The sequence below is a fragment of the Nipponia nippon genome, unplaced genomic scaffold, assembly GCF_047370975.1.
Source record: "Nipponia nippon isolate SJK-2023a ecotype South Korea unplaced genomic scaffold, ASM4737097v1 scaffold_2, whole genome shotgun sequence".
NCBI lineage: Eukaryota > Metazoa > Chordata > Aves > Pelecaniformes > Threskiornithidae > Nipponia > Nipponia nippon.
In genome coordinates, this window is record NW_028262336.1 from 23,648,928 (window position 1) to 23,793,106 (window position 144,179).

At 38.5% G+C, this 144,179-nt stretch overlaps 1 long non-coding RNA gene across 1 annotated transcript; it reads left to right on the top strand.

Annotated features, from left to right (window-relative positions):
- The first annotated feature begins 266 nt into the window (after nt 1–266).
- Nucleotides 267–63,567, top strand: LOC148055694 (uncharacterized). The gene is made up of 4 exons (XR_015704969.1): nt 267–328; nt 60,566–60,641; nt 60,768–60,807; nt 61,797–63,567. It is a non-coding gene; the product is annotated as an uncharacterized LOC148055694 (long non-coding RNA).
- Nucleotides 63,568–144,179: the final 80,612 nt, after the last annotated feature.

The window sequence follows — 144,179 nt, forward strand, 5'->3', positions numbered from 1 at the left end:
AAGGGCTTGCAGCAGAGTATTTTGGAGGTGGGATGGAGGATAAAGGCCAACCATGCTCTCACTGAGCTCACCCACAACCCTTGCTGACTTAGTGGCATCAGAAGCCATCCAAGCGGCTCCTCTCCTAGCTCAAGGCAGGGTCCACCACTGAGTGAAATCAAACAACTGCAGGTACTCAGCTGCAGTGAATAACTGCTGATTTTGTGACACCCTCCCCACTGTCTTTCCTCAAAGCAAGCAAGGGATGAGGTGTTGGCAGGACTGCTGTTAGCGTCAGTGATGGTGTGGGTGTGGAGTCAAGGCTTGATGGCTTTTTTTGGGGCAGAGGGTAAGTCAAGCCTCCAGTTGAATTTAAAAAGACTGACAAATAGTACTTTTCTTCCTAAAATGTAATGTGTGCATGTACAGTAAATGCTGCCCTTAAAATGTGAAAAGCAGTTTACTCGGTGTTTGGTAGTTTCTTGCTATTATTGCTGTGTAATATCTGAGTTATGGCAGGATGAGTGCTGGCAACAGAATTTTGTTTCCACTTGCATAATTGTAGGAGTCATAAACTGGTGGAAAAACATATTTATATTTTATTTTTTCTCAAGGGAAACTCTTTCTTAATGTCCCATCTAAAAAATCTATGGCAAGGAGCCTAATGATTTCAGAGGAAACTAGATGGGGCCCTTATGAGCCTCTTAAAAATTATTTTAAAATGTTTTTAATGTTTATCTGTTTTGGTAACACCCCTTCTGATAGTTTTTGTCTTGACTGGAAATAAGCATTTTAAAGTACTCTGCCTGAAATTAAGATTATTGTAGACAATTAGAAATTGGAGAATTTGGTCTTTCTTTTATCAGTAGGTATGTCCTTTCCCTGGGTGTCTGATTTTTAAAATATCTATCCCTCTGTTCCTTCTAGCCCCCCCTCTTTATTTTTTTTTCACTGAATATTTATTAGCTCACAAATTTTCACCGCATGTACCCTATTGAAAACTCACCCGTTTCCTAAATTGTAAAGTAAGAAAAACAACTGAATCTGTGACTTTTGTGTCAGGTTAATAGACAGAGATGTATAATCTGTAGACTGGAATAGTACCTCTATTCTGCAGTTTAACATTGAGACAATACTTTGGTCAATAGCTGCCCATGGTCTGGGCTATGGTGAGGCATGGGTATATATTCCATATACCTGAAGAATGTAAAAGCTTAATGGAGCCCCTAATTACTCCCCCATCTCTTGCTGCATGCTAAGAGCAGCAGTTTTAAAAGACTACAGCTATGACTGTAGGAAAGAAAAGGAAAAAGTCAGGAAAGAAACAACAATGTAGGAAAGTAAGACTAGGAAATAGAGATGAGTTTTGGTGAAGGAGAAGAGGCTAATTCTAGGCAGTTTAATGTAGGTCTTGTGGTCTGGTGAAAAAAGATGGGTCTTGTTCCCTTATCTTTCCTCATATGAAGTAGTCACAATAAGAGCTGCAAACCTGGTGTTTCTCCTAGCCTGGGATTTGCAAAGCCATATATGTGTGTATATATAGTCTTCCGGGCTTTGGGTGTAAGCGTAAATTTTTTTGTTAACCTGAGACAGGTAAAGCTATTAGCTCCATAGAAGGAAAAAAAATGACAGGCAGTGAAAGATGAAATGCACAAAACTGGCTTGTAGATTGGGGTAAAAGGTAGTTGAATGCTCTTTGAAACGTGTCTACCTGGTGTTATGTTTTAGGCATTAGCTTGCTGTAAGAGGCTGAATTGATCCTTTTCCATATGACAGGCGAAATCAGTCAGAAGAGGGCACTGGCTCTGCTGTGACCCTGGGTCAAGTGCCAGATGAGTGTGTTATGCAGATTGTGTCTGACCGTGGGAGCCTTCACCAAGTGCAAGAAAACCTCTGTTCTTATCTCTCAGGCAGAGAGGCAAAGAGCAGGTACCTCACCTGGTGGTGCTTACGCTGTGGGCTAAGGAGAGCGGTAGGATGTTTGGCTGTTGAATTTCAGGAAGTAGTTCTACCAAAGGGTTTGAAGGAACCTAAATGGGCATGGTGTTACCATAACTAGGAGGCTGAGGGTCAAGCCCTGCTTTTGATTGTTACAACAACGTCAGTCCAAAAGAACTCCAGTGTAAATGCTAATTATTTTCTTGCTCTCTCATGCTTTCTGTAAAATACTTAGGTCTTTCTCTCCATCTTTTGTTGCTTTGTGACTGACTTTTTTATGTCTTTGCTTCATTTGGATGTGGAATACACTAGGACAGAGAAATTATTTCTAGAATTAGGTACTAGATCTGCATGTTGTAATACTTTCCAATTTGCTTGCTTGCTTTTTTAGTACTGAAGTGCCCAGACATTAATTTAGTGTTCTGAGCCCAAAATGATTACATGAACTTTGAACACATTCACACAGTTCAAGTCAAATGAATGTTATATTTGCATGACTATTAAAACAAATTTTAAAAAGAGTAATAGTTAAATGGTTATAGATCTGCCAATGTTGGATTCTTTACTGTATGCCTCCACAAAAGTGATCTTCATGGGAGACTCGTAAACCTTACTTCTAATTTTCTTTTAATACACTGAAAACATAAATTGAAGCAGCTAGCCTCTCAATTCATGGTTTCCTGCTGTATTCCATGATACTGTAGATATAGGACCAGCTTAGAGGAAAAATGAAGCTTGTTAATGGTGGGAGTAAGAACTTGGTTAGAAATTCTAAAATAAGACAAAGACAAGTGCCAAACTCTGTACTAGGGAAACTAAGTAAAAGCCCTGCTGTTGTTTACAGGATTTGAGGAAGGGCTATTGAATCATTCAGTTCAATGGGACTTCATGCAAGTACAACTGTGCCCCCATGTGGATATCAATATAGCTTTAGAGCTCACACCACCTCTTTCAGAGGTGCCCAAACCTCAAAACTCTTGCTGGTTTCATGAAGGTGGAACTATGTCTGAAAATTTCTGCTTTGAAGGGTCCTTCAGGCATAGACTTTGCTCTGTGCTCTGGATGCAGCTAGGAGAGAGAAGACTGTTATACAAAGAGAAATAAGGTTTTTCTTTTTTTAATGGCTGTGCTTGCTTTCCACTTTAGATGCAGATGCTGGTGTTCTTTTTATTTAACCAAATTGCTTTTTCCTCTAACTCACACCCTATGCTTTCAACGGCTTCTGCTTCATTTCTTAATAATAGCCCAGCTGCCTCTTGTTTTTATGTGTCTTTGTTGATGCATTACCTAGTTATGCCTCCTGAGAGTTTGCTTGCTGAGGCTTTATAATACCTGCTGGAAACAGTTTTAGGGAATATATCACTTTACAGAGCAACACCTATTTAGCTTCCATTCCATATCACTGAAAGTGCCCTTTGAACAACTTAAGCTTAAAAATAAATTTAGAAGCAGAGAGCGTGACATTAAGTTAAAGAGTGAAACAAAATCTCGCCCTGGAATTTAAAAATACGTATAAAGAGAAATTCAGTGGGTGCTGTGACAGTCTCTGTTAACAACAAAGTGAGGATGAGATGATCCCCCTTACATCCTTGATGATGTGCATGACTCTAGTATCAAGTTCCAAAGTGTACTCCCCTTATCTTGACATCTATGGCTGGATGAAAACAGCAGCTGAGGTTTTGACTGAAAAACCCTCCAAATTGGAGCACTGTAGGAATGATGTTAGAAAAATCTCAAATCTATGGTGAACCATCCTACACTGCTGTCTTTCAAAGGCCCTTTTTTAAAGTAAAGAGCAAAGCTGTGAGCATTTGGAAAAACCCTCCTGGAGAGCAATTTCTATTCCTACTACAAAGAAGGGGAGGGAGAAACCCCCTTCCCTTCAGACTTGCGAGCCTGAAGAGAGCTTAATTAAAGTAAATCAAAAGGAGAAATATGTATAAGTGGTAAAAGAAATTAAATATTTCTCTATGCTTAATAGAACAAGCGTCTTCATTTTGGACTTGCAAACTTCCCCCTGAATGGTCTTGTGTTCATATAGAACTATTGAATTTCCAAATATAAATAGATAACTGCTGGCAGCATTCTGGTATGCTTTTTTTATCCTGAGCCTAACACGTGAGTGGAAGTGAATATGTGAGCTTTTCTTAGTGAGCCCAAAGGGACTTGTTCACTGGGATTTCAAACTCTCGGCAGCTTTGTTGCCGTTCTTCCAAAGAGGGCCATCTAAAGTACAAAAGGGCCTATGGATTTGGCTTAGAACAGAATTTATTTCCTTCCCCTGTTTATTCACAAAGGCATTATTCTTGCTTCCATTGAAGTAATTGGCAAAGTTCATGCAGATTCCTGGGAGAGCAGGGTTGGGCCTCAACGTAACCATCTGCCTGCAGTTACGCACAGGGCCTGGTTTGAGTGTGCCGTGCTGCTCAGGCACGGTAGAAAAGCATGCGTGTGACTCTAAGTAGGTTTATCAGCACAATGATGGATGGGGTCTGGATATGGGCAAGTCACCCCCTTCACTTGAAACGAGGAATATTTACTTCCATGTTCTTGTCTGAGCCATTTTGGATGGAAATGACTGCACACTGGAAAAAAGAGGAGGAAAGCGATAAAATATGGGGATGTCTTGGCTATCTTGGGTGAAAGGGAGACAAAAGAAACCTGGCAGATATGGACACCAGCCCTGTGGAAAGTGTCTTATCTGTTGGGCTGTTAGCTGCTATGGGCAGGTGTGCTCTCACTGGCAGGTTTCAGGTCTGTTGAGGACCTGGAAAGGAGAGGAGAAAAATGATACTATACATTTCCACCTTCAAGTTTTAAACAGAATACTTCTGAGGTACTGGAAACCAAACTCAGTAACTATCTGAAACTCAAAGAACACAGAAGCCTCTTTAGCCTGTGAAAGTTAGGAATAGCATTCGAGGTGAAATAATGTAAAATAACTCTGGTGCTCTAGCGTGAAGGGAAATTGATTTTTTTTCAGCCCAAAAAAAATCAGTACAAGTGGAACTGTGATCATCCCAACCAGATGACTGCATTTAAGTGTGTAGGCCTATTTCTCCTTAGATCTCCCCTGATGGTCAAATAGTTACAATGGACCAGAAAAAATACTTTTGTAGCACGGTGGACTTCAGTAGTCCTTCTGGAAACAGTAAGTGAAAGTCTGTGGCAAAAATGGTCAGAAATCAATGTATGTGACCCATCTATTCTTTTCATTTCTTTCAATTGTTGCTCACTACCCCAGAGAACAAAAATCTGAACAGTTGATGATCTGGGGTAGTATCTGGAATGCAATGACTGCTAAGCTTTTGGTAACGTTTACAATAAAGACTAGTTGAATATGTCATGATTTAGACTGTGAGGGTAGAAGCCTTCTGCAGTAGGTACTGTTTGCATTATGTTAACATAACAGACAATATGTCTTGTTAATCACATTTCAGGATCTGGTTGTTTCCCAGCTTTAAAAAAGTGCTGACACATGATATCTCTTTACCAATAGTTTATAAGCAGTGAACTGTATGTTGTGCTCTGTGAAGAGTGTCGAGGAGCAGCAGAGAAATCTGCTTCCTGGTACCTTGTGACGGTGTGCTGGACCAGGTGGAATTGCTTAAAGGATGGTGGAAAACTTGGTGTAGTTTGAGAGCAACCTTGGAGTCATTTTGAGAGAGAACTACTTAATACCTGGGTGCCCTGGCATTTTCAAGACGGGCATACAGCAGGGGGTTGTTCCTCAAGAAATACAAATCCAGTCAAGTCTGGAGGAAGCGAGAAGAAACATTTTTTTCTAAATCTTACAGCACCTGTGTGGATGTTGTTGCAACTAAATAAACCACTGAAAACAAGCGTGAGATAAAGGGCGTGCCCTGCAGAGGAATGATGGCAACAGATCTCTTTTTCAAATGCTTTTATTTCATTTTCTTATGCTGTAGACATTTAAAACCTTTTTGGTATAGGGATTTTCAGCTGATTTTTCAGATGTCCAGTTGCTGCTCAGCACACGTGCTTTGTGTAAGCTATGAGGCTGTGTAGGCTTTCCTTTATGCTCTCTTCCTCATTCCCCTGGCACTTTATATGGTCCTTCTCAAGAACACTGGTGTGGCAAACAGTTTTGTATGTCTCATGAAATTGCTTGATGTATCAACAAAAACTGTGAAAGATGGAGGATTGGGGGAAGGTGGTATGAGAGTTGCTTTCACATTCTCTCCTCTTGTTTCCTTTTCACATCTGATTTCTCCTTTCTGTTCTCTTTTCTCGTAATCATGCAGAGCCAAAGAATCTGCTGGAGGTGGTCCGTGTTCAGGTAGCACATGTGCTTGAGCACCATACAAAGGTAATGAGCATGCAGCTTTCTTCCCCAAATATAACTATAGACATTAAAAATCCCAGCTAATTAAGCTACTACAGAATATTAAATTCTTATAGATACCCTGATGTCTGTATCTGAGATGCACTGCTTTGCTGTGCAGACCTGCGTGTGTCCAGTGATGGAGGTGAACTACAGTTTTGAGGCTTTGGTAACTTTATTCTGGGTATCCCCTGTTCTGAGATTCACCTGTTTCATTGCTGTACTTCTTGGATCTTCTTTGAGAAACAGTCAACTTGCCACCTCCCCGCTTCTTTCTGTAAAGGTATCACCTACTTATTCATAGAGAACATCTGGCTGTTCAAGGAAAGTTTCCCATCGTGATGATGTGGTTTCTTTTGTGATATCTCCATAATTTTTGCTTCTTGTTGTAGATGTAGGCTTAGTTTAGGAACATGAAAACAGATCCTATGGCATTGAATCATTTAAGGCTTCTGGCTTTCTGCAAAAAAGAAAAGTCAGCAAATCCTTCAATAGTGCTACTCTGGAGTTCAACAGGGTATAGCAAAATCTGTAGCTCTTTTAAATCTATATGCTTTATTATTTTAAAAACATTTTCTGCCTGTCTTATGGGTTAAGGATGATGAGGTCTAGCTGTGGCATGTCTGATCTGTACCTTACTGCTAAGTGCCCAGTAAACTGCTCATCAAATGTGAGTCACCAAAATGCATTTTCACTAGATGTATTAAGTGAACGAAGGCTTCTGTCTAACTGCAGTATCTCTCATTAAGGCTGTCTTAGAGAAGGGAGAATACTAATCTAGGATAGTCATATATATACTTTTTCAAGCCATTATAAACCAACTCTAAGCCTGCTTTGTGTCAGGGTAGCTGTTCCTTCACTATTTTCACAGGAAGTTTTTTCTCCACTTGGTTCGTACTTTGGCAAATGCACCAATTTCACAGTGTCATTGTTCCCTTTTCTCACCTTCTGTTTGATTTTCTTTCAATTCCTACATGACTTTTGCTGATCCTTTACATAAAGGAGTAGAATTGCCCTGTCTTCATGTAGTTAAAAAAAGAATGCTTTTGACACAAAAAGCTTCTCTTGTAAGTTGCTAATAAAAGCAAGAAATATGCTGATCCAGCCACCTCATTTGAATAACCATGATCACTTTCTGGAAGTGATTTGGCAGGAGCTTTGATAATTTATCTTCAATTGGGCATGTCCTTCCTCTGCCTCTCATATGGTTTGTTTCACCCTTTTGCTTCTGTGCCATCAGAAGCTGTAGCTGCATGTGCATCCTGTGAAACACAGTGCAAGTGTTGTTTGGAGGAAATAGCATCCTACCAGTTTAGGGGTTTGCTAAGAGTACAGATATCTTCTTTGTGTTGTGAGGGCCTTCTGGCAAAACTCTATTAATACAGCCAATCTTTCCAAATTCTTTTTTAACTTGTGTATAGCAAAATTGTATCTTCATTACATATTCATTTACTGCTTACATCTATACATACCTAAGGAAAGTGATGTGCGCTATTTCCTATTTGTTAGACTTTTGTATTATGTAAAGTTGCATCAAGAGTATGTCAGTGTGATATGACCCATAAGATGGTTGGGTTTCTACAGCCCTTTGATTCCTTCCTATGAATTTGTTTTTCCTGGATGATATCTTCAAATTCATCAGTTCTAGTCTGCTACCTCTCTTTGAATGCAATCCTGTTGCAGTTCAGAATATTGTTATTGGTTAGTAATTGTTAACTAAATGGTTTATCAGCCAAATTGATGAATTGTTCTCCTCTTCTGAAATTTTTCTTTCTATCTGTGTCTGGCTATTCGTACACTGAATTCCAGATTTAAATCTAGGGGAGAAAAATGGCTAAACATTGTAAGCCCTCAATGTTGTCTGTTTGTTTGACTGAGGTACTAGATAATATTTCTGACATCAGACTTATTTGGGAACTTGTGTTTAGCTTAAAATCCATAAATAACTGCCACCTTTTTTTGGCTGATGACCAGTCCATCTCAATTGATGTGCCTATACTGTGCAGATGATGATGCTTTCAGCTCTTATCCACTGTATCTTGGCTTGTGGTATTGTCTTAGCGTGTGCCACTCCATATGGTGCTGCTTGTGGTTTGAAATGTAGCAACTGCGTGCTTTTTTGCTTTTGATTTATTTCACTGAAACTGAGAGGAAGCCAAAAATACAGAAACTAGTGTTTCTGAAACACGCTGTTTATTCCCTATGAATACCAATTTGAATATGTGGATTACTTTGAGGAATGGTTAAATCTGAGTCTTCCGGTAGTTTCAAATTCCAGTAGCCTTGTCCCATCTTCCAGCCAGAGTTAAGTGGAGAAATGCGCTTTTTTTTTTTTTTTTAAAAAAAAAAAAAAAAAAAACAAACATCCTCCCCTCAAATCCCAAACTCTTCTGCCTGTCCTACACATTTGTAGAGAAATTCTTGACTCTGACATCTCATGTACTCAGTAAATGATCAAACAATTTCCCTCTTTCTGGTCTTCTGTAATCACTCGGAATCACTGAACCTTCAGGAAGTATGTCTTTTCTGAATAGTTAGAAACTTAACATCAGATTTGTTGTTTTACACCTAGTATCACACTTTGAGACACCACCTCACAGGTCCAAGTCTTGATTCATTTGGACTTTGTAACTCTCTAATAATATTCTATATGGATGATTTAGCTAATTGTAATGGTTGCTTATAGTGTTTTTTACTGTATCTTCTATACAGGGATATCCCATTGACTAGATTTAACCCTAAATCTGTGGCAAAATCATCTTAAAGCATAAGGCTAAAATGATACAATTTTGGGGACTTTACTATTCTTGTACTGTAGGTACTGCAGACTGATATCCCATCATTGATAGTTACGTAAAGATATCTGGTTGGATTATTAACAAGGGATAAACCCAGAAGAATAGCTTTCCAAAACAGAAGAATAGGTTTTCAACTTTTGATTGGAAAACACGTGTTCTTATCCTACTTTATGGCCTTAACTTGTGCCCTGACCTTTTTAGGTTTTGTTGGGTTTTTTTGTTGGTCTTTTGTTTTGATTTTTTTTTTAAAGAAAGAAAAATTATTATCTTTTTGTAGGGCAATTTACACGGCATGTTGGAAGCACCAAGGGTAGGTCTGTCTGATTTCTCTGGCAGCAGCTATTGATAAGACTTCATCAGCTGCATCGCTGACCTCTGGCAGTTTATGGAGAGCTTTATTTTTGAAAATGCAGTTCCTGCTTGTGTCTCCTACAGCAGTTTGACGTTGCCCTGGCAGAAGTACATAATCCAAGATTTAAGCTACCTGTGGAAAAATGGGTTGGGAATAAAAAGAAATGAGGTATACCCGGGGTGATTCTACCTTCCTCTGGCAAATCTTGTCCGTCTTTCAATTTTTCTTGCCTTTGCTTGGAGACTGATGATTTGACATTTGGAGGAAGAAAGTGGAGAAAAGGGCCAAATAAGCCTTATTAATGATTCAGGACCAGACCCCCTCAATCCTGCTTGGTAGTGGGAAATGCTGCCTTTATACCACATTGAAGCAGAACTTTCTAATCTGACGGTTCATGCTCTGCTCCAAGGAATTAGTCTGGGTTTTGTCCCTTACTGTTACTGTGAAGTCTAGAACCGTTGTGTCTTGAATGGGACACGTAGTGTAGTCTTTATTGGTTACAGCATCCATAGCTGGTTGATCTAGTATCAGGCTTTCAGCTTTTCTCCATTTTCTCCATCTAAAGCATCAGGTAATGTCCCTCACTTGCAAAGCAGATGATAGCCTCCTGTGAGGCACATGGGCAGTGCTATACTGTGGAAGAGCAGGTTCTCCCTGATGTCCTCCTTGAAATAAGCAGATTGACAAAACATCTGAAAGTTTCATGTCTAAACTCAGCAGGAAATCAATCACGTGTGCTTGTCATTCTTGCCTTTGTACAGTAAGTTGAATACATTTTGAAGCTGAAAGCAAAACTGAGTAAGCTCCAGCTTGGGAGTCCTCAGTACAGGAAAGGCATGGACCTGTTGGAGTTGGTCCAGAGGAGGGCCACAAAAGTGATCAGAAGGATGGAGCACCTCTCCTATGAGGACAGGCTGAGAGAGCTGGGCTTGTTCAGCCTGAAGAGAAGGTTCCAGGGAGACCTTATTGCAGCCTTTCAATACTTAAAGGGGGCTTATAAGAAAGATGGAGACAGACTTTTTAATAGGGCCTGTTGTGATAGGACAAGGGGTAATGGTTTTAAACTAAAAGAGGGGAGATTCAGACTAGATATAAGGAAGAAATTTTTTACGATGAGGGTGGTGGAACACTGGAACAGGTTGCCCAGAGAGGTGGTAGATGCCCCATCCCTGGAAACATTCAAGGTCAGGTTGCACGGGGCTCTGAGCAACATAATCTAGTTGAAGATGTCCCTGCTCATTGCAGGGAGGTTGGACTAGATAACCTTTAAAGGTCCCTTCCAACCCAAACCATTCTATGATTCTATGATCTAAAGAAACAAATAATAAAAGGATGTTGTCATCAGAAGCAGAGTTAATTTCTGCCCTCAGCCAAGATACTGGTTATCTCCCCTATGAAGAGCAACAAATATGGATCATAGAGCTAGCAATCCCAGCACAGCTGTTAAGCCTGTCCTTCCAAAATTATATAAATATACAGTATTTATAAAACAAATATTGATTTAGTTCAAGGGTACTAGCAGTAAAAGATGTTGTTCCAAGGTTGATGGTGGTATTCAGTGAGCAACATTTACTCTGAGATCACTTCTCTTACAGGAGATTAATGCTGAGTTGCCCCCCCAAAAAGTAGGTTTATTACATATTTAGTTATTGTTTTCGACAGCTCTTACTGCTTTACTTTCTCTACAGTACCTTCTTCTCTGACTGTATCTCATGCCTCTCTTGTGCTACCTTGGAGAGAAGTTTTCAAGACATGGATGGGATTTTTTTTTTCCTTTTTGTAAGATGACCCTCAACCACTTTCACAAATGGGGAGATTTAAGCTTATCTGCAGGGTTGAACTAACAGAGAAATATGAAATGTTGGGTTTCCTATTGGCCTAGATTCTATGCTGTAGTAAAGGACTTGCTACGGAGAAGTTTCTTTTGGAATCGGGCTGTTGAACTTGCAGCACATGTGTAGGACATGAACACTGCTGCTGGTTCATGACCTGTTTTCTTGAATGAATTTGTCCTGTAGAAATTCCTCCCCCCATCTCTGTGCAAGTACATGCCTCATCAGTCACATAGTGTAATAACTGCAAGTACACAGTACTTGTTGGGGAACCACACTGAAATTATATGAAACTTTGATTTTTCTCCTTTTCTGGTAAATATGATAATTTTCAGGTCTGGGATATGAAAGGAGGGTTGGACTTCCTTTTTATAAAATGTGTTTCAAACAAACAAAAAAAAACCACACACACCCCAAACTTCTCACCACATCTTCCAGATTTTGAATGCTTTTTGGCTGCTATGTTTTCTAGTTCCCTCTGGAAACCTGTAACTTATGAAATTGTAGTTTAATATTTGCTTCAACTGGTATTTTGGGCTTGATCATTTCAATACAGCTTTTACACTTCCACTGAACATAGGATCATATTTGTGAAATTGTGGCATTTGTGATTAGTGATTCTTTAATCTCAGAGTTCATTTCAGCAAAAGTAATGCATTTTTTCAAGAAGCTTCAACTTTTAGTGGTGGACCTGTCATGTTGCTCACTGCTAAGATTTGAATCATGAACCTCAAAAGTTGGGGGAAGGAGGGGCAGGAAATGGTCTTCGGCAAATTCAGTTAAAGAATTAGAACAAGTACAGCATATGAAATTGTTCTTAACTTTTTCTATAGTTTCAAAGCAGTGTCATTATTTTAGTAAGGTAGAGCAGAAGACTGGTAAATTATAGGTCCCTACACTCCTGTACATTTTAATGTATATAATACAAATATGTAGCACAAGTTAAACCCAAGCACAACATGGATTTTTTTTTTCAAATGTGTATGAATATAAAGGAAATTACAATTGCTACAAAAATGGAAAAAAAAAATTACGTTTCTTACCTAGCTTTAGTATGAATGGCCTTAATGGTTGTTTCCCATCCTCTCCTTAGCCTGCTCTCTGTTCGATACATAGATGATTCCTATAGGAAACAACTTTCAAAACATTTTGTGTTATTCTTCAAGATTGTATATAGAAGCTACCTGGAATAACCATTTCTTGGCTTTTAAATAGCTAAAAACATTTATCCGGGTTGTCTATCTTTCCTGTATTTTAAATGACAGTAGATATAATACAGCTCTTCTTCCTAATTATTTTTTCTTCTTTTTGGGGGAGTGAGAGGGGAGAGGGCAATAAAACCTTACTAAGTATTATTCTAATCATCAGATTGCTAATGCCTACTTTAAAAATGACTTTCTTGGATCATTTTTTTTAAATTTTTTTTTTTTTTTTTTTTGTATCCAGTGAAGTCTTTGTCCTTGACTCATGTTTACTCAAAGGACAAAACTCTTCTCTCTGGGTGAATCTTCTGTTCAGCTTTGAGAGTTCCTCCTCAGGTTTAACTGATCAGGTTGACTTATCAGCATCATGTATACAAATGCTAGGTCTGTGGCACTGGCTACTTACAGAAGCACTTGAGAGATCCACTTCATTAAACAGAAAGAATAAGTTTCACACACATAGTTACATAATTTGTCTTACCAGCATTGCTTGCTTTTTTTTTTTTTCCTCCCTCCCAAGGTATATTATTCTGGTTTCCCATGCAAGAAAGATTTCTTTTATATTGTCTTTGTTTAAGTCTATATTTCATTTGTTCCAGCCTATGCTTTTCTGCTGCTGCATTGGGAACTGTAGCCATTTCAGTTCTGTACTTATGCAATGCTTTCAGTTGTTTTCTACTGTTGTTAACAACCACAGAAGTGAGGTGGCGAAGTTGAGTTGAAGAAGGAGAGAAAGGAAACGGATCAGAAAATTGTGATCCCTAAGGTTTACCACAATCCCAATTGCATTTCAGAGTATTTGCCTCTTGCTAACAGGAGCTTTATCTAGTTCTAACTTAAATTTCTTCTTGTACATTACTTTACAGTTTTGATCTCATTTTCAGGCTTGTGTACCAAATAGATGGAACCTTTATCAGTAGTTCTTAATCTTCCAAGGAACCCATAAATCAAAAACTTCCCAATGGAGAAACAGATGTCCTTTAACAATTTTAAGTTTGCTGAATATAGACTTGCTCTCTTAGTTCTTGCAGGCAGAAGTAATCTGCTGACTTCTGGGAGTCCATAGTTAGGAGTTAAGAACTACTGGTCATCCACTATCTAATGGTGTGGAGTAGTAAATAGTAAATTTGTGTGCATCTTCAATTTCAGGTGCCTATATTTGTATATAATGTAGGCATATTTTGCCCATATTTTCATGTATCGAGGCATCTGGAGTGCTCTACATGCTCATCTTCTCCTTGAGAGATTCTGCTATTCCTCGTAGCAGAGGCAGTACTGCTACTCCAATACAGAGACAATAAACAGCTTCAGGTCTGCTATTTTCAACATCAGTTTGCCCGTAAATTGTATGGTTAATACATTCATTAGCTGTGTAGTCAGAGCTACAAAATCTTCAAACACCGTAGTCTGAAAACATTGAATTTTATCTCTGTCCACTGATAGCAAAGAGCACGCTGTGCGAAGATAGTCAGACAGATGTTATAATTTCTCTTGCTTCTTGGAAGACTTTTTGTTGTTTTGTACACAGCTCTCAGGATATCCAGGTAGATGCTTCATGACTTTGTCTTATGAATTACCTCTTGATGTTAAGGAAATAATGCAGACCGCAGAACTCTGTTTTTTGCGTTCTTGGAACAAAACCTGATGTGGAGGGTTTTTTATTGGTAAAAGGTATCATTCTTGTCCTGTTATGTTACATGAGAAACATTAAATGTGTATCTCAATTCGAGTTCAGAAACACAATTTTTCAAAAAGCATCTGACAGTGGTTTTTTCAACATACAATAACTTCAGTGGAGCATAAGTAGGGATGAATGTGTAAATTCTACTTTTTAATGAAAAAAAAAATCTATCTGAGGTCTAGCTCGCAGCAACACACTTGGGAAATCTAAATTTTGGTTTTGTTTTGTTCTATGAGTTTTTCTCCAGAAAACAAGTTCTGTAACAGAATAAATGGCATAGAGCTTTGAGCAGTCTTGGTCCATGGGACAAACCTGATCCATGCCTCTTGTTAAGTTGCTAATTTGTGTTGTGCCCTCATTTTACTTCTGACCAGGTGGGAGCCTTCATGAGAGCGTGGTGTGGAGAGCCCTATAAGGTGTCAGGGGTTCCCACTGGGCATGTGGAGGATGTGGTCAGCGTGAGGTGAGAGGGTGACTGTCTTTCTGCTGGGCTGTCAAAACAGCCTTTCTCTTGGCCTCAGTAAATATCATTAGTTTTCACTTGTGCTTTGTGTACCCTCTTTACATGGATAACAGGAACACTTTGTGCAGGAAGACTGTTAATACAGCTTCCTGCATTACGATACCTGCTTAGGTGTGGCATCTGTTATCAGCCTTTAGCCCCTAAAGTAAGCAAGTAGTGAATTTGGGATAGCCTGTTTTAACCAAATCCAAATTTGTTTTTCTGACTTCATCAGTTTAAACCCACAGGAGATATGAGAATGCAGTTTCAGTGGAAATAAGGTTCTTCAGTCCATAGCAGACCTCAGGTGCTTTTTCAAAGATGACTAATATGTACAGATCCAATAATAAGGGTTTTGTCTTTAACAGCTGCAAGTGGAGGTAGTGAACGGAGGTTTTTCAAACTGTTGTTTGAGGAGGGTTGCATTTTTCCACCTATCTTTTCTTTGGGGGGAGGGGGCAGGGGGGAGGTATGTTGTACAGGTTTTTGTAACTATAGAACATGCTCTTCCTTTTTTTTTTTTTTTTTTTTTTTGTTACTAGATGTCTGGAACATTGAAACAGAGGAATTGTTGTAGTAAATTTTTTTGTGAATACAAGAAATTTTAGTCTTTAAAAATACTTTTTTTTTTTTTTAAGATGGCAGTTGTGTACTTTGCCCTTAGCATTTTGTTGAATTCATTACTAAGCAAAACTTACTGGTGCTGAGCTCTGCATTTCCCAAGCTTGCTATACAGGTCTATGAACTCATTATGCATATTTATTTTATTTATGATAAAGAATATCAGCTAAAACTAGATAACATTATTTATCAAAATACTACTCAAACTTTATCACTGAAAATAGAAAGAACAGTACATAAACCCCATGTAACAGTGTAATAAAATTTCTTGTATATCAAGTATATATTGAATTATCTTGAGATGATCATCAAGATGTATTGAACCAAGTGGTAAATATTGATTGAGTCAAGGCTGAGATTAATATTTACCTCAAGGGTCAATAAATTTTGATGTTGACTGAAATGTGGAGTCAATATATATGTTGTTAATACATTCTGAATGTAATCAGCAGAAATACCTAGAAATCTGTTCTATAACCCTAGGGATCTGAAGGGACACCTTACTTCCAGCTAATACTGCAAAGGAAAAAGAAGAAATGGAAGAAAGTGACCCAGTTTTAATTAGTCAAATACATATGCACGTACAAGCACTTCATATCTGCTGGATTAGTACTAGGTGGAGCAAGAACTTCCTAGAGGGTTGGCCCAAAGCTATACAACACCTCTGTGAACTCCTAAGGGATCACAAACCTCCGCTCCCCACTTTGGCTTCAAGTATAAAGTGTGTTTATTTGAGTGTGCTTTATGTACCATAAATATAAATGAATAAGTGTTTGGGTTTTGTTTTTTTTTTTAAAAAAATATCCAATGATCTCCTGCCCTTCTTCCTAAATATTCTAGTATATACTACTGTCTCTGGAGAATGAAGAATTGTACAGGTTTATATTAAGTTGCTTAGTGTATTATTGGCAGTTGAACAAGCACTATAGTGATGAGCATCATGGCAGAATTACTATAGATGTTATTCTTGCCAAACTCTGATTCAGCCAACGAAGATAGTTTTAGCCCTTTGGTTCACATAAATAACTAGGGTAAGGCACTCATGGGGCTGATTTGAATGAAACTGAGACATATTAATGTGGAGAGAGAAAAGGAGAAGAACTACCCCTTCCCTCCCCATCTGTAAAATGAGTTGGCAAGTCCAAGATATGCTGAGTCTATTTGGGTGCGAGATCTTTTGTGTGCCATTTTTCCTCCATGCATCTGTTTTGTTGTTACTAAACTAAACAAAAATATCACCTTTCATAAAGCATGTTCAATCTTCTGTTGGAAATGGGCATCTGTCTTATGCATGGCTTTTGAAAAATCCCAATCTGTTACACAGAATGGCTGGGTTTTTTTATGGACTCATGGCTTTGATCAAGATGTGGTACAAAGGAAACTTGAAACTATCTTAGAAAATAATGTTCCTTTTGTAAGGTTTAAGATACTAATGGAAAGAAACTGAGGTTAAGTCTTTGCTGACCAAACTGTCTAGTTCTTCCAAATCATATGCTTTTTCTCTTTACCAGTGGCATGAGATAGCTGCAGTGTGCAGGCACTAGTGAAGAGTTAAAACTCAGCTTTAGCTTTGAATTACCCTGTTTTTAAGGTTAAGTCTGACACAAATGCTATTTTAATGAACACTTTGTATGTAATACAGTTTCATTTGAATGAGCAATGTCACTGTGTTATTACAAAACTCCTGAACGTTCCTGCTATTTCCATCTCTCATTAAAATAATAAAACATAGTCATAAAATCTTGCTAAGGACAGAGGTTGGCTCAGAGTGAGATACTCATTTAGCATTTCAAGAGTTACACTGCACCAGAATGGCACTGCGTTCCTTGCAAAAGCAAGAATAAGCAAAGGAAACCTTTAAGTCTTGCTCACTCAGTGTGCAAGAAGTAACGTGAGAAATTAGTGTAGTTCAAAGACTGAACAGGAGATGAAGCCTAGCCTGCTTCAGCACAGTGAAGACCTAGAAAAAATTTCAACAACAGCAGCCTTGTTAATATATTAAACTGTTGCTGTAAGCCTCCTTGAAATGAAGATTGTAATGGAGCTGGAGTTCCTAATTTTTAAGTTTTTCAAAGAACTTTTTGCTTTATTTTCATTTGTTTTCATCTTAATGTATTACCCTCACATTAGCAATTAAAAGACACTCCCTGCTTTTTGAAGGTAAGAGTGTATCTTGAACTATGCAGTCAAACATTCTTCCATTAAAACACGGAAGGATTTCTGTACAGACTTAACTGGAGATATCAGACCTAGAAAATGACTTGCTCCTTCCCCTTATTTTTTTATGCATATGCAGTTACTTCGCTGGAGTTTCAAGTGTAGAACTGAGAATTTGTCCAAAGAGTTAGACCAGTAGGAACAAAGTCAAACCCATTTGAGTGATGTATGTTAATCTTCTACTCCTCTGCTTGAGTTGTCTCGTTATCAGTTACAGTTTCTAAGACAGTAAATTTAGTAATCCAAGAATTTAATGGCACAAAGGTCAATATTTCATTTGTCAGTCCATTTGCCAGATCTTTGGTGTCATCCTAATTAGTCATCTTGCTGTGAGTGTCATTCATTTTCCTTCTCCAAAGCATTCTTCTGTTATCTTATGGAAGAGTTGGTATCATTGCCACTTACTGCATCCAGTAATTCAATCTTTTTCTGCTCTCCCTCCTTGAGGTTTTTGTTTCTTTTGTTTTTGAGTTAATGGTAGTTTTACAGTTCAGTATAAACTTGCCATTTCACACATCTTTTTTAAAAGAAGCCTGTTAAGACACTACTAGTCTGCATTAGAAATATTTTGGCTTATGGTCAAAAATAACTGGTAACTAGAGAGGCTGAACTTCGCTTGTTATCCAGAGAGCATTCAGTCGTTTGATCCATAGTTCTGCAGTGTTGAGCAACCTTTGTAAGGTTGTTGGGTTTTTTTGTTTGTTTGTTTTTTTGTGGTTACAATGAGTTATTAAACGTACATTGCACTGTCATGTTGTCATGGTTTAACCAGATTCAGAGCAATCACATCTCATAAGAAAGCAAGATAAAGCAACCTATGAACATAAGGGACAAATTTTCCCCTTGTTCATGTTGGATAAAATCCTGCAAGCTTTGCTTTCAGAGATCCTTATTTGAAGGTAGGAAGTGTATCTGACCTGTTCAAATACAGTCTGTGCAAATACATACCTCCTGGGACCAGTGACCTCTCTTCCACCCACGCAACAAACTGTTTTTAAGTACTCCTGTCTTTTGCTCCGCTTTTTCATCTCTTGGTGTTGGCTTGTCATTTGACTGATGGCAACATAACTCAGTAAGTAGACGCCTCTGTCCATTATGACCATTGCAAAGACTGAAGTGTGAATTCCAGCAGCCTTTGAACGTGTGTTATTAAGCAGTGAGAGGTTTAGATGGCTTTGAAGAGTAAAAGATGTCTATGCAACTTCGGTTTCAACAAATACATCTTTGCTTAAACCGGAATCTGGTTTTGTTTCATTCTATTTCTTTTAACAGCTAGATCAACACTTTCCACAAATAGTATGTTTTCAGCTCAGTAATAAAGGGAAGATGAAAAGCTTGCATCTTGAAAGCAATTTCCTTCCGAATTCCCAGGTGGTGGAATGGTTGATGTAACTTGTTGTCCAGCAGCTATCTTTTCAGCCAAGCTGCTATCTTCACGGGATAATTATCCTAGCTGACTGACTTCTCCAAGAGAGAGATCATGGGGGAATACTAAGACCTCCTAATGACGATTAGTAGTCTTCCAAAGTCTTAAAACCTAGTAAATACTGCTTTCCGTAGGTGAAGTTGACTAGTTATTTTCTGGTTTCAGTTGGTTCTCTCTTTTAAATCTAAACAGTTATTTCATGAAAAATTGAAACTACAGAGAAGCCCCCCAGACCACCTATCAAACGTTGTTTATAATGCATTGTTTATAATCCTTTCTGTAAGTGACAAAGTTCAGGAAGAAATTCTAGATTAAAAAAACAAAAGCTTTTACTGAAGGCCTTGAGATGTTATCTCTGACATCAGTTTGAAGAAAAAGAATAAAATCAGGTCCTATGGTAAAACAATAGTCTTGAAGATGGAAAGTTACCTCTCTGTTTTAGCAATCTGAATGCAACTTTTTTCTTACTATTTACATTCAAATAGTGAAGAATGTAATTTATGCTACTTATTTTAGTCTGGTTTAGGTTAGTTTCAACATTCTACAGATGTATTGCTGCTGTGGAGTAGGTGTGTGCACAAACAAATGTATGTATTTCGATGAATCGAGAAGCATGAAGGGAATGGCATGTGTTCATGCATGCAAAAACCTCCTGTATCTGCACCTGACACTGGATATGCTTGTATCTACTAGTGCTCAGGTGTTGCTTATCTAATTTTTCCTTCTAGTGAAACAAAAGCACACTAGAAATTGCTTGTGGAGGACTTCTTTGAACATACCTGGATCACCTGTCTCCATGGACAGGTTGATTTAGTGAAGAAATAGTAGACAGCATTTGAGTAACTTGCTTAATTTCTCCTTTTCTTGTGTTGGTGTATCACTTGCCTGAACACATTTGATTAATCAGTTTTGCCTAATGTCCTAAAGAGGCTTACGATGTTCTTGTAATTACTAGTCATCTGTGAGACTGATCAGTTTGTCAAGGAAAAGGATCCCCTGCTTTAGCAATGAATTCTTCTTTTTTGCTATGTCAATAATCTCATCAGTATACTTCCACATAGCTGACTTATGCTATTCAGCTTTCTTATCTGTTACGTCGTGGGCAATACTACAGATTGGTGGTAGGATTTGGTGTAGCTGCCTGATGTGCCAGAGAAACCATGTTCCCCTTTTTCCAAAGACAGAAGGTGGGAAATATCTATGTACTAAAAGTATTAAGATAAGTGGTCATTTTGGTCTTTTATAAAATAATTTAGATTGGAGGGAACCCTCTGTTAAATGTAGGGCCAGCTTATACCAGGTGGTCCATGTCCTTCTCCAAGTGAGGCTATGGAATACCCATCCTTGGTGATGTTCAGACCTTTTCAGCAACCTGTTTTTATGTTTGACATCTCTCATTACAAAAACTTTTTCCTAGTATCCAGTTGGCATTTCACTGTTGGAACTTATATCTGTAGCTTACCACTGTGCATCTTCAAGAAGAGTCTGACTTGGTGGTCTTTATATATAATCATCAGATATCTTTGCACAAATCAGTTTCATTAGCAGGGGCCAAGAACTTTGAAATGATATCTAGGATCTCACAGCTGGGAGGAAAGACGAAGATATTGAGAGCAAATGTAGATATAAGAAAGCATTTCTTGAACTTCCATAGCTCAAACTATCCATGACTTTTTAAGTTCTTATAGGCTATAAGTTGATAAATGTAAATACACATACACACACATGCTGTATGTATCTTGTTCCAAGACCCTGACATGGAGTATTTGATCTTGAGGTTAATTACAAAGCTTTTGGGACATTGTGGAATGATGTGTTGTTTTTCTTCACATAATAGCACCCTTTGCCTTCTTTCAGAGCTTTATAATATCTTTTGGGAATCATGACACAGCAGTTGAAAGAAATTAGTCAGGGGATACTCATGGGCATTGGAGTGTCTGTCTGGTCTGAATGCTGCAAAGTCCTCTTGAAATAAGTCTATGTTCAGTTTCATAAAAAAACACTGTAAAACTTAGCTTTTAAATTATTAGTATCAGTAAAAACTTGAATCGTATGTTTTAAGATTAAGTGTTATTACATGTTAATATTGTTATTAAAATGTTATTTAAAAGTTATTAAAAACTGTAAGAGTTGCACTTGGTTGGAATACAGGACATGAGCTTAATACATGGATTAACTACCCCTAAAAAAAACCAGCTACAACTTTAATGCTGTTTCAAAGTTAAAGGATTGATGTCCCAAACTTTTATATGCTTGAATTAATCAGTTGATGTAATTTGTTTCCTTGAAGACCAAATATAGCAACATTTTTTACTGGTTTTGAATTTGAAAGAGTCACCATGTAATAAAACCAGGATGTTCTGTTAGGTGACTGTTTTCAGTACACTGGAGTAGCAGAAAATATTCCACATTAAACAGTTAAGAGACTAAAAAAGACACAACAATGCATTGCATCAATCCAGAGAGAAACAAAGTATGAGAATAGAAATAAATGTCATGGAGACTGTTAAATTTTTTTGTAATTGCATCAAGAGAAACTTTTAGTCTGGGTAGTAAAAGAGATACTCCAGAGTTGAGTAAACTAAAACATCAAAGCTTTTTTTTTATTTATTTTATTTATTTATGATGTATTTCTTTTTAAATGGTTTGTTGGTTTTTGTTGTTTGGTTTTTTGGGTTTTTTTATCTTGGTCAGAATTTCACACTGTCACTGCACAATTCATAACTTCAAACTCATGGGTTTTAACTACATGTAATAGTCTATTTCCAGTTTGCATCAATACTAGCAGAAAGGAAAAGCCAACGGTTACCAAAGGCTGGTCGTTGTCCTGCATTCACTGCCACAGTAACAAGATCCATACATGCCTGTTTCTAGAGACAGTGCTTCCCAAGGTGAGCACGAATCTCGATACAGTCTTCTAGAAAGCTGTTTCTGCTAGTTGCTAAAGACAAGCATTATCAATATTGTTGGATCCAGAAGCACCAGATAATATTAAATGCCTTTGGGAGCCATAGTGAAATTACAGAACATCAACAGTGTTTTCATAACAGATGTAACTGTATAAACTACTAATGAAATGTATACCCTGAGGCAGTATAGACAGTCTTAGAATGACCTGTAGAAGAAGCTTTTCATACCATTCAAGGCACAGGGGCAGCCAAAAATAATCTCAGTGACAGTGTAAGTCTGTCGCTGATCTTCAGATGTATCAAGTTGTCTCTACTGCTCAAGCTTGTCTCTAAAATAAGGTCGCCAGACTTTTGAATGTGTCATACTAGTTATTGCTTTCCGAGATATGCAGAATTTGCAGTCATGAGAAATACTGTGGGTTGTGCAATATGACTGTATGTAGTTATAGATTGGTCTTTAGCAGAAAGAACAGTGAGCATGAAACAGCTACAGAAATAAGGATGTTTTGGAAACTAAAACATTATATTGCTGTTGAAATGCAAAACAAGATGATCAATGAAACAGCTGGGTTGTTTGAGTGTGAGGAAAGCCCTGTGCTCTATTTCATTTGGGATGAACCAGGAAGTACAATTTAGACCATGAGGCCGTTTCTGCAGATCTTTAAGACTGTTTCTTTATTGCACTGACTGGATTCTGTATTTTCAAATGTGATGATTTGGGGAGGATAAACATTATTTGCCAACAACACTTAAGGAAAAATACTGAAATGTTTTATGAACTATATCTCTGATAGTAAATTACTTACAGTTGTTTCTCTTTCTAATAATTTGCTGTGGTATAGGGAGTTATATAGGGTCAGTGTGCAATGAATGTGCAGAGAGATAAGTGTATAGTACTGTGTTCAGTCTACTGCAGTATTAACACTTTCTCTGATTCAAGACTGCGTGGAAAGGAAAAACTGTTATAGAACCAGGGAATAATTTTAATTTTCACTTTTTTTTTTGAAACTTAGCCTTTAAAATGCAAGTACCAAAATGAATTAAACCATTTTTAAATCCGCTGTGCTAATTCAACACTTTCAGTATATTGTAGTGACCTGAAATTTAAAAAAAAAAAAAAAAAAAAAAAAGCCCTGTACTCTCCCCTATGCTAATTTAAACCGCAAACCCAACCTGGACTGAAGGATCACTGAAAAGTGCTCCCAATGCATCATTATAGTCATCTCTCGGAAAAAGTCACAATGCGGGTTCTAAAAACTACTGGTGGAATAAGTCCTGTTGATTAGGAGATTTTACAAAGGAGAAACTAGTGCTAAAACTTAACTGTAAGCATTTTAGCTTGATGTTTCCACTCTGAAATCAGTCCAATGCTGTGAACAGTAGGAGATATCCAACTGCAGGTGTGCTATCATATTTAATTAAGCTTTTCCTTTCATCTGCATTCATTGCTTTACTCAACGTATCATACTTTTACTATAGTCTTTAAATTCCTATAAGATAAATTTTAAGTCATAACTCAAAAGGACCAAATTAACCTCAAATGGACAAAGCTGTTTCCCATATATGACTGCCTTCAGAAATTGCAAAATATGAACCCCTGCACTTTTAGTATCTCCTTCTGTTTCTGTCCAGACCTGAATTTACAACAGTGAAGGTCCAAGTTTAACAATTTTTCATGGAAAAAAGAGTGTGTGGTTCTGGTTAGTGTGACTTTGCATCATACTGGTATCTGTGACTCTGAAATTTTCCAGCCATTTCATTGTTTCTTTTAATGCACACTAGATATAAATTTCAGCTAAGCTGTGAGCTGCAGCACCAGTGTTTTTAACTGGCCAGAAGGAGATGAGATTAACCAATTTATTTCTTATGATTTTTGCAGCAATGGTGCTCATACCTCGGTTAGTGAAAAGGAATATACTAATCCATTTATTTCTCATTTCTATGTGATCTTCCTAAAGACACTGAAAAGGAATTCATGATAGATTTATTTTTTTTTAAATTCCCAAAACCTAAAACAAGTCACCCCAAAAATGCAAGTACTGCTGTTCTTGCAGTACTTCAAGCTTTATAGTTCAGAATAAAGAGTAAACATGCTATTTGCCAAATGTGTATAAAGGATATGGTTTTCTTTCATTTTGTTATCTCACACTATTAAATGTTTGCAATGCGGCATAATCAGGGCACATAAGAACAAATATATTTGCTGTTCTAATTCAATGACACAAAATTCAAGATCCCTGAGGTAAGGTTAAGCAGGAGCTCATATAGTCAGGGTTGAAATTCAGACACTGCAGATATAATCCATCTCTCTGACACATGCAGTGCTTCATTGTGAGACTGCCAGACACAGTCTGCTGAGATGGGAATGTCACAGAATACCAAAACAGGGGGAGACGCAGTTTTGTTCATCATTGTTTTTATCTACAAATATCCATCTAACAGTCTACATACATAGCTGTTGCCAGACAGAGAAATGTGAATGCAGCATGAAGATGCAGCAGCTAACATTCAGAGAAGTATATGGAGCATATGCTGGGAGCTCAGAATTACCTGAAAATAATTTGGGTAGTTAATCAGGTTAATTGCTTATCTTTTAAGGCAATATTTTGGTGCAGACGCTGAGTCACCACCTCGGTTGTCTAGCAGAGATCAATGGCATGCCTGGTTGCCTACATCTCCTAGTGAATTCTAAACCTAAATGACAAAAGGGACCCTGAAGGCAAAGAAAGTGCACTGTCATCACTAGGGAGGCAGGCAGAAAGAGCTGCAGTGGCAGAAAGAAAAGAAGCTTTTTTGAAAATAAAATGCCACTGGTCTTGCAATTACTTCTCAGTTATTCCCACTCCTTATGCATTTGAAGTTTCCATTCTGGGGACAAAAGGGGAAAAACACTGTACCAATTTAGAGAGAATTAAGGTTCCAAAATGAGAGATGCAGATGTATGCACGTCTTAGATATATGTGTAAGTTTGGTCCAACGCAAAAAGCAAAGAAGCTTGACTTGGCTGTACTGGCCAGTCATACAGATTTCAGTGGATTTTCAAATGCCCATGTCAGGCAGCAAAACACTAAAAATGTGTGAGTGCCTGGCCTTGTAGCAGTTTCAGCCTGGCATGAACATAGGTAGGTCTTCTGTAAACTGTTGAGGTCCCTGGGTAATTATGGCTCTAATCAGAAAGAAAGAAAGCTTCTGGGGCTCTGAAAAAATACACCCTTGCCATAGACCTGGCAGAAACCAGGCTGGCCATATGACCAACAGGGCTGGGCGTACATGGCTGTCTGGGTTTATGTCTGGACATATGGCAAGCTTAGCATTGTGATTAAGTGTGGTTGACTCCAGCTTCAAAAGCGTGTTTTTATTTGAAATAGGGTATCCTATTCTAGATGTACTGAGCAACATCTCTGTATGTGCATTTTCCTGCCCATTTGTAAAGGCAGCCTTTAGCTAAAAGCACCACTGTGATATGAATCAGCAGTTCAGGACTAGGCAGTGACACTGCTGAGGAGGCTGGATGGAAGTAAAGGGCATGTATAAAAGCTAGAGTATAACCATTGTAGCGATGCTAATAGTTCCCAGGCTTGTGGCAAAAGTTTGGTGAGGAAACTGCAAGCAATTAAAAGTTTAGGAGAAGGAGCAGCAGGTTGGCTGCCTGTTGGGGAAAGGGAGCTAAAGGTTAGGTTAGATATTCTGGCATTGGTTTAGTGCCCCCCCCTCCCTCCCCCCAGTTCCCATGATCAATCATTTCATTCTGTCTGCATCATGATAACTTTCAGTGCCCCCTCTGAATCCCAATACAAAGCCCTGGTTTTTGCAAAGTGGGCTGCACCACCACAGAGCAAACCCAGTGGATGAAAACTCGCTATGTCAACTTTTTTCTATCACTTCTGTTTTTACCTGGGTTTTCTATTGGCATTATCTTGCTCTGAATCCCTTTCTTACCTCTTATAACCAAAAGTGTCAAGACTGGAGGGAAATGTCATCATGTTACCTCAATTTTCTAAAATATATCACTTCTGAGGAAAATAGTGAATATCACGACAACAGAAGAAAGTTGTGCAGAGTTGGTTGTCTTCATTCCTCTACCTGCACTAATCTCAGACGGACCTGGGATCTCATGTGATAACAAGTTCCCACGAGCCTCACTTTGCATCTCTTCAACATTTGCATCTCTTCAACATTTGCATCTCTTCAACATTTGCATCTCTTCAACATTTGCATCTCTTCAACATTTGCATCTCTTCAACATTTGCATCTCTTCAACATTTGCATCTCTTCAACATTTGCATCTCTTCAACATTTGCATCTCTTCAACATTTGCATCTCTTCAACATTTGCATCTCTTCAACATTAGCATCTCCTACTGCATGTTTCCTCAGAAACATACTGGAACGTTGAACTACTGGGCATAAAGATCAGAGGTAAATCTGACTGCTACTGTCACTTAGAAATGGATTAAACTTATCTTTTCCTAAAACCGTACTAAAAGTCCCTAGGTTTTGTATTTATAAATAAGAATAAAAGATGTTGTTAAAGATGTCCTCTAACAATTTAATTTCATTTGAGCCGTTTCATTAGTAAAGAATATCAGGTACAGGAAATTTTGACCTTTCATTCTTTAACCATCTTGTCTACCATAAAAACAATTTTACTGCCTTGTTTTACTTCAACATTATCTTTAAAGAATAACTAAAAGTAGTCTTGATTTTGAGCTGCTAAACTTGTGAGCACAAACTTATACGGAGTGATTGGCAGAAACACATACTTAGACCTGTGAAAAATGAATTTTTTTAAGGATTTTTTATAAACCTTCAGAAATTAAAAATGTTTGCTACAGAGCTTTACATTCTGTAACTTCTGTAAATTCAGAGTAAAAACTTCAGTTTTGTTTTCATGTTGTATGTTTTAGCTCAAGTTCATCTGATTTCCTGCAGTGTAGTGTAGTAGCAATGCCTTTTCCCATGTTCCTTGCTTGTCTGGAAGTAGAGAATCAAGTTTGTACACATATATGCCCACATTAAATCATATATATGAATCCATAATGAAGTTCAGTTACTAAAGATTTCAAGTGTGATTCCTTGATGTATTTGAACATGCTTTCTAGAGAACTACTGAGATTAGAAATTCTGAAGGAAAAATCAGGCAGCAAAGATATTGCCAAAGTGATAGCTTAAATCAGTGCAGAATCAGAAGATCAAATGTCGATTCAAGAATTTATGCAACCACTTTCAAAGATTTATAATAATTTTTGGTCCACATTGCCTAAAGTTCTTTGAAACTTTCATTAGTGCTGGTAATAGGTAAAACTTTGTACTTCTGCTACATGATCCACATCCCCTGCAAGAAAGTCTCTTCAGGAAGTACAGAGATTTCAAGTGGCTTTGACATGTGGCATTATACTCCACTTTGGTTTCTTTTGATTCACAGTATTGCAGTTAAAACACAAATGGACATCAATGTCACAAGGTTCCTTTTTATCATTAAGTTCTCAGATAAGAGCATTTATTAAGAAAAACTCTGATGCATCAAAAAGAGAGCACGCTCGTTGTCCCTTGGCTGGTTTGGAAAGATGGGGCCTGTATGCAGTGTGTCAAACGTTTCACCCTTGTGAGAAAACATGTTTGAAGCACCATCTTGCTGCTTGTTTAAGGGCAGCCTGTCTCTTTAGTCACACAAATGCTGAGCTCTAGCCCACAGTGTTCTATATCTATTCTGCAAATATCAGGAGAGTATCTCTATGACCTTCATATCTTTTAAATAGGTAGTAAACAGGCCTCTTCCTTATGAGTTTTCAGGATCTGTTAACCACAGCATACTGAATTTTAATGAGACAAATTCTCACAACTTTGAGATGATTACTCAGAAATGTGGCATTAAAGCTCACGTAAAATTACCTTCTAGATCATAGTTGAAACTGACATTGTAATTTTAGCTAGCATGGCATTCAAAGGTGCCGATGTCTTGTCTTGAGAAGATACATATTTCTGAAGAGCCAGCAAAATGTCTGCACTTAAAAAATAAATAATTCTCTAACACCTTGCAGGCAATTTTACATCAAGATTTTTAAGCAGCTGAAATTGAGTTGTAAATATGCTGCCAATTTCCAAATCCTAAAAGACGTATGATCCGGCTAGAAAAGGGAGGCGCGTGCGCGCACACACACGCACAAGATTACAGAAATTAAAAGTTCTTCTCTAAACAAATAGAGAGGTGTTATGAGATAATAAAATGGGTTTAGATTGAATTTCTCTTTTTATTAGCTCAGAATAGTATGTCTTAAAATGCTTCTCTTCGCAGTTTGGATGTTACTTTCATCTTCACATGATCACAGAATGGCGGAGGCAGGAAGGAACCTCTGGACATTATCTAGTCCAACCTTCCTGCTCAATGCAGGGTCACCTAAAGCAGGTTTCTCAGGACATTGTTCAACTGGGTTTTGAAAACCTCCAAAGATGGAGATTCATCTTCCTCCTGAAGTGGTGTTCTCTGCACTATTTCTGCAAGAATTTCCATTTAATATTTCTGTATTTGCTTGCAAGATCACAAATCTCCTGGAGAAAGAGAGGGGAAAAAAAATGGTTGTACCATGAGAAAGAAAAAGGCATTGGAAACTATTTTTAATGTCTTCTGGCATAATCTGTTTTATTTTTCTTGTTCACTTAGCTGATATTGCTAAAATGATTGTTTAGTACCTAGTTTCTTTGCAACGCAGGGTCATGTGTATACTGTCATCAACAGGTACAAACCCACTACCTCTCAACGTTTCTCCCCTTTTCTTGAAATGTACTGATAATCTCCTACCCTTTCTGCTTTGAAAATATCATTATTGGTCTTTACCATCTGGTAGGCAATTACCCCTGTTTGCTTGTCGTAAAGCTGTGGAAAAGCCAAGACATTGAAATTGTTGTAGAGTACGTTTTTGCTCTAATTATCACAGTTCATGAAATGCTGGATGTTTCTAATACATCTTTACAGATATTTCTATCTATGCATTTTTGTCTCCTTGATCATGCGCAGGTTGCTTGTTGAAGGAGCTTTTACAGAAAGAGAGATAAGGAAAACAGCAACAGTAAAACAATTAATAGCTCTCTAAAAAACCTATTTAAAGTAGTCTTCTCTGCAAGCTATACCTCACAGAGAGAATCAGGAAGGTGCACTTGAACCATGTCTGTATCTGCCTTGACTGGAAGGTGATGCCGTTATTTGTGGTGTAACTATTGACATGCTTTATTGGTAGGGTGTTGTCTTGAAAACAGAAAGCCTAGACCAAAGCATAATTCTGCCAGTGCCCTATCTGTGACCCTGATACATTGCTTTCCCTCTCTGTGTCTGTATGCTCTGTCCTGCTCCTGCCTTTCTTGTTGATAGCCTTGTCCCTTCAGCGTGGGGACAACTCTTGCAAAGCGTTTGGATGACGCCTTTTGGAAGAGCTTCTGGTTTTGTCAGCTGCTGTATTACTGCAATATGGGAAACATAAATATGTACCTGTCTTCTGGGGTGGCCCCAAATTGTTGTGTGTTTTACTCAGGCAAGAACTCATACAATTAAAAATACTTGTAGGCTTGAATCTCTTGTGCTAATTAGTTTTCCCCTGAGTCCCTGTTGACAACTAATCGCTCCATGAAATTATGCTGGACAGTATATTTAAAACTAATAATAAAAAAGGGAAAACTGCCTGGGGAGGTTCCTTAATAGAAACAAGGTTTGGAAAAGAGTAGAAAGTCAAAGACAAAGCATCAGTCTACTTGTTCTGCGAGACTGAAACAGCTGTTGTGCTGCATGAGCCAGCAGCTGCCAAGGCCTTCAACTCGGAGGAATTCTGCCGTAATTATCCTGACTAATTACAAACTTCACCTGGCTTTAATTCAGTAACGTAACTTACTGAGTATTTTTCCATTAAGATGACTTGTGTGTGTAGGCACAGCAGGGATTCATTTGGGGACATCTGTCTGTTTTTGGTTTGGTTTTTTTTTTTCCTCCTTTCCTACACTTTTTCCTCTTTTATTATGCTAAAGGGCAGTAGAGTTCCTGCACATGTGAGTGTAACCATCACATGAATACCAAAAGAATGCAGCATGTTGTTTTAAAAACAAATGCTGAGTAAAGCAATAATGATTTGCTGCTTATTGTAAATCCTTGCCAATTTAATTATTTGTTCTGCTCTGAAGATTTACGTGGGATTCTCACCAAGACTTTAGAAAGACTAGCAGCAGTGTAGCATGTTCATCCCTTTCTCTCTCTGATCTGTCTATGCAGCCATGACTACTGTGCATGGTTTCCATGTGCAGTCATCTAAAGTACACTATTTCTGAGGATTTCAGCTGATCTTTGTGAAACTGTATCTACTCTCTAATGTAATTTTTGGAATATGATATAAAACTTTGAGCTGTTTTATCTTGCAACATCACTGTTATATTAAGTTTAAATAAGATGCTAACCAGCTCTTGGTCAAACATCATTATATCTTGTTACTCTTTTACACCACTGCTGGCAGCTTATTTTGATTGCAGACCTGCATATTGTGGATGTAAAAAGGGGTTGCTTTGTTTTTCTTGCTGTATATCCCTACAGAAAGTGTTTTATTTATTTAAGAGTCCCAGAGCAAACAAAACTGGAGTTTGAATTGACTTCTTAGATTTAAACTCTCCTGCAGAGGATGTGGGATAGAGGTACTTGGCATGACAATTTACGACAGAGAGATTTTAAAGGAAGTGTCACTTGCATTAAGGGATATTGTTGTTGTTTTAAGAGGTCTGAGGGGTTTTGGATGTTGAATTTAGGTTTTTTGGTGTCGGTTGTTTGTTGGTTTTTTGGTTGGTTGGTTGTGTTTGGTTTTTTTTTTAACCCAGCTGAGGATAACTGTGTATGGGTGACTAAGGAAACACGTAATAACAATATAAAAATGTCTTATTTACAATTGACAACTAACTTGGAACACGTTGTGCCTCTCAAGTTAGAAATATCTGCACCGATCCTTCCAGCTAACAATAGCAGCCAATGGTAGTTCACAAAATGGTAGTGCAGATATAGTAACTGCCTTTATATTTGTGCCTCTACTATTAATGTTTGTGGCTCTTCATTGCATGTATTAGAGCAATTATCTTCTATTTTGCATAATAGCATTACTTTTTAATTAGTTATTGATTAGTTAAAAAAATTTTAAAAAGCTTTTTCAGTGTTGGGTCTATTTCTTTCACGCATTTATGAACCTGATCCAAAGTCCGTTGAAGTCAGTAGAAAGACTTAACAGATCTTACTTTCCTTCTTCCCTCCCCTCCCCCCACAACCAACTGCACCATGAAGGCAATAAGGTTTTGGTAACAAATAATGGGACTATTCATACAAAACTGAAAGAAATAAGAGGGAACTGGCCATTGTACTTTTTCTATCTGATATTTGAGGCTGTTAAAGCACACAAGAATTGAGCCAAAAGTGGAAATGTGCAAGCAAAGTCTGAGGACAAATTGCAGAACAGGTCCTTGGAGCGGTACAGGAGCTGCAAGTACTTAGCACCTCTCCAGCAAGGTCCCAGAGACAGGCGTCCTTTCATTGTGCTGATGACACGTGTGACTGCTTAGGAAGGGTTTATTAATCCTCCAAGTACAAAAACAAAAGTGGCCAGATGAGAGAATACCAAAGGTGATCAGCTTGCCAAAAGGTTTTGATTTCAAACATGTGTCTCTAGAGTGGTGTGGACTTTATGGGGAGGTTTGTACAGCTGAAAGATCAGCACCACGTCTGTTTCTTTTTCTTCTTCTCTGTTCTACTTGTTTTCTGTTATGCTCAGCAGTTGCCATTAAAATCTTTCCTATTGCTGTAGACCTTGCACTAATTCACTGTGACATTAAAGCTGGAGAATACTGTAATACTAGTAATTAGGCCAAAAGAAGAATAATAAAGACTTTTATAGTTACTATTGCAGATGACTGCTGCAGATAGAAGCAATCTTTCAGTTGCAATGAATTGTTAGGGCATATCCTGACCTCCTCCTACTCCCTCTCCTAATATGAATATTACCATTTTCATAATCAAGTTTTAAATGAAAGAGTTTGATTTAAATGTAGTTTTATTTATCAGATATCATATATGTATAAAAAGTTCACAATTATTTCAAGTTATCCTCTCATAGAAATCTGGAGTTACCTGGAACAGCTATGAACACTTTATTTTGTGTGCTTTTCTTGAAATATTTTGGGTAATAATCTGCCAAGAGGAGTGACAGATTGAAGAAATCTAGGAAAATATAATAAAACTTTAGCACTGCTTTCTTCTTAATTTCTATTTTCAAAGACAGATTATAGTTTGTAGAGACTATTCTGGTGATGGTCTCTTGTCAGGAGGGTAGCTATGGGGCAAAATGGATTTGCATACAGGTTAACACTTGTACTGAAAGCAATTTTGAAAGGTATGTCTGTTTTGGTGCTGTATTCCTAAAATGTGCTAGGTGCTAACATGTTAGTGCTCTGGGGTAGTATCTATTACTGTTATTTTCCAAATTAAAATAAACAGTAATTAAAAAAATCAAGTTTTCCTTGTTTCAGTGAGTAAATTTATTTGAGAAAATAAGTATTTCTTTGTGTATCATGATGTAGCACAAGTTCCTCAGAGGAGATGCTCTGTTTGTTTCTGCTGAAGAACAGGTAAAAGCAAATGCTGCTCTTTATCCCCAAATTTAACAGACCTTTGGCTTTTTCCTTCTGTTCTGTGGGACACAGAGACCTTGGAAAGATTTGGAGGCATCATGGGGGTGAGCATGGTTAAGGAATAAATATTGTCTGGTTCCTCTTCATTCAGGGATGTTTATTAGAAGCACGAGTGTGAAAGACAGTTCAGGGCTGTTTGCATGAGACACTGACAATTAGGTAGAGACTGACACTGCAGAAAAAGTAGAAAAGGTGGGGAGAGAGCGATGTGGTAAGTCAACCTGTAAAAGTAAGCATATGGCTTGAATATGTTACATTTCATATCCTAGTTATTGCTGGATTGTCTCAGAAAACCATCAGGACATACAGAAATAAGTCAATGGTGAGACTTTTAAGTTACAATTTACTCCAAGCACCATCAGCAAGAATGAATAAATACAAAAAATAAAAATAATTTTTAAAAAGCAAGCTCAGCTTTTTTAGGCATGTAGTTTATTTTGCTTAGGGAAAGAAGACAACTGGGAACTAAGGCACTGCAGGCTAGTGGCATAAGCTCATTTTGTTGAAGTGTACAACTATTAAAGTGACAATTGGGAAAGTCATTTCGAGAGAGGAGGGAAACCGAAACAGTTTAGGAAATACATCCATAGCAGGTAGAGGTTATGCTTGTGATGCCCCAGCTGTCAGTTAGACCTAGGTGCAGAAATAAAAATACATTTGATGGATTAATTAGCCAGTTTAGTAAACAGCACTGGTGTTCTCTTATTTAATCTCATGTGCACCAGCTAGACCCAGTTCACAAATACTCTTGAGTGGATACAAACCATCCTGCTAATTCCTTTCTGACGCTAGCGGATTACAAGAGAGTTAAACAAGCAGAGAAGGACATGTACCCTGGGGTCTCTCAAGACTCTCTGAAAAAGTATGCTTGTACTTATTCCAGTGTGTAATGGCATATGCCCTCAGACCTTTCTTTTCTTTTCCTTTCCTTTAATCAATGTTTCTTTCAGAATATTATTTGAATAAGGATAGAAGTAATGATTTTTTTCTTTTTTCTTTTGTTTCTATTTTTTTTCTTCTACGCTTCATCATCAGTAATTCCTTTTTTCCTTCATTATTTGTATAATTAGCAAATAGTGGATGCAATTGACCAAAATGTCTTTTAGTCTTTTAATGTTGAGAGCTGAGAGGCACTGCAGGTTTATAGTTTCTGCTCATTCTGTTCGGTATTTGTTTTATTTCTGAACTACCTTTTAAGTTTTTAGGACTAATAACATGGACAAATTCTTGCAATTATGGAGGAAGATCCCAAAGTTTTTCCATAAGGACTTTTTTTCCTGTCCCAATACATAGTTTCCCTGAAGTTAATGGAAGTTACATGCATGCATTGAAGGTAGAGTATATCCCCAAAGGTTTTACTGGAAAATTTGACAATGCTAAAATAAACAGAGGGTTGTGGCAACATGCTTCAGTGAAAACAAATGCTCACTCTGTTAGCTCAGCTGCTCTGGTGCGGGAAAGCGGTTCTCTTCCAGAGGCTCTCTTGTCAGATGCCCATAGGACTTTAGCTCATTTAGCATTTAACATTTCCACTGTGCTTGACAGAAAATCTGCAAAACTGCCAAAATGTGATTGGATATCGAGGAGGTCTAGGTCCCTTCCAGTCTCTTGCCTTCACTTGCAGAGTCTGAGTCAGGGCAACGTCTACGTGGATTAAAGACACTAGTAGAGAACAGAAGTTTGAATAGAGTCTGTGGTTTTCTATAGAACACACATTTATCTTTTTTTTTTATTATTATTATTTATAGTGACTTTGCTTTTCTCTATAGACCAGCAACCATACAGTAGTATATAAGGTCTTAGGGAGCGGAGCAGAGACTGAAGCTTCCTTGTTTTTATTCAGATACATTTCGGTTGCTCAGTGTTCCTGAGGAGTTGCTGAACGATGTAGTGGAACTGGGCATTTGCTCTGAGTGTGCCATGAATTTCTATAAAGATGGCATGCACGTGCTCTTTCACAAAGGTTCTCTCTTTACCTTAATCTAGTCATTTCAGATTGAAAGTCTGGGATTGTTTTTTTCACTTTGAATGCATAAAAAAGGTGGGGGCTGGAGGTTGAAACAGTGAAAAGTGAAGCAAGAAAAAGAAAAGAACAAAGAAAAGTAATGTTTTGTCATTTCCAAAGAGATTATTCCCTTTCTTTATTTCCTTTCAGCCTACAACACTAGTGTATAATGAATACACTACTTTGGTGAAATAGACTTTCTGTACCTACTCAAGTATACTGAATAAGTCAGAGTTGGAGTAGGTATAGTTAGGCTTTTTTTTTTTTAATCTGAGATATACAGCAACACTGTCCTGAAATCTTGTAGGTAAATTTTCAGTGTTTACAGGAAAATTGAATCCGTTTCTGTTTCAGCAGTGTTACCAGGACTTTGCTATGGAGCTGCTGCCACAGTACTGCATGCTAATATCTAGTTCACTAGATAGTAGGAGAAAAACCAGTGTGTTCATGGAAACAGTGCTTCCTCGGACAAGTAATAATCAGCCTAATGTTGATGTCATGCTGCAATCAGACTCTGACAAGGTTTGCAAATATCTTGAAAGGAACTGCTCATCTTTGAATGCTGTAGATCAAAGCCCAGCTGGAACAAAAAACAAGTATGCTGCATGTCAGCTGCAGAATTTTGTTGATGAGCACAGCATGTATAAGCAGAGGCCACTGCTATCATCACCGGCAGGAACAGCCAGATGGACTGGGCTGGTCGAATACTTAAAATCTTGCTGCATAACCACAAAAACTAAAAATGAAGCTTAAAAACCCATTACGCATCTCCAGAGCCTCAGACTGTCTTTTTAAAGCTTCAAGTCCATTTTTAATCTGTGCCAAAGACTTTTTTAGACATGTCTGTTCTCAGGAACTTCTGTCTGTTTTTTGCCATTCATGAGAATAGAATCAGTCCTGGGGAGGGATAAGATGTGGGATGGTGGTTCAAGCAGAAGGATAGTCTATAAACCCTCCCAGCTCTGCCACAGATATGGATGCTCTGTAACTGGGAAAGTCATTTGCTCTCCATGTGCACTTATTTTTCCAACTGTGAAATGGGGGCAATATCTCATCTATAACTGTAACATAAAGCCTGATTCATTAATGTGTTTCCAGTGCACTTTAGGCTCTATGGAATGAATAACTAGCACCCTGTGAGAGAAAACAGACAGCCAACAGGTTAAAATATAGTTTGTGTTACACCAAACTAATCCTCTGGATACTGTGCTTTTGAGGCAAAATAATTTGCTTTTTTTCTGCTATAATGTCTCTATTGTATTTGAGGATTAAGAGGTTGTGGAAGGCTAAAGCAGGCTTCTCCATGTGTTGGCACCTCTGCTATTGCTGTGGCACAGTGAGGCCAGCCTGCACTGGAAGGGGCATGTCATATGCATTACTTCTGTTTGCACTGTGCGTTTAAACTGACCTTGAGGTGGCCATACCAGAGTTAAAAGGTGTTGCAAGAAAGGACCTAATCTAGGCTAGAAAATCTTTCAGTGATGTTGTGCAGAGCTCCAAAAGCCTGTGTTAAATGTATGCTTACTTCCTTGATGTGGAGGGAGGCAGTGGCAACCTGGCTGGCATGTAAAGCAGGGAAGCCTATGTCTTAACCTATGAAACCCAGTCAATATTGCAGTACGAGATGACAGACACTAATGCTACTATCTGACAATTTTAGGCAATTGGTTTATTCAGAGCAAAAATAAAAGACAAAGAAAAAGCCCAACAACGAAACCTTACATAAGGTTTGCTGTTTTGTCTTTTTTTTTTTTTTAAAAGAGAGTGTTTTTCCTTTGCCCTAGACTTCCCTTGTGATGTTTAAATATGAAAGTTATGCAGTGAGAACTTTTCTTTCTCAGAAAAACATAAATCACCTAAGAATCACATAGAGAGGAACCTCTAAACCAATTTTTTTTTTAGTCTCTGCACGCTAATTCTTAGCGCTTTATCTTATAATGAGTCCTGTGGGGCTAGAGCTGAGGGGTATTTCTGTTTGGGCACGTTCACAAGTGGAAGATCTTCCTGGAGCTTACCAGGTTCCCAACTGAATTCCCTGAAGCATTGCTCTTGTAGTGTGATGTGATGAGAGAGTGAGTACGTTTATTACTACCTGGATTATAGCTGTGCTTTCACACCCCATCAGTGCTTAGAGCCTAAAAGGAACAGAATCTCCACGAAGGCCTTCAAGCCAGATAAACAAGGGAAGCACGCTCAAAGAAATGACATCAATGTCCAAAGCCACACACCCACTCACAGAGACCGCAACAAGCGCAGAATCCATCCTCCTGTTCTGCTTTGCAAGTCAAAAACCTCTATTTAAGACTTTGCCTAGTACTTTCCATTGGATGCAGAGCCAATAGCACCTAATGTCAGGTGGTCTTGAAAGAGGTTGACAGACTGTATCTTAGGAGTTCAGTGCCAGATCCTGGGAAGTCTGAATTTGTATCCCCTTGCAGATCACACTAATTTTCAGTAATCTTGAGAAGAAAGAAAAAAAAAAAATCCTAAAATAATTGCATGACATAACATTCCACTTCATCTCACCTAATAAAGCATTTCTATGTATGTCTTTTACCATTGCAAAAATGAGCAGATGTTGTGGGGTAGACTCTCACTCTGATTACACCGATGTAGATCAAGAGACACCTTTGAACTCAATTTGTTTATCTGCAATGTTCTTGTTTTTCATGTAGTGCTTTGGAAAAAATAATTTGCAACTGTGAGACCTGAAAGTGGTTTATGGAAAGTTTAAGGGCGGGAAATAGTAACTACTCAGGTAACTGTAGTTATTTTTTGTTTACATTCATAAACTAAGGTAAGATTTCAGCTCCTTCTCTTTATGGTGAAACAGATCAACTTTGATTCTAAAATAAGGGACAATATAAAGATCCAGGATAAAATTCATAGAAAGGAAAGAAGATGAAATAAATTTGAACAAGCTTTTTCTCTGTTATGCTGTGATTTCTGCTAAATTTAGGCATTTATATAATTATGCTGAAAACTGCAGTGTTTCTGAGATGGCATTGAATATTGTCCGTGATTAGTTTAAGCTTTTTTCACTAATTTATCCCTGCTAAGACAGCACTATAATAGGAGACTTAAAGCTTTTGTGTGTGCTATGCATCGTGTCTGGCTCAGGAGAGCAACTTAAACATCTTTGTTTTACCTGTGGTATCTTCCTGAAGCCTGAAGGACTACTTAGTTATAACTATGCCAGGAAAATGTGTTCCAGTACATATATACCTTCTCTGTATTATATCTGTAGTAGAAAATAATTTGAAACTGACATACACTGACCTCCAGTAGGTAATTATCTGATAAAATTGATACTTAACTTCAAAATGCCTAAAAAATTATAATGTCAGATTGATGTTTATTCCTAAAAGCATTCTGGAGAACTTCCCCTTGATCTTAGATCAGTCTGTTGTCAAGTTCCTTAAAGGCCACATCATTTACAAATGATATGAACTGCAGATCTATAATTCACGTGGAGCATAAAATAAGGTTTAAAACATTTGTACTAAAAAGGTAAGGTGATCCTATATTAAATCATATTTATGGCCTAATTTTAAAGTACAGAATCCTTCTGACTGAAGTTTAGTACTTCTTTTTATTTTTTAGAATTTATTAAAAAGGAAAAGTAACTGTGACAATGATGTTGGCAGACAAATGGGCTCTTTTTTAAAATCCTTGTGTTGATCTGTCATATTATTTTCCATTGGCTACCCCTACACTTTCTGCAGATTGCTTTCAGCCACATTTTTACTAAATGTTTTTGGAAGTGCAAAGAGCAATGTAAACTGCGGATTTCACCATTACTCTTATGATATTGCAAGCTCAAGGTTAATGGAATTTCTTTGTGGATAAAGAAGAAGAATAACTACATTTTAAGTTAAATCACCTTTGTGGGTACAGCCAAATTGCAGGAATTCTAGAAACCATTGCCATTATAAAATACAAAAAAAAAAATATTTAAAATTCTGGGTGCATTTTGCTATTTTTTCTTCCTTCTTATTAAAGTCTAAAGACTCCTCCTAAAAGTTTGCATTTCTTGTCCTGCTGTGTAAAAACAACTTTGCTGTTATCATCTTTTCACAAACATCTTTTAAAATATTTTGAGAAGTGTAATAATACTGTTTGATATAATTAGCATTTTCTTATCATTGAAACCTTAGTCTTGATCTCTCTATGAAAATTTTACCAATAGAAAGTAAAAAATGACATATAGTGTCTGGTTCAAATGAATTGCTCCTCGAGGCCTTTCTCTAGCAAAATGTAAAGATTCACCAGTGTCTAAGTTCATAAATGTCCTTAACCATTTAAAAGTCATGTCTTTAATTACACCTTTGGAGATCTGACAAGCATTTACTAATATGACATTGAACAGTGTTTTGGCAGTATTCTCCCTGAGATTTGTTTTCTTTGAAATGTTAGCTAGAGTTATGCTGGCTTTCCTTTAATAGCAAAGAAAAATTGCAACAATAATTATTTCCATACAATACAAGATTAACTTTTCTTTCCACTTTGCCATAGTGATATGAATTGTCCTAAAGTTTGCTTTTATAGTTTGTGGGCCCTAGAAGTTAATAGTCATAAGTGAAAACAGGCAAGCTTTCAGAAAGATTGGTTGCTTCAAAAACATGTCTTACCTGGTAAAATTCCGATGCAATTATTTTGTCCCTCTCTAGGTATGCACTTGCTTGCACTGCACAGAAGTGGGCACAGAATTCCACCACATTACTGGCAAGCAGCTTTCAAAGCAAGGGAGAAGCAAGACTGCTATTGCAACTAGGAAGCTGGCAACACACTTCATTTAGTGCAGGAATAATTTTGTCCTTAAAAAAAAAAAAACAACCAAACAAACCAACAAAAAACCAAACTCCATTAACTTTCCTCCTTATACTTTTTTTCTCCTCACTCCGATGTGTTATAAATCTTGCTCTTCCTGATTCCCAGAACAACCATGCAACTTATTGTTATATTCTGCTTTTCCATACCACCACCCCACCCCCCATGTGCTGTTGTCTTACTTTTCTCATCTGGACAGCTTTCACTCTTGTCCTAGTGGGATATGAAATTGCTTTTTCTTTCTTGTCCCAGAAGCAGTTCCTGTTTCTGGCCTTCCTCTTTTAAGTCACTTGAAAATAGTACCTCTCATACCTATGGCATGGTGGACTGGGGGTCTCTGCATCACATTCATACTGCTATCGTGTTGTGTTGATGCTGGGTAGCTTCCTTCATCTCCTTTGGACATTTGAGGCATCGATCCTCATTCTCTAACGCTCATGGCACTGACTTAGTTTCTGGTATGTCCTATCAGCTGTGCACTTGAAGAGGGCACACAGGATAATGAGATGGGAAACACCTTTTTTTAAGACTCTGCTTCTTGGTTTTCTACAACTCAAGTCTGAAGCTGATCATGAATTTGGAAGTTGTGTGGGTCTGTGGGATGTAGAGCTGGGGGAGATGCACAGCTCCCTTGATAGAGGCCCTGAAGACTTGATGGATGAATTGAGAAAAACAGAGAATTGCCTGAGGCTGGTGGGTTGGTGAAGGCAACGTGTAGGTAACCTATTGGGCAGATCAGCGAGCTGAGAGTAGCCTCAATTCAGGAAGGGCTGCATCAGGGCTCACAAAGGAGAGAAAAGGGTATGTTGAAAATAGATAGCAGTGAGTAAATCTTCTATGGAAAAATAGTTACTGCAGCTGAATGAAGGCCTCTTTCTGAATGTGTCCAGTCCCAGGGCAGCTCTGGGGCACCCCTCGGTGCATGCTCAGTGCTGCATGTTTAGACCAAAGTTGGAAGCGCAAGGTGCCAGGCTATCCTGAGCTGCAGTTTGGGAAAAGTGGTGAGGGGAAAACTATGGTTCTTTGAAAGCCCGTATAAGCCTGGCTTTAACCAGCCCTCAAGATGGAGGTTATGAGACCTGGGGACCGGGAAACTTCCCATTTGGGAGGAGGTGGGGTGGGAAGGCATGCCTCTTGCTTGTTCAGAAGTACAGCTGTTGCCAGCCGAGACGCCTGAGGAAACTAGTTTGGGAGGCTCCTTTTTAAAGCATCAGCCTCTGGCAGAGAGAGCTTGACCAGATTCCAGTTGATTCTGTAAACTTTCCTTTCCAGTGAAGAATTGGGATGCCACCTCCAGGATGCTGTGCTCATATTTTAGTGTTGTCACATAAGCCCCCTTTCAAATATCTACAGAAATATGTCCTTCATGCCATCCATGCCCAAAATTCTTTGCTGATGCAGTGCTGTAAGAACTCCACAGAAGTTAGGTTTTATGGTCACCTCTGTTTGAAAATGGTTGTTGTCTTGGTTTCCATTGAATCCATCTGTTGCTTTTTCTCACACATAAGTAGTAATTATGGAGCACTGTTTTGTTTTTAGGATGCTTTGTGGAAGTGCTTCCCAGGTGATAAGACAATAACAGCAATAATAGTTTTGAGGCTGAATGTTTAGTGGTTTAAGCATTTAGGTTTCTCTGCTTAAATGGTACTACTGCATTCATAATTTGACTGTGCTACTCAGTAATAATACTTAAGCTAGAAAAATACGCAATATGAAGAAGAACCAACAATACAGTTACCATTACCTAGTTTTTACAGGTGGTTTTTTTCACCATACCTCTTACAGAAACTCTGTATTGTTATTCCTAGTTTAAGATGGGAGGCCAAAAGACTTGAAGTTACTTTTATTCAAGTTCACCCATCAAATTCTTAATCTGCCTCAGTAATTTATGTCAATATAATAAGTTTTTATTGAAACAATACTGAAATATGCCAGCAAATAAAAAAATGGGATATATCACTGCATATGTGTATTAAAACAAGATCACACCAAACAACCTGATATTTTCATTAAATGAAAATTTTAAGTCACTGATTTTGTAGGCAAGGAAAATATTAGATTTTAGTCTGTGTGGACTTCTGTAATGAATTTGAAATAGTACCACACAGAAAATTATCTATATTGAAGAAGATGCACATGAGTAGCAGAAATCTGAGATTAATAACAAACTGGCAAAAGGTGTTGTTTTGGAGCTGAAGAAGGTTACAGATGAAGTTTCCTTAGGATCACTCCTGAGGTGTGTGTTTCTTACTATTTCATTAATACTTTTCATACAGGGAAAATGCTAGTGAGAACTGTTCATGATGTAAAGTTAACTGGTTTTGGCAGTATGCAGGAGAGCAAAGATTTCATACTGGAACAACTGGTTAATCCTGAGGAATGGAGAAACAGAGGAGGGATGGACTTCATTATTGCAATATGAAGGTTATGGATTTTGGGGCCAATATAAAAAAGAATTCCTGTTGTCATGTAGAAGTTCACCATTGGAAGCAATGAGAGATATGTGTGCATTAATCTTGGAGGCGATCATGTGCTGCCCTTGCAGTACAACTACAAAAAAGGCAAATAGGACTCCAAGGCTTATGAAGTGAAGTGCTTGCAGTTGTGCCTGGGAAAATTTTAACATCATTGTTCAAAGACCTGTGAGATTTCATTTGAAATAGCACCAAATGAATCTAAATTCTCTTCTCCCTAGTAACAAGTGATAGGATGAGAGGAAACGGCCTCAAGCTGTGCCAGGCCAGGTTTAGGTTGGATATTAGGAAAAACTTCTTCACCGAAAGGCTAGTCAGGCACTGGACCAGGCTACCCAGGGAAGTGGTTGAGTCTGCATCCCTGGAGGTATTTAAAAGGCGGGTAGGCATGGTGCTTGAGGACATGGTTTAGTGGTGGACTTGGCAGTGCTAGGTTAACAGTTGGACTCGATAATCTTAAGGGTCTTTTCCAACCTTAACGATTCTATGATTCTAAAATAGAATTTTAGCTGCGTGATAGAGAGGTCACAAATACAGGCAGTCTTTTTATTTTGTTTATTTTTGGTGAATGGTGCAAAAAAATAGTGAATGTAATTTACTGGAAGCAAAACTGGTGATTATCTCTAATGCTTGTGAAAAGCACCAGATCAGCTGAGCAGGTTTCTAACAAGTCTCTCTGTCAGGACAGATATGAAGTAGTAGACACTGATGTGGTATTGCTGACCTCAGAGACTTCATTCACCTCCATGGTGCTTTGTTACCACGCCCCAGCTGAGAATATGCCCCTCCTCTCAGAGAACAGGAACACCCTACTTTGGTCTGCTGAGTCCTGGTCTTGCCACAGGGCTTTATGAACCACTTTCTAAACCCTTACCTCATGCTTGCAGAACTAGATTGCCTTTTAATAAAGGGTTTAATTATAGACATTTGGTGATTCAATTTTCCATTTAAAGCAAGTAAATACAGACTTATTTTTTGATGCTTCAACAAAGGTGCTCTCTGTTTCTGGCTTTATACAGGTGACTACACAGACTGTAGGAATGTGAAAATCATTTAATTTCCAAGGCTGCTGTTCTCCTTTTCTTCTGATGTCTACTGCAAGGATTGTGATCGTTTGTCGTGGTTTAACCCTAGCTGGCAACTCAGCTCACTTCCCCTGGGTGGGAGAGAATCAGAAGGGTACAAGTGAGACTCATGGATTGAGATAATGACAGTTTAATAGGGAAAGCAAAAGCTGCGCATGCAAGCAAAGCAAAACAAGGAATTCATTCACCGCTTCCCATTGGCAGGCAGGTGTTCAGCCATCTCCAGGAAAGCAGGGCTCCATCACACGTAATGGTTACTTGGGAAGACAAACGCCATCGCTCCAACCATCCCCCCTTCCTTCTTTTTCCCCCAGCTTTATATGCTGAGCATGATGTCATATGGTATGGAATATCGCTTTGGTCAGTTGGGGTCAGCTGTCCTGGCTGTGTCCCCTCCCAGCTTCTTGTGCACCCCCAGTCTCCTCGCTGGTGGGGTGGTGTGAACAGCAGAAAAGGCCTTGACTCTGTGTAAGCACTGCTCAGCAATAGCTAAAACATGCCTGTATTATCAACACCACAAATCCAAAATACAGCCCCACACTATGGGGCTACTACTATGAAGAAAACTAGCTCTATCCCAGTCAACACCAGCACATCAGTGCTGCTTTCATAGTAGGTTTCTACTGGGGCAAACAAACAGGTGACCCAGGAGACAATTTTGTACTAGAGCCTGATTCAACACTACACTACAATTTCATTTCTCTTAGGCTGCCAATCTTTATTGCTGTAATTCACTATGGTCATGCAACTTTTATGTAGTCTGAACAAAACTATTGGTCTCCACAACCATTGTTTGTGAATCTATTCAAACCTCTCAAAACCACCTCCACGCCATCTAATATATTTTAACAAAAAAATGTGCATATAAAGGAAATAAATGTAGGTGATTTCCCAATTCAAATTAACAAATGTTAATATTAGTTACATTATGTACTTAAACCAGTTGTAGTTAGTGCTTCCTTAAATGATACTTTTTATACTGTGGAAGATATTACATCATGAGTAGCCATAGATGTTTTACCCCTCACTCATGAAATTGAGAAGCATCAGCAGCATGCAAACCATAAGGGGATAATGAGCCGTTGGTGCTTGAGCACCTCTTGCTGGCATTTCTGTGAAACAATTTCTATGTCTGTTCACAAGGGTGTCACTGGCTGTTCTGCTCTTTTGAACCTGCAAGGGTGATATAGCCATGAAAGGGGAAAAGCTGAAGAAAGATAGTGTACTTTTTTTCCCCCCCCTCTTCAAATGGTAAGACAGGGATCATTAGGTTCTCTGGGACCAGCCTTATTTCAATTTTGAATTAGACAGAAAGTTTGGCTGTTTACTGTGGAGTGGGCAGGGAGGCCTTATCAATGCTGCCAAGAATAAATCATAAATAGTAATAATAATATCAATAGTATATTGCCTTAATAAAGAGTGCATTCTAGAGAGCAACAAAGGCTGGGTTTGCATCACCACCAAGAGACAGCGTGTCAAGTTGGCTTTTTTGGTCTGTGCCTCTAAAACTCAGTCCAAAGGAAACTATATTAGGAAGTACTCCATGGACATGAGAAAGACCACACTGGATGAAGTGAAGTAACTAACACTATCTTGCTTAAGTATTCATGACTTGAATAAGTGTGTTTGGAAGAGACAAACCAGCAGAAGTCAAGCAAAGTAATAATTATTTTCCATGCAGGTTAGAATCTGCTTGTGGTTTATGCTTTTTGGAATAACTTTAAATGAGCAGACTTTTATCTTTATCTTCCTCATTATTTTCCTTTCTCATCGTTCTCCACTTCCTCCTCTGTATCTAACAAGTCCTAAGTGTAGTTTAGGAGGGGAAGGGACCTTTTCCTTATCTCTTTATAAGGAGAGGAAAATTTTCTGCCAAATTCTCTTAAGAGTAGATTAAAGCAAAGGAATTTTGAGGGAGAGGGAATGAGTAAGAACATTAACATAAAAATAACCTTCTTTACAGAAACCCTTATAATAGTGAAGAAAGAAAATGTACAGATAAAATTCTTTGATAGCACAGGACCTGGGCTAAAGCCAAACCAACATCATCAACAGGAAGAGTTCATTCTGCTGCTGCTGTACGGTACAAGTAAAGACGGTTTGCAATGATAAACATACCCTACATTTTCAAATCAATTACTTTAATTAAATTCCTTTGCATTTCTTCTCTTTTGTTCTCACCTCTTTCTATTCATCAACTGTTTGTCTGTATGTGTATTAGCAGAGGCCTGTGTATCTTTTTTCTTTTTTTTTTTTTCAATAAGGTTAGATTTCAGTGGAGAAGTTATCCCCTGGATGGATTCAGCCCAGTATTCATAGACTTAATATTCCCATAATTGAAAACAAATTGATTGGAGCTAAAGGGCTTCCTTCCCCGTTCTCCCAAACACACATGTAACAGGACATTTTGTTAATAATGTTAAATATTGCTTTCATAATTTAAGATATGGATTATCCTAACTTTATCTGTGCCAAGAACAAGCCATTTCAATGAAGCTCCTGCCCCTCCGGATAGACCAACAGCAACACTGCTGTGCTTGTCCCTCTCCTGTGCTTTCTCCTCCTCCTCCTTGCTCTAGGGTCCGGAGGCCAGTCGAGGAGGAAGGGGAAGACTGAGAGAAGAGAGGCTTGGGGGAAAAGGTGGTTTGTATCAGGATGTTAGGACTGTTCCTTAATTTAACTGATGAAATGGGAGCTGAATTCATTAGGAAATTTAGCCTTTAGCATATGTGGAATAACAATCTTTTCCCCCATTCTTTGTATGTCTGAGCTATTAAAATTATAATCTTCTACTTCATGTGTACATGCAGTGTGTACTGTTATGAGGCCAGACCATCTTATTTTTTTATTCTCTACCCTGTTAGATTATTCTTATTTTTTTCCTCAAAAATTCATTTGAAGCTTCTGCAATCAATATGAAATTGCTTTCTCTTAACTGAAACAATATATATATGAAGCGGGTATAATCTGAGTACAATACATTGTTGCAGGCAGCAGCAACGAAAAAGCGAAGTCTTGTTTACTGCAGCACAATAGAAATAGCTAGTGCCTGTGGTATCCATTCAGCTTGTATTTATTCAAATAGTGCTGAGAACACTTTAGCCAAAAGCAAATTTGAAAGGCAAAAGAGAGTAAGAGTGAATAAAAGACTTGGGAGAGGGAGGGAAGAGAAAAGGCTGACAAAAGCTAGGGAAGGGAAACAGGAGGTGAAGGCTTCCGAAAAGGGACAAGAAGCAGAAGAAGATGGCTGACAAGAAAAAGGAAGGTGAATGGGGAAGAAAGAAGAGAAATTTTATATGTATGTTTTAAATAGTGTTTGACATGTCATGTTTAATTCTGATGCTATTGTCTGTATGTACACAGAAGGCAGGCCTACATTATGCAGAATTAAGAATGGTGCAGCGAACACCTAAAAGTGTCAGATAATATAATTTTTGCTATAAATTTACAAAATGCTGAGTTCTTACATAGAACAAATGAGGTGAGGCAGAGCCTGTTAGAATTAATTGGAAGGAATTAATACAGAGTCTCTCTGTAATTTTTGAGAGACTTTTATTTCAACATGCCAAATCCTTCTCCTAGTGTACAATTCTCCCCCTAAAACTGCTTCCTCACTTCGCTCACCCAGCCCTAGGCTTTTGCCACTGTTTCACTGCCTTCTCACAGGTTGCTATTTCTTCTTTGCTTCTGACAGCTAGTTTCAGTGGTGGATCCTAGGCAATAAACTCAACAGGCTTATTAGCTCATGTTCTGGCCAGTTCTTTGGCAGGACTCACTTTGGATTTGGGGAACCAGCAGATGGAAATGTGGACTGGGGAATGCAATAAGTGAAGCTTTGAGTTCTCTTCTATGTAGATATGGCTTCAGGGAAAAAGCGTGTGTAGTCCTGAAGGTGAAGAAAAGTGTGAATGTATTAAAGAGTTTGTTACAAATAGTAGCAGGGAGCCACTGCTGGACTGCCACTCACGGGCACTTTTTTTCCGATGAACTCCCTTTCGAATGTTTTGAATGAGAGAAGTCTTGTATCCACATTCTCTGCTTTCATAGTTATGGAAGCTTGTTCTTGATGTGAAGATTTAAGAGCTCTTTGTATGTATGAGTCACCAATTCAACCTATCAGAAAAGAAGCGTGCATGTGTATTCTTTCCTATTATATTCTGTGGAGATTTTAGTCTGGAGTATGTTGGTGCAATCTAATTATATCTTTGAGATTACAGTGAAAATCCTCTTTCCTGCATTATTGGTAGTACCAGTTATCAATTATTTAAGGAAGTAGTTACTTAAATCATAACAGTTAACTAATTTTGTAACTTCTGTAAGTTTTGTCCTAATTCTGTCTTTTTGTAAGATAGCAAGGAGGGCTTACACCAGTGCATAGGTCCTGAAAATTAATTTTGCACACGATCTCCTATAGAAAATATGCACTCTTTTGAACACCAGGATTAGAACCCACCAGCATTCTAGGAGTTAAATTATTAATAGGTATCCTGCTTGACCTTAAAGCTTTTACTCATTATTGTATGAGATATACATGCTAATAAATAATTGCTGCAGCTGTGGTTAAAATACATAAGCCTTCCAAAAGACATACCTGTTTAAGTGAATTAGGGGCTTGGTGCAGAATGTCATAGTAACATGTTGTGGTGCCCGTTTGTATCCTTACCTCTGTGAGCAATGTTCTGCCAAGATCTAACTAGTTGGTTTTGTTAGGTGGTGTGTCTTGCTATTTGTATTGGGGGTGGTGTGTTTTGCTATTTGTTTTGGGAGGTGCAGGTATTTTTTTATCAGTCCTGCAAAGTGATGATCCTCTGATGATGGTTCATGGGAATCTTGTTTGTGCAGGGCTGGGAGAAACAACTAGCTGATTCATGAAATACTCATAAAAGTTCTTGATCAGTTGCTAAGGGACTGACTGTGGGGAGAAAAACCTTGTTTTGGCCTTACTGGAAAGGTTGACCTTTTTTTTTTATTTTGGCTAGCTTTTGTGGCCATTTAAATCCTCAGGCAGAATAAGAAAAGTAAAGGAGAGGGTATCTGTTACCTGAAAGTTACCCTTCGAAATGCAATTTAGCTGAAATTATTTTTAATTCAGTACTAGGACTGACGTTCAGAGAAGGAACCAATTGACCTCCATTTGTACATGTAAACCTTGGGGGTTTGGGAGGACGTAATATTTTTTTTTTTTCTTAATAGATCCACGTTCTGTAAAATGCCAGTTTTATGAAGGCAGAATTGTAGATAATTATATCTTTAGAGCTTCTCAAATTTTTTTAGGTTAAGTCTGTGTGTCAGAAATAATTGTGATTAATAGGAACAGGTTAGATTTCTTTGTTTTCTTGCCAGTGTTGCTTCTTGGGCTTACCTAAATATTGCTAGGCTGACTCTTAGCTTGCTTCCAACTGAATAAAATCTGCTTGTAGACTCAATATGTCAGAGTACATCAGATTTTAACCCTCTTTCTGGGTCTATGCTTAACCCTCAAGGAAAAGAAAGAATTGTTTCTGAAATAGGATTTTATTTCTTTGTAAAGATTGATATTTGAAGCTACTCCAGATTTTTAGAATTTGAGAATTTTTTAGTGGGCAGAGTAAGTCTAAATTAAGCAATAAATTCAAAGTGTTACGTTATTGGCATTAGGCATGCAGACTGAGGTTTTTCAGAGCAACTTAGGCAACGTAGATATACAGCCCCTATAAAAATGTAATGGGAGATGCATAGTTGAAACTCCAGCACGGTTTTGAAGGTCTCTGCTGTAGTGATTTTTAAGACGCTATTTTGAAGCAATTTTGCAATCCTTTTGTTTCCTTTTGCTGCAGCTGATGACAGACTTTTTATTTGCAAGTTGTGATTGGCTTCAACTTTTCCATAGCCTTCTAAAGTCTGAGTCAAATTTAAAATGTAAAAATATGTGATTTCTGAAATGCTGTGGCTTTAATAACAGTAAAGGACAGAGGGTGGGATCAGAAAACAAGGTCATGACCTGGATTAACCATGCTTTTGATAGAGTAAGTTTATTTTAGCGGTCTGGGCCTCTCTGGAATGCAGACTAGAGAAATTCACTGTTTTTTTGGAATAGGTCATATTTTCTGCAACTTTCATTCTGGTCTGCTTTCTTCCTGTCATCATCTCCTTGGTCTCAAGAAAGACTGCCTGACTTGTTTATGTAAACCTGATGACAGAATTTGGACAAACAGGAAGGTAAGGAAATCACTGTGCTCTTAATTCTAGGAGCAAGGCAAATATAATCCATATTTCAAGCAACATTTGGCTTTAATAATTGTTCTACAAAGGGAAGGGACATTGCCCAGACAGAAAGCAGCATTCATGGGGAGAGAATCAGAAAAGTGGAGAAGGTATATACAATCCTTTGAGATTTATTTGTACAAAAGTTAGCTTAAATGGAAAACAGAAACTACATATTGCTGTATAATTTTTTAATGGTCATAGCTTAGCCAGATCCCTGAGGATAAAATGCTTAAAGAAAATAAGCAACAAAAGAAATAAAATTAAAACAAAATAGTCTCAAGTGTTCTGTAAAACAATCTTGAAGACTATCCAGAAAGTACATCTGTTGTTGGATGATGGAAAAGTACATGATAAAAAACCACATAGCAGTGCCACTGGCATGGAAGAATACATTTTCAGATAGTCGAGATAAAGTTGTGAAACATAATAATACTTACCTCTTGTGTCTGTAGAACTTAGTGCTTTACAGGATAAAACAGAACAACCAAAATCCCTTTCAAGGTAGAGAAAGCCAGTGCACAGGCACTATTTACTCAAGGTTGTGTATTAGAGTCCTAACGCAGCTGGAAATTGAAGCAAAGTCTCCCACGGCCTAGACTGGTGCCTGATTTGATAGGTTACATCTCTCCATGGTGCAGTGGGGCAAAGCTCTTTCAGTTTTTTTGTAAGTGCATTTTTTTTCCCCTCCGTTTTCTTGAATGATTAGAGGGCTCCTGGAGAAAGAATGAACAAGTGTTTTGCTTTCTACCGTCATGTAGCTGTGCAAAATGATTAGGGTTATAATACCAGTTCAGTCCAATTATCTGATTAGTATTTTTTTAGGTATCTGGAAACAGCCCAATACCTGTTTCAATTCTCTTAGCATAGTGACAGTAAGATTAGTCCAATGCATGAGTGCTGGATGTTTAAACCTGGGAATTCAACTGGTGGAAGGGGATCATGGGAGGTAAAGAGTTAGTATGGCTAAATGTGTGTGTGGTAATGTCCCAACCTATCGTCTCAGAGGATAAGTGAGGAGGAGGATGTATGCATGGGGGTAGTGTTGACAGGGTCTAAACGTGCCCCAGCCCTCAGGGCAGTTGCAGGCTGCCCAAGCAGCCAAACTCCTACAGAAGTTCAGTTACTGGAAGCACAGTGCTGGAAGCCCAGATCAGCACTTGCACACCTTTGGACTTTCCTTTTGAAACCACTTATGCAAACTCTTTTTAGTCTTTTCTCAGGATTGGGGGAGTGGGACATGGATGAAGGGTGACTCTCCCACTCCAATGTTAAGTTTACTTTTAGAAGTCAGGTGAGGTGTTAGTGCAACATCTGTAAATATCTGAAAAGCAAGCTCTCAAATAAGAAGTATATGAAAACCTAATTAAAAGTTTTTTAAGTTTTAGTAATGCATAGGTATTTTGCTTTTTTCAAAGGACAAGGTGGAAATAGTTTTTTAACTGGAAATCATTGGCTCTCCATGTAGTTAAATTGCTGCAGAACCACCTGCAGTCCCAGGGAACCTGGACTGTGAGCATCCTCATACCTCACTCGGCACAAGTCAGTCAAGGATTAGGACATGTCGGGGTTACTATCACTGAAGCAAATACAGTTTAAATAGGTTTACTCTAATTTAGTACTGTCATAGACCTGCGTATGAGCTATAAGCCAAGCTTAGGCACCAACCTTATCATTTTTACCATACTGAGTTGGTGTTTGCTCTCTTTGCTGGGAATGGGAGGTAAGAGTGAGTTGCATTTCAGTAGCATGTAACTGTTTAATATGCAGACAGGCATAGTTAACTGGCAAGGCCAGAATGTTGCATGTCAAGGTTTAATTCTCTACTCTACAATAAAATTTCTAGACAGCTTGCCAAAAATCGCAGAGGAATAGAGCCATAAAGCTTTAGTCAACAGTTTAGATTTGGAGTGACAATGCCAGGAGTCTGCTAAGTGTTAGGGCTTTCTGTGAGATGCATGCATTCAGAGACCATTGTCTTAATTTTCTTACTTCAGCCAGTCTTTTGTAATTGTCTGCGGAGGGACAGAAGATGCAAGTAGTCTTTTCCTGACTCATACTTTACATTCAATTTATAGCCTAGCTAACAGCTAGAGAGGGAAGGATCCAGACTTAAACACTTTCTTCCCTGGATCCTTTTTTATCTCCTGTGCCTGTGAGAGTAAGAAGGTGTCTGCCAGCAGTAACTATTTGATCCCTCATCTTGAAGCTGCTTCTTTGCATGCATTCACTAAAATAGGACTAGATCCTGGTCTCCTAGGAGAATGTCTTCAGCAGCAGTCAAGCATAGACTTCCTTTTTGCTTTTGCTTCAGGTAGTTCTGTGTTTTAGACAGAGCTGAACAGGAAAGATTAAGAGCATGGGTGAAAGTTGTTGAAGTATGCGCATTGAGCATCCGGAGTTAGGTACCTCTGTGTACACACTACAAAGGAAATCTGAATGCATCAGCCCTGTTGATGTAGGCTTAACTATGCAGGGACTTTATGTGCCTATGGATAAGGAAATGTCTGAACCAGCTTTTAAAGATTTAGGTGCATAAGGATGCAGACCTCAAATTGAGAATCTTTGGGTTTTGTTTTTTCCCCTCCACAGGTGAATTCGGTGGATAAATGTATCTCAAAAATTTGGATCCTGTTACTTTGACAAGTCACATATATACCATAACTATCTACTGCCTGTGATACTACTTGTCTGCTCTTTTAATACTACTTTTAATGATTTGCACATTGGGTAGCACATCTTGCTGATTTAAAGGAGGGAAGGTATGCAGCTGGGAATGTATGCAGTTTGTGAGTGCAGAGACCTATGTTTTCAAAATTGCTTGGAAAGTATTTGCATTCTGCCATTAATGAAGTGCTGATATTCAATAATAATATATCATCACATATTAACTGATTCAATCTTGTGAAACTCGTGCTACAAAAAAATAAAGTTCCTCCGTTCTCTACCATTAAAGTGGAAAGTGCCTGTTAGGACTGGAGGAAGGCAATGATCAGGTTTTATTGCTATGAGTAACGAAAGCTGAATGACCTGGTTCACTGACAGTCTGATCATCCTCAATTTTTAGCACATTGGTAGGAATTAGCAGCTTTTAATATTTCTCAATATTTAAAAGGACAAGAATAATAACTCCATATTCAGTGAAGTTACTCATTCAGGAGATTATGTTAGAGTAATTTTAAATAGCAAGGAAAATAGTCATATTCTGCTGTCTCATTGGCACCTTGAGATATATAAGACAGGTAAATGAAGAGAATGAGTTAAGATGAAAATGCCCATGTTAAATTGTAAAGACATATCCTGGAATATATATGAAAAAAGACCAATCCCTGCTTCAAGAGGATGGGGGAAAGGACAAGAACCCAATCATCTTGTGTACAATCAAAGCTATGATACAGAAAACTGGCAGTGTGGACTTAGAGTTTCACTTAGTGATTGTAAATTTGTGGTTTGAAAAGGGAATTGCAAGTTACTTGGTAGAAGAGAAGATGCTATTCAAATAATTGCTCAGCAATTGGAGACAAAAAAGAAGAATGAGTAGGTAATGAAATAGGCATGATGTTCTTGAGGTTATGACTCTGGCTTTTGGATGTCCGAGTTGAATGTGTGATCTATCCAAAATGTGTTAGGATTGAAAAAGAGAAAAGTTAGCCTATCTTCTAATTTTATGAGGTCTTTAAGTACCATGATAGGCACTCTGTTTTGTTATCATGAAGACCACTTAACTTTGTTAGGATATTGCTGCTACTCCGACATAAGTGCTAATGGATAAAAGTCAAGCAAAGCAAAAAGTAACTATATTTGGAACATCTTTTCATGTTTTTTAGAGTGCTTGCACTTCCCTTCCATTGTCTTGTTTCCCCTGTGCCTTTAGCGAATGTCTCTTTGGAGTCTTCTGTAACTGGAGGGAAATGCTGAAGAGCTGCTTATTGGCTAGCACAAAAAGATCAGCAGTAGAAATCAATGAGCCAAAACTTCCAGCAGATAAATGAGCTGTTTATAGGTCAAATAGTAGTGAAATTTTTTTCCTTTAATATTTCCAAATACCATCAGACAGAAAAAAAAAAATCCATTAGGTTATTGTACTCTGTCCTCACTTGTAGGTTCCATAATTAGCTCACAAGAGCTATTAGACATAAACATGGAAATTGCCCTGATTTATTCTGAACTGAGACTGCTCACTGCTTTTAGGGAGATGCTGCAGCTATTCCAGAATAAGAGCTTTGGGAAGGGTGCAAGAGGGCTGTTTGCAATTATTTCTGATCTCTTTGGACAACAAGAATGGGAGAACAAAAAGTGAACTGAAAAGGCAACCAGGATGGAATTCTTGCATTTATGCCTTACTGGCACTGAAGGCTTTTAAAACTTATGTACAAAAGGTTTGTCAGTGTCAAAAAAAAAGGAAATACCAGTAGACATATCAGTGCAGCTGTGTTTCCAATAAGCTAACATTTAAAATTGTTTTATTCTTTATTGTATAGCATAGCAATACAGGTTTGTACACAAGGGAAACCCTTACCTAGAACTAGAAGTATTAAGAATCAGGTTTAGGAAAAATAACTGCTTGTAAGAAGAGATCCATGGGGTTGGGGGTTGCAATAAAAACTTCAGAGAAAGTAGGAATGTATTATAACAAAATATTGGACTTTAGTTGTTCTGTGTTGTCAGAGACCTGGTGAAGCTGAGGATTCCTTGACAGTGAGTATCTACCCCTAGAAGAAAAACAAATCTGAATTTGAATTAAAGGCAATAGGGAAACCACTAAAATTGAGACTAATTAGAAGCTTTTGTCTGTTTGAGACAGTATTAGTTAGGGCCCTTAAAAGGGGGTAATAAGAATTTAGGACATCGATGGAAAAAAAAATTTTAAAAAAATCAATCTTTCAGTAGTAAAACAGGCTTGTGGAGCTGAAAAAGAATGAGGATAAAGGGAAAAACCAACAGTAGGAAAGATATCTCAAAAGAAGCATAAAAAAGGATAATAAAGCGTCTGATAGAAACATGGCTTACAATGTAATGGGTTTTTCAGCAGCAAAGAGTTAACATGACAGATGCAGCCATGGTCATGTGGTGCAGGACAATGCACTGCCTTCTGCTAGTGGAATGCCAACTGTAAACTGGCCTTTAATGCCAACTGTAAACTGGTCTATTGAGCATGCTAATGTCTATAAAATCAGATAATCTTTTAAGAGAAAGTTTTCTTTCTTTTTTTTAATTTTCATTCTTTCTAGGTGTCTAGAACTAGAAATAAAAAATATCATTAAATGGTATTATTAAGTGTGTTTCTGGATAATAAAAGTGAGAATGAGGGTAAATTTTTCAACTGCTTGAACCAGCTCCTTTTCAGGTCAAAGTGTTTATTGAAACGACTGATCTTTTTTGTCTAGAATTGACTCATTACTGTTGCTTTCAATACCTTTTTTCTGCCAATTATTTTCTTAAAACCCTCAAAGTTCTGTTTAAATCCTAAGTATCAGGATAGTATGGTAGGCTTGTTCTCTGCTTGTACTCGCCATTCTTTTGCGCATATTAGCTCTAGCACAGAAGAGGGAGATATCTTATTTATGGAAGGTACATAGATATTTGATTTCTCAGTCAACGTTGTATGTCAATATTAAGACAATGTTCAGACAAGATACTTAAATACACTTCTCAGCTATTCAGATTGTGATTCTTTTAAGTTCTATGCATAATATTAAAATAAATTTCTGGCTATTTAGTTATGAACAAACTACTGATATTTATGTAATCTGTAACTGGAGAAATCTAAATTAGTCAGCCAGAAATCTTGGTCACTTTTGGTTTAAATTATTCACGCATATTATTTTTATTTGGCTAGAGCTGTGGTAGAGGTTTAACTTTAACATGTATGTTAGCTATAGCTTGAGAAGCACATCCATATTATGCAGTCTTATATCTACACTCTAGTCTCAGTATTGTTTGACAAACATTAGTAATCTTACAAGCATATTGTGCTTAAGAACTGTACTTATCACAATTAAAATGTATGACGAATAGCTGTATCTATGGAGCTCTAATTAATGCAGAACAAAGAGAAATTAAAATAATGTATTTTTATCGTCAGTTGGATGTAGATTCTCATGAGGAAAGTAATCAAAATCCTATTTCAAGTTCCCTAATGAAACCACCTGGATGATATTTTTCAGCCCTTCTCAATCTTCAGGTTTCTAGATTTGTTTGATCTGGGGAATGGTGAAGAGAAGTTGGAGAGAAGTAAGAAAGGGACACTGTCTTCCTAACTGAAGAATATTCAGTGGGATTCCCTGAGTGGAATATAATATTCCCTTCTGTGAATATAACCTGCAGATGTGAAAACTGGATAAGGAATAGTAAGTTCCTGGTGACATCATCAGTGTCAGGTAAGGCATCTCTAGAGAGACAGAGATGCCTTTTGGACTTGACCTTGATGTAAAATATATGAAGGAAATTTATTTTCCTTTTGTTGCTAGTCTCTTTATGTAACCTTGTAAGTCTGTGCTCTGGATATGCTCTATTTGCTTTTATGTTATGACGAGATAGAAGTGATTTCAAATTAACTAGTCAATGCTAGTGCATTAATGCTCGATATTCCTATGGGGTATGATGGTTTTGAAACACAGCAGCCTGATGTGTTGTTCCAAGATATCCGAAAACTAACAAGTCGCTTTTAATGTGGGAGTTTCTGGAAGAAGGGGGAAGTTCCTTTGCATCCAGCAATATGTTGGGGAAAACCCTGAAGCAGGAGAGTCCCACTTTGGGCGATGATTCTACAGAGTCAGTGATCTAGTGGTAAGGGATGAATACAGGCACATTCTCCCAAGTGATCTTTAGGTACTAGGACAAATATTTGAGAAGATGAATTTCAGAACACAGTGAGTGATAGCTTCAGACAACAGGTCAGCTACTGACATTAAAAATAACCACGTAGTTCCTGGATTCTAAAGACTGCAGATCATCAGGGCTCCATGCTATGGGATAATCAGACCTGCAATTCTTCTTTAAACTGTACTAGCTAAAAATCTGACAATTTAAAATATTCTTTCCTTATGGACACGCTCATGTGGCAAGAACACAAAACCGAAACAAAATCCCCAAAACCCAACAACCAAAAAACCACAAACCCCCAACAAGTTTATCAGACCTAACCAAACGTGAAAAAAGAATATTCACATCAGGTTTACAGTGTGGATGAGAACGCAAAACAATCATAGTGTACTTTCTTTTTTCATGCAGACCTTAAAGTTTTAGGCTCAGTTTGGTCTGGGATTTTTTAAAAATTTTTTTTGAGAGCAGAGAGCTTGTGTACATGTGTATCTCCCTGAAGAAAGTGCCACCCAATTAACAGCTATATTAGATAGACTTTCTAGTCTGTAGCTTTTAATGGGGCAGACATGAAACAGACAGAAATTTAGTCTAGTCATTTTTGAGGAGCAGTGACAAATACAGAGGGTGGGATAGGAGCAGGAGGTTGCAGCAGCAGAGTTTCTTGCCTAGAAAGGTTTTGTATATGTCACCTCTGCTTTGTACCAACCTCAGCAGCTTCAGGGTTGGTGATTTAGGGCTATGAGGCATGTGAGTTTCCAAAGAAAACGGGGACATAATGTATAGGGTTTGTGTGGCAACGTTTTGGTAGTGGGGGGCTATAGGGGTGGCTTCTGTAAGAAGCTGCTAGAAGCTTCCCCTATGTCCGAAAGAGCCAGCCAGCTCCAAGATGGACCCACTGCTGGCCAAGGCCGAGCCAATCAGCAATGGTGGTAGCGCCTCTGGGATAACACATTTAAGAAGGGGAAAAAATTTCTGCGCAACAACAATTGCAGCCAGAGAGAGGAGTGAGAATATGTGAGAGGAACAACTCTGCAGACACCAAGGTCAGTAAAGAAGAAGGGGGAGGAGGTGCTCCAGGCACCAGAGCAGAGATTCCCCTGCAGCCTATGGTGAAGACCATGGTGAGGCAGGCTGTCCCCCTGCAGCCCATGGAGGTTAATGCTGGAGCAGACATCCACCCTGCAGCCCGTGGAGGACCCCATGCCAGAGCAGGTGGATGCCCAAAGGAGTCTGTGACCCCATGGGAAGCCCATGCTGGAGCAGGCTTCTGGCAGGACCTGTGGACCCATGGAGAGAGGAGCCCATGGTGGAGCAGGTTTTCTGGCAGGACTTGTGACCTCATGAGGAACCCATGCTGGAGCAGTCTGTTCCTGAAGGACTTTACCCCGTGGAAAGGACCCATGCCGTAGCAGTTCATGAAGAACTGCAGCCTGTGGGACAGACTTACGATGGAGAGGTTTGTGGAGAACTGTCTCTCGTGGGAGGGACCCCATGCTGGAGCGGGGGAAGAGTGTGAGGAGTCCTTCCCCTGAGGAGGTAGGAGCGGCAGAAACAATGTGCGATGAACTGACCGCAACCCCTGTTCCCCGTCCCCCTGCACCAATGAGGGGGGAGAAGGTAGAGAAAATTGGGAGTGAAGTTAAGCCTGGGAAGAAGGGAGGGGTGGGGGAAAGGTGTTTTAAGATTCAGTTTTTATTTCTCATTATCCTACTCCAACCTGATCGGTAATAAATTAAACTAATTTCCCAAATTTGAATCTGTTTTGCCTATGTCAGTAATTAGTGAGTGTCCTCTCCCTGTCCTTATCTTGACCCATGAGCCTTTCATTATATTTTCTCTCCCCTGTCCAGCTGAGGCGGGGAGTGATAGAGTGGCTTTGGTGGGCACCTGGTGTCCAGCCAGGGTCAACCCACCACACATGACAAAGGGTCACCCTGATGTGTTAAGGTGCTCAGTGAATACCACGGTACCTGCAACTGAGGCTAGTCCCTTGCCCGTGCCCTGGGCCACCCTTCCCACATAGATCTGGCCTTCCTGAGGTGCCTTCAGGTGCTCCCACTCAGCCTGGGCACAAGAGATTCCCGCTGCTGGCACTGTTGAGGGCTTCCTCAACATGGGGGAGCTCATAAGCAGGTCCACAACTGTAAACCGCCTCTCTTGCCCTGCCTGCCCATCAGCAGAGCCAGAGGGAGGAATATTCTCTATTTTGAACACTATGTTGGTGTTCATGAAATGGAAGCTGCCCTCTCAATCAGTAGTGTTTGTAAATACGAACAAGCATATGTTGTTGAACTGAAAAAACAGATTTCTTGAGTCCATGGGCCAAATTTCTAGCATGCAGGAAGGTAAATGAGCTGGATGCAGGTTTACTCAGCATTCATAAACATTAATATGCTAATGTGCACAGACCAAAGTGTGTTAACATGATGAGAACAAAGATGTGATGTAATCAACATCACATCAAATTAGTTCTCTCTTTTTCTGTAGATGCTAAGGGACTTAGCTAATTTTAAGTGTTTGCTCTGTCCACACAGCTGTACAAAATGACACAGCTCAAGTAAAACAGAAGTAATAAAACAGACCCATAGTCTTGCCTGTCTCCCCTGTCCCAGCTCCTGCACTGAAACTGCAGCAGTCCAGCTCTGAAAGCAATATACAATTGTGCATCTAAGGAACAACATTTAGACTTAACTTAATGACCCCTCACTTAAATACCCTCTGTGTCATCCTGGGGACTGATTGTAAAATCAGTGTAAATGGGATCAGAAGCAGATCCATTAACTCTAATTAGGGAGTATAGTGTGATCTTATTTCATTGTACTGTACGCAGGCTGTACAGCTGTTATTCCATGTGACAGACGTTTGTTTTCCAGCACTTAATTTGCACATAGAATTAACGGTAATGCATCCAAGAACGGATATTGTTAATATACAGTATTAGCATAGCTCACTCTGTCCCCGGCTGCTGCTCGGAAAAGGATTCCAAGAAGAGAGAAAACAGCTCAGACTCAGTGGAATAATGGTATTTTCTGTCTTCTATAGTGAACCATTTCAGTCCAATGAGTGTCAAAACCAGAGACTATTATTTACTTTTCATGTTAGTGGAAACAATTTTCAATGGATTGTGCATTTCTATCAGGGTATAAAGTTTCCTCCTCCTGGAAGCAGGAAAATTCTGTATACAGATTTTTGCCTGTCTTTAAACCTTTCACCAGCTGACTAACCCCCAAGGTTTAATAGCTGGTAGACATCTGTAGGCAAAAGTAAGAGAAACGAGTTCATCAAGGAACTGTATCATGCTTCCAACATGTGGCAACATGAGTGCCTCTTCACCATCTGTTATTTGTGTGAGGATTTTATTATGTAAATGATGGTACACACTGCGCTCTAAACAAAGGAAAATTATTCCCCTTACAGTATGTTGCGACTGCCAGGCTTCTGTGTCAGCCACGAAACAAATAATGAAAACAACAGAGAAGTGGCAGACAGAATATCTTGGGTTCTTCTACTTGTCCGTCCAAAAGGGAGCAAATATCTTTAGGAAGAATTAGTTTCTTACGTTTATTGTGACTCATAAAGACAGGTAGTTAATGAAACAGCAAACAGTAGATGGATGAAACTAAACTGAAGTGAGGTCTGGAGGCTTAAAATAGATTGAAGAGACAATCCTGCAAAACTATAGAGAGTCCTAAAACTTTCTGGTCTCACTGTGAGCCAAAAACATGGAACTGGGCCCCTAAATCATCTGCAACAGACAAAAAGTATTGTTGTGGGATAGGATTGGAAGTACATATTCTGCCCTACATCCTGGTTTAAAATTTTCCATTAAATTACCAATTTAAATTGAAATGTAATTATCTTAACTGGCATATTTTTGGCAGCTGTGATTAAAAAAAAAAAAAATCCCTGTGCTACACTGGATCAAGTGAAAACCCATAGGAGTTCTAACACTGGCCCTTAATCAAAGTCTGCAGAGACACAAAGGCTTTGAGCTAATCTATGCCAAGCCATGTTGGACAGCATGGCACTGCCTAGAGCATCCTTCTGGTGTCATTTAAAGCACCTGGTGCCCTAGGAAAAGAAATTGTATCTAAGGCTGTAAATTCTGTTTTCCTTATACTCATCTACCGCCCAACAGTAGCTGCTCTGATAGCAGCATAAGATTTCATGGGAAAGAAAATGCATCACTATTTTTATTTTATTAATTTATTTAATGTATGACACCCAAGTGGTTATCTGCACACACTCTTCCTCATTGTGTATTTCATGTGGTTTAATATAATTAAATTATCATTGCATTCATTGATTTAACTCAAATCTTAATTTGATAATTGGAAAAGGTATGCATTGGGGATTAATTGTTATTCCAAGTGAACTTAAACAGAAGTAACTAAAGCTGGTGCGAGACTTGACCAAATTGATGATTTAAGGGTGTTCAGTTACTTCCTGCATTGTCTTTGTGTGATGTCTTACACTTCTATTTGTCAGCTTTTCCTGACTTAATTATGATTAAGTGTTGAACTTTACAGATAGCCAACTGCTGGTACTGTTGTATTGATTAGTTGTTTTTATTAATGTGTTAAATTTTGTGGTTACAACAGGAACATATTTCATGATAGTGCAGCTAATAGCTGGAGAACTCTGCCATGAAACTATCAAGCAGCCCAGCTTTAGCAGGTATTCCTTTGCTTTCAATTTATCTTTTTTTTTTCCTGCTTATTTATTCATTTACATCTAATTTTCTTAAGGATATTTCTGAAGTGTTTTCATGCTAAAAGACAAACCTGTGTCACTTTTTAACAGGTAGCAGCAAGTGAACAGAATACCACTACCACTTATACCTGTAAGCACAAGTACTACAACTGTCTTTCTTTTTGTTTGTTTTTGGTTTTTTTGTTTTCTTTTTTTTTTTTTGGGGGGGGGTGGGGGGGTGGTGGTGTCCTTAAAATCAAAATCTATAATTTCTGTTAGTGCCTCTTGTTGTGTTTTCTTTGCAGAATTAGAAATCAATGGTAACCATAATCCAATTCCTTAAGTTAAACAATTTGGTTCAAGTTTGCAAATGTGACATAAGCTTGCTTTCATCATTGCAGATGTCAGAAACTGTTCAAAATAAATTAAAATATTGATGAATATTACTGTGTCATAATCTTTCCCTCTCATAGTGCATGTCTAAAATTCAGGCATCATTTGAAGCTAAATTTTTACATAGATGGTCATCAAAGCAGCCTAACAGGTCTTTGTAATATGAAATGATACTGAAAGTTAGGAAGAAATATGAAATATATTCTTTTCCATCACACTTTTTAAATTGCTGCTTACTTCATACAAATTTCTGAATCCATCCTACTCTTATTCTACTAACAGTATCATGGATAAAGCTTTTAATTTTGTGTCGAGTTTGCTGCCATTTGAAGTTTGCTGTTCTTCCCACAGTGACCTGTGCAGATGTACTCCTTACTTATAGCATAAAACTGAATTAAACTGTAACTGTAGAGTTCCTGTTGTTTCTCCACCATACGTTGTTTTATACATCACATATATGCATATATGATATTCATAATAATTCTATATTTTGAAACTTAGATCAATTCAAACAGGAATGCCAATATTCTTTTTCTTGAGATACAACACGTTGTATATAACTATAATTAATAATTCCAATGTAATATACATTTTTTTTCTACCTGTTTATATATGTAAACTAATGGGGAACAGTAACATAATAAACACTCTGTATGGCTGAAGTCTTCATAACCTTAAAAGCCTGGAAATGACATTATTAATATCCCATATGCTGTTTTACCCGGTCATCTGTTTTCTGTTTTCCAGAGCGCTTAGCTGTAGAGGAAGGAGCTCCACTTGCAGAAGACTCACTGATCTGAACAGGAGCTGAAAAACTTGGGAAAAAAATCACCCCCCTCTAGCCATGGTCACAGTAGTAGGACTTCAGCTCAAGGCGGGTCGCGCAGTGCAGCTGCCCCTGAAGGTCAGCAGAAAAAGGGCACAGCCGCCACTCCACGGGAGCCTGGCCAGGGCGGTGGGCTGCTGCAGCCCCTCGGTACCACTGGGGTGGCGCAAGTGGGATGCCAATAGACGTCTCACAAGCTCTGCAGGGTGCTAAACTCAACACCAGCTGTCAGAAATGCCTTCCAAGGCCTTTGGTCAAACAATGGGGGGTCTTAGGAGGTGTTAAAAGTATTGGCCAACCTTCTAACCTAGGGTTATGGAACAGCCTCTCAGAAGAAAATACACCAGTCCTGGTTTTTGGACTCCAGGGAAAGTAGGAAATGAAGTTGTGGCTCAGATTTAGTAGCTGGTCATGCCATTTGCACATGCAAAACTCTGAATAAAGAAACACAAGAAAAATGAAAACAGAAAACTCTAAGGGCAAGGTCTTCCAGTGCAAATTTTGACTCCGGGATGCCAAATGAAGGTATAACAATATAACAGTTACACAACTTGAATCATTTTTCTGTCTTTAGTTCCTGAAAATTCAAGCTAACAGTCACACCTTACCTAAATTCTGATATGTGTCTTCTCTTGATTTACATGCGCTGGGTTTTGCAAAACAAAATTCCTGCTTTGTTACTTGATGGTGCTACCTGTTGGTGCTTCTCCTCTTTCTTTCTGATGTCTTCTCTTCATTTTTGCGTTGCTGCTCGGGTTCCCCTTTTCCCATGTCACCAGTCATGTCTTTCAGTCCTTCTGCTCTAACACTTTCTCTAACTTATGTTTTCTTTCACATGCTTTTTTTCTTTCTTTCTGTATTATCAGTGTACAATCTCCAATGTATCTAGCAACTCTCGGGGTAGCTTGAATAGCTAGAGCACAGTGGACTGGATGTCTGAGAGTATAGTTTTGAGCATGTCAGTTTATTTTTCAGTATTCTTTTTTTTTTCCGCCATTTCTAGTAACACAGGTAGAGCTATCCCCCTTTCTGAGCAAAATGCCATAATGTTCACAAGAGCTATATAGATAGCAAATAGTGTTGGTAGCAGAAAACGAGGAAAGCTTTCATCATCAGAACAAAATGGACCTAAAGGTTTTATAAATTAAAGGCCAATTATTCCTTGAGGTGCATGGGGGGCCACTTCCACTGTAATCAGTCTTTTGAACGTGAAGGCAGAACAGGACCTTGGCTGTCTGTATCTGGACTTTGTCAGGCCATTTGTTTGTGACCAGAATTGTATCGTTACCCTGGTTTTCACTAAAGGGATGTTCAACTGAGGCATCACATTGATATTTTTGAAGTATGTTCCACATTTTCAAAGGAACAAATTTATCAGCAAAGAATTGAAATGTCTAGCTGTTTCAGTATGCTATCAAGGTTTCACCTCATGCTGCTGCGCAAGTGCGTTCATTTTTCACCTGCTGGGTGTAATGGGGATGAGTTCAACAAATGAAAGCATGTTAACAAGGAGATGATTTGGCCAAACCATGTTCCTTCCTCCTAAGAAATAAAAAAGCCCTGAAAAACAAACCCCAAAGGCACCAGCTTGTTTTCACTACTCAGACATCAGATCTAATCCCCAAACAATATAGTCAGGGACAATGTTGGCAGTAGACCTGTGGGATTTCAGCAAAGTTGAGCTCCCACTCTTCACCTTACCTGTACCTGGGTTGATTGCTGCCTGAAGGAGCTTAGTCCTTAGTCGTCTCTTGCTTTATTGTCTTAAAGCTGGTTCTTTGTGGAAAATCTTGTCGGGCTTTCATCTCCAAGTCCTGTACTGGGCAGACCCTTTGCAGGTATTTTAAGTCTTTTGGTGTTTCTGTAAAATATGGCCTTTAGCAACAACCTTTGGACATTCCATTGAGTATGTTCACAAAATCTGAGGAGGGCTGCTGTTCTGGCTGACACATGTGGCTCACGACCCTGAGAGCTGAAGAGCTTCCTACAGGACCAGGCAGCCAATGAGGCTGATTCCTTGGACATTGAATCTTCAGTGTTACTTGCTAACATGGCACAGAAAGCAGTGGCTGAAGGTGCATAGTTACTCGGTGACATGATTATTCTTCTGGGACCTATGGAAAATGGGTGGGTGAGCCCCGTCTGGGTCTTTGCTGACAGGCCAGTTGGTATCTGTTCTGCAGCATTTCTCAGCAGAAAGAGCAAGGCTGGAGCTGAAAGGAGGAAAAATCCCTTCATGGAGCATTTTATGCCTAGGATCAAGACCTTTTGAAGGATTTAAGTCTCAAATACAAATGAAATATCCAGCCAGCTATAACAGCTATTGGGGGACAGAGGGAGAAAAGTGGAGGGGAGAGGGAAAGGGAATCACATCCAAGGAAGGTGATGCTCTTTGGAAAAAATGTTTCATACAGTTTGGCATCTAGCTCTTAACATGCTATTGCCAACCTACGAGTTCATTTGAGGTTTATAGCAAGTTACAGGAAGAATAAAACGTTAATCATGTGCAGAATCTTAGTGTTGTATTCTTGCCATCTATTTCAATAGCAGTAATAACATACAGACTGAGAAGTGATTACAGAATGGCACAAGCTGCTTTATACTTGAGTTTGCAAATGTATTTCCATTTAAAGCTTAACTTTTATCTTTTTCATCCAAATTTAAGACAACAAGAGGATGTGAGGTCCAAGAACACTATATATGAGTTGGATCTGGGGTCAGATTTTTCTATCAGTTTTTACCGGAGTTAAACAGGGGCACTTTTCACCTAATATCTAAAAACATAACAGTATTTTATTGTGGCTCAAAAACACAAACAGCAATAAGATGAAAACTGGGAAAACTCAGTGATGAAGGTGGTTGCTCAACAGAAGACTTAACTACGTGTTGTAGCCTGTATTTTCTTAGCAAATCACAAAGGTTCCTATAGAAGATTTTGGGGATTTAAAGCTGAGGAGATCTGTTGAAATGATGTCTGAGTCTAGATCTAGCACTCCAGACTAAAGATTAATTTAATTCTCTTTTTAAGAGCTGCAAATTTTATTTTCTTTTGCTGTTTTTTTTTTTGTTAAGTTCATAACTATGAACTTTAATGTCATCAGCTGAGATCAAAGATCTTAACGCGTCTAAAATTATTATCACTACTTACAATAAAGAAGTAAGCTTCTCAATAATAAACCACACACTAGAAAGTTATAGAAGTATAGAATCATTTCCGTTGGAAAAGACCTTTAAGACTATCAAGTCCAACCATAAATCTAGCACTGCCAAGTCCACCACTAAACCATGTCCCTAAGCACATCTACATGTCTTTTAAATACCTCTAGGGATGGGGATTCAGCCACTTCCCGGGGCAGCCTGTTGCAAAGCTTGACAACCCTTTCGGTGAAGAAATTTTTCCTAATATCCAATCTAAACATTATCTGGCACAACTTGAGGCCATTTCCTCTTGTCTTATCGTTTGTTATTGGCAGAAGAGACCGATAACTGCCTCACTACCACCTCCTTTCAGCTACTTGTACAGAGCAATAAGGTCTTCTCTCAGCCTCCCTGATACTCCTCACCTTACTCAACTCCTCGTGGAGCTCTGTCACTAAGCAGAGGAGTTCTTCTCCCTGGGTGCACCTCATGTCCAACACTGGCATAAAAGTAGGGCACACCCTGCAGCCTGACACCTGGGTGGCAGCGCATTCCTGCTGGAGCTGTCTGGGACGCTGCGTTAGTCATGGTGGATGCAGAGCTCAGAGAGGCCATGGCTTTCTGCTGGGTGGATACCATTGCTCTCTGGTCAAGCTGGCAGAGTTTTCATGCACACACAGAGTTTTCCCTCTGTGCAAACTGCTGTGCCACACCCTTTCTGACATGCCACGCCCTGTTTGCCCATCCTGTTGGCAGGCTCCTGGTCACCAGCACTCCCCAAGGGCTTCTTTTATATGTGTTGGAGGGCTTGGCGGCCATTGCCTCAGCCCTGCCCAGGTCTCTTCATCCACCGTTGCATGAGCTGTGGGCTCTTGGCTCCCCCTGAGGTGCCCCCCATGACTTGTACCTGGCTGCAAACTTGACAGGTTTTTGTTCTTTGCTCTCACACCACATAAATGGAGCGGCAGATTTTACCTATGGCAAATCTGTGCCTTTAACTACATCTAGCATCTTTATTAGCGTCTTAGCATGCATCTCAGTTATCCTGATACATTGTAAATACATTGGACCTGAGGTATATAGCAACAGCATATAAAGAGTTGGGGTTTTTTGTTTGTTTTTTTTTTAAGGACTTGAAATTAGGTAAAAGCTTGCTGTATATGAGTGGTCCTACTTATTTGGGATGACTTTTAACAACTCCAGTCCACAAATTAATGCTGCCCTTTGGGGAAAACAAAGAAATTGATTTTAGAAAAAAATGTTTTCTTTGCATTTCTTTACTTCTTGCTTTTTTTTCTTTGTTTGATATATCAGTTTCTTGTGCACTGCTTTCTCTCCTTGTTTATCGAATTTACTAATTTATAGTCTACTAATGCACAACACTTCTTTGATCTTAGAGTTGGTACTTGGCTGTCAGTAAGAAAGATGAGAAGCAAAAGCGTGAAGGATTTTCCCAGCGTAGGACAAGAGTTGTAGCCATGTCTCTAAGTGAGAAACTTAGGCAGGTGAAGAAAGATTGGACTGCAGAAAAGTAGGACAAGACTATCACTTTGTTTTGGGAGATAACATAGTTTGAGTTTTGAGTTTAAAATAGTTACTAAGGTTGGTTTATATTCAGCTACTTCAAATTGTCCAACACTTTTACTATATAAGATAGTGAGGTTTTTTGATTTATTTGGTTTTTACCTTGCCACCTGGCCCACCTTTTTCGCATAGTTTCTTGCCTCCTTTGCAGTCTTATGCTAGATATAGGAGAGAAACTTTTCCACTTATTCTGACTGGAAAAGTTTTCTCAAAAGGCTAGCTCTGTTTTTTAACCTTGGGTTGTTTGTTCAGTATTGGTTCAATCACCTTCTTTAGCAAGAGAGCATAAAATTTGTTTAACAGTGCAAATGTCTGGCCTAGCCTAAGTTTGCTGAGATTTCTGGACACATCTGATACTGTTTGTATAGATCTACCATATTTATCTGCATGGAGATTATACTGGCCTTGCTGCAGTACTGATTTGCACTAGAAATGTGATGCCTGTAGGTACCAGCATGCTCAGGTTCTAAAAAGAGTTTGTTGATACTTTGAATTAAAACAGAAATGATAGGGGAGAGAGGACATTAAAATTCTGCAGAAAAATTTCTTTTCTTCAGCATTGTCACTAAAAAATTTAAAACCTAAATCTTGATGCTTCTCTCCCCTCCCCCCAGGAAATTTTACATTTGAAAAAGAGCCTGAAGGCTTAGTAAAAATTTAGTAAGAATGTAAGAATGTTACCATCTTTCCTGATGAAGATTCATTTCACGAAGATTTGCCTCATTCTTTAAAATGAGGAGGAAGCTTCTCTCTCATGGTTTGCCACAGTTGAGTCCCTTGATGGGTATCATATAATGCATATGTTTGATTTTACATTCATCTAAACTATAATGCTTGTCAGTTGCTGCCTTGATGCCATTGCGGCTATACTCCTGTCCTAAATAGAAGGATATGGATGTCTTTGTAGCTCCAGCACTGCAGGTAGGAATATTAGGGGTATGATTTCACTTATTTGAAGTTATCAAAGTGCTGAAAGCAGAGAGCAATGCCAAATAAGTGAGCTGATTAACTACTTTTATTTTCGCTCCTAGAAGATTGGTTATATCAATAAGAAACACTGAAATTATGTCCTTAAAAGAACTAATTTTCAGGCAGCCAGACAAACATAAAGCACAATTTGTCTGGTTCTCTGAAATGTTGACTGATAGATAAATATGAGTTGAGTTGGAGTGACTATGGTGAGAGAGCTGAGTTTCAAAAGTAAGACAGACTAGAGTATTGTTTCAGTGGCAGAAGTATGTCTATATTTTTCTCGTAACTTTCTAGGGGAAAAAAAAATCTTATGCATGTCCTCCTCAGTTTGAATTTGTACAGGCTAGCTGCCAATTTAATAAATGACAAAAATATTGCTATGTTAGGATGTTTCCGTGAGAGTATTGTTCCTGATATATACTGGAATATAATAGTAATAATACTGTACAGTACTGTATATGTATTGTACATATGCATTTTTTTTCTACATCCACTAAGTATGTGGAATAATTCAGCTTCTGTAATTTATTTTGTTAAAAGATATGCTAGTTTTATAGCATTCATGGATGTACATACAATTTATAAATTTAAGACACTAAAACTATTTATTTCTGATTTTTAACTTCTGCTGAAACTGTAGTGTCATGATGGTGTGTACAGAGTAATATCCTTGGACTTCTTGAGGCCTTAGCTGGCAGAGCTGTCAAATTAAACTGGGAAATTTTGTAAATGTATCTTTAATAAATACATATGTCTGTCATGCTTCCTTACTCAGTTTTATAAATCAGGCTGTATCTAGCTGTCAGATACTCTCAACCCAGTTGTCCTAATCTGTCAAGTAAAAATTATAACATCTAGGCTCACATCCTTCTCTGAAAATATTTATTTATACCAGTGACATGTCAAGGACACACATTTTTTTTTGTTTTCCCCAGCAACAAAACCATTAACAGCTGGCTCAAGTCCCTGCCAGGAGGGCAGTGGTTAATACATAGAGAGAATTTATAATGGAGGAACACACCAGCCAAGAGAAATAAATGCTGGATAGCATTTTAAAAAAATTCTTGCTAAAAGCCAGATATTGCGCATTCGGGCTTGTCTTACTCAGTATATAATAGTAATTTTATGCCATTCATCACCCTCACCCCCCATTCATCTACAGATGAGCCTACACTCCTGTGTTGCAAAGAGATGTAGAGGTTGCCTCCAGGTTTTGTCTCTCTGCAGTATCTAGTAATTAACCATTACAGTTCTAATGACACGTCAGACACATCATAAACTATTGCTGTAACTTGAGAGAAGGAGTTAAGAAGCTATAGAGAATATGAAGCTATTGCTTATCCTAGTTCCATCAGCTCTCCCTGAACAGAGAATACAACATCAGAGGTTGAGAGTCAGAGGTGGGAAAAAAGAGGATGAAGGAATCCTTGGTATTTTTGAAAGAATAAAACCTTTTATTACATATGCATGAACAGATGTTAAAGAACATCACTTGTCATTTTTCTTTTTCAGCAATTTTAGACTGCAATCTATTTAAAACCTCTACTAAAGCTCACCTGCATTCGGTTTAAGACAGGAAGAAAATGAATCTTAATTCTTTGAAATCTTGTGCCCAAATAACTAAAGAATCAAAATCCCAGTTTACTTCAAACTTGGAAATCATTCTAGTCATCCTAACAATACTTTTTCATTTTTCTTTTTTTTTTGTCTCTGAGATGAGTAAATTCTCAAGTACTTTTTTAGGTGTGATAGACTCAGCTTTATTTTGAGCTTTCCATTTATGTGTTCATGTTAGCTAGTTTCTGTGGTGATCTGCATTCTTTTGCTTAAAGGATTTATTTTTGTAATGTCCTGTAAGATGAGAAAATGTCATCTCCTCCCTTTTTGCTGTAGTATAATTGAGAGAACTGTCATCTGTCCAAAATAAAGTTATAAAATCTTTAGATAAAAATGTTGGATTCCAGTTTGATATGTTACGAAAAGATACTTAAGTTTTGGATCTCTTACTCTGGATATACTGGAGGAAGTATGGACAAGAGGGAAGGGAGGTCTGTTCTTTCACAAGCCAAGGACCAGGGGGACAGGACACAACATGATGGACCTGAATATTGGGACTTTCTCCAGAAATCTGCCATAGCTTGTCTTGATCACTGTTTAAAACAAGGCCATAATTCTGCTTTCTACAGGAATAATTGCTGAAGGAATTGTTTTCAGAAGAAGGGTGATACTTTCTCAATAATAATGACTGTTGTCTCCATGCCAGAAGTGAGTGGAACTTGAGTGAATGCATTGCACATGGGAAAACAGAGTGGGAATAACCCGGGGAGGAAGCACATTGCCTTGCAACCTTGAAAAGGAGTTAATCACTTTGGAATCCCGCCAGGTGTATGAAAGGGTATTGAATTTATCGCAAATGAAATCTTTCATCCATGGCATTCAACTAGTTATCTCCTTCTCTGACATGTTGTCTTGTTTAACAGAGAATACAGTTCCTTTTTTAAAACCTGTTATAATTGTTTTAATAATATTATTTATAATGAGCTTTTGGAGAATTGAAATATGATAGCTAAAGTAAAAAAAATTCATCCTGAAAGTAAAGCGTTTTTAAAAATCAGAACCCTGGAACCATATAATGAAGGTTGGTTTGGGTTCCTTAGTATAGGTAACTTTTTTACTGATATAGCTGTTTGTTTGCTTTTCCTAAAAGCCCCAGGCTAATTCAAGCATTCCATTCAATTTAAGGCAGGACCTGATGCAGAGCAGTCCTATGGACTGTGATAGGCTGTGATGGATGGTTGCTGTGATCCTTTCTGCCCTTGAGATCTGTGTATATCTGAACTAGCCACAAACAGCCCACAAGAGTTTTGAAACCAGATAATTAAATAACCACAGTACTGGTAGGTACCATATAGCAAAAGTATGGATGCGAAGCTGGAGGGATGTGGAAAAGACACAGTGCAACAACTTCAAACTCTCAAGCCAAAAGCTTGAGAAATTTAAATAAAAATTATAAGTGACTGATAAGAAATCTTGGATTTAAATCTGATGAAACCTGGATTAGAAACAGAAAGAGACAGGAACAGCAATTAAGTTTGGACAAATTCTCTGTTTAGAGAGGGACAGACAAGATTAAAGTCCCTCTCTATCTTGAAATCTGGATAGTAGGAAAGCCTTTAAGTACCTTAATTTTAAATTGGATAGGTTGAATGTTATTTGATTTTTTCACGTGTGTGATTTTTCTTCACAATTTTACAAGGAAACCCATCTAAAGTGGGCTGAAGAAGGGTCTGTTATAGATCCAGCTGTATAAGGAAGCAAGGAGAGAGTGATTGACTTGGGGAATTCTACTGTTTTTCTTGGGATAATAGCATTCCTCCTCTGGTTTTAAGAAATCTAATTCCTTTTTGTTACACTCTCACAAATCTGTGGTAATAGTGACACTTTCAAGTGTACTATCTGGATTTACACTCCTGAACTTTTTAAATAATGTTTCATATAAGTATTTTTCTCCAAATAAACCACTGATTTTGTTATGTGAAATTAACTTGGTGATTAAATTGCAGGTATTAGGTGCAGCAAATTCACCTTTAACCTTCTCTAGAGAAGGGTGCAGTTCTTAAATAGACATAGTGAATTAATCATGAGCTTGTTTCTCTGAACAACAGCTGTCTTTGAAAGAATTTATTGTGAAAGAAGTTGTATCATACATAATGAAGTGTTATAAAAGCCCTGAATGATTTCAAGTGACTAACCCCACATTAGGCATTGGGAAATCCGTGCCTGGAACAGCTAGAAATAAGTACAGAAGGCCTGATGTAAAGCATGTTGAAGTCAATGACTTTTTTTCATTGTCTGCAATGGACATAAGGTTGTTCAACTTCATGGGATGGAAAAAAATTATTTTATGGAACAAACATGCACAAAGAAACACAACTCATTCCTTAAATACATGTGCTTGCTTCCTGATGGTTTTTAATGGGAAACATGTGTGCACTGTGAGGTGAGCACATTGAATTACCCAGCTTTTTGAAGGGAATTAGTCACTTTTGCAGGGAAATCAATATCCAATAACAGGAGCTGATCAACACTGCTTGAGTTCAGTTGAGCATGCTGACAAGGTGCTGTGAGATATGAGCATTCACTGGTTTTCTGATTCTTTAAAAATTAAGGGTTGAAGGAGCTAGACTGTCTCAGGATCAAGCATTGAATTTATGTCATATTTTTCTGAATCTGGAAATGGGACAGTGAAAAGCATTGCTATATAGTTAATATATGTTCCTTCAGCTGCTGATGTAGCAGTAAAAAAATGAAACGGATAGTTGCAAGCTGTATAAGGCTTTAGCAATGTGAAAGAGGTCTAACAAACAAACTCATGTTGGTATACAATACAATAAAATATTAAAAATTCACTAGCTTTTGTGTCCTGAGGAACTGCTTATCCCTCCAGACTATGAGACAGATCATAAAGATCAATCTCAATAAGAGAAATCATTTTCATTTGATATTAAAGAAAGAATTCCAATGTTTAATATTCACTTCCTAGGTATAATGATTTTTATAAAATATTTTCTTTATGATGGACAGAACCCATGCCTTACTGTAGTATGTTATCCACAAAGGAGTGTCTTTATCAACCAGCTAAACCTCCAGTTCTATTGAATGAACTATTGGAAAGCTGCTGTTGCACTTGTTGCCTTGCACAGATTGCAATTGTGCAAAGGGTTTTTTAAAATGTATATCTGGAACCATGACTCTTAAATATATCTATATTTATATGTTAATAATAATTTTGCATATATTTCTAGCTAATGAAAAATGTTACTTAAGATAGAGAAATTTCTTTCTATACAAGTAGTGTCCATAAAGGTATTTTCTTCTATGGGAGTATTCAAAGTCGACACTGGATTCTCTCATTTTATTTTAAGTGTCTTTGCAATTGTGTCAACAGGTTTTGGAGCCCCATTGCCTGATGTACTGGTTTTGGCTGGGATAGAGTTAATTTTCTTCAGAGTAGCTACTATGGGGCTATGTTTTGGATTTGTGCCGAAAACAGTGTTGATAATGCAGGCATGTTTTAGCTATTGCTGAGCAGTGCTTACACAGAGTCAAGGCCTTTTCTGCTGCTCACCCCACCCCACCAGCGAGTAGGCTGGGGGTGCACAAGAAGCTGGGAGGGGACACAGCCAGGACAGCTGACCCCAACTGACCAAAGCGATATTCCATACCATATGATGTTATTCTCAGCAACAGAAGCTGAAGGAAGAAGAAGAAAGGGAGGAACGTTCGGAGTGACGGCATTTGTCTTCCCAAGTAACCGTTACGTGTGATGGAGCCCTGCTTTCCTGGAGATGGCTGAGCACCTGCCTGCCGATGGGAAGTAGTGAATCAATTCCTTATTTTGCTTTGCTTGCACGCGCGGCTTTTGCTTTCCCTATTAAACTGTCTTTATCTCAATCTATGAGTTTTCTCACTTTTACTCTTCCGATTCTCTCCCCCGTCCCACTGGGGGGAGTGAGTGAGTGGCTGGGTGGGGCTGAGTTGCTGGCTGGAGTTAAACCATGACACCTGATCACTGTATGACCCTTGAGACTCTCTGATATGGATGTCTTCTCACATTATCAGTATGACACACTTACTGCCTCTAAGTCTTGATATCTAGTTTTAACAGTATCACTTCAGTGGAAGAAATAAACAAACTCCAATAATTTTTTTGGAGATGTAAGCAGTCAAGGGGTATACCATATTTTCTTTTCCTAGAAAATTATTTTTAAATGAACAGTGGAAGCAATAATCAGCTGCTGTTTCAGGCTGTTTAATGTTATTACAGAATGAAATGGATAAGTTAAAAACAAGTAAGACACTATGAGTTTGTTCATCTATGGAAACAAACAAAGCAAGAAAAAGTAAGAGAAAGCAAAAGGCAATGCTGAATTTGAAATAAGAGTGAAGAAAAATCAGGTAGCCATTCTTTTCTCTCTTGTATTGCTTTTCTTATAGTATTGAAAGAGCCACACAATGTAGTCTTCTTTTACAAGGAATCTTACAAATTAGGAGGATTTGCTTTTAATTCTTCTAGATGGTGTGGGAGAAAACCAGCAACTTTTGTGCTTTATTTCCTGATCCTATAAACACTTAGGGATTTTGTTTTGCTTCAAGTCAGAAGGCCCACTGACACACAGAGGGACTACTCAGGGGCTTAAATTTAAGCAGGTGTGTAAGCGTTTGTGGAACTAGGGCATTTTTTATATTTATTGACCGACAGGTTCATTGCCCTACAGGGAGTACTGCACAAGAGTACTTGCTTGCGGTGTCTTTTTTTCTTTTTGGAAAGACCCCTTTTAGGTCTAGCCCTTGTTACAGCTCCATAGATTTATTCTGTGGGAAGACCTGGGCATAGTGCCACTTAAGGGGGACTTTGGGCGGGGCTGTATGGTCAGCCATGGTCTGAGTGAGGGCTTGTAGGCTGCAATGATTCCTTGTGCTGTCAAAATGTGTATTGCATGTATGGCACGACAGCCGCAGCCCACCCTGTGAAATACACTCCCATCTGTGCTGTCAGGAGCTCTGACACAGCTTTGAAGAAGCCAGCCAGAAGAGAAGTGTGAGAATGGGATAGAGGAGATGATGCTGATAATTGCATTGTTTATAGGAGTCCCATTGTGAGAGGAGCTTTAGGGCTGCTATGATTGCCCCAGCTATAGCTTTGCAGAGTAGCGACAGGTTGGTGTTTCTGAAGACTGCTGGCTGGCCTGCATGCTGAGTCTGGGGGGGATCTTCTCGACCACAACCCCTTCTACAAACCTATTTTTTCTGGCTTTATGCTGATACAAGGGAGAAGGGAAACACATAATCCTGTTTTTTCCACAGGATTTGCTTGTGTAATCTGTAGAAAAATCCCAGATTTCTTCTTAGGATTCCCTTTACCTTTTGAGGGGGTTTCCTGTCTCTTCTGTGGAATCAGAATTTTCCCTCTTTTTAATTAAATCCTAAAAGGATATTTTGATACTATGCTCTAAGTGACATGCATTAAAAAATCTTGAAATTTATTGAATTTGCACGTACAGCTCGTCTTATTAGTATTATACTGTTAGTCCACTGACTACCATTGATGCAATTTATTAATCCATTTAATTCTGTTTATAAACTTCTTTCAAGTAAACACAACTTTGTGCAAGACATCAACTATTAGAATGGATGAAGACTTTAACAGTTCTTATTTATGGAAGAAGCTGTATTTCTCATTGGTAAAAGTCTATAAAATCAGATGGTCTATGAGAAACTGTATGCTAAATAGGCTGCTCTTGAGATCTGCTGTTTGATTTTTTGATGAGTATTTGTGTTAAATTGTACATTCACCTTGTAAAGTTCATTCTTTCCTAACTACATTATACTGCTATTATAAGTGCTCTTGTTAAAATGACACCTTTTTATTATAGGACAGTCTGCTAATATAGCTACAGTAAAAACTCATCAACCTTTCCATTATAAATATAAATCTCTGTTTTCTGGGACTTAAAACTCTGCTATAAATACTCATTCCAGGCTAACATTTGGCATACAAAGCCTCATCCAAACAGCAAAGCTACTTATTATAGAATTACTTTAGCCATTTGAAAATATTTTAAAGCAGAAAAAGTAGAAATAGCTGCATGTTTTTTCACCTGATGGATTCTTCTATTTTGAGAAGCTGGGTAGGGAGGAAGGTGCTGGGGTGGGAGAGCCTGGTTGTGCTTCCTGCTGATGCAGTCACTCCTCTGCATCGTCTGGTTCTGCTCAGGCCAGTCTGAGTTCAAGGGGCATTTTGTCTTTGGATGGTTTTGTTTTGGGGGACTTTTTCAACCCTTAGGTTTCTGGTGCACTCTTCCCAAGGCACTTTAATGTCATACTTGAAAAATTACTTCTGACACCCCGTCAAATTTTTCCTATGAAGTGGAAAGTTCTTAAGTCCCTTGTCCCTTCTGCTCCCATAAACCTCTCAAAAATTTGAGTCCTAGAAAACAAGTGTGTGACGTCCTTACTGGTATAGTTTAAGACGGGATAATCTTGCCAACAGACTAGTATGACTGCCCAGGCTTTTTCTATCTGACCATGTCCTCTGGCTGCACTCAGTGCTGAAATTTAACATCTTTCTGATGATTAATACAGTTCTCTCAAATTCTGTTCTGTGGACACTGCTGCTAATAAAAGCATCTGACATGATATCTCTGAAAGAAGCAGTTTCAGACATATTTCAGGTTGCTGTTTCATGATCATTTTAAGCTGCCCTGGGTAGCAGCTCTTGCTGCAAGGAGTTAGTTGTCTTACTTGTCCTTCCTGTCCTGAGAGTTTCTGCAGTTCTGTGCTCGCGTGGTCTGTCAGCCAGACTCAGAAGCTGTTTTCACTGGGAAAAAACAAAATACACACGGGGGTGCATTGGTTTTTGGCCAGACAAACTCCCTGACCACTTCATCAAGTGGCCCATGGGGGTAATGGTCATGCTCAACAGGGAACCCTGAAAGTCAGACTGTCCCTCTCCCACCAGCAGCCCTGTCTTGGTTTGTCTCAAATGCAACGATGAAACTGCCGTCAGTGATACTTAAATGACTGCTTGAAGACCTTCCAGAGAGTGACTGCCATCCACGCAGAGTGCCGGAAAGGATTTCCTGAAGTTTTTGTTTCCTTGGGGTGCCCACAGGGATAAAGTGCCCAGAGGCCCAGGTGTCCATACGAAAAAGGGCTTCCAGGTGGCCCCATCACCAGGCCAACACTGAGCAAGTTGCAGCTTCTTTAGTCTAGGAGCAACAAAGGCTTAATGACAGTGAGGCTGCCTGCATTTGACAGCACCGCACACAGTCTTGGTTGGCCAAAAATCTGTATATTTGCATCTGGAGGAGAAGGAAAGAGCAGGTGTTCTTGACAACTCATACCCTGGAAATGCATGAGCTGAGAGAAGACCAACAGCAGACAAAAGCCTTAGTTTGCAAACTAAGTCAACAGTGGGTGGGCTCATAGACTTTGTTGCTTTGTAATGACAGTTTTCTGGTCCTGGCAGTTGCAAACAGTTTGTGCAAGTACTTCATAGCACTAGAAAGAGTGTTCAGGGGATTTCTGTGGTTGGTAAGAACAATCTGCTCTAGCAGGAAATATTTTATTATGCTCAAAGCTTTATTCTGAAAGCCCCAGGGGTTATAAAGTGAAAAGCAAAACAAAACAAGAAAAGCCCCTCTGCTTTCTCACAATTAGCTGTGAAATTTCTCAAAGGCCTCCCTTTTGCCTGTGCCTGCTGAGATGGTCTCATGGGGTCCCAGGCGTCACCTCAAGGTCTGCCCATGCCTCGACTCTCCAGGCAGGCTTCATTTGTCCAGGAGACTGGAAGGAAGTACTGCTATTAAGGGGAGACTCTTGCTGACTGGTATGAGTCTTTATACCCTCTTAAATGTACTATTTTGTTCTCTTCAGCTGCTTCTTGAGATCCCAGTGTTTCTTCTTCTCCCTGAAAGTTGTGTGTGTTCCTACTCCTCTGCCTCCTCCCTGCTCAGTCCCTGTGTCTGCATGCCTTGACTTTTTTTCCTCTCTTGTGTTTTCCTAACTCCTTTTTCTGGTGTCCAACTTTACCAGGACTTCTTCAGTAGAAATTGCAAAGTCCTTCTTGAGGATACTGCCAAGGGGGGAAAAAAAAAAGGTGATGGTGGTTAATTCAGAAATGAGTGATGTAAAAGTTGCAGGGCCTTGAGTACATGGGTGTGGTGACAATTGGCAAAGAAGTAAAGGTTATGATAAATGAATCTGGGACATTTGAAAGTTTTGAGGTTTGGTTTATTTCTCACTCCCCCTTTTTTTTTTCTTCTCAGTTATTGATAAAAGTTGGATACGGAAAAATAGAAGATATAAAGAAGATTTGCTTTTATTTTGAAAAAAGGCAATTGTAAAGCAACCGTTAACAAAAAAACTTTTTACACCACCATTGTCATTTTATTCAAAATTACATTTGGTTTGATACTTTAAAAAAAAAGACCAAAAGACCTTAAGGAAGGGTAAGCCAGTTCTGAATTTCAAACTTGCTGGTCTATGCACCTTTAGGATCAGTGAAGCCCACATGGAGTTGTGTTACATATGGGTAAGGCTTATTATGTTATTATTTGAGTTTATCGTCGAGTAAGTCAGACAGGGAGTTATTCATGGGACCACCCTGTTTAAGCCATTTCTTGTCTTAAAGAAACCAAACCAAAGTATTCCCACAAGTATTGAATACACTCTGCTGCTTTGACTTCAGAAAAAGACCACCTCTGTTAAGCAATGATTTATTTTTTTTGTTGGTCTCTTGGGTGACCACTGAAGGCAGATTTTCCTGTGTTTCCTATGGTAGAAGCAATATGTTCTGAAATATTTTGATTATGTTTAAAGTATATGTATGAAAATGTGATATATGGTAAAGTGATGTATGGCAAAAAAAAATTGATATGCATATTGGATATATCAAGAAGAGAAAATGTGGAAGATATTTTCATAAGCATATGTTCTGCTTTATTTGGGAGTGGAATATTGGAGGGGATGAGAACACTTATGAAAATGTATAGAAGCATTTTATAGCGTGTTGAAGCAGTTTTTCTGATAAATGTTTGGAAAATACCCAAAAATGTTATGGTACATAAAGGAAGCAATATGTAACTTTTTTTTCCTTATTTTTCTTAATATGGTTAATTTATGTTCATTTACTTAAGAATATATTGGAATCACATTTCATACAAATTAAACTTATTTCGTGCTGTTTATGCACACTATTGAAATACGGTTGATTTTGTAATGATCTTTATAAAGTGCATAAATACATTTCTCTGAATTTATAAATATATGTGAAATGTGCAGTGCATATATTTAGGGAGGAAAAGACACATTTCATACAGATTTTGCTAGTCTGCCTTCTGATTAGGACAACACTTACATACAGGATAAATCCTACTTTAAATATGCCCATGGAAGGTATACAGTTTTATGCATATGCCTGCATTCCTCTATACAGGTCATAGTTATAAGAAGTATTTTCACAAATGATACCTATACTTTTTTGTTATTGTGAAATCCTCAGAGAAAATTTGCTGATGAGAGAAAAGTCTTCCTACTAAGCAAGGTGTTTGACAGAAGAAAATAAATTTTGGTATCTCTTCAAAATTATTACTTAAAAATTCTGTTTCATTTTTACAAACATCTGAAAAATGGGCCTTCTCTGTTGACAGATCAATGCCAAATTTTATCCGCAGTGCTGAGGATAGAAAGCTCTTCTGTGCATGATTTTTTGACATCTCTCACGTTCAGAGAGTTTAATGCTAGCAGTAGATTAGTACTTGCTCTGCTTCCTTACGTTTCTGGGAATGTTCTCCATGCTGCCATTTTGCTTTGCACTGCATTATGAAATTAAATGTTAAAATGACATGGCGTTTCCCTCTGTTAAGCTTGAGATTTTCATTTTTTTATGAGGCAGTCTTCTAGGACCTATAGAAAATTGCAGTGGCAACTTTTCAGAGCCTGAGGGATATATCTCATTTGATAATCATTTACACAAATGTATTCATGCCTTTCTGTTAGACTCCCTTAGATTATGATATTTAGAAGACTAGAATACACTAACAAATGAAATGGTAAAGTTTCATATTCTCCCCCCCCTTTTTCTTTCTTTGTATCTCACATGTTTCTCCTTTCAAACTATGGCATTCTTTCTTCCTTTCCATATCTAGAATGTGCAACTTTGAAGAAGTGTTTACAGGAAAGAAACTCTCTAGAAGTTTAGGGGTTTCGCCTTTGCACACTAACCTAATATTAACATATGAATTCATTATTCGGAGGACTTCAAATTGAAACAAAAATCCCTACTTTGGTTTTCAATACTTCAGAAAGATACATTTTATGCTTTCCTGGGTCGTTTCCCAGGAAGCTCCCTGTGAGTTACTAAAACCACAGCTTCAGGACCCTTGATTTCCTAATCTGATGGAAGTTTGTTTCATCTCAGAATTGTCAACCTTTCCTGCAACGTGACAGTGCTGCTGAGAATGGAGGAATACCAGGGATGTTCAGAAGGGGTATCCGCAAAGCTTAACTTTTGCCTAGAAAGGCCAGTCTTCTCACTTGCCCTCTACTGACAATGGAGTGAGAATCTCCTCCAGGGCTGATGCAGAGCTCCTAAGATTAGCATCCTCATTTAGCCCTTGGAGGACCCACCTGTCTATATTGACTACAGAAGGAAGCTTGGCAGGTTAGCACCTTCTAAGTCTTTGTGAAGCTTTCTTTGTCATTCTTGGAGACAAGGAGTTCAAAGGTTTTGAAAAACAGGTTAAAAATCAGATCATTTTCAAATGCTAAAAGTGTCTTATTTAACTAGTATCTCTCTCTCTCTCTTTTTTTTTTTTTTGTTTCCATTTCTCAAGTGCAATTTAATTAATGCTATCAAAAAAGGGGTTTTTTTCCTATTTCATCAGACTTTATTGGAAATTATATTTCAGGTTAGCGTTTGAATCTAAGAAACAGCTGAAGAAAATTAATCATGATGAGTCTTATCCAATTGCAAAAAGAGAAAGTTTCTCTAAATTACCAAGATACAGATCAATATTCTTGAGTGCAGGTATATCAAGTGATGATGTTTCTAAAAAGGTGCATTTTGATTATTATCATAATCAAATTCCCACAATAGCAGTAGATACACAGAACCCTTAAAAAACTGGATGGATTTGAAGATATATTTCTTCTAAATTTTATTTGAAGATATCTTCCACTGATTTTTCTTTCATAGCTATATTTTTTATATGGAATATTTATCAAGTTCTCCATTTAGCCATGTACATGGTGTACATGGTGTTATAGCAACACAAATAACAATGTTCACCCTTCTTATCTAGCTGACAAGTGTAGTCTTGAACCTTATTTCAGATGTCCTAAGAAAAAAGAGGGTTAAATGTCCAGAGCTAGATCTTTGACTTTCCAATGCATCAGTTCCTAAGGACAGTAAGAATGGGCTGCCTAAAGGTTTTATGTCACCACTTTTTCGTGGAAAAGTGGAAGGTGGTCTTTAACTACAAAGGCCTCTGCAATTTCCAGTTGCACCATAGACTCAGCCTGGCATAGGCATCTGACCTACTGTATTTATTAAAAATGGCATGTCTCACTGTGAGAGGTTCATCTGAGATCTCAAGCCACAAAGTAACTCCTAAGTCTTCCTTCAGCATGGAGGAACTTACTGTCCTAACTGCAGTCCTTCGGGTCCTAGGAATGCCTCTGGTCTTTGGTTTCAATAAGACACATCTACATTTTCGTACGGTCCCCCAGACTATGAATTATGCTGCCCTTTGCCATAAGCCTGAGGCATTTTCTAGCTTTGCATCCTGGCTTTTCCATAGTGCCTGAGGCTTTATAAAGATCTTGCTAACTCTTTTTTTTTTTGCCAGAAGGGAATTCATATATACTCTTACTCGAATTATAATTCCCTAAAGGAGAAGTGAACCCAGAGGCAGACAGGTAAGACAGACAGATGAAAAAATCTGCAGGTAAAACTAGAAAACAGCAAAGGGGTTGTCATACAGCTGGATGATGAAGTGACAGAGATGGTGCTCTTGGCACACTACATTTCCTATTAAAAAAACATTGCCCTTTAGAAACTTATGAATGTGTTTTAGAACATTTATAACCTTACAGAATAGTCACACTATAAGAAATGCTATAATTTGTTGTTTACCACCTTCTCAAACTATCCATTATTCTAGTGGCATTATTTGACAGGCAGATCTTGACTGATCTGCTTTGTAGTGGATCAGTGAGCCAAACCCCTCTTTTTAAGCTGCCTTACCAGTGTCCAATATCTTGATTCTTTGTGTTCTTATTAAAAATGACAGCAATACTTCTATACATCCATTACTTTAAAGAAAATAATGGAAAATTAATATTGAATTTTTAATCTCTTGAGGAATTTGTATATTTTATTAAGTCTTTTGGCACTTATGGCTCTGGAAACCTATGAACAGGAATCAATTACGCTTTTGAAGAGCCAAATGGAAAGTTATATTTGTTTTTATAACAGGAGTAATGGGTACTCAAACTGTGGATGTTGGAACAAAGTAAATGTTCGAAAGGTTCTGCTTTATAGGAGGATCAGCACTTTTTAATGGTCTTATAAAAGCAGTTGACTTAGTATTCTTGTATTGGTTTTTAATTTTTGTAATTACAGAATAGGGGTATTTTAGGATGGCTTAGTCATACCAGAAATGAGTGAATTCAGGCTATGTTTCTTAAGATATTTCCATCATATTAGTAGCTCCATGCTTTGGTATCACTGTAAAATAAAAGTAATATAAATGTAATGTTGACTAATAGAATAAGGTGCACAAAGTATGACATGAAACACAATGGAAATGGTTTATAAATGCTTCTGTAAATGAGACGACTCGGCAACAAAATGGCAGGATTAAAAGTTAATTAAGAGGAGTTGTTTTCCTGACACAGGAATAATCTTTTCTTCCAAACCAAAGGAATTATAAATGCAGTAAATTACTAGACTGCCTGTTAGAATGCTTGTGTTAGCAATAGAGGATTGACCTTACATTTTTGTAGCTTTTTTATTCAAAAGTGCAACATTTCCTGTAATACAGTAAGCAGTTTTCATGTTGAAGTTTAAAAGAGCATACCAAGTTAAAGAACTGATATTTAATTGGTTTATTTTTGATGCTGTTCCTCTCTAACAGTAACCAGAGAATAAATGAAAGTTACAACTGCTTGATTCTAAAAAGGTTGTGAAACACTTGTTTTAAGTGCTCTGAAGGCTCACTTTCATCCCTGTGAGGTTTTTAATCCATCTTTCCTCAGCAGTGGAATTGAGTTAATCGTCAGTTAGTGTGATGGCATGATGCTACCTTTTTATGAACCTTTTTATAGATGCAGGATTTGTACATGAAAAAGTTGTCTGTTACTTTTATGGAATATGACTTTGACTCCCCATAACTGGTTCTGATGTAACTGGCTCTAGCTTTATTCCTGCTATAGGAGATACTAACTTCTACTGACTGCCTTTGCAAATTCTCACCTAATTAAAATCATCAGGCATGTCCTTCATGGTGAATTGAATTTGTAACTTCATCAGATGTGACCATGCCAGGGTAACTATGACATACTACTGCTGTTACTTGGAGGTGTGGGAGGCTTGTGAGTTGAGACCATTGATGTAAGTGGTGTTTGTTTATGGGGACACGAAAGAATATGTTGGAGACTTCAGAAACCTATTTTAAAAGCTCTAGGTGTAGACCAATCCCGCAGTTTTGCAGAGTGTTTCTTCAGGCTGAGGAGCAATGAGAAAGGGAAGAAGAGTTAAGAAATGGGAAATGATGTTGCTTGAAGGTTTAATTTAGATGATCTCTAAAGTGACAGGAAAATTATGAACGAAGAGAGGAAATAACCAGCTGTAATTTATGAGGTTTCTCTCTCTGACTCTGTTCCTTAGCTGGTGCTAATAAGAGTAGCTCATTTGCAGCTGATAAAATTATAGCAATGGGATTTGGTTCTGGACCTTTTTGCAAAATGGGTTTGATGGGTTTCATTCATCAGGAAACTTTTCAAATTCAGAACCAAGAAGAAGAGACAGCTGCAGAAGAACATCTGACTGATCCAACCACTCCTGGGATAGGACATAGATACATCCAAGGCCCTCCTCTGGATTATCAGTGTGGGGAAACTTCCAGCCTCAGGTGAGTGCCCTGCTCAGCCAAGTGCCCTGGTCAGTCAAGCTGCTGAGTTGAGTTCTTTCTGTGTTTTGGAGCAGTCTTTCCACGAAAGTGATTTAATTTTATTTCAATACATAATACAAAAAAGAGAAAGAATATTTTGAAGTGTTTCATAAAACAGTTACTTTCTGACCAGCATTAGCATCAATACAACCACTTCCTCTTGTTTCATTGCTGGATGCTGTATGTTGTGTCTGTGTAATCTTCTATGTTTCTTTTCATTTTATACCAATACTTGATTGTTTTTTCATCATGTGTCTTTAATAAGAGAATGTAAGAACAGATTGATTCGCCATGATCCTCTTTGACACTGCACTATATTTTTTTTCAAGTCTGTAAAAGGACCAGGGCATTCCTTTATGCCTAAATTATTTATATAAACGCAAATAGAATGCAGTGGCAGTACAATCTTTTATTAATAAGCTTCTTAGATACTGGCCCTGTTGCAGATGGATTCTGCTAGAGAAGAAATGTCTGTGACAGCCTAGGAATGGCAGGTACCAGAGGTACTGTTCTGGGAGATGAAGCATTTATCATGACTGATGTTTTGCAATGCCACATATGAGTGAGGACAGGACCTTCGGAAACATTGCCTACTAGAATTTTTTGTTTAAAGTATTTTCAGATAAGGCTACTTGAAAATCAATGGGGCATTTTGTATATGGTAAAGAACTAAAAAATACAACTCGGTCCTCTCTCTCTTGTTCCTTAACATTTATCATTTTGAAACGCTACATACTTTTTCATTTGTCACCTTGAGAAGAAATAGGCGATAGTGTTTGCCTCACTCTCGAACAACCACATTGTAGCAGTGTAGATGATCATAGAATCATAGAAGTGCTCAGGTTGGAAGGGACCTTGAAAGATCCTCTGGTCCAGCTTTTCATGGGAAAGGGAGCCTAGATGAGATTATCTAGCACCCTGTCCAGTCACATCCTGAACACCTCCAGTGATGGGGACTCTACCACATCCCTGGGAAGGTTGTTCCAGTGATTGATTGTTCTCACTCTAAAAAATTTCTTTCTTATATTGAGATGAAACCTCTCACGGTGCAACTTGCACCCATTGCCCCTTGTCTTCTCCATGTGGATCCTTGTGAAGAGAGAGCCTCCATCTTCTTCATAGTCACTTAAACATGATTTTTAAACATGATTCTTCTTCAGAATAAAATCAGATTGCTGTAGGTACTAATTATGTCAGTTACTCTCCTATTATATTGTCTCCTATGAAGACATTCACTAAAGATAAGGCTATGATTCAGATTTGATAAGATTAATTTCCAAATTGATCTTTTTTTTTTTTCTAGTTACAAATAAATCATCAGTAATTAAATTATATTTTGAAGTCAGTCTGAGCAAGAAAGCTAGCAACCTCTAATTTAAGGGAAAATTATTTTGTTTCTATCTTATTGGTTATTTGGCCCAGATCTGGTGATCATATACTCCACAATGTCATTTTTTCTTTTGAGGTCTTTTAGAGAGTAGAGCAAATCTGTTTGTATTTCAACCTCTCCTTTCCCCTGGATAATAAGTTCAGTACAAAATATCCGATATTTCTTCAAATCTGGACACTTCAAACCCCAAAGCTAAAATGTTGCATATAAAGTAATTTGTGGTTTTAAACTTTGGTTTCCACTCTCCCATATAAATGCAAATATAATGTTTTCCATTAGAATAACTCTGCCTCGTGCTTTTTTAATAGACGCATTGGAGACTGAAAAGTAGAGTAGAATCCATTTTGATAATATTGCATCTTCTCTCTGGGCTCCAATCTAAATATTTCCATCTGTCAGATTTTTTATTTAATATTCTGAATAATGGCAGTTGCAGGAAAAAAGGGAACAGTCATTTTTATTTCACTTTCTTTTGCCAGGCTTTGGTGGTCTTACAGTTCCTTCTTGCATTGCAGAAATGTGTGTGTGAAGATTTACAGTCCTTTTCTCTGCCAAGATCTCTCCTAGAAATCCAAGGTGTCATTTGCAAACGTTCATAACCAAACATATTTTCTAACATTAAAGAAAAAAAAAATCCAGCTTTCCCCAAACCCAAACTCAGATCTCTGCTAAAGTGGAAGGAAATGTAGAAAAACAAGGTTGGGAATATGAAAGTAAAAACTATAGAAGACCTTTTTCTCTTTGTGTAAATGCACAAAACAAGACACTTTCATGATGGAATCTGTTATCTTGACATCAGCCCTGAATTCTGCCACTGCCTCTGACATTTTCTAAGTGAATATGGAGCACCCAGCACCTCCGAGGTTAGCCAGTAAACTGATAAATTCCTGTGGCATTTGCTGGGAAAGGGAGGAAAATCATGATCAAGCAGTTCTGGGAAATCAAAAGGTCAAAATATCACATGAAAAGGCAAGTTTCAATTTTTAAAACTCCACTTTCTAGTGAACCTTGCTAAAGCAGCTGTTGGTGAGGATCCACCTTTATGAACTGTTTTATACTTTTACATGATTCAGCCATAAACAATTGCTCTGAGTTAAAGACTTGATGTGTAAGGTTATAGTTGAGTAGTTTGGGCTGGGTTTTTTTCACAATGCCCTTACATCCAGAAAAGAACAAAATATTTCTGTTCTTTTATTGTTTAATTCTAATTTTAATATCCTAAAATGTTTTCTACATTTTTTTATTGTTTTGTCTCTCTGCTTTAAGTCAGATGTTCAAAGTGCCAAGGAAATACAATATCTAATACACAATGGAATATCAAATGTCCACAAATCAAAGCCTGCCCCCTCATCCAAGGTTTGCTTAGGAGTAAACGTTAGGAAAATACAAAGAAATCTTCCAGCATGTCCTATATGAGAGTCCAAAACCCATGAACTCTGTAATGAAAAGTAAATAAATGACTCTGTCCTTCACTGCCAAGCTGTTAATCCATAATGTGGAGTTGGCCTCTGTTGTTGTCAACAGTGATATATATAGCACATCAGACAAAACAAGAACGAGGCTGACCCTTTACCGATTCCTTAAGCCCAATGCAAACATTTATAATGCCTAAACCTTTTTCCCCTGTTTTCTTTCCCCCTTTTCACATTTCTGTCACTTGCTGGTTTCTACTGGGATGGGAAGAGTAGAAAAGTGTGTGGGAGCCTGTTTGAAGTGTTCTATGAGGAATTTTAGCCCAATTTCCTAAGCCAAAAAGGTTCCAATAGCACCACGCCACCCACTGTTTGGTCCTTCATAAAACCATGGCTCCTGCTGCTCAGGACTTCTGGGAACAGGAATGTATGGAGAAAGGAGCTTTGCAAATGAGGGGTCACGTACCCAGGGATGACACAGAACAAAAGCTATACTGGAGGGGGAAAGCTAGAGGGAGAGGTGGTCTTTCAGGAAGACCCAGAGAGACAAAAATGAGATGACTAAGAAAGGAAACACGGGCTGAAAGAACTAAGGGGAAAGAAGACTGAGGGAAATACACTAAGGCTGAGCCTTTAGTAAGACCCAGGATAAACCACTTTAAAGTCAAAGGAAAGAGTGCAGCTGGTTTAGGTGCCATTGAAAGCGGTTCTTTAATATGTTGCCTAAGTTTCATTTAAGTCAACGAGTAAAATAGCCAGTGACTTTCGTATTAGTTGGACAGGGCCCTAAGTGAAAAAGGGCATGAAATTAACTGAATTTTGTCACTTGTAAAACTCCTGCTGACCTCATTTCAGGATCAAAGCCTAGAACTGCAATTGTGTTGCTCATTGAAATAATGGAACAAATATTGAGAGAAAACTAACTAAACCCGGGGCAGTAGTGCCAAGAGTGATAAACAGCATGGGTTTATAAAGAACAGATCTTGCCTTACAAACCAGATTGCCTTTTTCTAATAGTAGAATTTGACCCTTTGTAATTCTATGTTTGTGAGGGCGGACTTGCACTAAAGAAACCACCAATATCTATTCCTTGTAGCATTTACCTATGTGAATAATGGTCCGAAATTATGAGCTATAATTAGCAGATGAAGGGAGAATAGTAGATTAATACTGTGCCCCATGACATTTTACTGATCAAGGGTAAATTTCCAGATAAGTTTTGTGAGGTAGGAGCCAGGGTATCACTTGGTGATTTTCAGTTTGGTTTGTACGTAGTACTGTCACATGAATTAATATCCTGGGTGAAGTGCTATAATGAAAAAAAGCAGTGACAAATGGCAAAGTATAGCTCTCTGCAAGGTGCTTCAAGTGCCATGTCAGCATGACTTTATTCAGTCAGAATTGTAAAATGAAGGAAACTGCTTAAGGGAAATTCTCATACTGAATTATAAGACATTGGGAATGTGATAATTACATTGTGAAAGCAAGAAACCTGAAAACATGTTAACACGTATGTGGTGAAGTGGTATGTGAATGTGATTTAAACATGCAAGAACCAAAACTGTTGGCCCGCACTTGCAAGGTGAAAAGGTGGGGGAAATACTGATACAAATACTCAAGAGCCACATGAAAATCCTTCATGTCTCAAACCAGGCTGGTCAATAGACCACCTAACAATGTAAAGCTCCAATACTCACTCACTCACTCACTCAGAGAAGCGTATAAAGCTATAAAGATATGCATCAAATTGGAGGGAGAAGGATAATGCAATCAGATCCAGGGAGAAATGTATCAGGTTTTGTGCGGTAGAAAAAGGGGAGATTATCTACAGTAATAAAGCTGTAGATATACCTATCTACAAACGTTTGATGAAGGAACAATGTAATAATCCATCAGGCATATGGCATGAAATTGAGAGGGGAAATGTAAGACAGTGTCTGGACTGTGAAATGCAGTAGTTCTCTGGGTGGAACAGGTTGTCTTGTGGCATGACAGATAACTTGGCCTGGCATAAAGGTAATGCATGTGACAGCCCCTCTAAGGGTAGCAGAGGTCCCACAGCACCAGCCAAAATCCAGTAATCCCTGAATCAGTCAGGAGGTCCTCATATTGCTTAGTCCTCCTTTATCCCTGTCTGGTGCAGCAAAAGATTCAAGGATCGAGTTAGGCATTAAATATTCTGGTGTTAACTGTTCGCTATTCATAGAAATTATTGGATTTTTTCCTCTGAGATCTTTTCCAGGGTTTTTAAGGATTAATAAATCCTTATTTAGTCAGGCAATCCCAGTAGGGAATCAACAGAAATATTTGCATAATTTTTCCCATGTCGGTGCATTATGGCTCCAGAGTTTGTATTTTCTCCTTGCTTTTCAGATGGTCTAAATTATCATTGTACTGTTAAAATAAATTGTGTTTAAGCACCTGCCACATCCAGGTGACCAGTATTTACCAGTTTTTCTTGTTGCCAGGGCCAAGAAAGAAAAAGGGATCATTTGCTTGTCCCTTTGATGGCATGGAGTGAGAAAATGAAAAAGCCCTATGTACTGTCTTATATGATCTCTAAAACTCAAGTATGGATGAGAGGTCAATTATTTCTAGTGTGAAAAATAAGCTTCCACATGGAGTTCTTTGATAAGGCAGAACACATACTGGACAGAAAGAGAGAGAGCATGAGCCTCCATCCCCTCCATACAGCTATTGTGTTTGGCCTGCAATACTTGGAATCAAGTGGAAAGCTAGGCTGGAGCAGAAAAAAAATCACCTACCCCTATCCTTTTTAAAGTGATGCTTTGTAGTAAATTGCTTTCTCTTTAATTTGGCTTATGCTAGCAATGCTGCATTTGGTGAGGCAGCATGACTCCCATCATCTTCAGTGTGAGCAGGATCAGCCTATGCATTTCATTGTTGTCATGGAGTAGCTGGAGTGCTAGTTTTTTATGGCTAGTCCTTTATACGTGCATCTAATTACCCTCACAGCCAATGGAAACTTTACCTTACTAAAGATTGTAGCTTTGCTTCTGAATAGCTTGCTTGGAACACTAAAATAAAAATAAAATTAAAAATAACTTTGGCTGAATTTTCTTGCTGAATGTACAAAACCAGAAAGTAGCTATTATTGTTATACTTTCATAAACTGCAGCATTTTTATCATCTTAACTGTACTGAATTTCAGAAATATTATGAATCTGTAGGATGCAAGATTGTATTTAACAAAAAATTCTTTGTGTATGTAGTGTATTGTCTTGTGTTAAGAATTGTTGACTAGGATGTAACCAAAATGATTGTTCAATTATATCTTAAATTAGATCATTCAGTAGTGAGATAAACAAGCTGCCTGGCAGTATGGGTTTTGGTTGATGAGGAAATAAGTGAATACAAAAAAAGGCTTTAATCTTCAAGCACGTCTTTTTCCAGAGCTACAATGAAGGATTGATGCTATATTCTAGACTAATCAGTCACACTGATTTTGTGGACAAATGTTAATGAACACACAAAAGAACCCAAACTATTCTCAGCATCGAGCAACAAAAACTCATTGTGAATTTAACTATCTGGAAGAAAAGGATGCTCATTTGTTTCTATATAATTTTCAACCATAGCTTTGCAACAAGAGTGTTTAATTGCTGGAAAGCTTTCTGGAATATTAAAAACTGCAGTTCTATATCCAGCAGATATCAGAGCATTGTCATCCTAGCTCTTCCTCAGTGAAGAAAAAAATCTCCCCTCAGCAGCACTTTTTTTTCTATCTTGTATTAGCCTTTCACACCTAATTGAATTTATGCAGTGACTTTACAGAGTGCAAAGTACTGGCCTCTGAAGGCAGTGGAAAAGCTCCCAAAAAATTTCAGTGATGTCTGAAGTAGCCTTGCAAAGAGTAAATATAAGAAAACCTTCTTTCCAGGAGTTATGACAGCTGTACATACATCCCATGTCCATCCTCTAACAAACACATAGTGCTGAAAGAACTTCAGGGAGTTTGAAAAGGCAAGGGATGGTGAGCTACAACACTAAGGAATTACAGTTACCTGTCTGTAGGTGTTTCAGATCTGCTTTGGCCACGTTCTGCTTTGCTGAGTGCATCAAGCCAGGCTCTGCATGTTCCAAGCACGGCATACAAGGTAACTGGAATATCAAATATATATTCATCTGTAAAAATAATCCAGATGTCTCTCTTCACTGGCACTTACTGGTGATCAGCATACTTATGCAGGGTTACCAGGAGGACTCATCCTACACCTTACTCTGTTGTTGCCCTGGTGGACTAAGCCAGCAGGAGTGTTCCTCTGGGAAGGATGGAGGTGCGTATATCTGGATATTTATACATATCCAAGGATTAAACTCAAGGTAGTGTAGGAAAACATCCCTTATTACTACCTTATCTCAGCCCTGTAAAGAAAGCAGAAAGGTGTAGCAGCAACTGGACTGCCCTCTGGTCACCAGAGTTACAACATCGTTCACATTACCACTCTGCATTCCCAGATGGCTGTACCCCTAACGATGAAGCCAAAAACTGTGACCACCACTTTTTGGGTCATAGCAAGTTGTCTCAAGCATAAACCAATCCTTGACCCCTGTTTTCCAATATTCTTAGTTAATATTTTTCAAGCCGTGCAACAAAGAGGTCACCTATTCCATAGACAAAGGCCTATTTATATTGTTTTTCACTGAAAAAGAGATCCTGATGGGCTAATTCATCTATGGGCAAAGCACTAGCACAAGTATCAGCCTAAGTATGAATGCAGTCTTGTAAGGAATTTATAATTATTGCCTGAGCCATTAATTTTTAAGCCTAGTTTCAGCCCAAACCAGTTTGAAATAGCTGCAGCACAAACGCCTCAGAATCTGTTTTTATACTGGAAATATCACCTTTACCTTAATCAAGTTGTTCCTTATGGTACCAATATAACACCTTCAACACCTTTATGTGTGGTATTGGAGATATAATACATCTTTTCTATAAAATTTTGCTTTTGAGGCTGTGTTTCAGCAGAAGGTAACTGCCATTAAAAGCATCTTCTGTGAGAATTCAAGGGAAAATTTTTATAAGGAGGGAGACTATCACCAAGATCTTTAAGCTGAGAATGTGCTGCAGCTGAGCACTGCTAAACACTAAGCAGATACTGGAAGGCAGTAGAAAGTCTTCCTCACGCTCAGAAATTGAATGATGAATGCTTTTACTTGGATAGGCAAAGTCCACAGAGACTAGAGGAGCACCACACCTCCCAGCAATGCATGTGTTCTACCTGTTGAGTTTTCATATCTTGAGCTCTAAGAAAGAAAGAGGAAAATATTCCTGATTATATCAACAGCCTGATCAGTGATTTAAAGTTTTATGTACCTAGTGTAGAGCCTTGAGAGTTACTGCTGGTAGTGTCTTTAGCACGTAACAGTTAGTGGTCCAGAGCAGCGACGGGTTTGTGAGGTGACTGCCCATCACATGAGAACTGTGCCAGACCGTAGCTGCTGAGGCTGTTCAACGATAAGCTAGTAAAGACTAAAAATACCCAGAATCATTCACCATTTTTAAATTTCTGAATTCTAATGATAATTCCTTGAAATTATCAAGCAGTATAGAAACTCTGCCATCAATTTAATACTAAAAGCTGTTAACATTTTATTTTGAACTCTTTTGTTTTAACATTTGTTTTATTTTTTAAATTTTTATATACCTTCATGATAATACATAATAGCACTCATATGATTGTATTAGGTTGTTCTTTGGCTTTTATTCTATTTTATTCTATTGTAAAAATTTATGTTTTCCTCTGTTGTTGAGATCTTCTTGTTAACCTCGAATTATCTTTCTATGAAAAAATATTCAGAGAAATATCTAAGCATATTTGATGGTAGTAGGTAATGCTCATTTCAAAGTATGGCTGTCAAAGATTTTGATGTGACAAGACACAAGAGGAACTTTAAACACAAAACTAAAATAAATGCTTAACTGTTTCATGCTAGTAACAGTAGCAGCTTTAATGCCACAGAGCACCAGTCAGACAACAGAAGAATATTCATACTTTTGCTACTCCATTGTACCATAAAATAAAATATAACATAAAGTCAAAATATGTTCTTATATGGCAATGACATGGTATAAAAAAACCAGTAGTGCAAAAGATGATACACGCCATTATTTTAGGTGTTTTTCCTGATCTCATAACGAAAAAAGGAAAGACAGAAAACACATCTCTCAATGGAAATTATGTCCTAAACAAAATTTTAAAATTCGTTAAAGGAAAACTTTGCTAAATGCTTTGGCTTTCACAAAACTGTGGAAAATACTTCCATTAGCAATTCTTGGACCAGTAGTTGCAATTGTTGTAATTACTGTGCCCACAAAAGGGCTCTGAATTCCTGTTTAATGGCTATTTGCTATTTCAGTAAAGGTCCTTAAAACACCATAGAGAGTAACCTCCAGATTCAAGGTCACTGTTTTGGTTGGTTCCCATGACTGGGGGAGACAGCACAACTCCCCTCTTTCATCTGAAGGGAGATGTAACAGAAAGTGATGGGCTCTCATTGCCAAGCGGGGCAATTTCCTCCTCAGAGCAGAGGCAGAAGTGACTGGGAGAGGTTTCTTTCACAAGGGTTTGGAGGTGTCTGTGGGAGTGCAGGAAAGCTATCAGAAAGTGAAACTGCAACAGGGACAAAGCTTCTGGAATTCTGTTGTGGCTGAAAAAGGCTTGGAACTGAGATAGACATTGCCTTTCCTTGTGTTTCCCTGGGCTTAATAAGTGCTTTTTGAGTTAAGTGCACTGAATCAGAGAAACTCCTGACTCCACTACCACTTTTCCTCCTAACATGAGGCTGCCCCTAATTTTTTGCTGACTTTTCAGATTAAAAATATCTATGTCTTTTATAGTTCAAATAAAAAATTATTTCCCTATAGGATCTCTCCTAATTGAGCACCTGTATACAAACAAAAGGGACCTGGGTTTTGTTTTAGCCTTGTAAATAAGAAGCCTTGGATGGGATCCAGCCATTCAGTGAGGGAGCCAAATAAATGACAGTCTGGTCACAGCTGGCAGCCATGCCAGTAGGGTTCCAAAATACGAGGGGAGGAGGGAGAGCAGGTATAAAATACACGCTTTTTACACGCTTTTCTCACTAAAATAACATATCTAGTTCTTCAGATGTCAATCTTAGAACTCTGGCTAAGACAAATAACTCTCTGCATGGTGTTAACTAATTCCTGCCTAATGCTGCCCTTCCAGTAGAACCATCTCAAAGTAAACCTTTTCTCTGGCAAAGGTCACTGCTTTTTTACCTTCACCCAGAGGTTTGAAGATGGCAGAATCTGATCCTTACCCACTTAAATCTTAACTTGCAGTAATGGCTATTTTCATCGAATGCTTTAACAATACACTCTGTCTGCACAGAAGTTTACAATTTAGAAAACTACTGACAAAGTGAAATGGTAATGGCACAGGACCTTTTAAAAGTGTGAACGGTGTTTCTCCAACAGGTGTTCTGATGAGCCTCATCTTTCTCTCCTCCCATTTTCTTGAATTTGTGCACATCCTCAAGATACCCACTGTGCTGTCTGGCTAGTCAGAACGTTTCCTGAGTTGCATTAATAATATTTGTTTTGGTACTGAATAACCTTCAAAGGGTTGTGAGAGGAGTACAAAAGCATTCAGAGGCTTTTATCAGGTGTAGTTGCAGGTTTTATTTTAAAGTAAATGCTTAATATAGTTTCAGTTTCAAAGAGTTATCGGGTGCCGGATTTATTCAGTATGTAATAGTAAAGTCTTGCAATGTCTAAACCTCTTTCAGATGTTCATAAATGGTCTTACAGAACCTTTTTGTGCTTTTTAAACAAATGTATCCGTTCAAAAGATAAATGTACAAGATCTGCTGATATTCAGTGGAATGCTTCAGTTTGGCCTTTTTCCCAAGTTATTTTTGCTCCATCTGCTTGAGCCTAGATTATAATGTCCCCCACATGCATACACACCAAAAACCTTTACAGAGGTACGCATCTACAAGTTTCACTATTACAAGAGGAGTTAGTCTGTTGAAAATTGGATCAGGGATAGTAAGCAAGCAACAAGCATCATTTCAGGTACAGTATCTTCCTTTGGATTTCTCCTGCCTATTTTTATAGAAACATGAACATATTTTGCTTTTTTTTAAATTTTCCCTTGTTTTTGGTTAAGAGTTTCACCACGCTTTGGATGTATGTGAAATGATAAGGCAAATCGACAAGATGGGATTTGGGGATTGAAATGAGGAGAGGAAAAAAGTTATTTAGGTTTCTTGCTGGCCTTGTGAAGAGTTATTAACATTACCCAGAACTCTGTCACATTCACAAACTAATGCAAAAAAAAAAGGAGAGAGCTGTGCTTTCTTTCTAATCTTTCTTTCTAGTCTAATAATTTAATACATTAGCTGTACAGTAATTGCCACAGGTTTTGATATTTAAATAGTTCATCCCTTTTCACATTAAATTTTAGAAAGAAGTCTGAAAGTGGACAGAAGTTTTTGGATTTCAGCTTAAATGAAAGATTTACCCTAAAATAAAGATCCATCCACAGCAAAAAAAAATGGTTTAGTCCTTGCAAATGTTGCAGAGACTAGTTATAGTACTGAAACCATAAAATAGAAAAATAGTGGGTGATGGAAAGGCCAGAATAGGGCTGTCAAATTTTAAATTTTAACATATGGACTGCTCACTCCCTGCTCTGGTTGCTAGTCATTCCCAGATGGTGTCTTTAGTGAGTGATGGTGAGGGGAAAGGAGCAGGTGGCAATGGCAACTTTTTTTGTTTTTTTACATATACCAAATTAAAATTTGTGCTCTAGATAAAAAAAAAAAAAGAAGAGAGAAAAAGAGTACAGGAAGTATGGGAAAAGGTAATGCATAACTTGGAATTTGAGGCTGAAATTAAGGAAATCCTATTGTATGGGCTGATGAGTCAGGATCAGAATTTGGATCCAGATCTGAGATCCCTCATAAGTGGCGGATAAGAGCTTTCATGCAGGGCCTTGTTCAGCCCCTAGTATGGCATGCCCCAGCAACTGCTAGAAGAAGCTGCTTACCAGGATTGAGTTAGTTTCTCCTTTGGTGCACAGTGCATCAGAGCTCTCAAACACATGCTTAAAGATAGGGTTGCATACATAAATGTGTTTGTTTAGATGGAAACCTTATGCCAAAGAGATGGGGCTTGCGGTTTTAATGCTGAACATTTGAGTTTATGATGTCAGGGATGATACTGATCTCTTTAAGCCTAAGGATATTTTTTGCAAGAGGTTTCTTCTTATGAGAAACATCCTTTTGCTTCTCTTTGTTAACTCTTTGTTGACGACTAATGCTGGAGTGTGCCATGTCCTAGTATAGAGAGTGATTACAGCTCCAGGTGCTGACTCCAGCCTTTTACTTCCAGTGAGCCCAATTGTTCCTTCACATCTGGCAATAAGAGCTCCTACTCCACAGTCCATGCCTCCATTGCTCCTCATGTTTGTGTCCAGGCGTGTCACCAGTTTGCAGAGTTTTTCCAGAATATACATAACATTTCTTTATGTGATGCGATAAACCTAAAACTTGTTTTTATTTCCTTATCATTTTCAGTAATGACCTACCTGTTTTTCTCAGTCTTTTAACCTAGCTGGTTGAGAATCTGATCTTATGATTAAAAAAGAAAAAAGGGAGCAAATTACTTGTGTATCTCTGCTACAGACATAGCTTCTTGGTATATAAACCCTAGTAAATGTATGAACCTGATCAGTACTTCTTTTGTTATTATCAGAAATCCTGGATGCCATGTCTGCCTTTAGTCTTCCAGCTTTGCAAGTAAAACCTCTTACCTAAATCAGAGCTGAGGAGAACAGTAAGGTGTTAAGAAGCAGCTCATAAAGGAAAGAGTTAAATTTCTACTGAACAATCATAGTACTTAAAATATTCTTTTTTTGCTAGTCTGGACAAGACTCAATGGCACAATTAAAAAACATTGAAATGAACCTCAGAGCTTTGTAAAAACCAGCATTGCATAATATATCTCATGATCATTCTAAATCACTGCCATGCAGTGGGTAAAAGCTCTATCTTTTTTGAATCCAAGGCAACTTAAAGGGAGTATTGATTTTCCCTTTACTGAGAAATGAGAATCACATATTAGGAACGAAAGCTGCAGACACAATATAATGACCTTTCTCCTTGGCTTCTCTTTTCTAACACAAACAGAATCATTTTCATTGCTAGAGTGGATATTAAACAGTAAATCTTGTAGCAATGTATTTGCAAGTGTCTGTGCTTGTTTTATCCAATTAGCATACTTATCACAAGAGCAAAAAAATGAGTAGATACAGCTTTTAATTTCTGGAGATATCAGTTCAATCCACAAAAACATTGAAAAGTCTCCAGCTGGAGGTCTATTCCATCTGTCTCAGTACTGGAGAGAGGAGGGGTGATTTCTCCCTGCAATTTTAATGCTGATGCATGATTTAGAGTAAATGGGTAATTTCACTGAGGGCAGAAGACCTTGGCTGACCTCTATTTTATTCTATGCATGTTTTTGTAGCACAGCCCCACATATACTTATCTATTAAATGGTGTTTCAGGTCACAGACATGTCAGTATTCTATTTACTGCTTTAATTATATAGAACTTAAAACAAACTTATCAATACCTGACACATTACCTTAGGGGGAAATTTCCTAACCATGAAACAGCATGAGAGCTATACTAAACCTACCTCAAACAAAAGCTTAAGTTTCCAACAAAGCCATTAAGGGCAGATTTTGTTTTTACACCTGCTGTGTTTCCATCTAATCACCTTTTGTGAGAGTGTCTGAAACAATGGGTTGAAGCTGCACATGCTTCCAACTTTTTGACGTTTAGTTCCTTTCCCCCTGATTTAAACTAACTGCAATTTCCCCCTGGGTTATCACTTCTTTTCAGATAAAGCTGCTCCTGAGTCAGCAATGTGTGCGTGCATGCGTGAGTGTGTGTGAAATGACAACCTTGACGTGCTTTCTCTGCTGCTGGGGAAAAATATGGTGGAATTCTCATGCTGGAATATGTGAAATGCAACTCAATGCAGCCATCCATTTAGTCCAGCTACAAGTCAGAGTTGTGGCACAGCACCAAGAGAAGAAAAAGTAGATGCATGAAACCTGGAAGCATTGCAACTCATTGTGCCTCTTACTTCTGTATTGTTTATACATTTGTAAGCAAGCTCATGTTTTTGAAAGTCCAGGAGTTGCCTGGCAATGCACGCTGGTGGTAAAAAACACAGTGGCTGGCAATTTGAATTAATTCGAATAACATGATTTTAAATTCCTTGTTGGCATCTTCAGTGCTTCAGACAGCATCCTTCTTTTGTAAGTAAATACACAGGGAGAGACGATGTCTGGTAACTTTGAACAAGGAATTTCATTAGAATAGAAAAAAAAGGAATTCATTGTAAGCAATTTTGTTATTCTTTGTTACTTTTCGCTGTGCTGAAGAGCTTTTGGCTATGAGCTTGGCTTCCTACTAAAAATCTGGTCATCGGCCAGAACAGAGGAGAAGTTAGTTCTGAGCAACTTCTTCTGGATTATCCAATCTTGACCATGCAGTTTCTTGCTCAGTCCAAGAGGAGTTTTCACCCCTCTGAAGACTCTGGTCCTTTACCAGGTACTCCTTGGGTGGTTTAGCAATACAAGTAAGCTGAGGACCATCTGGGAAGTGTCTTAGCATCAACCAAGTCTTGACACTCTGCTACATGCATTGATGTTTTCTGTTGTTAGAAATTCGTTTTTCTTGGTCAGTTTTATCAGTTCTGTGCATTGTGCTTTCAGATGAGGTAATTTATAAGAAGTCAGAGATCAGAAAACTGCAGAATTCCTGGAGAGCCAGGAGTTTATTTAAGGCACAAGTATGTCCCAGTTGCAGATGGTATTGCTTTCGTATACCTAGCAATAGAGAAGATGGATTCACTGGTGACTTACATGTAACATTGACAAGTCACGTGAGCTCCAGTTCATCATCTTTTGGGGTATGCAGGTTTCTGTTAACCTATCTTACTTTTCTAGCTTATTCCATGGTATATGTCATAAGTTTGATGTGATATGCCCAAAGTATAATGTTTCTAAAGTTTGTAATTTGCACAAACTGTCAGCCCTGATCTGTCTAAACTACTGTATGAGGAAAGATGCTTTCATTTCTTCATGATTGGATCTGGATCTAGTAAAAATAAACATATAGAAATCTAAAGAACATACACAATAACCAGTAAAACATTACTAAATAAGTATGTTTTATTTCTCTGTACATTTTCTTCAAGGGCCTAGCATATAATAGACTGGAAGTTTCATGATTCTTGATTGACTTCCCAGTGATGTTATTTGTTTTCATATATTGAAACAGCTGCATGTTTGGAAAAAACATAGTAGATTAGAAAAGGGAATGTGGTCACTAAACTTTTTAGATTATTTCCTCTGTCTTGTGTGACTGGGCTTGCTAACTCTTGCTCCAAAATTGCCCTACTCTGTTTTTCTTTCCCAAACAAGTGTGTTTTGGTGGTTTCATTACCCAGTCCATAGATACCTGAGATTTTTTGAGGAGGAATGCTGAGAAAAGGTGTCCAGTAGCCTGACAGCCACTCAGCAGGTGAAGTCTAAGGTAGCAGCAAAAGCAGTTTGCAGTCTAAGGCTGAAAAAGTCATGGAAAGAACAACCTGAGTACACATAATGGGATCCAGAGAAAATGATGATTATTCTCTCAACTGGGAGAGGAATTAGGAAGGGTACCTTTATCAACAGAAGTATTTGGGAAAAGTTTTAGGAAAAGCTCCCCATAAATGGAGCCTAAAACAAAAAGGGAAAGAAGTGTGGGGAGAGGAAACATAGGTTCAGATTACAAAGATTTTAGAAAAAAGCTCCCATGGGACAGAATTAGCATGTTGAACATGGGAGGTTATGGGAGAACTTGCGAAAGCATCTCTAGCTACAGGGTTGGAGCGTGAGCCAAGCTGCAAGGCATTGGCCAATTGGAGCCAGTAAAGCAAATGAAAGAGCCTTGGGGCCAGATGAACAGGGAAGTAACAGAGCTGCTGCTGCTTGATTACCTGGGCATACAGCAAAGATTCTCAAGAGGGAATTCCCCTTTGGCTTCAAGGGGAATACAGCATTATCATGTGATCCCGGAGGGACTGGCATGCCATTTGTGTTAGAGAGGCCAATCTACCTACTTGCAGTGGAAGCTGAGGCAATGAACATACTGCTAAAGTTGGATAAATTCAAATTCATTTTAATTGCAAGTTCATCCATGGGTTTTTGGGGGTTTTGTTGGGGTTTTTTTGTCTGCCACCATCTTATGATTATCACTTCTGAGCCTTAAGAATCACATTAGTTACAAATGTAATTTGTGTCTAATGATCTATTTGTGCATTTCAGTGCCTTTTAATCCTGTTACCAGTAGATTATATCATTTAATACAGAATGGTAAATATAAATGAGGATGGAAACTACTGTTACAGTAATAAAGATGAAAATTACAAAGAGTGCCATCATATTTCACAGCACGAATGGAGTGGCTGAGATCAGGAGAAACTCACCCTCTCTCCCTATATAATCCACAATTAGAGAGTATGTCATTTGGGGTTTGTATCTTCATCCTAAATGTCTTGTGTATACTGTTGGTAGAAGAGCAAATCTTGGAATTATTCTTTGGTCTTCCTCAGCATGGTAGTACCTGTGCTCCTTTGGTGCCTGATTATTTGAACAGCTAACATTAGAAATAGTTGCTTTCTATAGCTACTTCGCAGGACAAAAACCTGGGCCTTTATTTAATCTCCGTTGTTCTTATTCCATTAGGACATCCATCACTTGTTAGACCTCCCAGGAGCAAGCTCAACACCGCATTCATCAGTTACATTTCCTGGTTTAGTATTTTCTGTCAATACAACACAATAATATCGAGGTATATCATAGGCAGTTTTACACTGCAGAGGTAACTAATATAATTCAAGATAATGAGCCGCCATTAACTGTTTGGAAAACCAAGTCTGCCTGAAGCACAGGGCATATTAGAACTTCTAAGACATACGGCTTTTGTCTGACAAGGGGCAGGTAGGAGTACGACATGCATTTTTTAGAAAGTGCAGAGCCCTTGGAATGATATAAAAGGCAGTTTTCTGCTATTTTTGGATAAGCAATGAAACAGCCCTTAGTCTGCCATTACTGGATGCTTTTGAAGATTATACTTAGATTGCCATTAACAGCATAAGATGTGGGAGTGATGGATAATTTGTTGTGGTTAAAGCTGAATGTGGTTATGCTTACAGTAATCAAGTGAATGTCATCCATTTTGAGAAAAAGCATAACACTTAGGGTTTTTTAATTAAGGTATGAGGATAAGTGTTTGTACTTGTCTTACTTTTAATAGCAGAACATGAGATACCAGTGGATAATTTGTTACTGTTGTTAAAACTGACAACATTTACCTTAAAGGAATATTGTACACAAGCCACCTTAACTCATTTCATTGTGAACACTTTCTAAGCTGCGCCACGTAGTGTGTTTGTTTTTCTCTCGATCTGAGCACTTGTGAGGTCACACAGATGGGTGACACAGGGGATCCAGCAGAAGTCACGACAAGACAAAAATTCTCTGTGAACTTATAATGAAAGATCACATCTGCTTCCAGGGGTTGAACTGAGGTTGCACAGGCAATCTTGAGTTTTCTATTTTTTCTAACTTTTAAGTCTCTGGCATAGCAATTGCAATAGTAATCCCTCTATGTACTTTTAAATGTAATTTCTTATAGTTTTCAGACCTGAAAAAAGTGAACACAAAAATGTTTATTTTTGGACTGTACTGATCTCCACACCTGTCATCAACAAGGCAGAGACTTTTAGACTCATTTTTCACAGTGCTACTACTTGAACCATCAAACTGTATTTTACACAGAAGGTGTTTTGAGACTTAGCAATTCAGTTCCAGGAGAACGTGCTCTGCAGATCCTTCCTGCTCTGCTTATCTTCCCTTTTGCTGCAGTTTTCCCTCTTTTACAGCTCTTGTTTCTGTCCTGTCCCTCCTTCCCTTGTCTTATCGTTACCTTTGCTCTTCTTCCACTCCTGTCTCTTGTCTCTTGTTTGCGCTTGTTCCCCCATCCCTGGTGCCCGTTGGCTGTCCTCGGTCCCCTGAGAGACTGAAGCTTGCCTAAGGGAGGTGGAATCTTTGTGGAATCTGCAAAAATCACCAAAAGTAATGCATTATCCTCCCTCAAATCTCTCATTCAGTTCTGCCTTCTTTGACGTGCCTACGAAACACTCAGTAGCCATTGGGTGCTGTGTCTGCAGTGAATGTCATTCATCTGTTGTTCAGAAACATCTCGCTGTTCCCTGTTGCTTCTTCACTTCATTATGTCTGCTTATTGCCTCTCATCATTAAGTTAATTATGAACTCTCTTGGGCACAAAAAGTCTTTTTGTTGTGTAGTGCCTGGCAGGAGCAGCACTGCAGCAACACAGATGATGATAGTATTTTAAAATGCATGCCACCATCACAAATATGTAATCTTAAAAGCCCAGGGATGAGAAACTCAGGAATGGAGCTCTGGAGCAGGTTATTACCTGTCATACTACACCTCATCACTTTCTGAAACCCACCTTCCCTAAAGTATCATCTTTCAGTCTGGTCCTTCAAATACCTTCAAGGGGACTGAGGGCAGGAAGTCATCCTGAATCACTTCCATAGTTGTTTAAGCATGTAAAAATGCACCCACTCCCTGTTATCTTACATGGAGTCCTTAAGCATCCATAGAAGCACTGAGTATAAAAAGCTGGGTTGTTCAGATGGCTTTGTTTTCTTTGTGACTGCAAAATGCAATTGATGAAAACTAGCTTTTCAGACACGGTGGGAGTATCTGTAGATAAGTCTCAGCCTTATTTAAATTTGTCTTTGTTTTTCACTGATAACCACATTAATAATTAATAGATTTGAAATTTCATTTTCTGTTTTCATCAAAACAAATTAAGAAGGGCTGGCTTCCACAATCATTCTTTTAAATACTATAAAATAATTGCATTTTTTAGCTTTCTATGCTCACATTCCACTGTTCTATGTATTTCACTTGTTACTCTGTGTTGTACTCCCTGAGGGCCAATTATATTCTGGTAAAGTTGGATAACGAATATTGTGAATAGGAGCCTTTTTACTCTCAGGATTTAGTGCTATTCCTGTATAGAGCATGCACATCTGCACACACACAGAATCAATCTAAGTATTTCAGGTTTTATTTTCATTGTATTAATTACATTCAAAAGTATGCTGCCAATCAAATTGCTATAATTTTTTATGGCTGTAGGTTTTGGAATTTCTACTTGCAGTGACTTAGATGACTTAAAATACATTTGGTTATTGTGACAAAAGAGCAAATGCAAAGAATTAGGCTTTTGTTTAGTGTTGCAATTTGTAAAAATTTGGGCTCTTTTAGAGCAGAGTTAAGTCATACAGCATTAACACATAGAGAAAAGTTATATATGTATCTGAAGTTCTAGGTATCTGTTGTAGTTAGGTATTATGCCACTTGTGGTTTATATAAAAGAGCATGTCTTTCCCAGATTCTTCACTCCTGTATATGTTGTAATTTCTATAGCGGACAAAGGGAATGGAGCTGGAGGGGAAAGGTGAGATCCATTTACAAGGCAGGATTTTATCAGTGTAATTAAAACTTCTTTTGGGTTTAAAAAAGAAACTGAATTTTTCTGGAATTATGTTCCATCCCAAAACTTGCATCCACCTTGGACATGGCAGGTTTGCAACATAGTCCAAGCTTAAGGCAATATACCACTCATTTCCCCTTTTCTTGAAAGAAGGGGTGTCTCTGCGTGTGAGGCGCTGGCTTCTTTTCTGAAAACAGGTCTCTAAAGTCAATGATATTTAGATCGGTCCTCACCTGTCCAGACATAAGTGGGTTGTGAAAATAATGAAGAAATTGTATCCAGCAGTTCTGCACAAATGTGTAAGCATCAAGAATTACAGTTTTCCAGGTTTTTAAGTCTACTTTACTTGTGGAACAGAATACTCTGGGAACAGAAATTACATTTTTTTTAAAAAGTGTGACTTCACGTATCCTTCCTTTCCCATCATTCAGAACACTGAATCCAGCAGAAAAGGAGAAAAGAACATTATCTAACAAAAGCCCATAGGCTCAAATCTCTAAAACTACCCCTCTCCGCTGTGCTCTGGCTTTGCCCAGTGTTGTGCTGTACGGAGGCTCCTCCTCCAGCAGTGATCCTGGGATCTGCCAGCTCGCCCTCCGAGAACAAATCCCGGCCAGCGCAGGCAGTGAACCAGTGACATCTACCAGTTCAGGGCAGTTTTTCTCCCTTTTTTAATCGCTGTGACATGTTCAGAAGCACTGTGTGCCAAAGCATGTATTGCATAGAGCAATTTTTCCCAGTTCCATATGTCTTGGCACATTTCCATCAAGAAATGAACACCTCTTGCACCGCAGCTGGATGGTTTGAATGTGGACAGGTTTGAACAGCATTTGAAGCTGGAACTAGTCATGGAAAGTTCAATGCTGCCAATCCATGCAGAAAGCACTTTCTCTGATGACCTGTAGTTCGTGTCATATCAGAGCACCTTATACCACAGTATTAAGAATACATATTTGCATTTTTTAAAGTATTATTCACGTCTGCTGGTCACTGGCACGTGTGTCTGTAGAAGGTCAGATTAAAACAAATAAACATCTGGAGGAAGATTACTACTTTTACTTCATGGGTCTGTTTTCATTCTGTTTTTTAAGAAATTTAAAAAGGGATTTAGATTTGTGGCCAAGTATGTGGGTTCCAAGGCTTTAAAAATTTTGATTCCATTCTGTTTGGTGATGAGCAAGCCTCTAACTCCTGGTGCCTCGGTAGTCATTTCTACACTCTTTGTTGCCAGGTGTGCCCAGGAACCTTTAAATCTGCTTGTGAGCATACTGAATTTAATAGAAATATAGAAATATTTTCACACAATCGTCACTTGCTAAAAATGTGGTGTGAGTGGGTGAAAAGAAAAAAACCAAAAGACTACCTGTACAACTTGGATAAAAACTGAGCAAAACACAATTATGAGCCTGTGAGGACACAAGAGTGGATCTGCTGTATCCAGCAGGTTTGCAAATAGACGTCTCTTTTATTTGCTCTGCTATATTGTCCACTTTGTGTTTATTCTTTCTAAATAGTCTATTGAAGGAGTGAGTCTATTGGCAGGAATATTTGCAGAAACAGCTATTTTTAAGAAAATACTGCAAAATATTTGCAGGTAGCAAATTTTAGACTTGGAGTTTTGACCACTTGTAAGCAGAGCTGGATTCTAGAAGTTGTTTTCATCTAGCCAGGGAGCAGATACTGACTCCTACTTCAGAGACATTTTTCATTACTTTGAGGATGTGATAGTCAAAGAGCACTTGCAAATTTGATGGTCTGAGAATTGTCCTTGCCTAGAAACACCCTGCTAGTGGTAAAGGAACTTCAGTGACTTTTATCTCCCTCTTCCATCTTCAAGAAATGTATAGCCTCCAACAAGAAAAATACAGCTGGATGCCTAGATCAGTCTCTACCTATTTAATCAAAAATAGCCTCTGCTGCATTTTGAACTCATGTGAAGAGTCTGAATAGCTGGAATTCTCTGCAGAAATGATGCAGCAAATTTTTAAATAATATATCAAAAAATCTGTCACAGACTCAAGGAATGTGTTAAGTTGTTCTGACATTTTTTTTTTCATAGCCCTTAAAATTAGTTAACATTTATAGTCTTATACTTAAGAATGAAATAGTTAAATATATTTTTAAAGCTTCTTTCCTGAGACCTTGCAAGCCATGTTTCAGAGACTTTCCACATTTGAGTTATATAATCTCAGTAAATAAGGGATTTATAAAGGAGAAGCTGACAGACCTTTACCTATATCTAGCACCAAGAGTTTCCATGGTAAGATAATGTTTTTCTCTTTCACTTTTTTTCCCTTTTGTTATCCCTAATTTCAGTCTGTTTGTTTGTTTGTTTCCAGCCACTATTTTTGTTAATGCTTTCCATTTGCTCCAGTCTCAGTCTTAACGTTTTCCACTGCCATGGCCCTGCAGGCATCAGATGGTCCCTCAAAGCTCCAAAGGCTCTGGAGATACCACATGTAACATTACACTCAGACAGCAATGCAGCTTTTTCACCATGTGTAGCAATACAATATGGTTATATGGATTTACACAGAGGAGAGATGGAAAATGCTTGGAGAATGTTCATAAGAGCACCAGCCCATGGAGAACGGTACAGCTGGGCAACAATGGGAGCAGCAGCTGCAGGAAACCTGCAGGAATACATCGGGCTGAAGACCTATCCCAAGGGAAAAAAAAAAAAGAAAGAAAAAAAAGATAAGGCAGTTGGGAGGGAAAACTATCGCTTCTGTTGCTTTTCAGCCTTCGGGAATTGTTAACTTGCTGTTGTTGAAGTATCCCACAGTTTTTCTATCATCAGCTCTGAGAAGCAGTGTTAAGATATACAGAAGTGACTTAGGATGGGACAGGCTATTTGTATGAATTCCCAGTTCCTGAGCAGCTTCATGCAGCCCGGCTGCAAGATGGCTGGGGCTCTTTGTCTCACAGTCCTTTCGTTGTCACTAGCACAAGCAGCAGCACAAGATCAGATGTGCCAGCAGGCAGCCAGTTTCAGGCTGGCAAATATCTTTCAATTACTAAGGGTAAGCTGCTTGGTACATGCCAAAAATTGTAAAAATATATGACAAGAAAAGAGCAAAGTGTATTATAAAAATAATCACAGAAATATAAAAAAACTGTTTTCTAGTGGAACATTTCGGGCTGAATAGTACAATGCAATATTGCTTCAGTTTTTAATTTATTTTTTCCAGTCCTGAAGTTAGCAAACAACATTTAGAGATATGCAATGAAAACCCTGAGACTTAAGCTAGCACAGTGTTAGTTGGGATTTATGTTTTTTCAAGCCTGTCCTGAGGTGGTCTGTGTCCAAGTTTTCTATTAACCAAATGGCCAAAGTTCACAGGGGTCTCGGTATTCTGAGAATTCATTTTGGTTCATCTTTGGCCCTACTTGATTTTATTTCTATTTTCAGAGGAGCACAATAAGTCTGTACAGCTGATAGAGTCAGGCTACATTTATTATCAGTCTCAGTTATCAGTTCACAGCAGGGACAGCTCAGTGGTTGCTGGCTGAAACATAAGCCTCACGTATGGGTTTTATTTTTCCTTTTTTTCTCTCTAGCTCAAAGGAAAATCAAACTGTGCCTCTTTCTAACTCATTCCTCCCTAGGCCAGTTGCAGATTTTACTGTGCTTTACTGTGCCAAAGGTGATGATGGGAGTTAAAGGTGGCATCTCTCACAGCAGATGTTGGTCCCATGCCCGTTCAAAAACTTTGTAGGATTTCTGCCAGGGTATGGGTAATTAGCCTCTATCTTGATTAAGTACTTATTTAGGTTTAAAAGTGCTGCCTATCGAAATCCTCTTTTCTCAAATCATAGTGTTACAATGAGATATGGTACCCTTTTTATTCCCAGACCTATGCTACTCTCAGATACTGAACAGCTGGTATATTCTCTCTCTGAAATGGGTGAAGTGTTTTCTTCATTTACAAAATTGTAAAAGCCTTTGGACTGCTAGGATGAAATGGGATGTACAAGTACAGTACACTGTAAAAATAACAAAGAAGAGAGAGCACCTTTTATGTTCTCTTTAAACCCAAGGCTTCCTTGTGTGCTCTGAACCTGCAAGTGTTATTGATTGGGAGATCAAGGTGCTGAGTCTGCCTGTGATTAAGCACTTTGTATTTACTGGTATCCCACCAGCTAATCAATTCTCCCTACCCTCCACATTCATTCCTATTGCCCATTAGGGTTATTACACTTCACAGGCTCATGTCATCATTTAAATAATAGCCAGTCCAGTCTGTGGACTGTCCTAAGTGTGTGGTGACTTTGGTAACCAGAAAGCACTGCCTTAGCACAGAAGAAAAATCCAATAGCATTCCCTAATAATTTAATTTCTTAAAATTAGAAATGCTAAAAGATTAGATCACAATTCCATTCTTGAAGGGTTCCCATAAATTATTGCCAAATACACATGTATAGATAGTACATATACACACTGGAGTCAGCCTCTGGTTTTGTCCCAAAGACTGATTTCTCTTATTTATCAATAGCTGTCCTTGCTTCAAGAGAAAATAGATGCGGCTACACTACAACTCAATTTCAAAACAGGTGATACTAAGGGGGTTGCAACTTGCAAGGTATCTGTAGGGTTTAATCCAGTATGAGACCTAGTGTCTGTGCTTTTCAAAGCAGGGCTCCCTGCTCTTAGACCTGGCCAGTTCAGATACTCAGGAGTATCTGAGAAAAACTAATCTCTGAGCTTACCTGCTCTTTGCTCATTTAGGGCTTGAACAGGAGCTGGGCATGGATTGCTCATTTATGAGTGACCTTCTGATGGGGCTAAGATGTACTGCTAACAAAGCCTACAGAGTTCAAAGGTGTTGCTGAATAGACCTCAACACTTTTACTGAGCCCAGTAACCATCAGTATTGAAATTGCTGAGATGTGGATAGGGAGATGGCTTCAAGAAAAGGCCATGCAGAAGAAAGATGAGTGTCTTATTCATCAGTAAACATGGGTAGTTGCCATAAGAGCAACTGCAAACCTGCTTCCTCCTCTATCTGTGCTGGAGCCTGGGAAAATTGGGTATCCTTCTGCTACCGTAGGTCAGGACATTCAGAGCTACTTCAGTTAGAGAGGGAGGGAGGAGAAGCAATTCCCAGCAAGGCAGCAAGCCTATCTGTTCTAGGTTAATTTATTTTATTCTTGGCCTCAGGACAACAATTTTTGGTCTTCTGGTGAAAAGCCGTGAACTGGGTACAGAGGTTTGGTTCTATCTAGCAGTCTCTCACTGTTGAAGCCAGTCAGAGTTGAGGTATGCAGCTGAGCTCTAATCAGCATTGAATCTCAAGGTAGTAAAGGGTGGTAACTTGGCAGAAAAACAACCACTAATTCAGAAATTCTAGATCTGAAATTAATAGCAACTTAGCTAGATGATACCTTGTGCTTAGTTGAATGGGCAGATCAGTGAGATGAGAGATGGTGAAGCTCTGTGATAGCTTTATTGTAGGGCTTTTTACACAGGTTCTTTTGAGGACAGGAAAAAATTGGATAGTGCAGTGATTTGGTGAACTGAACTTTAATAACACAGGATATAAGATTGGATATTTATTTTTTGTGGGTTTGGTGTATGGGACAGACACAAACTGTTCTGAAATTTTACAATGGAGTTCTAGGCTTTGACCTCAATCTTTGTTTCTGACACCACCTAATAGAAGAATTACAGCATAAGTTCAGAGGAAAATGAGGGAGTGGGGCATTTTGTGGCATCTGTTTCACCTAAGTATTTCACATACCTGTTTTGGCCATCATTCTAGCATATGACCGATCACATGTGGGGTGCCTGTTAAGGTAGAAGGTACTGGATATATTTTTCAGTTTATGCATGCTTTGTGCATAAAATACTGCTAGTGCACTTCACAATGATGTTCAAAACAAGTACTTACCATTTGTTCTGCTCTGTCACACATGGTTTCTATAATCTGTTCAAAATGAATCTCTTCCTTTTTAGCGCATCCTTAATGTCTGAGTGCTTCCAAGTCAAAGTCCAAATATTCTTCAAGTGTAAGTCAAGTGTCATTCATATAAAGAGTTGCTTGTTGCTTTTTGGGATATTTAAGTACTAGCCTGAAATAGATACATTTGTCTTTTAGCATACAGAAATAAAATACAATCAGCATAGCTTTTCTTTTTCTCTTTATGGAACTGAATTTATTAAGCACTTGACCATGAACCACATGTATGTATACATGTGCAGGTGTTTACCCTTGGACATTTAATTTTGATGCAATGCCTAAGAAAACATGTGGTCAGCCAGCTCCTCCTAAGAAAAGAGTGTGGTGAATGAATTATTTCCTCCAAGGACTAAAAAAATGTATGCTTCTGAAATGGACCTCAGAGCAGCCAGTAAAAACTGGATGAGCACTTCTCTGTGCAAAAAGCCTTTCTTGTAGCCAAGTCATGCTCTCTGTTAAACTATAGGTAGCAGATGGCTCTGGAAATAAGCATATTGGGCAGAATGCCACGGGGCATTATTAGGATCTTCAGCCCAAAAAGGACTCGCATGAATTGCTTTTCCTTACTCAGGCCATATAAACTGCAGTGTATAGGACAAGATGAGGAAACTGAGCGGAAAATTCTGGGGTCATCAGATAAATAGAAAGTATCGTCTTCAGGAAAACAGGTGGTTGTTATAAGTTTTAGGTCATCCAGTTGATTCAGATTGTCATACTTCAAATGACAAATGTTGAAATAACTCCTTAAAATGCTTTATTGTGTTTCACTACATTGTCAGAAAGCAAAATAATTTATTAAATCCTGATGTTTTATTTTTTTTTTAGCAAGTGCTTTATTGTATAATGAGGAAGCACTTATAAAGTACAATGTGACAGTAATTTGGGTATGTTAATTTGTTGATAAGCTTCAACTTACCACCAGAATCAAGCCAGAAAATCTGAGAATCAGCTCTGAGCCCAGGGACATCAGGTCAGACTTGATATGACCCACCAGCTTGACCAACTGTTTGCTGTATAGATCAACCCAGATAGCCCAGCTGACTTAAACCACGTGGCCCTCCATTTGCAGTCTCCTTTTTTAATGACATTTACTTATTTCACTGGGATTTCACTTTACCTTTTAAAAATTCTGTGATTTTTGTCTTTGTTAAAACTGTAAAAAACCTGCTGAAGATCTCACTGAGGAGACCTCTTTTGTCATTCTCTTGTTAGCAGATAGTTGAAGAAAATGGTTCTGGTTTCTTCTAAATTGTGCGGGCAACAGATCCCACCTTCATGCCTTTGTGTGTCGAAGTCTCATATTAGTTCCTATTCACATCTACATGTAGTTAAGCTTGTCTGGCAGCATTTTAATTTCTTTTATTTTTCCAATAACTTCTGCGAAATTGCTGCAGGTCTTACACCCTGTACTACAGCTTAGGCAAAGGTCTATTTTATGACTTCGCAATTCTATTCTTTTTCAGTCAGAACTAATAATGCTGTCCCGTGACCTGGACAGCAAGAATAAGGAGGAAAAAAAAAAAAAAAAAAAAAAACCAAAAAACAAAACCCAAACAAATAAGAAAGGTAAATACCATAAGAAGCAAGATATCAGATTTAGAAAGAAACCATGTGCTTACATGGTAGTGACTACTTCTCTCAACTCTGACTGTGGCCGAGTGTACTCTGGAAAACTCTTGACTTCTGCTGAGTAGTATTTTCTCAGAACAAGTTCTTTCGCTCAGTCCTATGCCAATAGATTGAAAGTAGTGCCTAAAATAAAATCTTCAAGAAGACATAATCTGATTATTTTTTTGATGATATACAAAACCTGCAAGCTTTTAGCTAAAAACTTGAAGTTCTGCCTAACTTCAAAAAAATCTGTTCAGATATCTTCAAACTATTTAGGGATTGTTTAAAGCCTACATATTAATTAAGGTGTTTATGCTCTGGAAGAGCATATGGTCTTACAACTAATGTCTGAGACATTGGAACGACAAGACAGAGGGAAATTACGTGAAAATACAATGGAAATTCTCGTGTGTTGGTTGCCTGAAGCCAAGGAACAGAACAGGAATAGATAGTCACGTTGCACAATAGAGAACTCCGGTGTCTGCAGCTTAGTATAGAAATATCAAAGGTTTTTCAATTAAAACCAGGCATTTTTGTGAAGTTAGCACCATACATGAGGAATCGTTGAGGGGAAAGAACAACCTCATCCTAAAGAAGGGCTTCCAAATAGCAAGGAAAACTATACAAAGAAAGCTCTGAAACCATGATCATTAATGCAAAATAATCAGACTCAAATTGAAGGAAAAGGAGAGAGAGCTGAGAGAAAATGTAGGGGGTCATAGCACTACCAAAGTATTGCAAAAAGGAGAAAAAGGGGGAGACACACATGACAGTGAAAAATGCATAGATATGGGTTCCCCTGTGAGAAAGAGCACCATTTTCTGTCTTAATACTGTAGCTAACTCAGGAGGATACTTGTAGAAAGAGTTCATAAAAGTTGACACAGAAATGTCATTTGTTGCTGGGCAGCAGAGTAACTCAGACTAGGGATTTATTTGATCACAAAACAATACAGTTTGAGGGAGGGCCCTGTCTAGCATTCCACCTGATTAAAAAGATATGTCAAAGAAATAAACACCCAAAAATGAAGCTGACCCCCCCTGTTGGAGTCCCCCAAGTACAGAATTACATTGATTCTAGTGGAGACTCTGCAAAAAGGACTGGCAAGCATGCAGAGAAGAGTGAGAAGGTAGGAAGGATCACCAATTACATAGAGAGGGCACAGTGTAATCGGGCTTTATCTGACATCCCAGATGCAGCTATAAACATCTCAGCACAATAGCTCTCCTTGTGAGAGCTGTGCCCTTTCCTTCAAAAGACGAAGTTTCTAACACAAGGGTGTGCAGTTTATATGCAGTACCCTTCACTCATCACCCTGCCTAAAGGCACAGTCTGGGTGCTGGGGAATTATGGTAATGCTGATGTTAAATAAGGATAAAATTTCCTTCAAATACTTTGTCTGCAATGTCTTTTTGCTGGGAATAAACACAAAGCACTATGCAAGAACTAATTTGACCAGGTCAGATTCAACAGTTGCTGCTTTAAGAACTCTAAATAAATGTGGTGCTTGGGAAGCACAGATCACTCGGTCAACTTCCTTCTGACTAGGTCCTCTCCCGCAGTCGTACTGCCGGTCCTTGCAATCTGTACTGCCTTTCCCACGGTGTACAACTCAGGATTTCTCAAAGTGGTCGTTTTAAGACCTCTAATATTTTTAACTCAGATGTTTCAGAATTTTGTTTTACTCTGCAAACACTACAGAACTTGTCTGTATTGTAAGGCTGTCTCTTCTTAGGATTAAGAGAGCTTACTAGGACTGAGGGTGCAATTCCAGCAGAGCAAAGGTACTTGAGTTAGTTATAAACTGGCTTGTGCACCAAAACTTGGTGGGAATCTACCGTCTGACACTTGTGTAAAACAGACTTGTAACTGGGAATATGGGTGCTTCTGTTAGGGACTTTGTTCTGTTTGGTGTGTGTCAGACAGTGGGATAATATGTGTGAAAATGTTTCATGAGGATAACTTTGTACTGGGAAAACACTTAGATCAGAAGTTTCTAATGAAGATAACCATTTTGTACATATTAAATTGAAAACCCTAAAACCTGAAGCCTCCAAAGGCAGCTAGATGCGGTGACTGTTAGGTTTAGGAATGAAGTCAAGCTGAGAAGCTTGTGCATGGAAATGTAACTTGTATCTCCCTCAAAGGAGAGTAGACCCTTCTGCCACAGCCACTTCAGGGGGTTGCACTGCAGGAGGCAGCTCTAGCCCTGCCAGGAGGAAGTACCAAAGAAGATCATTGTGATCCTGTCCATCCCTCTTTTCTGATCCCCACTGCCTACTGCGCATCTACACTGGTCCTCTCTCATTTTTTTCTTCCAAAGAGGCTGAGGTGTTTTGATTCTTCCACATCTTCATTTCTAGTAAATAGTCTGAATGAGAGCCTAATTCAGGTTCTTAGATTTACCACCTAGAGAGGTCTGCTTTCTCCCCACTAACTCCGTGGGGAATGAGGAACCCTAGCCACTGTAACTGAAGGTTAGCCAAAGTCCGATTTCACTGCAGAATTACCAGCCACAAGTATCCCATACTCTGGGACAGCTCCAAAAATTTGAAGCTGGCTAAAATTTCCTAAGATTCTCATAAAAGGTGTTTGTCATCTGCTGCCTGTTTCTGGTGAATCACCTCAGTGAACAGGTTTGGTTCAAAATTCAGTCATAAATATTCATGCAAAAATAGCATCTTTTTCTTTTGCACTTGGAGGGGGCACTTCCTATGTTCTCTCTGAAGGTGTGGAGAGATCTTCTTCTAGGCTTTTCTGTAGAGGATTAGTAGCTTCTTTACTCATAGTCCCTTTCCATACTCTGGCACTCTCCTCTATTTTTATCAGTTGCTCACAGTCATGTGTTCCAGCTTTTTCCCATATTTCCTTCCATCTCCTGCATGTTATGACTGTAGAGGAATAAACAATGTGGGGAAAGCTTTATGAATATAGGTGTAGATCACTAGTATCTGCACACATGCTGTCCATTTTCCAATCTAAGAAGGCAGTTCTAAAATTGTGTAGAAGGCCGCTCTATTACATTTGAAATTTTTGAACTCATGTAAGCAGAAAATTTAAAATTAAAGACTGACAAATTAAAGCAACTAGAACTGACTTAATTGTAACTTATGGAAGTATTCCACCTGAACCCTCCAAATACAACAGAAATCTTTGAATATACCATTAGATAGATTTCTGCTCTTCCATTGCTTCTCAGTTTTCTGTTGCCACTATTTTCCTCGTCTCTTGTATATTTAATATCCTTTGTGGTTTAAAAGTTGCTTTTGCAAATATTTACAGCCTTTGATGTTTTGTACTTGACAGATTAATAACCTCAAACTGTTTAGTGGCCTCCTATCTCTTTAAAAGATCTCATCAGATGAAATTTCAATACACACTATATTTTACAGTCTTGAGAATGTAGAAAAGTAAGTACCATGGAAGGACCTTGTTTGCACTAATTCTCTTTGAAGTCAGGAACTAGGTAGTTAAAATATTTTTTCTGTTTTCTTTTTTTGCCTCCTTTTTTTTCCCTTCCTACCCAAAGAAACCAGGTTGAGTGCAGAGAATTCTGTGCTTTCACTGGATGTTGCAGGACAGGCTCTTTTCACACCTCTGTTTCTCCATGTGGACATCACCATAGGACTAGGTTTGGGATGTAATTGGCCAGCTGGGAATTCACAAGGAGATACATCCATTAGTGTGATGCTCTGAGCTCTGCTGTACCCATCTTCAGTTCGGACCATATTCAGTGCTGAAGTTGGAAAAGTCCATGAATGCTCTGACATAGTCAGAGATCCTGCCAAGTGGTTGCCATCAAAAGGCATGCTGACCTCAGTATGCTAGTTAGGCATAAAATACAAGCTCTTAGACAAGTTCTGGAGGTGTCACAGTGAGGAGGTTGTTATGCCAATTGGAGCATATGGTACAGTGCAGCCCTTTGGTGTGACATACATGGGCTAGTGCTGACCAAGCTGGCTCTGAAGTCACAGCATGCTGCCTGGGCTATTCACTCCCTGCCATATAAGTTTACACTTTGAAGAGACAAGGAGGAAGTGAGAGGGCAGAAGTCCCCTAGCTAAGGACAGACAACAGAAGACATTTTGATTCAGGCAGATCTTCCAACTCCGGAGGCTTTTGGAGTGCAGAGGCTACAGCACGCATCTGGAAATTTGTATGCAGTGCATTTCCACACGCTAATACACACAGATGAGTCCTTTTGCTCAGTGGGGACAGATCAGAGAGCAGTCAGTGTCCCTTGGAGGCAAAAGGAATATAGCATACATTAACCTAGGTAGAATGGCTGTAGCTCTGCTCGCTCTTCAGCAATATGACAGCAACAAATGACTTTTGTTGTATAATAAGCAAGCAGAATGCAACTTCTGCTAAGTCAGGCAAATTCTTCTCATTCCTTGTGAGTAGGAGGCAACCCATGCAGGGAATATACCTCTGTTTATGCTGTTGTTTTCAAACATACAAAACCAAAGCACAAACAAGGTATTACGGCAAGGCAGCCCAGGCAAAATATGGCAGCAATCATAGCACTTCGGAGAACTTCATTTTCTGTCCTCCACTACCAGTTTATAGACTTTTCCTTTGAAAAGCTAATATCACATTGTGTTATGTGAAAATAGGAGCAATACTGATAAGTAAAATAATCTTTTACTTCAGTGGGTGCTGCTTGAAGCCTCACCTGGTGCTCAGTGTGAGTTCTGGGACTAGTTCAGTCTGGAAGACAAAGGGTTTAAAAAAGATGTGAAGACAGTCCTCAAATATGTAAAAAGGTCGCTGCAAACTGGGAAAGAATAAATTGTTCTCCAAAGCCGCTGGGGAAAGGACAAAAAATAATGGGTTTAAGTTGCAACAGAGAGGCTAATAAAGTGAATGCGGGGAGGGCTGTGGAATCATCACCACTGCGGATGCCTGCAAGCAGCATCAGCAGACATCCCCCAGCAGTGGTGAGGCAGAACAGCTCCTCCTCAGAGTGGGAGTGGGACCTCCCTAAGTCCCCTTCCTACTCTTTGCTTCAATTTCACTTGGTAGGCATGAAACACAGAGCCTGAATTCAGTTGCAAACTTTTTTTGAGGTATGTACACATGTAAGAATCTTATTACTCACAGATGGTGGTGAAGAGTAAGGAAAAATAATGGAGTTTTCCTTGAGTTGTCAGTTCTAAACCAAGTGTTAAATTGTATAATGAAAATTTATTTAGGACAGCACTTAAGCAATATTTTCTTTTATAATGCTAATGGTATTAAAATGTTTTATTTTTGTTTTAGTTCAAAATAGCACTTTGAAAACTGAGAGTCCCTAGACAGTTCCTCTGCTGTGATTGGATGTGGCATTCAACTTAGTGTATAACGTCCATTGGCTATATTATGAGAGAAGTTTGAAAATATACCCCAGAATCTCTCCCTCTACCCAACCTTTTGCATACTCCAGTGTTTGACATATAATTAGGTTTTTACAAGGGCAGTATACATCATATAGAATTAGCTTGTTGCTCTGAGCATGAACTGTGATTCTATATATTTCTGTCTCTCATTGTTTTGCTATAATACAGCTAAAGCTGTTAAATCAGTACTATGATATCAGTGCTAAGGATGGTGCTAGAGATGAAGGAAGCAAGGGCAAGGATGCATCTGCATGGCAGGGTAGTTAGGGGCATTTCTAAGTTCAGGATGGCTGCATCCCCGCTGGAGCAGTGATGGCCCAAGCAGGAGCCTTGCTCAGACACCGAGTTTCTCAGACGAGTGAAGCCAGACGGTTTGCTCTGACAAATGCCAGACCGCAAGCCACCAAGAGGGCCACGTAGCTGGCTGTGGACATTAGCCATATTGTAAGCGTGAGTCCTGAGCTAGCATAACAATACAGATATAATCCATGCTTTTCACTATTTAGGAAGATTTCTGTGCCTGCTAAACATCTGTCACTAACCATTTTCTGAGTTAGCATTAAATATTGCTGTAAAATAATTCAGTTTAGACAGTATTCTAAAAGATCAGTTTTTAACAGAACACAGAGGGGTTTATATTAAAAGACATAGCAAAGGCCTTCAAAAGGTATATGTAGAGGTTTGAGATAGCAAAACCATATTATTTCATGACAGAAGGTCAGCTGTGTGCTTGTTAATTTGGAGCAAAAGATCAGTACGGTATCCAATTTAGGAAACATGGATTTATGGCATTATGGATTGGCTTTGTGTCCTGAAAATGTTTTGTAACTTGTAAAAGAAAGACTCTGTTTAGGAAAATATCTGATTTGGGAAGATATAGAAAAAAATTCCACTGTTATCATGAGTTTATACACATGAATCAAGTTAAGCGTATACTTAAGTTTTTTTCTCAGTCAGGACTCCTGGTGTTTTGATTTCCATGAAGTAATGTAAAGATGTAAAGGAAAATAAAAAAAAAAGTACTCCAGAAAAGCATCTGTTATCATTTATACCAATTAATGATGTACTCCAATTAGGTTCATTAAGCCCTGATATAGCTGAAGTCAAAGTAGCATTACACTGGTGTGAATTTGGCTTAATTGACCTAGACAAAAAGCTTGTGAGTATGTGATTGATAATTAGCTTCTGACTGCATAAACGTCTTTCTTTTTCCTAAAGACTAATAGGTATTTTGGTCCCATTTATGGCCTCTTATTTGTAGACTTTATCTACTACTATTGTTCAACAAGGCATAATACTTATTCGTTTCATTTTATGCATTTGTGTATATTTATGGGAGATTTTTTTATTGGTTTATTCCACATTGTGTGGAATCTCCCATATATGTGCTTTGTCATGTTGTGCATGAAGTGCATCTTCATTATCCATTATAAGAGTGCAGCAAGAGAGTACCAGGACACGAGGATAGGAGAAGAAAGGAAAGTGAGAGCAGAAATAGTTACATTTCAGGAGAGTGTGTGCAGAGTTATGAGACTCCAATGCACCATATTTCATAAGAATAAGAAAACTTATGTTGCAAGAATATTTTTTTTTCCTTAGATCACAAATTAAAAGACTTAGTTCAGTCTAAGTTCAGACTAAGCAGTATTAAGTTATGCCCTTTGTGTTGGTGGATTGTAACTTTATTTACAAATTGCATAGAAATCATGCAATTCAAGACTTCTGTTCAGGTTTTGTGGATTTTTTATTATTATTATTTAGTGGACTGCTAATTTCTCATTTATTATTCAATTAGTTGCTTTACTTGCCTTGTCTATATGTGACTTCTGCAAAATTGCATTCAGATTCCCCCAAGCTGGGAATCGATAGCCCATGACTTGCTCTATATATGCCCAGGTTTCCCTGTATATTGCCTCTTTGCGGGCTTTGAATCTTTGCCTAGGATTTGTGGATCTCCGATAGCCTGACTGCTCTGAGCAGGCTGCAAAGATGTCACAACTCTGGATGTGTCCACAGCACTTGTGCAGACCACCAAAGAAGCACGTACATGCAAAGTTCAGGATGTATTGCCCTTACAGCACACGTGCTGAAATGGTGGTCTGAGCATGTACTCAAAATCTCCTGGGCTCTAGAAGCTTTTGACTTAATTGAACATGTGCTATAGGCCTGACTTTTCTCAGAAACAGGTTATCTGTATTTCATGTGTGCAATTGCTCTGAGGTATTCCAGATGCATCAATTTCCCTGCATTTGCATTATCTGGACAGAAATCCTGGACAGAAATATGGGAATCCTGCCTTTAATACAAGCAGCACTAGGGAAAGAGGAAATGAGTGTGACACTATATTAGCATGCGGTATATTTACGCTAAATTGGCTGTTGTAATCTTGGTTGAAGTCATTATTCTTGTATTGGCTGGGCACTACTTTATGCATGATAATGTTATTTTAATTCTGCAGGTTATATCAGCTTGGGTTGTTTTTTTTTTTTCCTTCCCGTTGTTTCATGCCTTTTCCCCGCTTTCCAGCTGTGAGATGTGCTGCAGTTTGATTGCCAGGCCAGTCCCAGCTTTCCACCCCTCTAAAATAAGAGGTTATTGAACATATGTCCCCTTTTCACCTTCTAGGTGCCAGGCTGCTGGCACTATGCAAGGTGAAAGGCAGTATAAATAGGAAATATAATGTGTACTTCCTTATTAATACTGTATCTCTGCTATCATTTGTCACCTCCTTTGTTACTGTAAGTGCTGTGCAGAATCTCATTAGTGGTCATGCTTTCTGGTTTCTGTTCTGTTTTAAATCTGTTTCTCATTTCCTGGCTGTTAGTTTTTGCTTGAGGGTTGTTTTAATTTATCATATTGTCATTCTGACTCCTATTTGTGGTGCGAGATGATGGTCTGTGTGCATTTCTAAGAGTTCTTGTAGCTTTCCACATTCATGTAATTCTTTCTTTCAAGGACTCCCAAGTTCATGTTATTTTGCATAATGTCATTGTTGTCTGGATAAAAATTATTGCACTTTTAAGCATCAGTAAAGACAATTATCATATGTTTTAGAGTATTTTGAGGTTTGCATTTTAGATGGAATTTTTTGACACTGGGCTTTTTCCATGCCAGCAAATGAGCAATTAAACAGCTGCACAGATGTTATTGAGGATCTTTCAAGAACATTTCATTGCAATCTACAGGGCAGTGATTTTGCAGTGAGAGATCGGAACATTTAGGTCGAGCTGGGACAAAAGAAATCAATGGCTGGTGGGTGCTCTTCTGTATGGCATCAAGAAAAAGAGTGTTTGCCATAAAGTAAGAGAAATTATTTTGAGAAATTGGCCCATACTTTCTTTTTGTCTCTTGGAATTATAATTGAGTAGCAGCCATCTTCTGTTTAAAAAGGAGAACTGTATTTGAGGGCTGCCAGTATCTAACATTAAAGAAATCATAAATTCTTCTTCCCAAGCACAGAAGTGTCCTGAAGTCATAAGGTCTTATGAAACACTGGGAGGGGGGAGAAGTATTCCTTATTTGGCTTCCCTGCCTTTCAGACTTATATTCACATGATCATATTTTATTCCATAATCATGTGGGACGAAAGTATACTCCAGTTTAATGATGTGAATACACAGTTTCAAAAGCTCTGGATGTAAGAAAGGGTCCAAAATTTGTAAGACTTCAGTAATTCGGTGATGCTAACATCTCTGGTATTTTTTTTTTTTCTTTTCTTCATGCGTTTAAGAAAACTGTGTTTCTGTCCTGGTTTTAGAGAGTGCAGCTGATGAACTTTATTTTTTCTAGCACATGTCCTCTTATCTTGGCTGTTTTCTTAGACAACAAAAAAGCTTTCAGGATTTACATCCCAGATGTGTTTCCAAAGAAGAGCGTCTCAAATCAGCCACTTCAGGTGATTTTGACAGCAATACAGATAAAATGCAAAACTTGTCTCATGAGTAGCCTGGATGTAGATTGGTACTGGAAGTACTCTTTTAATGTTGATGTCTGAAATCATGCAACAATGTACATATTTAAGTAAGGTTAATGACCTTAGCTTTGATGATGTTCATAAGTGTTCAGACGAGGTAATGCTAGGTTTGATGAGTGTTCTGAACATCAGGCTATTTTTACTTTGGCCTTAACTTTAAGCACTCTTGCTAAGAAATATGACTTCATTTGATTGGTCCAGGGAATAGATAGTTTTTCAGATGTTGATTTGGCCTGGTGAGCATAAATAAGAGAAACTTGCATTGCTTTTGAAAGTGACAAAATCACCATTTTAGTTTTAATATACTTATTACATATTTCTTCCATATTGATGTTCTTTCCTCCTTTTCCTATTTTTTTTCTCAGTACCAATATCTTTCAACTTAAAGAACTAATTCACTGCTTATCCGTTTTGTTCTGATCTTCTGTTCCTTTTACTCAAGTCTAAAATCTGAATATTTTGCTCCTTTATCCTGCCTGAGGCCAGCAGAGGGCCAGGGGGAACGCAGGAGCTGTATGCTACTCCCTCCTTGTTTCAGGGCAGAAACTCAAACCTGGCAGTCAGAAGTTGTGGTGCTTTGGGACATGGTTTAGAGATAGACCATGCAGTTAGGTTAACAGATTGGACTCGATGATCTCAGAGGTCCTTTCCAACCTTAACGATTCTATGATTCTATGATTCTCAGTTACCAACAGAACAGTGGAAGGGCTATAGCTCAATTCTTTTCATAGTATTAGTAGTGTAAATGATGGAAAAATACATGTATGATTGAGAAGTGTTCCTATTCAGTGTGGTCTTCTCCATCCCAGAGCACCTATTTTGGAGAAACCCCAGTGCAGGCTTAGGCTGTTGCATGACAAGTGCAGATGATTTCTTCAGGAAGATGAATTGTGGAGATTTAGAAGGCAGTTTTCCAGAGGCTAATGACTTGTCCAAAATTTGGTGGAATTTTATGAAGAGGGCAAAGACATACCATTCCCCCAGTAACTTCTAAGCCCATGCTCCAAAACAGGGGGCTGTCAGAGCCACCAAAGAAAAAGCTGCCAGAAATTTTAATATGAGGAAAATAAAATCGTGTAACCACTAATCTCAGGAAAGGGTTTTCTTGTGTGTGGTCTTGTGTTTGTTTTTTTTCCCTGGAGTTTGCTCCCCTATCTTTTCCACAAAACCAACAAATAAATAAAAATCTTAAGACAGAATGGGAAGTATCATCCTGATTGCTTAAAGATTGATAGTTGTAAACAACTGGAAAACAGCTTATGTAATGATCAATAGCTGATTTCCTTGGCAATAGTGGAAGAAACTGTTCAGCATATAACTATGTATTTATCTATTTTACTCCATCTGATGAAGATGCTGGGTGAAATCGTGGTTTCACTGATATCAGTGGAAGTTTGATATTGAAGCAGGGTTCCATTCCCTATTGAGATAAGTTACATCTTCATACCTAAACGTTGGTTATAGAACCTGATGTGACTAATTAAAAACTCCACTCAGTGTCAGAAGTATCTAAGGAGACAGTCACAGATGAACAGTGAACACTAACAACAAGTGTCAACTTGTTAGAATCAAAAATTTAAATATTTTAGATCAAACAAGCCTAGGCTGTGTTGACAGATCATTGTAGCTAGGCAGCTCCTCAAACAAAACCAGACAAGTTCAATTTTGTCAAAAAACAATTTTACACCAAGGAAATTTGCAAAACATTGAGAACTCAGCCTTCTTTTGATTTCAGTGGTTGCTGGCTTAGGGTATCTCACATACTCAGGCCAATGCAACCCAATTAAGTAATCCTTTATTTGCATTAATCGATAGTTTCGTAAATAAGGATGAGACACAGCAATATTTGAAATTATGAAACCCATGAGAATACAGGTGCAAAGGCATGAACTTTAATTAAAAAGGGAAAAAACATGGAAGTCCATTCCTGACACTCTCTCTTCTGACTTGCACAGCTAAGAAAATTTGCTGCATGAGATGGCAAGCCATAGTGAAAGCTGCTAATCAGGAATCCTGGAAACCCTCAATGCTGGAGTCATCTGTGGAGTCACTTGGACAGTCTGACAGCAGGAGCTCAGGCACAGAAAGGGCGGATTTATTCCAGAAGTCATGAAAGGGTTCTCAGGGAATAACAGAGTTACTGACCAAAGAAAATACTCGGTTCATATGTGTTCTTCAGAGGGTTGTTTCTCCTCCTGGCTGGAAATGTTTTATTGCAGGTATCTGGCAATCCTGCTGTAATGACAGTGATACAGTGCTGAAGCAAAAAAGCATTAAAGGCATGACAGACTAAAAAACTTGAGCAGGACCGTGAGTTAAAAAAGCAGTTAAAAGGGAAGGAATAATCCCAAGAAAGATGAATTTCAAAGTCCATTAAAAATTCTGATATTAAACTGTCGGCAAGAGAATTCAGATTCATTTCTGCTGTGGGTACTCTCAAAGAACAGAGTCTGACCTCTTCTTTTACTATTATTATTTTTTTTGGAACTACTGAGCATTTGCTTCTCCTGCTGACTTTAAATAGAAGCCTTGCGGACTCCATGCTGCTAAGAATGAGGCCTGTGATCATTAGCTGAAGGACCTGATCATAAAAGGGATTCTTATCTGAGTCTTAGGGCCTCTTTGCATGGGGCTTTTCTTGGAAGAGAAAAAAAATAGATGAGAAAAGAGACGGTCCAGATGCTAAATGTTTACTACTTCATCAGTCTCTGACCAGACCTGATGGTTTCCATGACCATCTTTCTGACTCATCTCTTCTTATCTTCTCCACCTGAGACACATTCTATATCTCACTCTTTTTGTTCTCTTCCTCACTTCCCTGTCTTTCTTACGACTGTCTTTTCCCATGCATTTTGCTTACCATCTCTCTGATAAGTATTCTACTGCTTCTCTATCCCTTTCTGACCCTCTGCCAAGAATAAAAGCCAGGGGGTGAAATGCCTAACAAAACCCCACATACCCTGGAAACTACAACTATATTTGCTGCCTTTACATTGCTAACTGTTCTGGACATGGGGATGGGGGGAATCCAACCTTGTTATCTATCATGTTAACATGGATTGGAGGCCTGCTGGAGACATGCATCTACTGCTAGAAGTTTACGTGCTGCCTAGCACAAAGGGAGTCACACACATGGTTGGTTGTTCATTAGGTGCTATCACAACAACCATAATTAATACCATGATGAATCAGTTGACCATAATTTTTTTGCTTCTGTAGCTTGCAAAGATGAGTGCATTCAAAATTCACAAAATGAATTATTAAATTGGACTGTGATTACTTTGAATTTGTAATTTCTTTTGAAGACATGAAGATTTAAATAATCCATTTAGTCATCGTTGTTACATATTAATTCACTGTTTGGTTAGACTCTAGGCAGGCTACCATGCTAGGGTCATTTTAACTACTGTTTTCATTAATGATTATTATATCTGCTCCTGGAGTGTATGCAAATGAAAGTTAGTATGAATTTGTCAGAATTATCTTGACTTCATTCCGTTTGTCAGGCATAGCAGGTTTGTATCTAGTTCATTGTTTTGGGAAAGCTTTTCTGCACTTGTCCCTTTAATTTCATTTTGCATGCAGGGCTGGTGATTTCTGCACTATAGCCCATGCTTCCCATGGGGGTTTTGTTTGCTCACGAAATTGCCTCTGATGATAACACTGCACTTCAAGGCCTGCATGTGTATTCCTCTGTGTCACTGTGTACTACCCATGCATGCATCCTACATTACTATGTCCCTTTAAGAAAATAGTATTATTTATTATGACAATAAATAGTCTAAAATTCACTGTCTAAGTTGAGGGGCAGAAAATGTTCTCTCTCCAGAGAATGCCAGTCTGCATAGAAAGCAGAGTTGATATAGAAGTAAGCAAATCTCAATGGAATTTTTTAATTTCTTTTTACAGAAATACATGATTAAGAGAAACGTTAATTAGGGCAACACAGTTGTTCCTTGTAGCTACATAAAAATACTAGAAATCATTAAACATGATCTTGTGTTTTATTGTACACATGGAAATTTGTAGCTGGCTTACTGATTAATAGGCTACAGGAAAGCTGGTGATAGCACAGTGACACTTGGCGTGTGATGTCAGTTTGTGTGCTTCCTCCTCCTCTTCCTCACTGCTGCATTCATGGAATAGAAGAAAAATATTGGATTTTACCCTGGTTATAGTGCTCCAGGTACTTTTCCCCCTCCTTCCCTCTCTCCATCTCCTGACAAAAAATGGTAAGTTAGCACTAAGGCAAAGAGGTCATTACGGTGGCAGAAATGTCAATACACCTGATTTCTTGATGACAGACCTCAAACGCTATATCTTTCTTTCAGGCTTTTACAACCAGTAACTTCATTGATGTTACTCCTAATTTGTTTATACAGATATAAGTTAAAGCAGAATGATAAATTCCTCTGTATGCTTGTCACGCAGCATTGGGAAAAAGAAGTAAAAAACAATCCATAAGCTTTTGATGGAATAAGAGAAAAGGGGATGCAAGTTTGAAGAAAGCCAGCAAAGCAGCAAGGAAAGCAGCAGGGAAAGCAAGCAAGCACATCTCTGCTGTTCTGGGATTTCATTCATTTCCTGGTCTGCCTTGCGATGGAGGATTTCTGCTGCCTGGGCAGGCACTGTACCTGAGTGCAGCAAGGGAAGAGGGGGCCTTCCCTCCATCCACAGTCTCTTCAGGGACCCAGACCCTATCAGAATGCTTCTGGTATGCTCCAGAAACAAACGTGCAATTTTCTTCCCCACAAGATTATTTAAAAATTCTACTGTATGGCTTGAAAAAAATTGACATAAATTATGTAGCAAGTAACTTACAGCTGTTATTACTAAAATTAAGAGACCCAAACCAGCTTCTTCATTTTGCTTTAAGATATCTAAGTTTTAAAACAATCAATGTTTTATGAGTTCGTAATGGACCAAGCCAAAAAAGTTCTATGCACTCAACAAAATCGAACTGCTTCTGCTGTAGTCTTCCATTAAGGTTGTATTTTCCTACTGGTTTCACCTTCACAGTGTCATACATTTAGAAAGTATTTTCCAGAAGCAGGAACTATTTCCTTCTGAAGTGCAATATGTTTGAAAGCTACATGATCCATCTGAAAAAGTTCATATAAGGAACTCCATTTTAAAACAAATTAGAAGCCAAAATTTCTTGTTGTTCAGTTTGAAGTCTTGAAAAGTCTTATTAGCAATACCATAAGTGGTCTCATAAAGACTCACTTTCAATCTCATAGAGTGCCAGACTGAAGCCTCATGGTTTTTTTTGTTTTGGTTTCTTTTTTATCAGTAGAGGGTGTGGATTGCTTCGTCTAAAAAATGAATCAAATAGCAGGTGTATGCTGTTGCCTCTTTCTTGACCAGAAAACTTCAACAGTTCACACACACATTTTGGCTTGACTGACAATGTGTTTAAATGAACAGTTTAAACAACCTGAAGAACAGGTATTCAGCTTTTAGTCAAATTCAGTGATGTTTAGTTATCTGCCTTTGAAAAGTCTGCTCGTAGTTCTGCTATGGTTTGAATGACTTTTTTTTTTCCTAGAAGGAAAGGCAACAACACAAATACAAACACTGTGTAGAAATCCTCCCTAACAAAATTGCTGCCAGTTAATCTCTTTCCAACCATCCCATTTCCAAGCTTCCTACAGGCTAAAAGGAGAAAAAAAATGGGTCTTGAAACACAGACAAATGTTAGCCAATGGAGGCTGTTCCAGTGTAAAACCAGGATTAATTTCACTTAACTTTAGGCAAGTAGAAATGCTTCTAACGCGTTAGTTTGGGTGTGCTCTTGCTATAGCAAATGAAGAAAAGCATATCCTGGACAATTCATCATACTACCTTGAGCTACGTCTGCACGGGCAAGCAGTGCAGGAGCAGCTTGTCCTGAGGACCCAGCACAAACATGATGCCATTTAGTATGGGGAAGAGGTTTTGGACTAGCCTGAGTCTAGCCAAGAACCCATTTGCAGTTGAGTGCATTAGATGCACACCTAGAAGGCAGTTTTTGCTGTGTTTCATCAGGTTGCATTGTCCATGGCTGCTCTGCAAGGTCAACCAAAGGGTGTTCAACAGGAGCAGCTTTTCAAGGACCTTCCTGACATAGTGCTAACATGGGGTAAATTTCCCCCCACAGGTACATTTCTGTTTCCATTTTAAAACATTCCTAGGAGGGTATCTTAAACCTGATGTCTAAGGTTTAGATAGCTAAAATTAGGTGTAAAATGAATCTTTGAAGCATGGAAGCCATTCTCAAACGTCATCGATTCTGAAGAAATTAATCTTCTCTGCAAGCATGTCTCGAATCTAAAGAGCAGACAATGCTTCAGAAATAGCCATTTCTCCCTCTCTCAATTTCAGATCAAAGGGGAGAAAAGAAATTACTCTGCCAGTAAAATAAGCGTTCATAAATAATTTTTTGCTTGTATTCATCATCAGGTTCTGCTGGTACATGTAATTTGTGACTCAGATTTTTAAATATTATCCTGTAGACTACTGCATTTCATGAAGGACTCTTCACCACAGGGATTACTGAACATCGTTTTCCCCATAGTTGATCCCTTCTTACTAAGGAAGTTCCATTGGGAATGTCTTCCCGCTTGTGCAAGATACTTCCCATCCATAATAGTGCTGTTTTTTTGCACCTGTTAGTGATTGTGTGACAGCCTTGTGGTATTTACAGTTGTTTGTGTAAGGAAGCTACACATTGAGCATATGCTTCAAGTATTTTGATAATGTAATGTAGAAGCAGAAGATGAGAGCCATCACCCTTGCAGTCACCTGTGCCTCTGCAGAACTCCAGGAAGAGTTTGCTGGGCAAGCACAGCAGTCTATAAGCCAGCTCCAAAAGCATGAGTCAGTGATAGCTTACTATAGATATGCTCCTGTACTGTAATGCATAGAACTGTTTAGGTTCCTGCACTACGGATGGTCGTGTATTCTCCTACACTTTCTGTCTCCATTTCTTTAATTCGCATCATGGCTATCAAGGGAGTTAGGGGATTTTTACAACTTTGAATGTCTATGACTTTACATTTGGAAATGGGCATGTGAAGGATTGCCAGATGAATAACAAAGGGCCAAATCCAGCAGCAAAATCCTGTGTCCAAAATGTTTGCCTCCTCCAACAAGCTGCAAAGTTTGGTTCTGTCCTAGGGCGCAGGGACCAGTGGCAGAGAGGAGGAGCAGATCATCTGATTCTCACTGGGGACAAGATTCCTGGAGGAAGCCTTGGGGAAGTTTTCATCTTCTCTGAGTTTAAAAATAAATAAATACAATAACTGGTGAACAAGACTCAGTGTTCAAAGCTCAGCTTTCACTGTGTATACCCGCAGTTTTCAGAACAGTAGAGGATTTAATTTTTCTTCTTTTGTGCAATAAGTAGCAAGGTTATTTTTATTTTATAATTCCCATTGTGGCTTTTTGATTTTACTGTATTTCCCCATTGAATCTCAGACATAAAAATGATTTTTTTCTAAAAATTATCATAGATGAATTTTCAGTCTTACCAACTGGTGAGCTGAGATATTTATGCTAAAGGTTTCTCTTTGTCACCTTTCTCCTCTAAGAAATCCTAGTCTGAATGGCGGAAAATCTCTGTAACGCGTTTTGTAGAGAACACAGGTTTTACTTCACCTTCTTCATTCTTTTTAATTTTTTCCTTTCTCCTTTTCTCTTCTTCCCAGTACTACAAAAAATTTTAATGCATCCAAACCAGAAAAGCTTCTCAAGCCAAGAAGTACACTTAACGCAAAAAGCAAAACAAAACAGTGAAGAAAAACATTCTAAAAATTATCCTGCCCAGGGCTGCTCAGTAGACAGGAAGTTTACAGAGTGAAGGCACATTTTAAGCATTTAGAGTAAACTTAAGATCCTAATCCCTGAACTATAAAACCTCTGTATTTGTTAAAATACAGTAGATACAGAGAAAGGGGCGGGGGGGGGGACGGGGACGGGGGGGAAGCCTGTGGGACCATTTATACAACTAAAGCAAATCATGAATGCATTGTGCAGAATTGGGATATAAACCTTTCCTTTCATTTCATATCAACCCCCACACAATCCATATCAATCACAGAGGGTTCATTGTCCTCTCTTGCTTTCATATTCAGATACATTTCATTTCATGTTAAAAGTGATGCATTCGATATATACAGACTAAACCAAGATTTTATCCCCAGTCTTTTTTCAGTTGCGTTTAACTTTCTTAAGCCTCACTGTACACACTGAAATCATGCATGCAAAGTCTTAGAAAAGCTATTTTGACAGTTTTCCCTAATAGGCTCTAATCTGAAAACGTGGGTTTGTCATGGGAAAGGAGCTCTAGAAGAGTAAAACTGGGCTTGATTTGTACCTGTAACAGAAACCTAGCTGATTCAGTATTTCAGTTGTGAGGATTATAGTTAAGCCTACATCTTCTGACTTTCCATGTCAAGCTGCATTAAAGTCAATTCTGTTCATGTCATACTTGCTGACTACAAATGCTTATAACTTTAAACGTAGTGATCATGCTTGTATCACATACAAACCACCCTCTTTTTTTAATCTCAGGCTGACATTCACCCAAAATATTTTAAAATCCATTTTGAGGAACAGTGAGTTTTTTCAGATCACATATTAAATGCAGCAAGGAACTGGTGGTTCTCCTTCACAGACAAGTATGCAGAGAGGTCTGCTTGAGAGAAACTGTTCAGAGGTAGTCTGTGAGGAAAAAATCCTGCCTGAATGCCTTCAGCTTGATAAATGAAGAGGAAAGGGCTGTATCTGTAGTAGGAGATTGTGGAAGATGGTGTGGCCTTGTTCTCTTTAGGAAAAGTGCAGAAGTAAGAGATTCCCAAGGTAGTTTCCTGCAGGAAAGGAAGAAAATCCTTCAAATCTGCTTCCTTTCTTGGCTTTCCCTTTATAAGAATTGGTTTTACTTTTGCAGGTATGTCCCTAATGAAAGGTAAAATCTTTGTGAGAAATTGGTTTGTCCTTTTTTACATAAGCTGGGAGTTTGAATTAAATCCCAGACTTTGACAAAAACTCTATTCACCATTACAGGTTCAACCCTTTCTCGCAGATTTTTTTTCCTGTCTTTTTAGTAAAGCCCTTTTTCTTGTTCAAACACCCATTGGAACTTTGAGTGTGTTTCTTTTCAGACAATGGATGTCCACAAATCAGCAACAACTTATTTTGTATTTATTGAGCTATGAAAGCTTGTTTGCCATGCAGTCAATGTTCTTTATATTTGGAATTTTCCACTGCTGCACAAATGCAGATTTGCTTTCTGGGATACCGTTCTGTCACTAATGTTTCTGCCAGTGATCATGAAGATTTATCACAACCATAGGTTTCTCAAAATCTTTGCTTTCTTGCTGTTTGGAATGTCTCTGATGTCAAAATCACTGCAGCAGCTGCAAACTGTGTGAGCTTCTGAAGACACCTTCCACTTCAGTGCATTGGCTCTGACAGATTTGGACCTCTTAAGTATGTGAAATAATCCATGCTACTGGAAGATGGGTGGTAAGATAACAACTTGCAGGTTTTATGTGGGCACAAGAAAGTTTTTGTAGAACTGATATATACAAAGATTTTTATGAGGAACAAAATTTTGTGATCCCAGTCGTGACAGGAGAGAGAATTTCAAAGCAGACACTCCCAGCTCAATCCCCTTTGACACATCAGACTCAGTAATGTATCTGAATGTTAATGTTGAACAATAGCATAAATTGCCTAGCTACATCCATGCTGGGATTATTTTAGATTAATGAGAGATGGTTTGAATTACAGAAACTGGATGTAGAATGGACTTTAATAAGCAAAAATGTCAGTGGGTTTGCTAGCCAGGATTTTGGTTTGGACTGTTATAAAGCGAGGCCATCTGCAAGTCGTGTTATTCAGTTCCTGCTTTACTTTCCCAAACACTGGAGAAGCTGTATTGGGAGTCAAAACCTGCGCAGTGTCCTGGAGTGGTTGCTGCTGTGAGCCTGGGTCTGCCTTCAGTCGTTATTCCAAGGGGGTCTCAGGAGAAGTCGACAGCACTCAGAATCCCTAAGCAAGTGGCAGTGGGCGATGTGTTGCTTTGCTCCAGCTGCTTCCCTGAGCTGAGAGTCTACACCTTCTCTTACATGGGGAACGCAATACTCCTTGGAGGAAGGCAGGGCTATGAAAGTCTGCAGTTATTCATTCCTTGGGTGTCTGTGGTGCAACAAATGCTTTGCATGGCACACAGTGCCAGCAGGCCTGGCCAGGGTCAGTGTAATACCATGATTCAGGTGCAACAAGCCTTGAGGAGTGAGGCAAAGAAAATGTGACCAAGAGAACAATGAGAAAAAAATCAACCATGAAGGCTTATCCTCAGTTTTCAAAACCAGAAGATACTTCAGAAGCAATGACAAAATACACTGCTGGAAAAAATTACATAAAACCTGAAACACAAAAGCTCATTTTAAAAAGCTTTTTGTATTTTCCAGAACAATTTGCATTAAAATAGCTCTTCTTTTAAAAAAAAAAAAAAAGATATTTTTAACCTGTTTTTCAATGTTATTTTTGGTCTCTTTCATTCTGGTGATCTCAGCAAATAAGCATTCAGTGTGCTCCATCCGGATCTTTTTTATTCAGCTTTTTCTTATTAAACCCTCAGATTAACAAGTAGAACAGAAAACATAAACATCCCCTGAATACCAGGTTAATTCAACCCCCCTCATTGGCAGGTTGCACTAACCTGGTTGATAGTGCACTCAGGTGGAGAAGGAGGGCTCACTCCCTTCTGCAGGTTCTGCAACGAAAACCATCATTGATAACAGAAGACAGAAACACCTTCAACCATTGCAATTATTTGCTGATATCTGTGTGTCTATGGCCTCAGAGTCGAAGGGAAAGAATTAATGAGCATTATGGAGAGAGCTTATGGTGAGGAAAGGACCACATGTCTGTTACTGTGGGACTCTGCAAGCTTAATTTCCCAACTCCTAAAAGAGTTATTGCAGAAATGTTCATTTTTTAGCTAGTCCCCAATGAAACTGAATTCTCCCCTCATCTGCCACATGGCGTTACAAGCCCAACGTGTGTGATTTGGGGGGTTTTGGTTTTCTCTGGATGAATTGCTAAGAGATTTCTCCCTTATGAATCAGATTTTATTTGGACTCTTATAATTGCCAGTGATTTGAATTCACTCCCTACAGCTTCTTCTGTGAAGAATAATCAATACAGCAAAATGATTCGTTTGCAACACATTACTTATTCTTGAGGTTTATTCTTGCTTAAACTTCTGCATGCTGTGGATAATTGCAAGACAGACACAGTAAAATCTTTAAATGTAATGAAGCGCCAGCTTTCATTTAGGCTGGTTACATACTAAAAATACAGGTTTTAGAGGCATTGATATCTCAGTTTGGTTTATAACATTAAAAATAACTATATCACATTCTCTTCCTTTGGTTCATGATCCTGTCTGTTGCTAAGAAACCCTTCCTCAGGTGGCTTTGAACTTTCTCAGCATTTTCATTTGTAGCTATATTACCTTGTCGAGCCATAGGATACTGCTGCTCTGTTGCTGGAATTTATGTTCCTTGCTGAAAGTAATGAAATGATTGTGCAGATAAGTAGCTAATTCATTGGTCTTTCAAAGCATTATGCTTTCCTCTTTGATATTTCTCACCGAATTTTTTAAAGTGTATCATTTAAGGTGCTATGTAGTGAAAAAGTGTGCACAAGACAGAGGCAGTCATGACATATTTCGATTTGATCTCAACCCTCCCCTTTTGTGGCTTGAGCTTGTGCCATAAACAAATATGGCTCTTCATATCCCCAACTGTGTGCCTTCCATCAAGCTAGCTGTAGACTTCAACCCGACAGTCTATTTCCTTGCTGTGAACCAAAATGTTTGGTGGGCTTTTTTTCTTTTTTTTTTTTTTTCATGCTTCAAATACAGCATATTTCAGGATAGTTGCAGTGACAAAAGGAACAACCAGACTGTCAGAGGGAATGGCTTCTTTTAAATACCACTTCACAGAATTTAAGTGCAACACATTCTAACTGGTAGCTGTTGATTGACAGTCTCAGAAATAGGTTACGCTGAATGCTGCATTCTTAACTGCATATGGAATACTATATAAATGTAGCATATATACACATAAATACGTATGTATATATGTATATGTATAGTGTTTATTTATTCAGAAAGCACATCCATAGAGTGTATAATACCATCATCGCTTTAATCATCACTTTTTATCAATTTTAACATCTGATAAACATTGTAAAGTTCAGCACATATTGAACTAGAAATACCTCTGAGAGAATTGTTATGAATTGTCAAGTTAGAGTTTGTTTTTTAAATTAGCGAACTTCAAATCAGTTCCAAAAGAAAGCAGTCATAGAGGAAAAGCTCTCCACTAGGAAAATTTAAATCAGCCAGGAACTGGATGATAATTTGAGAGAAAAAATAAATCTGACCATTATACTATGAAGTTGCCTTATTAACTCTGTTTGTGCTCCAAGTTTTTCCTTTTTCTTTCTCCATTACCCCAATAGATGTCTTTTTCTCTAGTGCTTTAGACTTTAATATGGATGGATGCTTATATTGCCATATTTATGACAGAAGCATATGCTCATCTTCCCTATTTGCATGTGAAGATTAACATTTATATATATTTTATTTGTTAATAATGGGTCATACTCTCAGCAGGTGGAAAATGGCATGGCTCCATTGACTTCAAAAGACCTGTGCCAGGTGATGTTTTATTCCTTTGTTTCATTTTGCCTGAGTTTTGAATTCTTCCAAAAACTTCCCAATCTGTGAATGTGTTTTTCAAAAGTACAAGCAAAGGAATCAATATCTTTCTTAAAACAAAGATTTATGAATATGCCAAAGAAACCTCAGGACTGTAATCCCTAATACTCTCTGCTCCTGCAAACTTTAAGTTACACAGCTTTGCTGTGCAGCATGATAGTTCTTTGTTTGAAAGGTTAAGGCAGTATTTAAAATCTGCTTAGCTTGCTATACTGCATTTTTATTTTCAGAGAGCTAATGTCAATAAAGAAAAGAAGGAAAAATTGTAGAACAAAGTTAGCTTGGATTTCCTGTGACCTTAGGGTTGTTGGTGAAAGTGTCTATGATTTTAAAATTGAATAACAGACAAATAATTTGGGGTTGCTCTTACAGCTATATATAATACTAGGAAAAGGTCAAAACTTTATGAAATTTAGCCATGAAAGTCTCACTTCCTTCACTTACAAAAGATTGTTACCATAGGTAATTCAGTATCTACAAACATTCAAATTAAAAGACAGCTGAAGTTTTAAAATTGAGACTTCCTCTTGCGTGAATAGCTAAAGAATATTGTTTAAAGGATGGAAAAGTTGCTTGATCTGAGCAGTCGGCTGAGGCATTGACTTCAGCCACAAAACCATACCTGAAAACAAACTTTGCAAGAGATCTCTGGCTATTGGCAGTGTGCCCCAGGTGGCCAAGAAGGCCAAGAGCATCCTGGCTTGTATCAGAAATAGTGTGGCCAGCAGGACTAGGAAAGTGATTCTCCCCCTGTACTGGGCACTGCTGAGGCCACATCTCAAATACTGTGTTCAGTTTTGGGCCCCTCACTATGAGAAAGACATTGAGGTGCTGGAGCATGTCCAAAGAAGAGCAACGAAGCTGGTGAAAGGTCTAGAGCATAAGTCTTATGAGGAGCGGCTGAGGGAACTGGGTTTATTTAGCCTGGAGAAAAGAAGGCTGAAGGGAGACCTTATCGTTCTGTACAACTACCCAAAAGGAGGTTGTAGTGAGGTGGTTGTTGGTCTCTTCTCCCAAGTAACAAGTGATAGGACAAGAGGAAATGACCTCAAAGTGCACCAGAGGAGGTTTAGATTGGACATGAGGAAAAATTTCTTCACCGAAAGGGTTGTCAAGCTCTGGAACAGGCTGCCCAGTGAAGTGGTTGAGTCCCCATCCCTGAAGGTATTTAAAAGACGTATGGATGTGGTCTTTCAGGACGGGTTTTAGTGGTTGGACTTGGCAGTGCTAGGTTAACAGTTGGACTTGATGATCTTAAAGGTCTCTTCCAACCTAAACGATTCTATGATTCTATATTCTGGCTCAGCTAATTATTCAGAGACACTTACATCATGAAAGTTAAATCCAGACGAATGACGTCCCAAAGCTTTTCAGAGCAAGGGAAAGAAAGATGGAGTGGAGCAGAACCTGACTCAGTGTTTTGTATTTTAGCTACCATCTAAACATTTTGACACAGTCAACAGTTCTTCTGTCACATTCTATAAAGGTTTTCTATTAAAAGAAAGACATTTAGCAAATACTTTTCTTCTTTAGCAGGGAAGAAATGTTTAACCATACTTCCCAGCTATTGCTTCTTTTTGCTGAAGTACATGTTAATATTGTGCTCTTCTTGATTATCTATTCACTATTCCTCAGTTAAACTTTCTAAGACAGAAACACAGTTGAGGCAGGAACACACATGAACAGATGATGTGTTCCAGCCCTCTGCTCAGAGCAGGGTCAGCCAGACCAGGTTACTCAGGGCTGTGTCTGGTCAGATTTTGAATATCTCTAGGGATGGAGACTCCACAGCCTCTCTGAGCAATCTCTACTAGTGCTTTACCATCCTCATTGTAAAAGTGTTTTCTTATTTTTATTTACCTGTATTTCAATTTGTGCGCATTACTTCTTCTCAGTGGAGCCCAGTGACAGAACAAGTCTGGCTCCGTCTTCTTTACTCCCCCCATCAGGTATTTCTATACATTGATAAGATTTCCCTGAGCCTTCTCTGCTCTAGGCTGAAATCCCAACTCCCTCAGCCTCCTTTCATATGACAGATGCTCCAGCTCCTTAATCATTTTCATGGCCCTTTGCTGGTCTTGCTCTAATATGTCCCTGTCTCTTGTACTGGGGAGCCCAGCACTGGACCCAGCCTCCAGATGTGTCTTACCAGGGCTGAGCAGAGGGGAAGGATCACCTCCCTCGGTCTGCTGGTAACCCTGTCTCTAATGCAAGCCAGGAGGCTGTTGGCTGCCTTTGCTCCAAGGGCACATTGCTGGCTCATGGTCAACGTAGTGTTGACCAAGACCACCAGATCCTTTTTCAAAAAGCTGCTTTTCATCTAGGTAGCCCCTGGAGTGTACTGGTGTCTGGTGTTATTCCTCCCCAGGTGCAGGAATTTACACTTCTCTTGTCAAACTGCATGGACTTCCTGTCAGCCTATTTCTCCAGTCTGTCAAGGTCCCTCTGAAGGGGTGCACAACCCTCTGGTCTATCAACAACTCCGCCCAGTTTTGTATCACCTGCAGCCAGCTGCAGATCCCAGGTCTTTAATGAAGACACTAAAAAGTATTGACCCCAGTACTGACCCTTGAAGTACACCTCTAAGGACTGTCCTTCAACTAAACTTTTTGCCACTGATCACAACCGCTTAAGTCTGGCAGTTCAGCCAGTTTTCCATCCACCCCCCGTCCCCTTATCTAGTCCATACTTCATCATCCATACTTCATTTTCCTATGAGGATTTTGTGGGAGATAGGGTCAAAAGGCTTGCTAAAGTCAGGATAAACAACATCCACCACTCTCCCATCATCCATCAAGGCAGTAATTTCATAATAGAAGGTCAGTCAGCCATGATTTCATCTTCAGAATCCATTCTGACTGCTCCCAGTCACCTTCTTGACTTTCATATGTTTAGAAATGGTTTCTGGGATTATTTGCCCCATCACCTTCCGAGGGATTGAGGTGAGGTTCTCTGGATGCTCCATCTGGCTCTTCTTGAAGATAGGGGTGACATTTGCTTTTTTCCAGTCCTCAGGAACTTCTCCCAGTTGCCACAACCTTTCATAGATTATTGACAGTGGCCTCACAGTGATGTGGACCAGCTCCCTCAGCAGTCATGGGTGCACCCCATCTGGTCCCAGGGACTTGAGTACATCCAGGTTGTTTAAATGTTCCCTAACCTGATCCTCCTCCAAGGGTAAGTTTTCCTTGCTCCAGACTTTCCCAGAGGTCTCAGGGCCTGGGATTTCTGAGAGCAAATTTTAACAGTAGAGACTGAGGTGAAGAAGGCATTGAGTACTTTGGCCTTGTCAGTATGTAACTCAGCCTTATTCATGTCTCCTGTCACCATGTCCCCTACCCCAGTCAGTAGTGGGCCCACATTTTCCTTGGTCTTCCTTTTGCTGCTGAAGTATCTGTGGGAACCCTTCCTGTTGCCCTTCATATCCTTTTCCAGATTCCAGTCCAGGTGGGTTTTGGCTTTCCTAAACCCATCCTGGCATGGTCAGACAGTGTCTCCATATTCCTCACAGGTCACCTGACCTTCTTTCCACTTCTTGATGTGTCCTTTTTATGTTTGAGTTTTGTCAGGAGCTCCTTTTTCATCCATACAGGTCTCCTGCTACCTTTGCTTGGCTTCCCGCACATGGGGACAGACCATTCTTGAGCTTGAAAATCAACCATTTTTGCTCTTTCACCCCTCTTTTCTCCAGGAAATATCCTATGCAATACTTTGAAGCCAGTCCCTAAGCAGACCGATGTCTGCTCTCCTGAAGTCCAGGGCTGTAATCCTGATTTTCACCCTGCTCCCTCCTCTGAGGATCCTGAACTCTGGCATCTCATGGTCACTGCAGCCAAGGTTGCCTCCAACCTTCGCATGCCTGACCTCATTTGCGAGTTTGAGGTCCAGTAGAGTATCTTCACTCGTGAGCTCCTCAGTCACCTATGTCAGGAAGTGATCATCAGTGCACCCCAGAAGGCTCCTGGGTTGCTTGCCCTCCACTGTGCTGCCCTTCCACTGTTTTGAAATTGTTTTAGATTATGTGCTTCAGTTAACTAGACTTATTAAAAAAAATGAAAGGCTTAAAATATTAAAAAATAATTGAAGATGAAATCAATAATGAGAAACCACTACCCTTTGATCTCTTAAATGAGAAAGTAAGACATAAATCTGACCCATCTCTGTGCCAGAATATGTTTAAGGTTTTTTGAAAATAATTGCAATGGGATATTTTGGCTTTTAAAACCATGAGAACGAATCCTTTTAGGCCAACATTATAATGTTTCTGGAATTTGCTTTTTATAAATTATTTCAGGGTGGGAGGTGAGCATGAATGGGGAGGAAATGGTTTCAGAGAAGTAGTAGGGGAGCAATAAGAAATCTTGGTGTCCGAAGGCCAAACCACAGATACAGGTCATGGATGGGCCAGCTTTCTGCTCTCCACAGTCCTCACAGGGAAGAAATGATCCCCATTCTCTCACTAAGTCCACAAAAGCCAGATTCCCAAGGAGTGTAACAGGAGGGCTCAGGATTAGGACAAGACAAGCAGGGAAATAGTGGCCTCTACAGTTTTGTCTTTTCTTAGACTGAGAGAGGTCAAGTAAGATGCAGCCACTGTCAGGTCTGTACTAAGCTTTCTGTTATTTTATTTCACTATTTTAATGGCGTTGAGACAAAACCATCTGAGGTAGCTCTAATTTTGATGGAGATTCTGCTTATAGCAGGACTGCTTTTCTGAAAAGATGAACAGAGACCTGCAGGAGAGGTACAGTTTACTTTCTATTTATGTGCAATTGAAAAACTCTTTGTGTGGAGTACTACAATAATTCATTTGTAGACTTAAGAATTCACGTTAAAAAACTTCCTAGGTTTTGGTTTATCTAGCAGGTTTCTTTATAACACATTGACAAGTAGTTTTCCATTTAGAATAAGAGTTGTATTTCAAATCAGGAAGATGTTGTTGAGAATAGAAAGCAAAATTGTAAGTAAGTGGGGCATATAAAAATAATGGTAAAACTAACAGTTTCAATGCAGAACAAAAACAATGCTAGGGATTTTGCAAGGAGATAGGTCCATGAATAACTTTTTTTTTTGTTTTGGTAAAGCTATTGCCAAAAACAACAAGGAAAATTGCTGGAAAAGCCTTGTTAAATCATTTAGCCCGTTCCTCGAACCCCTGCCAGTGCAGGATTATTCCTCAGAGTACATTCTCCATTGTCTTGTCCAAGCTCGACTGCATATGACTCAAGCAATGGGTTTCCACCACTTCTCTTGGGAGATATTTCTACAGTCTAATAGAACTCATTATTAGGAAATTTTGCTAAATGTTCCTTCGGTCAGTTTTAACCCATTAATTTTACTGACATGCTACTGGATCACCATAACTAGTACATATTTCTTGCTAGTTTTCCAGTCTTCAGTTATTTGTAGGTGATCAGAGTACCTTTCTTTCCTCCTAGTCTTCACTGAGCTTAGGTAGCATACCAGTGTTAAGATCGTTTCTTTTTTCACTATTCTTTTCAGGACAGTTTCTGCAGTCATTTTCATTGCTTTGCTCTGAATTATGGCCAGTTTGTTGACTTTCTTTGATATCCTAGTTCTTTTCCTTCCCATTTCTGTGCTTGTCTCATTTCACCTGAAAGGGACTAGTATCAGATTTCAATTACAGCAATGAGTATTTCTGATTAGCTTAGTCAACTTTTCTCTTTCCTGCTGAAGAGGGCTGTTAAGACATCTATAATATATTCTGAAAGACTGAGACAGGTTGGCATTTCACTTGCGAAATGTTCTAAGCTGTTGGCAGAAATAAGGGTTATTATTAAAAGCAAAATGTCACTTAATATTTTACATTTCACAATTTCACCTTTCAAGTTCTTTTAATTATTTTCTGTTGCAGGAGACATTAAAACTATGAATAAAACCTTCTTTCTACCTGGATCTAAAATGTTCCCCCTCACTTAATCATCTGTCATGGTGTGCAGCCAATCCCTCCAGGGGACTCTCTTGTGGTCTGTCAGGCTTGGAGGGGTAGGAAGGGACCATATTAATTTGGCAATAATTTGTTTCTTCTCTGTTTTATAATATGCTACGATAGAATGCTCTCAGGTGATGTGTCCAGAGACATGTTCCTTGAAGGATGGCTCAGGTTTTCTCAGACAGCTGTCTTTCCAAAGGCCTTTTGGATGTACCAAAAATGAACCCCAATGGGTTCAGGATTCAGCAGCCAATTTAGCCAATGTAGACGAGTTGCATGACTTACTTACACTTTCAAAGAGTTTCCTCATTCATCCCTTAGAAATTATATTTATATGGCATCTCTTAATGGATCTTTGTCCTCTCATTCTTCTTTCAACCACCACCTTGACATCCACTGACTAGTTCCTCAGCACCTCTCATGTGAAAGGCATTTGGGTTTTTTGTAAGCAGCTGTGAAAAGATATCTTAAGTTTAGAATAAAAATATATTTGGTTTTGAAGTTCTTATGTGTAAAAAGTAATCACAATCTGAATTTCTGCAACTTTCAGATACAATGCACAATGGAAAGTATAATTCCATGTGTAGTTAATTCATTATTGAATTAAAAAATGTGGGGTTTTTTGCTTTTAATGGAGAGAAATATAGAAAGGCAGAGCCTTATTTTCTGCATATCCTATGCTGTGTTAATCAGGCAGACACATTCTAATGGTTACAGAGCTTTTTTTTTTTTTTTAGTGTAAAGGGCTCTACTGAAAACAGAAGAGCCAAGCAAAGGAGAAACAATGGCATGCCACGTCTTCAGAAAATGCAAAGAAATAACACTTGAATGACGGCATTTGGTTGGAGAATGCAATCAATACTGTTTCACCTAATACTTGAAAACATTGCCATGTGGTGATTACCAGGAAAGCTCTAGAATCATTGAGAAGGACAATCTGCTCAGTTATCTAATTTATGAACTGTGCTTTGCAATCCATGGAGACAACGCTTTCCATATACTGCACCTTCCTTTTTTTTCTGGCTGCTACCTGTCCTTCCATAAGTGTTAAAGCCCCATTAACTTTATGTATATTTCTTCCTTACCAGCTCCTGCAAAGGGGATCATGAATAGGAGATAACCTGCTAATAGGGTGTGTGAAGCTGTCTTGCTATTGAAATATGAGACTTAAGTCTGAAAAACATTAAGAGGCTATTTTCTAGTCCTTTCTCTTACAAAGAATATTTGTCATGTTCAATAAGTTTCTGTGTATATGTTTATTCTTAAATGTTTCAACCAAGAGAGCTTCTAACAGTTTCCTTGAAGGATTTTTCTATAATGCAGTGAACCTCAAGGTGCTCATACTTAATTTTATCCCACTCTTATTTACAAATTCCTTTTGAAGTCCTTATTACTTCCTTTTCTCCTTTGTGCTTCTGTTACTATTTAAATTTGTGTTGTTGCTGGTTTTGAATCCTTGTCCTACCCTATTCTCATTTTTAATTCTGTGTTGGTTCGTGATGTACCGGAGCACACAACTGACTCTTTCAATCTTGCTTCATTACGAAGCTTGGACGGAAGGCAGAACAGCATTAGTCCAGCCAAATACTTATCCCGCCTACACTTATACTGTGCTTTTTCTAGGCTGAAGCACAGATCTTGCTTTCCATGCTTACAAGCTTACAGTATCCTGCTACCCCTCAGCACTAATTCTTATCCTGCATCTGGTCCTTTTTACTTGCAGAGGATCCTGTGGACATCAGAAGGGGTTTCTGGAGGAATGAGGAGTAGTTCCTAAGGATTCAGCTGCAGACTCAGAACCCCGACTGTAAGGGTTTTTGGGCAATGTCCTTGTCTTTTTTTTAACTATGGTATTAAGCACACATACAGTGCTTTATAAGCAGGAATATAATGTTGTGAATCCTTAATCAGAATTGCTAATCACAGCTTTTAAATGTGTTTATACAGAAATGTGAGGCCACTTTCCACAGTAATTTAAATCTCTTACAGCTTCACTAGTTTTAATAGAAATAGGGGAGAGTAGGGTAAGAACAGAACAGGTTGCAATTTGTCTCCAGAGGAAAAAAACAGCTCCGGCATTTGAGGTCACACTATAAAACACTTGTTCAGTTAAGACTGACAAACTTACTGAGGATTTACATTGTAAAAATTACAAACAGGAAGAGATGCTAGAAACATAAGCAGTTTTTCACAGATGTCAGTCTCAAAAGCAGTATCACTGACACAGCCACTGAAAGATGTGTCAATATGAAGAACAGGTGAAAAAAGAGCACCTGTGGTTTGACAAAGTACTTGACTAATCAAGTTAAAGATGGAAGCAATTTCAATTGCTGTTTATTATTATGATACGGACGATTTCCATAGATGCTAAAGACTCATCCTATTTTTAGTAGGCACTCTACAAACTTTTAGAAAGACACTGAAAGAATAAACCTCACCAATTGCGTATAATTTCTGGAAAGGAAAAAATATGTCCCTGGACTATTTGCAGTCATGTCATGTGATTACCTAGGCTGCAGTACATTCACTTTGATAATTTGGATGCAGTGAATCTTCCTAAGTCTACTGTTTATTCTACTGGAGTAATAATTCCATAGGTTTCCTTCATGTTTGCCACTTCCATTAACCTCAGCAACAGCAGGCACACTCTTTTCTTATGGATTTACATGGATGGGTACCACTCTGTTCAACTCTTGTAGGTAAATAGAATTGGAGAATTACTGTCTCCAATGTCAAAACAGTATGTTACCAAGTATGATCTTGATTTTATTCTCCTTATCAGTTATTCTGATTATCCTGCCCTCTCCTCTCCCCAGATTTTGAAAAGGGCTTCCATAAAGGCAGCAAGCTACTGGTGTATGTAGCTCCCAGAAACTTTAAAACAAGTGATTGGAGTGTTATTACCTTGTGTAGGTATGTGGGTGATGTGGAAAGAAATTATCCTGGGATCTAAATCCCGGAGAACATGCTGTTTTAAGGGAGTTATGAATGTCAAAGAGTCACAGTATTTGCTCTATTCAAGGAAAAACAGTAGTGGTTTGACTTCAGTCTCATTGTCTCTAGTTTCTTATGCAAGGAAGCGTAGTTTTACCTAATGTTTGCAGTTTTTAAAATTATTTTTCTCATGTAATTGAGCACCTCTCTTTTTTGTCCCACTGCTATGTTTGGATTACTGTATCTGGCACAATTCCATATGGCCCAGCTCAGCCTTCAGGTATACAGGCACAGATCCCAGTGAAGTCAATGGGAGCTGCACTTGGATATTTGAGAATGGGTTTGGTGCCTTTAGCGTTAACACAAAAAAATATGTTATAAATTATTTTTAAACTATATTAACAAAGAACTAGCATTTCCCCAGTGCAGTTTATTCTATTTGATCTGTAACAACCATTAATTTTTTCAGGAAATGTTTACAAGGCAAGCCACATATCATATCTGATTAACTGAATTATAAATATGAAAGATAACTGGCTTGGAATTAGGTAGCAGAGACTAAAAGTGCCTTTAGGAATTCAATCAAATTTAGATTTTTGTATGTGGAGAGCAATTTAGCTTTAAAATTTGTGGTACATGTAATAAATCAAATTTCATTTTCAAAGACCCCTTTGTTTAGCATGGGTTTTTAAATATAGCATAGCTATTTCTTCCTCTACCTATAAAACATGTAAATTATTCATGTTACCTGTATTCAGTGACCTGTAGATGAACCTTCCCAAACCACAGATGACCTGCTACAGCACAAATAATAACAGTCCATTCCTAGGCTGTGTGCACAAGTGTATAACTTAATCTTTCAAAGCTGTAATTACAGGTAGTGTTACATTTAATTTGGCTGCAGCAGATGATTTGTTGGTAAAAATGACATTTTGATCAGTCTGAGAAAAATCCTTAAACTGGAGCTTTCTGATATTAGAGAATCAAAAGCCTTATAAGTGATCATCTTTGTATGCTTTGGGCCTGATTCTCAGTGCAATTCTGTGGCCCTCACCTCTGGTATGTAGGATCTATTTTAAGTTACTGTCATTAGATTCTTCACCCCTTTTTCATTCCACGCAATACTAATACATTCCCAGAGGTTCAAATATTTTCCCCTACATGCCACTTAACTCCTTAAAAGATTTGTCTTTTATTACTTAAATTCTTCAATTTTCTCAATTAGATCCTGAGAAAAGAAAGTAAATAAAATCCCTCCCATGTTTACTTTCTCTATGGGGTGAAAGGAAGTTTGGTTGTTTTCATTCCTTTGTCTTTAATGCATGTGAAAAAAACTCCACAGAGATATGAAATTGGTAATACTATGGACCTTTGTTGACTGACTGAAGGCTTCTGGAGGAGGGAAAATACTTTACTACAAAACTCAGATCTGACTGTGTTGCAGCTGCATTCAGAGAAAATACAAATCATTTTGATTTACTGACATAAACTAAATTAGGTCATATAAAATTGGAAATCGGCTACTGTAACTTAATGACTTTACTCTTGCAACCATTTCTTGTATTCATGTTTCAACCATTTAACATGATGTGGATCCTCTTCACACTGCCTCATGTGGCAGCTATGTTCAAGGCTACAAGATGTGAGTAGGGCTGTGTTCATGTCCCTGCCTCCTCAGTTTCCAGTACTATTGCATCAAAAGTTGTTAGCATATATGCATGTCTCTCTCTCTCTCATCTCCTTCTTCACTATAAAGCTTTGGCCTCAGCTTTAAACAGCTCATCCTTTGATATCCCAATACAAAGCCTGGAAGCTAAACACATGTAGCTATGCCATGTTATTTTGGAGAAGTCTTTATAATATGTCAATGGAATGGGTGTAATGTTTCCTACACAAGTTGCAAATATATTGTTGATTTTCTCTTTATACCTTTTGAGAGCTCTGGAGGAAACACAATTGCAGATTTTTGTATCACCTGTGGTATTTTGAGATATGACAACATCCTCAATTCCAGGTGCTAAAGTACTTATAAGACAACTTTTCCAAGTTGCTGCAGTTTCATTTTAAGTGAATCACATTTGGAAAAAGTCACAATTTGGAGAGGAATTGACCTGCAAGGTACTCCTTTTGATAAGTATGGAACAGTATAATAAAGCTCACATTATACATGCTAAATGCTAAGCATTGTTATTCTGTAGCCCACTTTGCTTCTGCTACAGCAATTAATCAACTCTATAGTCTGCAACACCATCTTCAAATGGTAGTGAGATAACTGACTGCTTTTCAGTTCAACACTAAAAAGCATCACTGTTGACTTCTATGCCTTTTTAGTTATACCATCTTTCTTAGCACACTTGAATGTGCAAGTCTGTAAGTTGTTATTTACCAGCTTACTCTGAGGAAAATTCCCGGACTGACACCCAGTCTGGCAATTATGTGTCTTATTATAATTTTAAGATATCTATTTTTAAAGGATAAATTTTTTTGAAACCTTAAAATATGAAAGCATTATATTCAGTTAGAAGATGACTGACTTGTATCTTGTCATGGAATTATTAGAGAATACTGGCCGTAGGACAGCTTAACCAGAAATCTACCTACCTGCTTGCACTCATGGAATCTACCTCCTGTTGATATCCAGTTTAATACTATGTAGGTTGATAATTTTTTTTCATCTGATTAGGAGGCATGAGTAGATTCACTTCCCTCCACTTTCCTTTCAGCTAAGGTTTTGTAGTCTGCAGGCTGCCTAAGTTGACACAAACCACATGGAAAAAGTACATAGCATTAAATTCCTTAAACAGTGAAGGCTGACAGGCACAACTGAAAGGAATGAA